The sequence below is a fragment of the Rhinatrema bivittatum genome, unplaced genomic scaffold (assembly GCF_901001135.1).
Source record: "Rhinatrema bivittatum unplaced genomic scaffold, aRhiBiv1.1, whole genome shotgun sequence".
Lineage (NCBI taxonomy): Eukaryota > Metazoa > Chordata > Amphibia > Gymnophiona > Rhinatrematidae > Rhinatrema > Rhinatrema bivittatum.
Window position 1 is genome coordinate 1 of NW_021821072.1, and position 110,733 is coordinate 110,733.

The following is a 110,733-nucleotide window of genomic DNA, read 5'->3' on the forward strand; positions in this document are numbered from 1 at the left end:
GTAGGAACCATGGCGTGGATGTGGACCCGTAGCATGAGTCGGGGTTGACGCTACTGAGAGGGAAAACCCCGCATGTCCCCAACATGAGGAGGCGAGGCCGGAGGAAGAGAGGGGCCAGCTGGAGCTTCGCCAATACCAGCCCACGTTCCCTACAGGTTGAGCCCTTGGGTACCGGGACCGCCTGGTCTTAGGTGAGCACTAAGGAGATGTATCGGCATAAGGTTCGAGGACAGATGGCAGGCTGGCAGGGCAAAGTCAGGCCAGAGTCCAGGTGCTAGCAAACAAGCAAGCAGAGAGGCGAGCGTCTGACCGAGGTCAGAGGCAGGTGGCCAGCTGGCCAGGAGTAGTACAGACTGAAGGCCACGGGCTAGGGGCTAGCAGGTGAGGTGAAGTCCGATCCAAGGTTCAAAGGCAGGAAGCAGGGGACAAGGACCAGGCACTGGAACAGGAGTCAGGTACTGGAACAGAAGGACTTCGCACGAGAAGGACTTCCACAGAGAAGCGCAGGATCCCGAGAGGAAGCAATGCAGTAGACTCGTTGCCAAGCTGTTGGGTATGGCCGAGGGAGCCTTTAAATAGGCCCAAGATGTCATTCTCCAGGGCGGGCGCAGGTTTCCCGCCGTAGGCCCTTTAAATAGTGGCTGGTGCTGCGTGCGCACGCCTAGGGGGAACCCCGGGCGGGGCCGGAAGCTGGCGGCGTCCCATGCGCCGGCGAGGCCAAGGAGGCCCTGGCGTCCGAGAGTGTGAGTGGCGTCGAACCGGGAAGGCAGGCCGCTGCAGCCAGAGACTTGGGCAGAACACGGAGGCTTTGCCGGCCAGATGGAACCGCATGGGAGTTCTGCTGACGGGTGAGTGCAAAGCACTAAAGAGGTAACTTTAAAAGAAGTTACATGTGTAAATGTAACATTACTATTATAGCAGTTTTGAAAAGCTATTTACGCGCGTAAAGTGCACTTACATATGAATATCCTATGGACAATTCAATGGCATATATTGTAGCAATTTTCAAAAGTACACTTACATGGGTAAAGTGCATTTACATGTGAAAACCCATTTAATGTTTAAATGTTTTTTAAAATCAGGCCCTTTGAGAGCCTAGTGCTGTAAATCCTCATCTGGGGGAGAAATAATCTTTTGCCAAGTCCCAGTGAACATGAACATAGGACATGGGCTACTACTTATTAGAAAGGGGACTTGATAAGGAACTTGAGCTTAATTATCAAAACTAATTACTGAGTCTATTACTGAACAAAATAATGGTTGTATTTTTTACTTATGTGACTACTTGGTTTGCATATATCTCTCTTTCTCACAGGACAAGCAGGATGGTTGTCCTCACAAATGGGTGACATCGAGGATGGAGCCCACCACGGAAAACTTCTGTCAAAGTTTAAACAGAACTTTGACTGGCCCCTACTGGGCATGCCAGCAAGGCACTGACCCTGCAGCCAGCAGGGGTCTCCCTTCAGTCTTCTTTTTTCCGCGCAGCAGTTGCCACGCGGTGAAAGGAGCTCTCTTACCACGTTCCTGACAGGAATTCGGTATTTTTCTATCCGAAGAAATTTGCCCCTCAGGGGTCTCCCTTCGACAAATTTTTGTCACTTTCGCGGAAAACGGTAAGTTTTTCCCTTTTTTAATCGGCGGCCGTCGATTTTGGCCCTTGAGGCCTGTGGGAACTTACTGAGCCGCGCTAAATTGGCCTTAAGCCATGGCGACGGGGTTCCGTCGATGTCCGGATTGTACCCGGACTATGTCCATCACTGACCCCCATAGGGTTTGTGTTTTATGTTTGGGTAGTGAGCATGATGTCCTGACTTGCACCAAATGTGCCTTAATGACACCTAAGGGTCGCAAGGCCAGGATGGAGAAGATGGGGCTCCTCTTCCATGCACCCACCCCAACGCCATCGATAGCATCGACGTCATCGGAACCGGCACCGTCGAAGTTGCACACCATCGCCAACCGCGGTGACCGTCCACCATCGATGGACTTCTCGGCCGTCGACTCCTGTCCCCCTCCCCGGATGACCGAGGAGATCGGAAGGATAAGCATCGCCATCGACGGCACAAGTCTCGGCCCTCGAGGATCACGCAACCATCGACCTCTGAACAGGCCGAGCCACCGAAGAAAAAAGCCTCTCGGTCGGACCCTGGCACCGTCCACGTCTCGTTCGCAGGCACCGAGGAAGAAACCCTCACCCTCCCGGGGTGCGGGGGGCCGTGATCCCACCGGTTACGGTGGTCCCTCCGGCCCTGCCTCAGCCTCCCTCTTCCCCGTCGAGCGGGTATGCTTACCCCTTGGTCTCCGGGCAGAACTGGACCGGCTGGTCCAGGAGGCCATCGAGAATGCGATGCGAAGATTCCAGCCTCCACCGGCACCCGCCTCCGGCACCGATTCCGGCACCGCCTCAGGCCCACGACCTCAGCACCGACTCTGCCACCGAGGATGGAACCGACCACCGAGCCTATAGTGGAAGCGTTGGCACCGATACTAAATCGTATGGAGGCATCTATGCGCGCCCTTCCATCGGTTGATTTCATTAGCACGACTACACCATCATCTCCGGAAGGACATTCATCGACAGGAGAAAACACCGTTCCGGATTCCTCAGTCCGGTGTCGTTCCATCGGTGCCTTCACATACCTTTCCACCGATTTATCCTTCGGCTCCATCGATTCCAAGATCGGCACCGATTCCATCGGTGGCCCCGAAGCCCTCGATGCCGTTCACTGTTCCGCTTGCAGCACCGGTTCCATCGATGCCTTTGGATCCTCTACCAGGTCCTTCAGGACAGCAAACCTTACATGATCCTTATGATACCTGGGGTGATGATTCATCTTCAGATACAGATTTACCATCCCCACCATCTCCTACAGAGAGTAGAAAACGATCTCCTCCTGAAGATCTCTCCTTTATAAATTTTGTAAAGGAGATGTCAGAAGTTGTGCCTTTTCAGCTGCAATCTGAGACCGATGACAGGCACCAAATGATGGAGCTGCTCCAATTTCTGGATGCCCCCAAGATCATCGCTTCCATCCCCATTCACCAAGTATTTCTGGATCTTTTAAAGAAAAACTGGGAATCACCTTCATCTGTGTCACCAGTCAATAAAAAAGCTGACTCAACCTACCTCGTTCAGTCAGCACCAGGATTTCAGAAGTCTCAACTGGATCATCGCTCTGTTGTAGTTGAGTCTGCGCAAAAGAAAGCCAAGCGTTTAAAGCCACACTCTTCCACTCCCCCTATCAAGGACAACCAATTTCTTGATAGTGTGGGAAGGAAAGTGTATCATGGGGCTATGTTGATATCTCGTATAGCTTCATACCAACTTTATATGACTCGGTACAACAGAGCTATCCTTAAACAAATGCAGGACTACGCTGACACCTTACCGGACCAATACCAGCCACAGCTTCAAGCCCTCCTTCACAAAGGATTTGAAGCTGGGAAGCACGAGATCCGAACGGCCTACGATATCTTCGATGCTTCCACGAAAGTCTCAGCTACTGCCATCTCAGCCAGACGTTGGGCTTGGTTAAAATCATCCAACCTTCGCCCAGAGGTTCAGGATCGTCTAGCCGATTTACCCTGCTTAGGGGATTAATCTGTTCGGAGAACAGATTCAACAAATTGTGGCGGAATTGAAGGATCACCACGAGACGTTGAAAACAACTTTCGTCTGTTCCATCTGAGGTATCCTCCAAACCACCACCTAAGAAGGACTCCAAAAAGTCATTCTTTCGGCCACGTCGTTATTACCCTCCGTCGACTAGGCCTCGTCCGGCTCGATCCTCCACCAGACCTCAGCCACGCCAACCTCGGAAACAAAGACCTGCTGTAGCCCCACCCCCCGGGCCTGCGGCAGGCCTTTGACTTCCCGACTCGGAGCACATGCCATATCCCACTCCCCCACATCCCTGTAGGGGGTCGTCTGTGCCACTTTCTACAGCATTGGATACGGATTACCTCAGACCAGTGGGTACTGGCGATTATCGCACAGGGTTACCACCTCAATTTCATAACTCTTCCGGCAGACTCCCCGCCGCTTCAAGCGTGGAGTCTATCCAGCCATTGGCTCAATTACAACAGGAAGTATCTCTTCTTCTGCAATCAAATGCTATAGAACTCGTTCCTCCCTCTCAACGAGGCAAGGGATTCTATTCCAGATACTTCCTAATTCCAAAGAAATCAGGAGGGCTACGTCCAATTTTTAGACCTTCGAGCCCTCAACAAGTACCTTCAAAAAGAAAAATTCAAGATGGTAACCCTGGGCACGTTACTCCCTCTGCTGCAGAAAGGGGATTGGCTATGCTCCCTCGACCTCAAGGAAGCTTATACCCATATTGCGATAACACAATCCCATCGCAAATATCTGCGGTTTTCTCGTAGGCCGCGACCATTATCAATACCGAGTACTGCCTTTCGGTCTGGCATCTGCTCCACGGGTCTTCACCAAATGCCTCGTAGTTGTAGCAGCATTCCTCAGGAAGGAAGGTGTCCACGTATACCCCTATCTGGACGACTGGCTGATCAGGGCCTCCACCCCTCAGATTGCCCGGTCCTCCCTACAATTGACAATCAACACACTCCTTTCCTTAGGGTTTCTTGTCAATTACGAGAAATCTTGCTTCGTCCCATCTCAAAACCTTATCTTTCATTGGGGCACACTTGGACACCTTACAGGCAAAGGCCTACCTTCCGCTACAACGGGTCCAAACTCTCATGTCCCTAGCTCACCAGCTCCAGTCTCAAGACACTGCCACAGCTCGCCAATTCCTAGTTCTCCTAGGACACATGGCATCCTCGGTTCAAGTCACTCCCATGACCAGACTAGCCATGAGGGTGACACAATGGACTCTACGACAACAATGGATTCAAGCTTTTCAGCCTCTGTCCTCCATAATCACAGTCACACAAGCGCTGCGCCTATCCTTAACTTGGTGGACGACTCAGGTCAACCTCCTTCAGGGCTTACCCTTTCTTCCACCGGATCCGCAAGTTATCCTAACCACCGACGCTTCCCACATCGGTTGGGGGGCCATGTGGACAATTTTCAAACCCAAGGGTTATGGTCCAACGAGGAAGCCGAACACCAGATCAATTTCCTGGAACTTCGAGCAATCCGCTATGCGCTCCGCACTTTCAAAGATCATCTCTTTCATCAGATAATCTTAATCCAGACGGACAACCAAGTGGCCATGTGGTACATAAACAAGCAGGGAGGCACAGGCTCCTTCCTTCTGTGTCAGGAAGCTGCGCAGATCTGGGCGGAAGCCCTCTCCCACTCTATGTACCTCAGGGCCACTTACCTGCCGGGAGTAGACAATGTATTGGCAGACCGGCTGAGCCGTGTCTTCCGACCGCACGAGTGGTCACTCGATCCTCTGATAGCGACCTCTCTGTTTCACAAGTGGGGTTCTCCCCGCATAGACCTCTTTGCGTCCCCTCAGAACCACAAAGTGGACGATTACTGCTCTCTCATTCGGAGCCAGAACTCTCGGCCGAGGGATGCATTCTCCCTCAAGTGGACAACCGGTCTGCTCTACGCATTCCCCCACTTCCTCTTGTGTCAAAGACTCTCGTGAAGCTACGCCAGGACGGAGGAACCATGATCCTGATAGCACCTTACTGGCCACGCCAAGTATGGTTTCCAATACTCCAGGATCTCTCCATCCGCAGGCACATTCCTCTGGGAAAGGACCCGCATCTGCTCACTCAAACGACGGATGCCTCCTCCATCCCAACCTCCAAGCCTTGTCCCTGACGGCATGGATGTTGAAAGGTTAGTCCTTCAGCCTTTCAACCTTTCAGATTCCGTTTCTCGGGTCCTGATAGCTTCACGAAAGCCTTCCACAAGAAAGTCTTACTCATACAAATGGAAAAGGTACACATCATGGTGCACTTCTCAGTCCCTTGATCCCCTTTCCTGTCCAATTTCCAATTCTTGGACTATTTATGGCATCTCTCTGAATCAGGTCTTAAAACCTCTTCCATTAGGATGCATGTCAGTGCGGTAGCCGCCTTCCATAAAGGTGTACAGGGTGTCCCTATTTCAGTACAACCCCTAGTAACACGTTTTCTTAAAGGCTTGCTCCATCTGAAGCCACCCTTACGGCCTCCGGCCCCATCCTGGGACCTTAATCTGGTTCTTGGTCGTCTAATGAAACCTCCTTTCGAACCTCTGCACTCCTGTGAGTTAAGTATCTCACATGGAAAGTGTTTATTCCTTTTGGCTATCACTTCAGCTCGCAGGGTTAGTGAATTACAGGCCCTAGTTACCTATCCGCCTTACACTAAACTCCTGCAGGACCGGGCGGTACTCCGCACTCACCCTAAATTTTTACCTAAGGTAGTTTCTGAGTTTCATATCAATCAATCCATCATACTACCTATCTTTTTTCCCAGGCCCCACTCCAACTCTGGAGAACAGACCCTGCATACCCTAGACTGTAAACGAGCTCTAGCCTTTTACCTAGACCGTACAGTTTCTCACAGGAAGAGCACTCAATTATTCGTCTCTTTCCATCCTAACAAGTTAGGACAACCTGTGGGTAAGCAGGCTCTTTCCTCCTGGTTGGCGGACTGCATTTCTTTCTGCTATGAGCAGGCTGGCATTCCTTTCCAAGACCGTGTCAAAGCACACTCTGTGAGGGCCATGGCTATGTCAGTGGCACACCTTCGATCGGTGCCGCTTCCTGACATCTGCAGGGCTGCAACCTGGAGTTCTCTCCATACCTTTGCAGCCCACTATTGTTTGGACAAAGCTGGAAGACAGGACTCCATCTTCGGCCAATCTGTCTTGCGTAACCTTTTTCCAACCTGATGTACCAACACCCTTCCACCCCACTTGTACTGCCTGTTGCACGTCGTTGGGTGCATTTGGTGCAAGTCAGGACATCCTCAGCTCGGTACTCACCCATTTGTGAGGACAACCATCCTGCTTGTCCTGTGAGAAAGCAAATGTTGCTTACCTGATGTAACAGGTGTTCTCACAGGACAGCAGGATGTTAGTCCTCACGAAACCCGCCCGCCACCCCGCGGTGTTGGGTTCGTTTTGTTTTTACTTTCTAGGCACTGCCTGTAGCTTTGAAAATCAGACTGAAGGGAGACCCCCTGCTGGCTGCAGGGTCAGTGCCTTGCTGGGCATGCCCAGTAGGGGCCAGTCAAAGTTCTGTTTAAACTTTGACAGAAGTTTTCCGTGGTGGGCTCCATCCTCGATGTCACCCATTTGTGAGGACTAACATCCTGCTGTCCTGTGAGAACACCTGTTACATCAGGTAAGCAACATTTGCTTTATCATGTATATCCATGTGCCTATACACTTCTGCTGTTATTATATATACAATATTCTCAGACAGATATACATATTGTACATAAAGCCTTTTCTTACGTCGCTCTTTGTGTTGTGACTTGATGATTTCCAGCACTGCAATCTGGTTTTTACAATTGCTCCCTGTTGGCTGAGATAGATTCAGTTAAATCTCCTTGGGGAAATATTCCTCAGGGATTCTGTCTAGTTGGGTAATTCTCCAAGGTTGAACTGTATGGATTAGGGGCTGTTACTGTAGCCTGACATTGGTTTTGGGCTTTCTTAGTCTGGATGCCAGAGGGATAGCCCTGCAGGATCTATCAAGTAATGTTTCTTCTATTCCTATGAGGAGGGGGTGTTACTAGCTGTGTGCCTCGGATATTTGTCCTTGGATTGGTTCTTTTCAGTATTTGTGAGCAGCATAGCAGAAGGATTGTCAGGAAAGGTTTGTCTTTTTGCTGATACCAAAATCTGCAACAGGGTGGACAGCCAGGAAGGGCGTGGAAAACATGAGCAGGGATCGTGGAATGGTCTAAGGTCTGGAAGCTAAGATTTAATGCTAAAAAATGCAGAGACCCAAAAAAAGAGGTACAGTATTGGGGGTAAAATTCTTCTATGCATGACAGAAGAGCGAGATCTGGGGGTGATTGTATCTCATGATTTTAAGGTGGCCAAACAGGTGGAATAAGAGACAGCAAAAGCCAGAAAGATGCTTGGCAAGGCTCTTTCAATGGAAATGAGGCTCTAGAATGAGGGGTCATGGGATGAGGGTGAAAGGGGGTAATCTTAGGAAATATTTTTTAACAGAGAGGGTAGTGGAGACAAAAATAGTTTCTGAATTTAAGAAAGCATGGGATAAATGGAAGTAGTGATGGAAATTTATAAAGCTTACTTAATTAGGCAGATGGGCAGCCTAGATGGGTCTTAGGTTCTTTCAGCCATCATGTTTCTATTTTTCTAGAATCCTTTCCCCTGTTTACACATTAAATCTATTTAATTGCCTTCTGCATTTCTCTGAGTCAGCTGGATAATCGATGCTGTTAAATTTTACCTTGGTGAAATTGGTACTTTCACCACCAGGTAGAAGATGAGTCCTCCTTCATGCGGCTTTAGTTGTACCCTTTATATGGGGCAGGCTCATCGCTGAGCTTTCCGCTGTTTTATGGGATCTTAGTATGATGTTCGTCCAGTTTTCAGAAATTCTTTTGAGTCTCTGAGCTCTGTGCAGCATAGTATTTGACTGAAAGGTCATCATTTTTTTAGTAATCAGTTTGGCAAGAGGGGTCTATCTGTCCCAGACCTTAGTGCTTTTCCTTAGCGCTCTAAGGTTGTTTCTTAGTAAGTTGTTTTTACACATGTTTCTCATTACTTAACGTCATGCGGAAGTCTGTAAAAGCGATCTTCCGTTAATATTCGGATACAAGTGATCCATAGTAGCCTTCTATCTGGAGTGGTCGGAAGCACCAGATAGTCACTCAGGTTTTCTCTTTGATATCAGTAAACCTGGAATGGCCATAGCCAAGAGCTCTATTTCTCTTGGTTTGTGAATTATGCCCAGAAGGACCAGGGCCTGGTGGACATGTCAAGGCTTACAGTGCTAGAGCTATGACTGTGTCAGAAGCAAAGCTGTGAAATGGGATTTTTCTCCACATATTCACATATCACTTTTTGCCAGGAGTTCCTGATGTGAAACTGAATTTTGAACTGTCTGGCCCATGGAGTATGTCTGAGGTGTAGAACCCAACCCCATTCCCGCCTTGGGCCTGTTTTGGTTCAGGCTGTTAAAAAAAAAAAACAAAGGAAAAAACATAATGGGCCGGATTTTAAAAGCCCTACGTGCGTTGGGCCTATTTTAAAAAGGTCTGGCGACATGTGTAAGTCCCGGGGCTTGCAAAAAGGGGTGGGGCGGGCCAGAGGCCTCCGACACAGCGGCCACATCTTTAGTATAATAATTAAATAGTAACATGGTGACAGTCGGCAGAAGAAGATCAAATGGCCCATTCAGTTTGCCCAGCAAGCTATATGTGATGGCACCCGCCACTCCATACTGACCAACCCCAAGCCTTCTGTCAAGGGTAGCAACTGCCGCTCTATGCAAGTCCCACCCATTCTGTTAGGGTAGCAACTGCCGCACAGTGCAGGTTATTCCCAAGCCTTATGTTAAGGATAGAAACTGCTGAGCCATTCAGGTTTCCTCAAGCCTTCTGATAAATGTAGTTACTGCTGCTTTGCAGGTTTCCCCAAATCTTATGTTTTTAAGGTTGGTAATATTTACAATCAAAAGCAAGCAATTGTCAAACCCATAACAAAATTACTGCCAGCAACATTTTTACAGGGTGGCAAACCTTACTAATTCAAACAATGCTGCTTGAACATGCTTTGCTTTTGGACTTGGCTATAAAAGCAGTCCTGTGCTACATAATGCTTTTTACCAAATGTTTGCATATAGGTACCCCCGGATCATAAAAGTTGAGGCCCACTGTTGACTATCATCTGAATCCAATTTCCCTGTCATCAAAGTGGAGAGCGATGTTGTACTTCCGTCAAAAGCATTAAGGCTAATGGGCTGCAAATGCGAAAGTGTCTCATAAATTGCTCTATGCCACAACCTAGCCACAAATTCATGGCCTCAATTGTGCGAGTTGGTCATCCCACCATTATGCTGGACACTCCAAGCCTTATGTTAAGGATAGTAACTGCTGCTCCTTGCAGTTTACCCCCAATCCAAAATGTTGCACCTAAAGTTAATATAGGTTACTCTTTCTTTTTTCCCAGCCTCTAGGGATCTGCAGTCCTTATTCCATGTCCTTTTAAATTCCATTATTGTTCTTGTCTTCACTGCCTCTTCTGGAAGGGCATTCCAGATATCCACCACTCTCTCTGTGAAGAAATATTTTCTGATGTTGGTTCTCAGTCATCCCCCTTGGAGTTTCATATTTAGACTTCTGGTTCTACAGTTTTCCATTTGAAAAGATTTGATGTTTGTGCATCATTAAAGCCTTTCAGGTATCTGAAGGTCTGTATCATTTGCCCTGCACCCTTTTCCTTATAGGTCTTTGAATACAAACCTTAAAGCATTTTGGTTGCCCTCTGTGGATTGCTTCCATCCTTTCTCTATCCTTTGGGAGGTATGGTCTTCAGAACTGAACACAGTACTCCAAATGACGCCTAACCAAAGCCTGTACAAGGGCAATATCACTTCTTTTTTTCCTGTTGGTTATTCTTCTCTCTATGCAGTCCAGCATCCCTCTGGCTTTAGCCATCACATTGTCACACTGCTTTGATGTCTTCAGATCTCCAGACAAGGTCCCTGTCACGGTCCGTGCACGTAAGTATTTTATCCCCCATTGCTTATGGCTCAACTGGATTACTGCACCTGATGTGCACAACTCTGTACTTCTTGACATGGAAACCTAGTTGCCAAACCTTCAACCACTCTTCAAGTTTTCTTAAATCATTTTTCATTCTCTCTGCTCCTTCAAGTGTGTCTACTCTGTTGCAGATCTTGGTATCATCTGCCAAAAGACAAACTTTTCCCTTTAACCTCTCTGCAGTATCACTAATGAAGGTATTAAACATAACCAGTTCCAAAACCGATCCTTGAAGGACTTCACTTAATGTTCTCTCTTCAGATTAGAGTCCATTTGCCATTACCTGCTGTCTCCTGTCAGTCAACCAGTTTGTAATCTATTCCACCATGTTGGGACCCACTCCCAGGCTTCTTATTTTATTTAAGAGCCTCTTAATGTGGGACTGTATCAAAAGGTTTGCTAAAATGCAAGTAAACCACATTCAGGCCGATGCAAAACCATGTGCTGGCTGCAGTGCACGGCTCAACACGTGATTGGACATGCACATTTTTATCCTCAAGATTTAATGCCTGCTCCGGGGCAGGTGTTAATTTCTGAGGAGCCTAAAAAGTTTACAGAAAAGCAGAAAATACTGCTTTTCTGTACTTCCTCTGACTTAATATCCTGGCGACAAGTCAGAGGAACCGAAAAAGGAGAATCCTAAAAAAAAAAAAAAAGTGTACTGGTAGTCAGGTTAGGAAAAGTGTTGCTCAATTAACAAGCGGGTACTCCGTCATGAGTGCCTATTTTCCGCGTACTGATATTGCATCAGCCTGATTGAGTGCTCTTTCTTAATCTAATTCTCTAGTCACCGAATCACAAAAATCAACTGGGTTCATTTGACAGGACCGTCCTCTGGTGAATATAGGTTTCTTTGGGTCAAGCAATCCACCAGATTGTAGATAGTTTACAATCCTTTCCTTCAGCAGATTCTTTATTCATTTTCAAACCACTGAGGTAATGCTAACTGGCCTGTAGTTACCAGCCTTCTCCCTGGTACCACGTTTGTGAATCAAGATCGCAATTGCTCTTCACCTATGTTGTAGCACTATTCTTAATATTTTGCTGTCTCTTTGCTATGAGCTGCATTATTTGGCACTAATTTATTTTGTAAACACGTGTGTTAACTGGGTAACCTGCATGGAGTGGCAGTTACTACCCTTAACAGAAGGCATGGGGGTAACCTGCAGAGAGCAGCAGTTACTACCCTAAAAAAGAAAATAAGTTTGTTGGTGAGATTGTATGGATCAAGTGGGTCTTTTTCTGCCATAATTAACTATTTTAGTATGTTACTATGAGGTTTTCTACATAATAAAATTAAACTTTATACAAAAATATGTATATCTTTGTTTTACAGCATAATTCTCCTTCAAGTGACAACAGTTCTGACTACAGTTTTGATTCTGATATTGAACACACTGAAAGATCACACAAAAAAGGATCTTCATCATACAGAGATTATGACACTCTGTTCTCTCAGGTATGACTTAAAAAATGTTATATTCTGCTGTCGCAAACCAGTTTGTACTAGATGGCTATAGTGCCATCTGCTGGGGTCAGACTAACAATACTTCAGGAGCTTTTAGCTCTCCCTGTCTCTCCCTATGTTCTTTTGAAGAAGGTGGGTTTTTTGTTAAACTAGCGAAATTTAATTTGATTTGATGAATCTCCTTTCTTTCCAGACAATCAAGGCATTATACAAAAAAATGAATCAAAATTACATGTAACACATAAAACCAAATATACAATAAAATGAAAAATATAAAACCAGTAAAGTGGTAAAGCAAGTAAAAAATATAAAACGGTGAGAATTTAGTAAATAATACTAAAAATAAAATTAAACAGAATTTGCAGAATAACTGAAATTCAGTTAAATTTTTAAAACTTAAGTATTGAGGAGAAGTAAACTATTGGGATATATTACCGTATTTAGTGTGTCTGTATGTTTTGTTTTAAATAGTCAAAAAAGGAAACAAACAGAAGTTTGTGTATTTGTATTTCCCCTTCTCCCACCCATCCCTAGAACATTTGTTAATTTATAGGCAGGTATCTCTTTCACACTTTAAAAAAAAAAAAAAAATCAGCCTTTTAACTTTAGAAATTTCCCACACCTTATCAAGAGTTGATCATTCTCTTGTAGGTCACTACCAGATATATACAGTCCGATACAGTACAATGCGCTCCGGTGGAGCGCACTGTTAGCCTAAGTTTGGACACGCATTTTCGATGCACTAGCTTTACTCCTTATTCAGTAAGGAGTAATAGCGCATCAAAAACGCGCGTCCAACCCTCCCGAAACTAATAGCGCCCGCAACATGCAAATGCATGTTGATGGCCCTATTAGTTATTCCCACGCGATACAGAAAGTAAAATCTGCAGCCAAACCATACATTTTACTTTCAGAAATTAACGCCTGCTCAAAGACTGGCGTTAATTTCGGCCGGAACTGCTTTTCTGTACAGCCTCAGACTTAATATCATAGCGATATTAAGTCTGAGGCCCCAAAATTTAAAAAAAAAAAAAAAAAATCGGCCTGCGGGTCGGAAGACGGACGCTCAATTATGCCGGCTTCCGTTTTCCGAACCCGTGGCTGTCAGCGGGTTTGAGAACCGACGCCGTAAAAATTGAGCGTCGGCTGTCAAATCCGCTGACAGCCACTGCTCCTGTCAAGAAGGAGGCGCTAGGGACGCGCTAGTGTCCCTAGCGCCTCCTTTTACCGTGGGCCCTAATTTGCATAGGCCACCCTCCTGAATCGCGCGCCCAGGAGAGTGGCCTGTGCATGCACCGGGAGAGCGGACGCTAGCTAGCTCTCCCGTGTGTTTTTCTGTATCGGCCTGTTAGTGAATACACTCATACATTTAAAAAACCCTAATTGTATGCAATCCTACACCCATAGCAAACTAAAACTTAACTAGGAACTGAACAAATTTAAGATGAAGGCAGCAGTCCAGCAGCAAGAGGGGGGGGCCCCCCAGTCTTTTGCATCGAGTGTCACATGTATGATTTTTTTACCTGCTGGTGAGTTGTTGTACGTGTGCATCCGATGCAAAGAGCTCCTGTCTCTCAGAGAGCAAGTCCTATTTCTGGAGGCTATAGTGGCAGACCTGGAGGAGCTGAGGCATACAGAGAGGTACATAGATGAGACCTTCAGTAGTCAAGTCCCAACTCCAGTCTGGCAGCCCTGGTGTTGCCTTGGAGGAGGAAGGTCTCATGATCGGAGAACATCAACCTGATGCAGCAGGAAATGATCCTGTAGCAAGGACCTGCTCTCCAGATGGTGAATTATCCTCTCACACCGAGGATGTCTCTCTCAGGGCTACTGCCAAGGAAGGAAGGGTTAGGTCATAGTTGGTGATTCAATTATTAGGAATGTAGACAGCTGGGTGGGTGGTGGTCATGAGGATCGCCTGGTAACATGCCTACCTGGTGCAAAGGTGGCAGACCTCACGTTTCACCTAGATAGGATTTTAGACGGTGCTGAGGAAGAGCTGGCTGTCATGGTACATGTGGGCACCAAAGACATAGGAAAATGTGGGAGAGAGGTTCCTGAAGCCAAATTTAGGCTCTTAGGTAGAAAGCTGAAATCCAGAACCTCCAGGGTAGCATTCTCTGAAATGCTCCCTGTTCCACACGCAGGTCTCCAGAGGTAGGCAGAGTTCCGGAGTCTCAATGCGTGGATGAGACAATGGTGCAAGGAAGAGGGATTAAGTTTTGTAAGGAACTGGGGAACCTTTTGGGGAAGGGGGGAGTCTTTTCCGAAGGGATGGGCTCCACTTTAACCAGGGTGGAACCAGGCTGCTGGCGCTAACCTTTGAAAAGGAGATAGAGCAACTTTTAAACTAGAACAAAGGGGAAAGCAGACAGTCTCTCACCAGTGCATGGTTCAGAGAGGTATCTTCATAGGATACTAATGAAGCATTAGAACTAGGCGTCCTAGTGGATAACACATTGAAATCTGTTCAGTGTGCTGCGGCAGTCAAAAAAGCAAACAGAATGTTTGGAATTATTAGAAAGGGAATGGTGAATAAAATGGAAAATGTCATAATGCCTGTGTATTGCTCCATGGTGAGACCGCACCTTGAATACTGTGTACATTTCTGGTCTCCACATCTCAAAAAAGATATAATTGCGATGGAGAAGGTTTAGAGAAGAGCTACCAAAATAAGGGGAATGGAACAGCTCCCCTATGAGGAAAGACTAAAGAGCTTAGGACTTTTCAGCTTGGAGAAGAGACGGCTGAGGGGGGGATATGATAGAGGTGTTTAAAATCATGAGAGGTCTAGAACGGGTAGATGTGAATCAGTTATTAGTCTTTCAGATAATAGACTAGGGGGCACTCCATGAAGTTAGCATGTGGCACATTTAAAACTAATCGGAGAAAGTTCTTTTTTACTCAACGCACAATTAAACTCTGGAATTTGTTGCCAGACGATGTGGTTAGTGCAGTTAGTATAGCTGTGTTTAAAAAAGGATTGGATAAGTTCTTAGAGGAGAAGTCCATTACCTGCTATTAATTAAGTTGACTTAGAAAATAGCCACTGCTATTAATAGCAACGGTAACATGGAATAGTCTTAGTTTTTGGGTACTTGCCAGGTTCTTGTGGCCTGGATTGGCCACTGTTGGAAACAGGGTGCTGGGCTTGATGGACCCTTGGTCTGACCCAGTATGGTATGTTCTTATGTTCTTAACAGAGGTTCCAATAATAAGAAAAGTAGTCTTAAGTGCCTATAATTAAAAACTCACCTGAGCTAAAAGATTCCAATTTGTCCCTGTCAGCTGAAAAGTAGAATGTAAATATAAACAAAAAACACACTTGGAAATATTTATATGCTAATGCCAGATGTCTAAGAAGTAAGATGAGAGAATTAGAGTGTATAGCAGTGAATAATAACATAGACTTAATTGGCATCTCAGAGACATGGTGGAAAGAAGATAACCAATGGGATAGTGCTATACCGGGGTGCAAATTATATCACAATGACAGAGAGGAGCATCTTGGTGGCGGATTGGCGCTTTATGTCCGGGATGGCATAGAGTCCAACAGGATAAAGATCCTGCATGAGACTAAATATACAATCGAATCTTTATGGGTAGAAATCCCTTGTGTATTGGGGAAGAGAATGGTGATAGGCGTATACTACCGTCTACCTGGTCAAAATGGTGAGACAGACAGTGAAATGCTAAGAGAGGTTAGGGAAGCTAACAAAACTGGTAATGCAGTAATAATGGGAGATTTCAATTACCCCAGTATTGACTGGGTAATTGAAATATCAGGGCATGCTAGAGAGATAAAGTTCCTGCATGGAATAAAAGACAGTTTTATGGAGCAATTGGTACAGGAACCAACAAGAGAGGGAGCAATTTTAGATCTAATTCTTAGTGGGATGCAGTATTTGATGAGAGGTAATGGTGGTGGGGCCACTTGGCAATAGTGATCATAATATGATCAAATTTGAATTAATGACTGGAAGGGGGACAGTAAGTAAATTCATGGCTCTAGCACTATACTTTCAAAAGGAAAACTTTAATAAAATGAGAAATATAGAAAAAAAAGGTGCAACTACAAAGGTAAAAAGTGTACACAGGCGTGGACTTTGTTAAAAAAAAAATAAATCCCAGAAGCATAGACCAGGTGTATTCCACGCATTATCCCAGGGCAAGCAGGGATGCTAGCCCTCACATGGGTGACGTCATTGACTGAGCCCTATCACAGAAAACTTTCTGTCAAAGTTTCTAGAAACTTTTGACTGGCACACTGAGACCACTGAGCATGCTCAGCATGCCATAATTCCTGCCCGAATTGTTCTCGCACTATGTCCATAACAGACCCGCACATTGAATGTGTGCTATGTCTAGGAGAGAGATGATGTGTTGACATGCCCGAAATGCGCTAAAATGATGCCAAAGGGCAGGCGAGCGCATATGGAAAAGATGGAGCATCTTTTTCATCTTCAACTGATGTCGTTGACTTCGACTTCAACACAGTCGTCTCCGGCTGGAGCGGTTAAAAATGTAGTTCTAAAAACTTGATGTCGTCCGGACGAAGCGGGTGACCGACCATCATCGACCCCTTCCCGGTCGTCTATAAAGTCTACTTCGACCATCGAAACAAAGGGCATCGAGCATCGACAAAAGCACCGGCATTGACATCGAAAACCTCTGGATCTGGATTCAGACACGATGCCCATCGAACCAACTCCTAAGAAACCTTGGAGAGGGAGTCATCAATGCCCTCGAGGCCTGTGACTCCTAGGCGATCTCCACCAATGTCTGTGCCGGGAATTTTGCCTCCACAGGGATCTGTGGAGTGGCCGGTTTCGCCTTCACTGCCTCCCCCTATAGCTGCTCTGACTTCATCAGCTATAAGGGCGGACCTGGACAGTTATATCCGCCAGGCAGTTCGAGATGCGCGCCGAGAGATGCTTTCGATGCCAGCGCCGGTGGCGATTCCACCTTCGATGCCAATTCCATCGCTGGCACCGATCCCTTCACCGGTGTCGATTCCATTACCGTCAGAGTCCATCGCCGGCTCCGACTCCATCAACGATACTGATGCCTACACAGACACCGATGCCAGATCTGTCGTTGGCGCGCCAATACTGGCTAAATTGGATACTCTTATCGGTGCCATTCCGGTGCAGCCATTAGATACTCCGATGCCACGACCTTCAGGGGAAGAGATAACAAAAGATCTACCGATGCCTGAACCTATACCAGGTCCATCAGGAATCTCTCATCCCAAACGTTCTTTCTCTCCATTATTTCCATCGAGACTACCGGTTTAAAAAAAAAAAATAAATATTGATGCCATCTTTCCATCCTCCATCGACCCCCTCCGCGTCCACCTTCCTCGGACACTTGGGATGATGGAGATACCGATACTTCATCGGAGGATGTCCTATCGGATCCCTCACCTCCAGAGGGAAGGAGGAAGTCCCCCCCCCCCCACCGGACCTGTCTTTTTCTACTTTCATTAAAGAGATGGGTGATACCATCCCTTTCCAATTAGTATCGGAAGAAGATACCAGACAGAAAACGGTGGAAGTCTTGTAATTCATGGATCCACCAAAAGAAGTCCTGGCCATGAAGTCCTTGTGGAATTATAGCACAGGTTATGGGAACACCCTTGTACCATACCACCTGTAAATAAACAGACTATTTGGTACAGCACATTCCAGGCTTTCAGAAGCCCCCAACTACCTCACCAATGGGTGGTGGTAGAGTCGGCCCAAAAGAAATCTAAGAGGATTAAACCATATTCATCTAATCTTCCTGGAAAAGAACACAGATTTTTGGATATCATTGGCAGAAAGATGTTCCAAGGCTCAATAATAGTTTCCAGAATTGCGTCCTACCAACTTTATATGACGCAGTACCAACGTAATCTGTGGAAACAACTCCAAGAATTATCTGAATCTCTTCCTCAACAGTTCCAGGATTCCTTCAATAACATCATTTATAAAGGCCTGGAAGCTGGAAAACATGAGTTGGAGCAGCCTATGATAGCTTTGAAACTTCATCCAGGATGGCTGCTACAGGCATTACTGCTCGCAGATGGGCCTGGCTGAAGGCCTCAGACCTAAGGTCAGAGATACAAGAAAAGCTCACGGATCTTCCTTGTACAGGAGATAATCTCTTTGGAGACAAGGTACGTGAGGCAGTCTCACAATTGAAAGAGCACTCGGAAATTCTCAGTCAGCTTTCCTCTGTTCCGCCAAAATCCCAGCCTTCTACGCATAGACCTCCCAGGAAAGATTCCAAAAGGCCATATTATAGACCACGGAGATACTATCCCCCAGCAGCCCGTGGTAGGTCATCAAGGCCAGCACAAAGAGCACAAGTTCGACAACCAAGAGCATCTAGAGCTCAGCCACTACCGCAAACAGGCCCGGCCTCGGGATTTTGAAATCTCACCAGAGAACAGAAGCCTGTCTGCCAGTCCGACTCCAAATCTACCTGTAGGTGGTCGAATCACTTTTTTCCATCAAAATTGGTCGCATATCACTACCGACTAATGGGTACTCTCAATCATATCTCACGATTACCATCTGGACTTTCTAACTGTACCAAACGATACTCCACCTACCTCATCTTGGACAGTGAAAAATCACTCCACACTTTTACATAAAGAATTATCCACCCTTCTGAGAGCCAGGGTCGTGGAACCAGTTCCCCCGACCTCAGCAGGGCAGAGGAGTCTACTCCCGATATTTCCTCATTCCAAAGAAAACAGGAGGCCTACGTCCCATATTAGACCTCCAGAAACTCAACAAATTTCTATGGAAAGAAAATTCAGAATGGTATCATTAGGCATCATGCTGCCTCTACTTCAAAAAGGAGATTGGCTCTGTTCTCTGGATCTTCAAGACGCTTACGCTCGCATTCCAATATTCCCTTCTCATCGCAAGTATCTGCGATTCCTGGTGGGGCATCAACATTTCCAGTACCGAGTTCTACCGTTTGGACTTGCATCAGCACCTCGAGTGTTCACAAAGTGCCTATCGGTGGCAGCGGCCCAGTTACACAAGGAAAGTGTACACGTTTTTCCCTACCTGGACGACTGGCTCATCAGAAGCCAGATAAGACAAGGAGCTCTAAACTCTCTCAAGCTCACAATAAATCTACTCCATTCATTGGGATTCCTAATCAACTACCAGAAATCCCATTTCATACCATCTCGCCTGTTGCAATTCATCGGAGCAGATTTAAACACCATAACATCAAAAGCTTTCCTTCCAAAAGACCGTGCACAGACACTCTTCTCATTAGCAGAATCTCTACACACACAGACAAATGCGACAGCCCATCAATTGCTAACTCTCCTGGGTCACATGGCCTCCACAGTTCATGTCACTCCTATGGCCAGGTTAGCCATGAGGATCACTCAATGGACATTGAGAGCACAGTGGATACAAGCCATTCAACCACTATCCTCTCCAATTCAAATAACTCAACAACTACGTTCCTCGCTCCTCTGGTGGACGAACATAGACAACTTGCTCACAGGCCTACCTTTCCAACAACCAATTCCGCAAGTAACTTTAACTACAGATGCATCCACCTTAGGGTGGGGAGCACACATAGGACATCTCCAAACTCAAGGTACTTGGACGAAACTCGAAGCAACATTTCAAATCAATTTCCTACAGCTTCAAGCTATACGTTATGCGCTGCATGCATTCAAGGACTGCCTTTCACACAAAACTGTCCTAATACAGACAGACAACACAGTAGCCATGTGGTGCCTGAACAAGCAAGGAGGTACATGCTCGTATCTCCTTTATCAAAAAGCAGCATAAATTTGGGACTGGGCCCTGACTCATTCCATGTTTCTCCAGGCCACTTATCTGGCAGGCATTCACAACGTACTTGCAGACCGCCTCAGTCGTCAGTTCCAACCTCACGAGTGGTCCCTGGATCCCTTAGTAGCGACCAGGATATTTCAACGTTGGGGTCAACCAACAGTGGACCTCTTTGCATCTGAACTGAATCACAAAATGAACAGATTCTGCTCACTGCGCAAGCAAAGAAACCAGTTAGCCAAGGACGCCTTTGCTCGCCCCTGGAATTCAGTCTTCTATATGCGTATCCCCCGATACCGCTACTAACCAAGACTCTAGTGAAGCTACAACAAGACAAGGGGTCCTTGGTACTCATAGCTCCGTATTGGCCTCGACAAGTATGGTTTCCCATACTCCTCGATCTCTCGATCAGAGAACCAATTCGCCTGGGCACAGCACCCACTCTCATAACTTATGATCAGGGCCGGTTGCACCACCCCAACCTTCAATCCCTATCTCTAACAGCCTGGATGTTGAAGGCTTGATCTTACAACTACTCAATCTTTCATCCAATGTCTCTCAAGTGCTTGTAGCTTCACGTAAGCCTTCCACACGAAAAAACTACAGTTCAAAGTGGAAAAGATTCACCATGTGGTGTGCACAGAAAATCATTGACCCTTTTTCCTGCCCCCATAACGTCTTTGTTAGACTATCTCTGGCACCTTTCAGACTCTGGTCTCCAGACCTCGTCAGTAAGAGTACATCTCAGTGCAATCTCAGCGTACCATGATGCAGTAGGGGATGCACCGATTTCAGTACAACCCCTTGTTAGTAGATTTATGAGAAGTTTAATTCATCTTAAATCCCCTATATGACCACCAGTCACTGAATGGGACCTTAATGTGATGCTTACGAGGCTCATGCATTCTCCTTTTGAACCCATATGATCTTACATTTTTAACATGGAAATCTCTATTCCTCATAGCTAGTACATCTGCTAGAAGGGTTAGTGAGTTACAAGCACTTGTCACATACTCACCCTATACAAAATTCTTACATGACTGAGTGGTACTCCTTACACACACTAAATTCCGTCCCAAGATAATTACGGAATTCCACTTGAATCAATCCATAGTCTTGCCCACATTCTTTCCAAAACCTCACTCTCACCAGGGTGAAAGTGCTTTATACACCTTGGACTGTAAGTGTGCGCTTGCATATTACCTAGATCGCACTACAGTCCACAGAAAATCCACCCAGCTCTTTGTTTCTTTTGATAAAAACAAACCGGGTAAAGCAGTGGGCAAACAAACTCTCTCAAACTGGTTTGCAGATTGTATAGAGTTCTGCTATGCAAAAGCAGGCCTTCCTCTCCAAGGGTGAGTAAAGGCGCACTTAGTGAGAGCGATGTCAGCTTCAGTAGCACACTATCGTTCTGTGTCATTAGCTGACATATGTAAAGCTGCAACATGGAGTTCTCTTAACACCTTTGCAGCTCACTACTGCCTGGATAAGGAAGGAAGACAGGATTCAGCCTACAGACAATCAGTCTTAAAGAACTTGTTTCCAGTATCCTCCTGTATCCAACCTGCTGTTATTTCAGGCTGCATCATTTTTCCCAACAGTACACCATTGTTGTGCCTGTTGCACTAGTTGTGCACTGTTGGTCCAATACCAGGATGACTCAGCCTGTAGCTTGCTAATCACCCATATGTGAAGACTAGCATCCTGCTTGTCCTGGGAAAAGCAAAATTGCTTACCTTATAATAGGTGTTATCCCAGGACAGCAGGATGTAGTCCTCACGAAACCCATCCGCCTCCCCTCGGAGTTGGGTCCAATACGTTTTATTATTTTATTTTTGGCTAAAGCTTTCCCGTTGATAGCAGGGCTGAATTAGCCATGCTGTCATGGGGATCTGTTAGTCAAGTCCGGGAGGCGGAGCTTGTCAAAGCAGAAATTAGATTTTTGCTCTCTGTGGCTGCACGTGTGTTCCCGCACAGGAAAGTAACGGAACCTCCTCAGTCTGTTCTTTCCGCGCGCGGGATCGCACATGGAACTGTTTTTCTCCTCAGTGTTATTTTTTATTTTTTCTACAATGTCTACGAAATTGGGGTTTAAACCCTGTACTTGTGGTAAGGTAATGTCGGTCACGGATGGCCATGACTGATGTTACCGATGCCTGGGGCCAGATCACAATCGTCAAGATTGTGAGTTTTGTTCAAGAATGTCTCCGAGAGCCCTGAAACAGCGGGCCTATAGGCTACGGGAACTTTTTGCTTCATCGGAGGCTCACTCGTCACCTGGCCCCGCGATATCAATGGCTCTGTCACAAAAATGGGCATCATCGTGGGATCCTCAATCCTCCAGGCTTGGAGGTAAGTACTTAACGCGCCGACATAGGCCATCGGATTTGATAGAGCCAGAATCATCGGCGCGAGAAACAATGGTTCCAAAAATCTTGGCGCCTAAAACTTCTGCGCATAAGACACTGATGGCACATACGACTTCGGCACCTAAAAAACTATTGGCGCACAAAATTTATGTGCACACAGAGCCAAAGAGACTTGCGCGTACGTCGTCGAAGACATCTGCGTGCACGGCGCCGGATGTATCTGTGTACACGGCGCCGGAGACATCGGTGCCAATGACACTTGCGTGCATGGAGCCGAAAACATACGTGCACAAGTCAAGATCGGCACACATGGTGCAGGAACACTCAATGCCCATCTCATTCAATACAACATGGGTTAAAACGACGACGTGAATCCTCAGGAATATCTTATTCCACCTCTCCATCTACACCTCGCTCGGGTACTTCTCACTCCTTGAGATTTGCTTCGACAGGTTTGACAACAAAACGTAGAAAACAATTGTTGTCACGTAGAAGTCACACACAATCGTAGTCACACCATTATCATAAACATTCACTTCACGCGCACCACAAAACGTCGTCAAAGACGAGTGCAACATGGGATGTAAGCCCTTCTACGTCTGTCGTCTCATACACAAGGTGCGAGCACCCTATCCCACGGAGAGGTAATACAAGTCACTTCCTCTAATGTTTCTACATCCTCAGATGATTCGATGAGCATAGTACATGAACAGAAGGGGAAAGAATATAAAGTTTCAAGTACTTTACCTCAAAACCTCCAATGCAACCAAAAGCATGTGAGTAACCAAAACCAGTTGGTCGTTCAACAATGCCCCCTCATACAAAAAAGAGGCATTTTTTCAATTATCCCAATCCTTAGCAGGGTTTTATGAAACTCTTGAGTCATCCTTCAAGATGTCTGATACCTCTGTCAGTTCCCCGGAACATAAGATACAAACTACTACAGAACCATTGGTGGAGCCTCCAACATCCCCAATAATAAAACGACCAAATTCACCAATTCATAAACATGATAACACCTCTTGATTCCCCTTCTCCACAAACATCCCCATCATCATCTACGGGATTTCCATCAGACCCGCAGGAGCAACCTCAGGAACCATATTCCCCCTCCGGAAGACCTTATATACCCAAATGTTTTAGAAAAATTGGGTACAATATTACATCTAGAGGTCCAAAAAAGAGACAGACCCTAGATCAGAAACCTTTGGTCTCCTAAAGATTTTCGATGCTCCAGGAGAACCAACATCTCTTCCACCACAAGAACTCCTGCATACAGTCTTATAGAAATCCTGGGAAACACCTTACGCACTCTCAGTGGTTTCCAGAAAGACGGATATAAAATTTCATATGCTGAAAACATCACCTTACTCAATACCACAATTACCACATGTTTCAATTGTGGTAGAGTCGGCGATGCAAAGATTCAAGAAAACAGTCGCATTCCTCATATCCACTGGGCAAAGATAACAGATACTTAGATGAGTTTGGCAGGAAGATATACCATAACTCGATGCTGAATGCCCGCTTTATGCACCATCAATTCTACATGGTACGATACCTATATAAGTGCATGCAAGCTACAAAAGGTATGCTTTCCTCGACGGCAGATCAGATACCTCCGCCTCTTCATTACATGGAAGAGTGTTCTCGACACCTTTTGAGGTCAATATATGAGGCCTACGAAACATCTTCCAGGGTGTCTGCAACAGCCATTGCAGCCCGAAGACTGGCATGGATACGCTCCAGTATGATACGGGAAGATTTACACAAGAAACTAACGAACCTCCTGTGTACAGGAGACAACCTGTTCAGAGAACGATTTCAGGACACAGTGGGCAGACTGAAAGAGGAAGCTCTAGCAGTATAATCATTAACATCACAACCTCACTATTCGACCACACGTTGTTATGTTGGATCTACTCGTCTGCAATCATATGCCTGGAGACCTTACTGGTCTTACCAGTCCTTTCGTACACAATCATACCTTTCTTACGAGCGTCCTGCTCCTCAACAGAATACCTCTAACTAACGTAGGGGTAAAGCACGTAACCAGAGACAGCAGACTCAACAGTCGGCTGCTGCAGTGAAATCAACGCCATCTTTTTAGTTACCCAGCCACCACCACATCATCAAGCGCCACCTGGCAGAATCCATTCTTGCCTGGCAGCCTGGGAGAGGATAACATCCGATCAATGGGTTTTAGAGTTAGTACGACACGGCTACCAACTCCAGTTTACCACAAAACCCATGCTACCTCACCTTTCTTCTCTAAAGATTCAAAGCTTCCAACCACAACTTGGGGAAGAAATTGCTTTGCTTCGCAAACAACAAGCCATTCAACAATTTTCCCCGAGAACCCAATCAGTAGGATTTTATTCCCCCATACTTCCTCAAACCCAAGAAATCGGGTGGCCTTTGTCCCATCCTAGACTTGAGGGAATTGAACAAATTCCTCACCAAGGAGAAGTTCAAAATGGTATCATTGAAATCAGTCCTTCCTCTGATTCAACCCAACGACTGGATGTACTCCATCGATCTAAAGGACGCTTACACGCATATTCCGATCCATCCCTCCTCTTGGCGATACCTGTGCTTCCGCTACAAGCATCACCACTTCCAATACAAAGTTCTTCCCTTTGGACTATTGGCTGCACCCAGGGTTTTCACCAAATGTATGGTCGAGGTGGTGGCTCATCTCAGACAACAGGGTATAACCATATTCCCATATCTGGACGATTGGTTCATAATCGTCTCAGCTCCAAATATCTTGCTCGATCACCTCCGTCAGGTGATACAATGCTTACAGCAATTAGGACTAGTGATCAATTTTCAGAAATCACACCTACAACCAACACAACAACTACAATTCATAGGAGCACGCCTGGACACAACTTGCAGCCGGGTGTACCTACCAAAAGACAGAATATCACAATTCCGTCACCTTAAGAACATAAGAAAATGCCATACTGGGTCAGACCAAGGGTCCATCAAGCCCAGCATCCTGTTTCCAACAGTGGCCAATCCAGGCCATAAGAACCTGGCAAGTACCCAAAAACCAAGTCCATTCCATGTAACCATTGCTAATGGCAGTGGCTATTCTCTAAGTGAACTTAATAGCAGGTAATGGACTTCTCCTCCAAGAACTTATCCAATCCTTTTTTAAACACTATACTAACTGCACTAACCACATTCTCTGGCAACAAATTCCAGAGTTTAATTGTGCATTGAGTAAAAAAGAACTTTCTCCGATTAGTTTTAAATGTGCCCCATGCTAACTTCATGGAGTGCCCCCTAGTCTTTCTACTATCCGAAAGAGTAAATAACCGATTCACATCTACCCGTTCTAGACCTCTCATGATTTTAAACACCTCTATCGTCTCTTCTCCAAGCTGAAAAGTCCTAACCTCTTTAGTCTTTCCTCATAGGGGAGTTGTTCCATTCCCCTTATCATTTTGGTGGCCCTTCTCTGTACCTTCTGCATCGCAATTTTCTCACAGGACAAGCAGGATGGTTGTCCTCACAAATGGGTGACATCGAGGATGGAGCCCACCACGGAAAACTTCTGTCAAAGTTTAATAGAACTTTGACTGGCCCCTACTGGGCATGCCCAGCAAGGCACTGACCCTGCAGCCAGCAGGGGTCTCCCTTCAGTCTTCTTTTTTCCGCGCAGCAGTTGCCACGCGGTGAAAGGAGCTCTCTAACCACGTTCCTGACAGGAATTTGGAAATTAATTTCCTAAGAAAATTTGCCCCTCAGGGGTCTCCCTTCGACAAATTTTTTAGTCATCTTACGGAACCCGGTAAGTTTTTTGCCTTCTTCCATCGACTACCGTCTAATTTGGCCCTCGAGGCCTGTTGGCACTTACCGATCCCCAGCCTAAATTTTGGCTTCCAGCCATGGCAACGGGGTTCCGTCGTTGTCCGGATTGTACCCGGACTATGTCCATCACAGACCCTCACAGGGTTTGTGTAATGTGTTTGGGTAGTGAGCATGATGTCCTGACTTGCACCAAATGTGCCTTAATGACACCCAAGGGTGGCAAAGCCAGGATGGAGAAGATGGGGCTCCTCTTCCATGCACCCACCCCAACGCCATCGATAGCATCGACGTCATCGGAACCGGCACCGTCGAAGTTGTACCATCATCGTCAACCCTCCGGTGACCGTCCGCCATCGATCGCTTCTCGGCCGTCGACTCCTGTCCCTTCCCCGGATGGGCGAGGGGATCGGAAGGAAAAGCACCGCCATCAACGGCATAAGTCTCGGCCTGTCGAGGATCCACAGCCCATGGACCTCTGCTCAAGCCGAGCCACCGACGAAGAAGCCGCGAACAGACCGGACGCCCTCCACGTCTCGTTCGCCGGCATCGAGGAAACCCTCACCCTCTCGGGGTGTGGGGGCCGTGATCCCACCGGTTACGGTGGTCCCTCCGGCCCTGCCTCAGCCTCCCTCTCCCGTCGAGCCGGGTATGGTTACCCCTGGTCTCCGGGCAGAACTGGACCGGCTGGTCCAGGAGGCCATCGAGAAAGCGATGAAGAAATTACAACCTCCATCGGTACCGTCTCCGGCACCGGTTCCAGTGCCGCCCCCGGCACCGACGCCGGCACCGGCTTCGCCACCGAGGAGAGAACCGACCACCGAGCCGTTGATACAAGCGCTAGCACCGCTACTGAGCCGCATGGAGGCACTCATGACTGCCCTTCCATCGGTGATTCCAGTGCCATCGACAACACCACCGTCTCCGACTGGTTTCTCATCGGCAGGAGAAACACCGTTTCGAATTCCCCCTTCCGGGGTAGTTCCATCGGTACCTTCTGGTATATCTCCACCGATTTATCCTTCGGCTCCATCGATTCCGCGCCAGGCACCGATTCCATCGGCAGCACCGAAGCCATCGATGCCATTTCTGGTTCCACCTACCGCACCGATTCCACCTCGGTTTCCATCGATGCCTTCAGAGCCTCAGCCAGGTCCATCAGGGCTACAAACCCCACATGATCCCTACGATACCTGGGGTGATGATGATGATACCTCTTCTGACACAGATTTGCCTTCGCCACCATCTCCTACAGAGAGTAGAAAAAGATCTCCTCCTGAGGATCTCTCTTTCATTAATTTTGTGAAAGAGATGTCAGAAGTTGTACCTTTTCAACTACAATCTAAAGCTGATGACAGACACCAGATGATGGAACTACTTCAATTTCTGGATGCTCCAAAAATCATCGCTTCCATCCCTATACACCAGGTGTTTTTGGATCTGCTCAAGAAAAACTGGGAATCTCCTTCATCGGTGTCACCAGTTAACAAGAAAGCTGACTCCACATACCTTGTCCAGTCAGCACCAGGTTTCCAAAAACCTCAACTGGATCATCGCTCTGTTGTGGTTGAGTCCGCGCAGAAGAAGGCCAAGCGTCTTAAGCCGCACTCTTCTACCCCACCTACCAGGGACAACAAGTTCCTGGATAGTGTGGGACGGAAAGTGTATCATGGAGCTATGTTGATTTCACGCATAGCTTCATATCAACTTTACATGACTCAATACAACAGAGCCATCCTTAAGCAGATGCAAGACTATGCTGACACGTTGCCGGACCAATACCAACCGCAGCTTCAAGCCCTTCTTCACAAGGGATTTGAGGCAGGGAAGCACGAGATTAGGACTGCCTACGACATTTTCGATGCTTCCACAAAGGTTTCAGCCACAGCCATCTCAGCCAGATGTTGGGCTTGGTTAAAGTCATCCAACCTTCGCCCAGAGGTCCAAGATCGTCTTGCTGATTTGCCCTGCTTAGGCGACAATTTGTTTGGAGAGCAAATTCAACAGATTGTGGCGGAGTTGAAAAGACCACCATGAGACGTTGAAACAACTCTCATCTGTCCCACCTGAGGTGACCTCCAAGCAACCGCAAAAGAAGGACTCTAAGAAGTCGTTCTTTCGACCACGCCGCTACTACCCTCCGTCAACTAGGGCTCGTCCTGCACGGTCCTCTAACAGGCCTCAGCCTCGTCAGCCGAGAAAGCAAAGACCTACTGTAGCCCCACCTCCTGGGCCTGCGGCGGGCCTTTGACTTCCCTGTATTGAGCACATGCCAACCCCCTCTTCCACACATCCCTGTGGGAGGTCGGCTGTACCACTTCTTACCCCGTTGGAAACAGATCACCTCAGATCAGTGGGTGCTAGCAATTATCGCACAGGGTTACCACCTCAACTTCATAACACTTCCGCCAGTCTCCCCGCCCCTTCAGGCATGGAGTCTAACCAGCCATTTGACTCAATTACATCAAGAAGTATCCCTTCTTCTACAATCAAATGCTATAGAACCCGTCCCTCCTTGTCAACAAGGGAAAGGATTCTATTCCAGATACTTCCTAATACCAAAGAAATCAGGGGGGTTACGTCCAATTCTGGACCTTCGGGCCCTCAACAAGTATCTGCAAAAAGAGAAGTTCAAGATGGTAACCCTGGGCGCCTTGCTCCCTCTGTTGCAAAAGGGGGATTGGCTGTGCTCTCTCGACCTCAAGGACGCTTATACCCACATTGCGATAACACAATCTCATCGCAAGTATCTGCGTTTTCTGATAGGCCACGACCATTATCAATACCGGGTACTACCTTTCGGGCTGGCATCTGCTCCACGAGTCTTTACCAAATGTCTCGTAGTAGTAGCAGCATTTCTCAGGAAGGAAGGTGTCCACGTCTACCCCTATCTGGACGATTGGCTAATCAGGGCCTCCACCCCTCAAATTGCGCAATCCTCCCTAAAGTTGACAATTCACACACTCCTCTCCTTAGGGTTTCTTGTCAATTACGAGAAATCTTGCTTGGTCCCATCTCAGACCTTATCCTTCATTGGAGCAGACTTGGACACCTTACAGGCAAAAGCCTACCTTCCACTTCAACGAGTCCAAACTCTCATGTCCCTAGCTCGCCAGCTCCAGTCTCAACACACTGCCACAGCTCGCCAATTCCTCATCCTCCTAGGACACATGGCATCCTCGGTTCAAGTTACTCCCTTGACCCGACTAGCCATGAGAGTAACGCAATGGACTCTGCGACACCAATGGATTCAAGCTTTTCAGCCTCTGTCCTACATCGTCACAGTTACACAAGCGCTACGCCTGTCTTTAACCTGGTGGGCGACTCAAGTCAATCTCCTTCAGGGCTTACCCTTTCTCCTACCAGATCCACAGGTAGTCCTAACCACCGATGCTTCCCACGTCGGTTGGGGGGCCCATGTGGACGAATTACAAACCCAAGGGTTGTGGTCGCCAGAGGAAGCCGAACACCAGATAAATTTCTTGGAACTTCGAGCAATTCGCTACGCGCTCAGAACTTTCAAAGATCATCTATTGAATCAGATAATCTTAATCCAAACAGACAACCAAGTGGCCATGTGGTACATAAACAAGCAGGGAGGCTCAGGCTCCTTCCTTCTGTGTCAGGAAGCTGCGCAGATTTGGGCAGAAGCCCTCTCCCATTCCATGTACCTCAAGGCCACTTACTTGCCGGGAGTAGACAATGTATTGGCAGACCAGCTGAGCCGTGTCTTCAAGCCACACGAGTGGTCACTCGATCCTCTGGTAGTGACCTCTCTGTTTCACAAGTGGGGTTTTCCCCGCATAGACCTCTTTGCGTCCCCTCAGAACCACAAAGTGGACGATTACTGCTCTCTCATTCGGAGCCAACACTCTCAGCCGAGGGATGCCTTCTCCCTCAAGTGGACGACAGGTCTGCTTTATGCATTCCCTCCACTTCCTCTTCTGTCAAGGACTCTCGTGAAGCTACGCCAGGACAGGGGAACCATGATCCTGATAGCACCCCACTGGCCACGCCAAGTGTGGTTTCCCATACTCCAGGATCTCTCCATCCGCAGGCACATCCCTCTGGGAACGGATCCGCATCCGCTCACTCAAAACGACGGATGCCTCCTCCATCCCAACCTCCAAGCCTTGTCCCTGACGGCATGGATGTTGAAAGGTTAGTCCTTCAGCCTTTTAACTTTTCGGATTCGGTTTCTCGTGTCCTGATAGCTTCACGAAAGCCCTCCACCAGAAGATCCTATTCATATAAATGGAAAAGGTACACATCATGGTGCACTTCTCAGTCCCTTGATCCCCTTTCCTGTCCAATCTCTAAGTTCTTGGACTATTTATGGCACCTATCAGAATCCGGTCTAAAGACCTCTTCCATTAGGATGCATGTCAGTGCGGTAGCCGCCTTCCATAAAGGTATAGCAGGTGTCCCTATTTCAGTACAACCCCTGGTGACACGCTTTCTTAAAGGCTTGCTCAATCTGAAGCCACCCTTACGTCCTCCGGCCCCATCTTGGGACCTTAATCTGGTTCTTGGTCGTCTAATGAAACCACCTTTCGAACCTCTGCACTCCTGTGAATTGAAGTATCTCACATGGAAAGTATTATTCCTTTTGGCTATCACTTCAGCTCGCAGGGTTAGTGAGTTACAGGCCTTAGTCACCTATCCGCCTTACACTAAACTCCTGCAAGACAGGGCGGTGCTCCGCACTCACCCTAAATTTTTACCTAAGGTAGTTTCGGAGTTTCATATCAATCAATCCATCATACTACCTATCTTTTTCCCCAGGCCCCACTCCAACTCCGGGGAACAGACTCTGCATACCCTAGACTGTAAACGAGCTCTAGCGTTTTATCTAGACCGTACAGTTGCTCACAGGAAGAGCACTCAATTGTTTGTCTCCTTCCATTCTAACAAGGTGGGACAACCTGTGGGTAAGCAGGCTCTTTCCTCCTGGTTGGCGGACTGCATTTCTTTTTGCTATCAACAAGCTGGCATTCCTTTTCAAGACCGTGTAAAAGCACACTCTGTGAGGGCCATGGCGACTTCAGTAGCACACCTTCGATCGGTGCCGCTTCCTGACATCTGCAGGGCTGCAACCTGGAGTTCTCTCCATACCTTTGCAGCCCACTATTGTTTGGACAAAGCTGGAAGACAGGACTCCATCTTCGGCCAATCTGTCTTGCGTAACCTTTTTCCAACATAATGTACCAACACCCTTCCACCTTCCCAGTAGGGTGCGGATGCCCTTTCCCAAATTTCCACCCCAGTTGTTGTGCCTGTTGCACGTCGTTGGGTGCATTTGGTGCAAGCCAGGACATCCTCAGCTCGGTACTCACCCATTTGTGAGGACAAACCATCCTGCTTGTCCTGTGAGAAAGCAAATGTTGCTTACCTGATGTAACAGGTGTTCTCACAGGACAGCAGGATGTTAGTCCTCACGAAACCCGCCCGCCACCCCGCGGTGTTGGGTTCGTTTTAGTTTTTACTTTTTTAGGCACTGCCTGTAGCTTTGAAAATCAGACTGAAGGGAGACCCCTGCTGGCTGCAGGGTCAGTGCCTTGCTGGGCATGCCCAGTAGGGGCCAGTCAAAGTTCTATTAAACTTTGACAGAAGTTTTCCGTGGTGGGCTCCATCCTCGATGTCACCCATTTGTGAGGACTAACATCCTGCTGTCCTGTGAGAACACCTGTTACATCAGGTAAGCAACATTTGCTATATCTTTTTTGAGATGCGGTGACCAGAATTGTACACAGTATTCAAGGTGCGGTCTCACCATGGAGCGATACAGAGGCATTATGACATTTTCCGTTTTATTCACCATTCCTTTTCTAATAATTCCCAACATTCTGTTTGCTTTTTTGACTGCCGCAGCACACTGTACCGACGATTTCAATGTGTTATCCACTATGACACCTAGATCTTTCTTGGGTTGTAGCACCTAATATGGAACCCAACATTGTGTAATTATAGCATGGGTTATTTTTCCCTATATGCATCACCTTGCACTTATCCACATTAAATTTCATCTGCCATTTGGATGCCCAATTTTCCAGTCTCACAAGGTCTTCCTGCAATTTATCACAATCTGCTTGTGATTTAACTACTCTGAACAATTTTGTGTCATCTGCAAATTTGATTATCTCACTCGTAGTATTTCTTTCCAGATCATTTATAAATATATTGAACAGTAAGGGTCCCAATACAGATCCCTGAGGCACTCCACTGTCCACTCCCTTCCACTGAGAAAATTGTCCATTTAATCCTACTCTCTGTTTCCTGTCTTTTAGCCAGTTTGCAATCCACGAAAGGACATCGCCACCTATCCCATGACTTTTTACTTTTCCTAGAAGCCTCTCATGAGGAACTTTGTCAAACGCCTTCTGAAAATCCAAGTATACTATATCTACCAGTTCACCTTTATCCACATGTTGATTAACTCCTTCAAAACCTTTTTCTTAATTATCATCCAGGCAATAAGCAAAAAAAACTCCTTTAATTGTAGATTTAATAAATGAAAAAAATCCGGATTTTTTTGGTATTACAGAAACGTGGCTGAAGACCACAGACAGTGTTACTTTGAATCAATTAGTTTCTACTAACTATGATCTTTTTTCCATTCCAAGATGTATTCGTAGAGGTGGAGGCATAATGTTAATAATTAAGAAGCAGTTTCAGATGAAAATTGTTCCTACCTCAATAGTCTCTCCCTATGAAGTAACAGTGTTTGACTCAGATCAATTACAACTGTGTATATTGTATTGCCCGCCTAAGCTTTTAGATCATAATGTATCTCCTCTCATTGAATGTCTAACGTTAGTAATGAATACCGATAAACCATCTTTAATTTTAGGAGATTTTAATGTACATGCCGATGATATCGTCTCTGATTCAACTGCCTCTATTCTTTGTGGTTCCTTAGAAGCACTCGGGTACAATCTTGTATCACGGGCCCCAATGCATAAGGCCGGCCATGCATTAGATTTAATATTTGTTAACTCTAAACTATGTTCCAGCATTAGTTCAAACATTTCGCAAGTCCCCTGGTCTGACCATTTTTTAATATACTCCGAAGCTAGTTTTGACTATCCTACTCGTATAATACAGAATAATCCTATCCATATTACGTACCAATCTAAACCTAGCTGCGATGATTTGAATCTTGAATTTGAAAAGCTCAAAGATAATCCTTCTGCCAACAATGTCACTAATCTAACCTCAGATTGGTTTGTTAATTGCTCCAAAATTGCAAAGAAATTATGCCCCTTAATAATTAGAGAAATCAAACCCAAACAATCTTCAAACCCTTGGTTTAACAAAGATTTAAAAATAAAAAACATATCTTAAAAAAACTTGAATTGACATGGAGAAGAGATAAAACAACCAAAACTTTAGCCACATACAGGATGGCCTTACATCAATATAAAAAAAGTATAGAGAGTGCAAAAAAGGAGTTTTTCAGAACAAAACTAGAAAAATCATTGCATAATCCCCGAGAACTTTTTAGGATTGTGAACAATTTAACTAAATTTCCATCAAATGTGGTAGGACTGTGTAAGGAACCAGGTAGGCGAGAATAAGGTAAAAGTAAAATAATATGTTTATTGATATACAATCTTAATAATTCTAAGTATTAAAGGTACAATCTTAATAATTCTAAGTATTAAAGGTATACAGTTCTAAGTACTAAATATACAATTCTAAACATATACAGTTCTAAGCACTAAAGTATACAATTCTAAACATATACAGTTCTAAGTACTAAAGTATACAGTTCTAAGCATGTACAGTTCTTAAGCATTATTGCTAAGCATATTCATCTGTATCCGTGCACAATATTCTGGTCAATACTCACAACACCCTTTTCATCATCAGCCTGGCAAGCAGAGAGCGCATCACAGGCGAAAAAGGGGTCCCTGTTCTCTTTGTATGTCTACAAAAAACAAAGCATCACTTTGCTTGTCAGCAAAGGAACTCTCTCAGTTTGTCAGCCATAGCTGTTCGTCCTTTATAGCCCAATGTAAACAAGTGTGCGTGCAGGATAGGATTACTCACTATCCCTGCCAGCAGTTCCAGTCTAACAATACTCAAGGATAGATAGTCAGGTCATCTTCACTCCAGGCCGAATGTCAGTGCTGCAGCTGATTCTGCAATTTCCCTAACACTCCACCCCTGAGTAATCATGTCCTGCAATCCACAGCAGTGGAAGAGGCTATAGTAAGAGGGTGTGGCCAACTTAATTGGTGAACACAATGGGTCAACACAGGATACAAATACACATGACAAGTATGATAGGGTGTAGGAGCCAATTTAACATAGCGGAGCGACCGGGTCGTCAATGATTTTGTGACTCAAAGAATGAAGATGTTCAGCTACAAATAGAGTTTTAAGTGACACAATATCTATAGACTTATTCAAACAGGCTAATATGTGCTGTAATTAATGAGATGCAGTGTGCTAATCTATATTTACATAGGTCAAAACAATATGTAATTGAACATGCATGAAACGCTGGTCCTCTCAGGACTAGCAAATATAGAAAAACAAGGGCTACTATCAGATTTGCAAGAAAAAGCTCCTTCTGAGCAATGGGTCAGAATATCCTTATCAATACCTAAGCCCCATCTAAACTGCATGGCCCTGGAGTTTAACTGACACAGAGATCTGCCCAATTTAAAACAGTAGCAAGGCGTGCCTGTGGCCTTCCAGGAGTATCCACAGTGATTGGTCTCAGTATCTTGAATCTTCTGTCATCCATTGCGATCTCCATTCTTCTTGTTGTATGTGGTTGGCCTCTCTGACTTCTGGGGGACACCCAGCTCATCAGGATATATATATAGGCCACCTTTCATTGATTATCCAGCATCAGGCCTACTGCGCTCAGTATAGCCTGCGTCCATATGTGCAGTTATTTGGGTGCCTCTCCACCCCTCGATGAAGTGTATGGTCTTAGGTCCTTGCTCAACAGCATCTCCCACTGGCAGCATGCAGCCTGCTAATCTCCTTCTCTTTTAGGTATCTGGAACAGTTAAACTCAGGTGTAGTACATACTCCCCCACCCCCTGGTGGTGCCAAAAAAAAAACAACAAAAAGTACTGTTTCAAAAATCTAGTCTAGGTCTTTCTAAAAAAAAAAAAATTGTCTGAACCATTAACACAGAGAAGAGCAATTACAGAGCAATAAAACTGCATCAATTCAAACGGTATCATTAACATGAGAATCAAAATAATAACAATTGCAAGTAACAGTGTGACTAGGTACTACTGAGTGTCTAAGTAAGGCCACCCCCATGGAACAAGGAAATTCTGAGCACTTCAGTCCATAAAATGAAAGATTCAAGGTATCTTCTGTGGTAAAGGTGGGATGACTTCAAGTTATGAGGTCAATGACAAATGAAGTGAATATGTCTTGCAGCACAGCACTCTGGAAGCTGTCCTTGAAGTACAGCCGCTGCACTCCCAGCACTAATTCAGATGTTTGTGTGTATGGATTAATACCTGATATAAGATGAATAAAAACCAAAATTAAGTAAATAAGAAACTCTACAATAAAATCAATAACTTCTCGTATGCAATAATCCCTATATACACTATTCATATGGATATCCAATATAATTTTATCATAAGTCAAAGAAACAGCTACATAATATCTAATCCCTTCTTTGTTTCTCCACTTTTCTATAAAGTAACACAATATTCAGACAAAAGCAACCCAGATGCTTAGACATCCTTTCACTCAAACTGTCACACATCTATGCATTGCACAAAAGACAAAACAACAATTAACACATATTGTGAGCTCAAAAATTAAATCAAAAAGTAAAGTTAGACCAGAAAAAAACTGGAAAATGTTTGAATTGGCCAGGGTAAAACAAAAATCAGAATTCTGTTTAAAAGTGGAAAGAAAATAACCTGGAAAAATCTGGAAAAAAGAAAAATATTAGTCTCACTTCTTTCATGGCAGGAAGGCTGTCGACCTGGAAAATAAAATCTGGCATACAACAAAATTATTATAAGAATGATTACAGTCAAATTATTTCGTATTTCTGTTAAGCCTCAAGGAGGCGCTACTACAAGGCACTCTAACTTGGCCTCGGTCTTAGCAGGGACAGCTTTCTTCTTTGCCTTCGGAGCCACTGTGGAATAATATAAATTCAGTCAGCAGAAACTCAGATCTCTGCCCTCATTGCTGAAGAAAACAAAACAAAACATGTACTTCTGTGAAACATAATAAAAGCAATTGGAATTTGCAAGGAAAAGCTTGTGGGGTTGCTTTACTAGCTAGACCCCCCTTCAAGCCTGCTTAGCTTCTTAAAGATTTTGCTGACAGTATCTACGGGATGGCCCCCCTTCTTGGAGTGGAGAATTACGGACAGCAGCACTTGAACCTTTACCTAAAGTAATGATGGGCAAGTACTGTTATCTAGTATACTAGGCCTTGACTGGAGACAGCTCTGCAAAACAAAGTGCAGCTGTGGAGACTCAGAATTGTGTTTTCGTAGTAGGGAAGACAAATACATTCCGTTCTCTTGGGTAAAACTATACTTGCAAGTAATCAAGTGTCACCCCTTAGCATAATATACTCTAAAACATTATTAAAACATTTTGTCCATAAAACTTTAGCAGTGACTGCTTCACTTAAATGACGTCAGAAGCTATTGTTATTCAGTGCACTTTTCAAAAAGTAGGCCTTTTAAAAGTAAAAACAAAAAATCTTTGGATCCAAAATTAAGCAAAAATCAGAATTTTTAAAACAGATCTGTTCAGAAAAAAAACAAAATCTAGGAGAAAGAAAAACCCTCAGTTTCCTGTACGGCAGCTTTTATTCTTGTAAGTCTGTAAAGAAAAATCTCACATACAAAGAGAGGTTAATTCTAATCTTTTAAATCACATTACAAAGTATTAAACGGCTAGCTATAAGTAACTGAGCAGCACCGTTAAGGTTAAAATCACTACTTTGATTATCTTCTAACTAAAAGATTCTAATTGCTTAATCACGGAAACCAGAATTGTTTACATTCCTTCAAGTTTAGTCATGTGGGATAGATGGGAGAAAGAAAAAAAAAGTTTAGTCTCTCCCTGCTTCTGTAAAATCTTTTAGCTAAATCTATAGCTGCACAATTAAAATATTACAAGCTTTTCATTAGGTTATCAGCTGAGGCCACATAGGGGCCTGCCGGGAAGGGAAGGTAAATACTGAAAGTAAAATCCAGGGGTTTGTGACAATTTTTTTCTGTATGTCCTTTTCTCAATAACAAATGCCACAAAACTTCTAGGCTTCCCTTTAACATCCTGTCACAGATGTATGCAATGGCGGATTTTCACTCCCCCCTCTTTTGGATCATTTGCTCCTCTGTTCGCAGTGGTGTTTATATTACCTTATGTTTCATTCTTATAATCAGAGGAGGATTTGGTTTTATGGTGTTCCCAAAGAATTTCTAAGTCTCACTTAAATCAGTCTTACACTGCTCATAGCGTTGTATATCTTTTGCCAAATGGGCAGGGAAAAGGAAAAAAAAAATATTTTTTTTTCTCCAGTTTTTAGCCTATCTTAAAGCGTTGTGACCAAGTATTTGTAATTAACAAAAGTCATATGAAGGCTGTGCTCATTTTTGAGCATTGTGGCATGGATATACTTAGAAATCTTATTTTCTACATCATCAAAAGAATTTGTCTGCTAAGGCATTAGAATGCCATGGATTCTTCCCACATACTGCTGCTCTAAAAGTGCTTTTTCTTAGTTGCTGCTTTTAATTCTAGATTAGTGTCCTTGTGATTCCTAACAAACGACACCTTCTAACAAGCGACACCTTATGTTGTCACATAATGCTAAAGTTAAATACACACAGAATGGGATACATAATCATGACACATTTGTGTAAGAGCGACAGAACAAAAAAGTGTTCTACTACTGCAAAGAAAGGAATGAAGGGGAAATAAAATGTAACTCAGTGTTGCCAGGCACTCCCCTTTTCCTAAACCTGGTATTGTGTGTTACTGGGGTATTGTGTGCAACTGGGGCATCTACCCTATCTGCTGTTGTCTCACGACACTTTTCATTCTGTCCCTCAATTGTTCTTAAACACTTGTCTAAAGGTTTTAAAGAGGCTGGGTCATTATGCTGATAGCCACAGGCTCCAAATGTTTCATTAATCTGTTCACGGGCTGGGGAATCTAATTCTATAACTGGAGTACAATGAACTCTGCTCGTGATTTCAACCCTAGCGTAGTTCCCTGTAGGCTGATTCAGTAGGGGGATAGTGGGGGTTGGGAGTTGGTGCTCTGAAGTTAAATTAGGAGTATATCCAGCTGCCTTTAAAGGCTGGTCACTAACTTTCTGTATCTGTATAGCGGGAAATTCATGCCCCATTCTATCTTGCTGTGTGAAATCTTCTAACACTTGGGTAGCCTCCTGTTCTACTGCTTGCCGAACAATAGGGCATGCTTGTTCGACAGTATTTATTTTCGACGGGGATTCTACTTCTGCCTCCTGCACTGTCTGTATCTGTGGAATCCCAAATATTCCCGTCCCATGTTTCGGGATTCCATTCATTTTTCATTTTATTCACTTGTCCCCTACGCTTTCGATATTTATGCTGTGCCAGCCGCACAGCCGCCCGTTCTGCCACTGATTGATAATGGTCTGCTTTCTGGGAAACTGTTTCTAAGTGGCATCGCAACATAATGTTGTCTTTTAGCAGACCATCCATTGCTTTTTTAGTTCAACTAATTTCAATTGCAAGCTGTGCTTTTCTTCGTGACACTTTCTGTATCCTGTCAATAAAAGCCAGCCACGTCTTCCTACTGCCTCTAGTTCCTTCCCTTTTTTTACTGGTACTTCTTGTAATTTTTCTACAATATTTACAGGCTCGCTACCTACATCCCATGCTTCTGCCAATCCCATATTCATTGCCCATTCCTGTGCCAGCACAGAGTAGGGAATTTTTTCCCATCCTGGGATTTTAACATCCACAGGAGTAACAGGTTCGGATGGCTGCTTTGCTTTCTTTTTAAATAAAGCCTTTTTAAATAAAGCCATCCCACCCTCGTCGCCAAATGTAAGGAATCAGGTAGGCAAGAATAAGGTAAAAGTAAAATAATATGTTTATTGATATACAATCTTAATAATTCTAAGTATTAAAGGTACAATCTTAATAATTCTAAGTATTAAAGGTATACAGTTCTAAGTACTAAAATATACAATTCTATATATACAGTTCTAAGCACTAAAGTATACAATTCTAAACATATACAGTTCTAAGTACTAAAGTATACAGTTCTAAGCATGTACAGTTCTTAAGCATTATTGCTAAGCATATTCATCTGTATCCGTGCACAATATTTTGGTCAATACTCACAACACCCTTTTCATCATCAGCCTGGCAAGGAGAGAGCGCATCACAGGCGAAAAAGGGGTCCCTGTTCTCTTTGTATGTCTACAAAGAACAAAGCATCACTTTGCTTGTCAGCAAAGGAACTCTCTCAGTTTGTCAGCCATAGCTGTTCGTCCTTTATAGCCCAATGTAAACAAGTGTGCGTGCAGGATAGGATTATTCACTATCCCTGCCAGCAGTTCCAGTCTAACTCACTATCCCTGCCAGCAGTTCCAGTCTAAACAATACTGAAGGATAGATAGTCAGGTCATCTTCACTCCAGGCCGAATGTCAGTGCTGCAGCTGATTCTGCAATTTCCCTAACAGACTGTCTGAATGAAGTCGCTATCTTTTTTAAAGAAAAAATAGACTTACTTATTTCTAGTCAGAACAGTTGCCCAGACCAAGAAGTTAGGTTACCTTTAAAACCTGATATAAAGTGGGACTCATTTGATACTGCCTCATCACTAGAGATCGAATCCCTGATAAAAAAAAAACTTAATCCGGCTAAACATCTGATTGATCCGATTCAAGTTTGCAATCTCAAGACAATTGCTAATACTATAGCACCATTTATTGCTGATATTGTCAATGCATCACTATCAGAGGGAATCGTCCCTGAAATTTTAAAGAACGCAATAATTATAGAAACATAGAAATGACGGCAGAAGAAGACCAAATGGCCCATCCAGTCTGCCCAGCAAGCTTCACACACTTTTTTCTCTCATACTTATCTGTTTCTCTTAGCTCTTGGTTCTATTTCCCTTCCACCCCCACCATTAATGTAGAAAGCAGTGATGGAGCTGCATCCAAGTGAATATCTAGCTGATAAGTTAGGGGTAGTAGGGGTAGTAACCGCTGCAATAAGCAAGCTACACCCATGCTTATTTGTTTTACTCAGACTATGTTATACAGCCCTTATTGGTTGTTTTTCTTCTCCCCTGCCGTTGAAGCAGGGAGCTATGCTGGATATGCATAGAAATTGAAGTATCAGGCTTATTTGGTTTGGGGTAGTAACCGCCGTAACAAGCCAGCTACTCCCCCGCTTTGTGAGTGTGAACCCTTTTTTCTTCTCCCCTGCCGTTGAAGCAGAGAGCTCTGCTGTATTTGCATAGAAATTGAAGTAACAGGCTTATTTGGTTTGGGGTAGTAACCGCCGTAACAAGCCAGCTACTCCCCCCTTTGTGAGTGCAGATCCTTTATTCCACATTTCCTCTTGCTGTTGAAGCTAGAACGATGTTGGAGTCACAGTAAGCATGTGTACGTTTATTGAATAAGGGTATTGTCTCCAGGCAGTAGCCATCATTCTGGCGAGTCACCCACTCTTCATTGGCGGCCTCTTGACCTTATGGATCCACAGTGTTTATCCCACGCCCCTTTGAAGTCCTTCACAGTTCTGGTCTTCACCACATCCTCCGGAAGGGCATTCCAGGCATCCACCACCCTCTCCGTGAAGAAATACTTCCTAACATTGGTTCTGAATCTTTCTCCCTGGAGCTTCAAATCGTGACCCCTGGTTCTGCTGATTTTTTTCCTACGGAAAAGGTTTGTCGTTGTCTTTGGATCATTAAAACCTTTCAAGTATCTGAAGGTCTGTATCATATCACCTCTGCTCCTCCTTTCCTCCAGGGTGTACATATTTAGATTCTTCAATCTCTCCTCGTACGTCATCCGATGAAGATCCTCCACCTTCCTGGTCGCCCTTCTCTGTACCGCTTCCATCTTGTCTTTGTCTTTTTGTAGATACGGTCTCCAGAACTGAACACAGTATTCCAGGTGAGGCCTCACCAAGGACCTGTACAAGGGAATAATCACTTCCCTTTTCTTACTCGATATTCCTCTCTCTATGCAGCCCAGCATTCTTCTGGCTTTTGCTATCGCCTTGTCGCATTGTTTCGCAGACTTCATATCATTAGACACTATCACCCCAAGGTCCCTCTCCTGCTCCGTGCACATCAGCCTTTCCCCCCCCATCGAATACAGTTCATTCGGGTTTCCACTCCCCATATGCATGACTTTGCACTTCTTGGCATTGAATCTCAGCTGCCATATCTTCGACCACTCTTCCAGTTTCCTTAGATCCCGTCTCATTCTCTCCACTCCTTCCGGCGTGTCCACTCTGTTGCAGATCTTAGTGTCATCCGCGAAAAGACAAACCTTGCCTTCTATCCCGTCCGCAATGTCGCTCACAAAGGTATTGAACAGGACCGGTCCCAACACCGATCCTTGCGGTACACCACTTAAAACCGCTCTCTCTTCAGAGAAGGATCCATTTACCATCACACATTGTCTTCTGTCCGTCAACCAATTTGCAATCCAGGTCACCACCTCGGCACTCACTCCCAAGCTTCTCGTTTTATTCACCAGTCTCCTGTGCGGAACCGTGTCAAAAGCTTTGCTGAAATCCAAGTATATGATATCGAGCGCGCTTCCTCGATCCAATTCCTTGGTTACCCAGTCAAAAAAGTCAATCAGATTTGTCTGACAGGATCTTCCCTGGTGAATCCATGTTGCCTCTGGTCCATCGATTCTCCGGACTGTAGATAGTTCACTATTCTCTCTTTCAGCAGTGACTCCATTACTTTTCCCACCACCGAAGTGAGGCTGACCGGTCTGTAGTTGCCAGCCTCCTCCCTGTTCCCACTCTTGTGAAGCGGGACCACCACCGCTCTTCTCCAATCACTCGGCACCACTCCTGTTTCTAGGGATCTATTGAACAGGTCACACAGCGGAGCCGCCAGAACATCTCTGAGCTCCCTCAATATCCTTGGATGAATCCCATCAGGCCCATGGCTTTGTCCACTTTCAGGTTCTTTAGCTCTTCCCACACATTTTCTACTGTAAAGGATTTTCATCTATTCCACTTCCCACCAGTTTTTTGTTGTGTAGAGATGGTCCTTCTCCAGGGTCTTCTTTAGTGAACACAGAGCTGAAGTATTCGTTTAATATTTCTGCCATTTCTTCGTCTCCCTCCACACATTGATCATTAGCACCTTTCAATTTCACTATACCACTTTGGATCTTTCTCTTTCACTGATGTATCTGAAAAATGTTTTGTCACCATTTTTTATCTCCTTGGCAATCCTCTCTTCTGCTTGACTTTTGCCAACTTGATTAATTTCTTCGTCTCCCTCAGTTGATACAAATATTCTTCTTTGTGTTCCTCCCTTTGGGATCTTTTATATGTCTTGAATCTGTTCTTTTAGCTTAATTTTGTCAGCCACCTCCTTTGAGAACCCAGATAGGTTTCAATTTTCTTTTGCTTTTCTTACATTTCTAACGTATAGAGGCAGTTGCCTTGGTGATTGTTCCTTTTAGATTGGTCCACTGCTGATCCACATCTCTCTCGTTCTCCCATCCTTTAAGTTCTTCCTCCAGGTACTTCCCCATTTCCTCAAAGTCTGTGTTTTTGAACTGTAAAACTCGGGTCTTTGTGGTTCTTTTCCCTATTCTTTTAGTGATATTAAACCATACCGTTTGATGATCACTAAAAGAATAGGGAAAAGAACCACAAAGACCCGAGTTTTACAGTTCAAAAACACAGACTTTGAGGAAATGGGGAAGTACCTGGAGGAAGAACTTAAAGGATGGAGAACGAGAGAGATGTGGTTAAACCTATCTTGAAAAAACCCACTTTGGACAACACTCAATTGAAAAAACTACAGACCTATCTCTAATCTGTCATTTTTAGCGAAAATAATGGAAAAAGTAAGCCAAAAACACTTGATGATTATTTGGAAGTCAACAACATTTTATTTCCCGACCAGTACGGTTTTAGAAAGAATTTTAATACAGAAACTCTTTTAAATGCTCTCATGGACACAGTGTTACGGGGTTTTGATAATGGTAAAAGTTATTTTTTGGTCCTTTTAGATTGTCTTTCTGCCTTTGACACTGTGGACCATGGGGTTTTATTGAAACGTCTTACTGAAATTGGCATAGGAGGCACGGTACTTCAATGGTTTACATCTTTTCTTATAATAGGTCTTTTTGTGTAAAAATCAATAATGCTACCTTTGAAAAATCGTCTTTCAGACTGGTGTTCCGCAGGGTTCTACATTATCAGCCACTCTTTTTAATATTTATGTTTACACTATATGTCACTTTTTAAATGGGCTTGGTTTAACATTTTATTTGTATGCTGACGATATTCAGTTTTTAGTGCCTATTGAAAATTCAGTAGAGGCCACGTTAGAAATCGTTAAAATGTATATTTTATCTTTAAAACAGCTACTTCAACACTTGCGTTTAGTTCTGAATATGGACAAAACTGAAATCGTGCTTCTTGAAACGCAAATGTCATGTCAAAAATATTCCAGATTTGATGTTAAATGCTAATACTAAAATAAGTCCTGTTTTTACACCCGTGACTTAGGGAATTATTATAGACACTGAATTCTCCTTTAAAAAGCATATTGCCGCCAAATTGAAAGATGGTTATTTCAAACTATTAACTTTAAGAAAGTTAAAGCCATTTTTAGATTTTAAAGATTTTAGATCTGTTTTACAGAGCCTTATTTTTGCGAACCTTGACTATTGTAATTCTCTATTACTTGGCTTACCTGTCTCAAATATTAGACCACTACAGGTCTTGCCAGAACGCAGCAGCACGCGTTCTGTCTGGTAAACGGAAATGTGACCATATTACTCCCACTTTGATCAAGTTTCATTGGCTTCCAATCCAATATCGCGTACAATATAAAGTGGCCTGTTTAATTCAAAATGTTGTACACGGGGAGCGAACGGAATGGCTGAATACATCTCTATGCCTGCACATACCTCAGAGAGACCTGAGATCGGCTAATAAGGGCTTGTTATCAATTCCCAATATTAAATCGGCAAGACTTACCCAAGTGAGGGAACGTGTATTGTCTGTCGCTGGAGCAAAATTGTGGAACTCCTTACCATTGTCATTGAGGCTATGTACCGAAAAAAAACAATTTAAAACTGACCTCAAGACTTGGCTATTTAAATGTGCTTTTACACCGAATATGAGCTTTTAACATCAAACACCAAATAAGGAAGACCTAGTAAGATACAAATAAGAAACACCAGTTATACCACCTTATTGAATTAATTGGGCTGAGTTTTATGGTTTGTCTGCTGTTATTGTGTTTTTGAGTATTTGTTTTAATCTTATATTTATTTGACCTATTTTACTCTTATTGCTTTTAATAACTAACTTATTTCATACTTTTAACAGAGTTAGTTATTACTATTTATAAATGTACTGTATTTATTATATGTTTTATACTCTGTAAACCGGTGTGAAGGCACGTCTGATGTGACTGTATAGAAATACAATAAACTAAACTAAAAAAGTGAAGCAGATTTGTGAGGCAAGACTTGCCTTGGGTAAAGCCATGCTGAGTTTGTTCCATTAAACATGTCTTTCTATATGTTCTGTGATTTTGATGTTTAGAACACTTTCCACTATTTCTACATGGATTGAAGCATACTCAGACACCTTCGGCGAGACAAATTTTAGTAGTCCTAGGCCACGTGGCAGTGGCCATTTTCACGATCCCCAACACCAGGCTACACATGAGACGCCTGCAAAGGGGACTAAAACGCCAATGGAAGCAACACTCACAACCGTTGACACAGAAGTTATTATTGACCTCCGAGATGAGAGAGGATATAACATGGTGGCTGCTAGGTTCCACCATGTCCAAGGGAGCATTGTTCAGTTCCCCGCCTCACAACGCAGTATTAACCACAGATGTGTCTCGCAAGGGATGGGGAGCACATCTCGAGATCTACGAAACGCAAGGTTTATGGACAATCTCAGAGCAGAACCTGCAAATAAATTTAATAGAACTCAGAGCGATTCGTAATGCACTACAAGTGTTTCAAGACCACCTGAAAGGCCGCAGGGTCATGATCTACACGGACAATCAAGTGGCGATGTTTTACATCAACAACAAGGAGGGTCCGGTTCATGGTCCCTGTCCAAGGAGACCCTGACAATCTTCGAACACGCTCATCGAACTGCATACATCTGCAGGCAATGTACCTACCAGGCGTGGCAAAACACAAGAGCGGACAGGCTAAGCCGCATCTTTCATCCTCACGAATGGGCACTCAATTCAGAAGTAGCCCAAGACATATTTATGCAGTGGGGCCACCTTCGATAGATCTCTTTGCAATGGAGATCAATGCTCAAGTTCCCAAATTCTGCTCGATAAGACCAAGCCAATTCAGGATCGCTCAAGATGCCTTTCTCATCCCTTGGACGACAGGCTTCCTGTACGCCTATCCTCCTATACCACTCATAACAAGGACAATTCAAAAGTGCATAGCAGACAAAGCTCAACTGATACTCATCGCCCCGGCCTGGCCGAGGAAACCATGGTACAGTTTCCTTCTCAGACTATCCATCATGGATCCAGTTCGATTACCGAACCGCCAAGATCTTCTCTGCCAAGATCAAGGGACACTTCTACACCCACTACACTCATCTCTCCACTTGACAGCGTGGAGGTTGAGAAGCTCCTTTTAACAGAACAGAGAGTTTCCACTTTGGCACAAGTCATCTTGTTAGAATCCAAGAAACTCTCAACGAGGAAAAATTATAACTATAAATGGAAATGCTACTCTACCTGGTGCACCTCCAACGGTGTACCACCATTGGACTGCTCACCTGAGCTACTCATAGATTGCGGAAAGATTAAACAATTTCTTCTTGCTTCAGTGTTACTGAAGAGGATGTTGGAGAGAGACCCATTCCGGGGAAGGTTTTCAGGGTGATGATTCAGATCAACTGAATCAAATATGGTAAACCTGGAAGATGTGGTAGGCCTGATTGACAAACTGAAGAGTAGTAAGTCACCTGACCAGATGATATACACCCCAGGGGTCTGAAAGAATTAAAAAATGAAATTTCAGACCTATTTCAATTAATTTGTAACCTATCATTAAAAGCATCCTATGTACCTGAAGATTGGAAGATAGCCAATGTAACCCCTATATTTAAAAAGGATCCAGGGGTGATTGGGGAAACTGTAGGCCGCTGAGCCTGACTTCAGTGCCGGGAAAAATTGTGGAAACTGTTATAAAGAATAAAATCATAAAACATTTAGATAACATGGTTTGATGGGACACAGCCAACATGGATTTACCCAGATGAAGTCTTGCCTCACAAATCTCCTACATTTTTTTTTTTGAAAGGGTGAATAAACATGTGGACAAAGATGAACCAGTAGATGTGGTGTATTGGATTTCAGAAGGCGTTCAACAAGTCCCGCATGAGAGGCTTCTAAGAAAACTAAAATGTCATGGGATAGGAGGCGATGTCCTTTTGTTGATTGCAAGTTGATTAAAAGACAGGAGACGGTAGGATTAAATGGTCAATTTCACACTGGAAAAGCTAAACAGTGGAGTGCCTCAGGAATCTGTACTTGGAACAGTGCCTTTTATTATATTTAAATGATCTGGAAAGGGGTACGAAGAATGAGGTGATCAAATTTGCGGATGACACTAAATTATGCAGAGTAGTTAAATCTCAAGCTGATTTTGATGAATTGCAGGAGGACTTTGCGAGGCTGGAAGATTGGGCTTCCAAATGGGAGATGAAATTTAATGTTGAGAAGTGCAATGTGATGCATATAGGAAAAAATAACCCTTGCTGTAGTTACACAATGTTAGGTTCCATCTTATGAGTTACCACCCAGGAAAGAGCTAGGTGTCATAGTGGATAATACATTAAAATAGTCTGCTCAGTGTACTCTGGTGATTAAAAAAGTAAACAATGTTAGGAATTATTAGGAAGGGAATGGCAAATAAACGGAGGATGTCATAATGGTCCATGGTGAGACCATACTTGAATACTGTGTGCAGTTCTGGTCAGCGCATCTCAAAAAGGATATAGCTGCACTGGAGAAAGTGCAGAGAAGGGTTACCAAAAATGACAAGGACCATGAATGGCTGCCCTATGAGAATAGGCTAAAGAAGTTAGGGCTGTTCAGTTTGGAGAAGAGGCGACTGAGGGGGGGATGTGACAGAAGTCTACAAAATCATGAAAGGACTTGAATAAGTTAATTTTAAATCTGTTATTTACTCTTTCAGCTAATAGAAGGACCAGGGAGCACTTCATGAAGTTAGCAAGTAGCTCATTTAAAACAAATTGAGGAAAATTCTTTTTCACTCAGCGCATAGTTAAACTCTGGAATTCATTGCCAGAGGATGTGGTTTACAGCAGTTAGTGTAACTGGGTTTAAAAAAGGTTTGAATAATTTCCTAGAGTAAAAATCCATAAACTGCTATTACGGTAATTAATAAGCAATGGTAGCTTGTGATTTATCTAATGTTAAGGTACTTGTGACTTGGATTGACCACTGTTGGAAACAGGATACTGGGCTGGATGGACCCTTGATTTGACCCAGTATGGCATATCTTATGTTCATAAACTCTAGCTGGCGGCACTCTTCTTGCTTAATGGAAGAATCAGTTGTTTGGCTAGATTGGACTGCAGTGCAACTGTACTCTTATAGATGGGCATCTCATCTTCCCAGTATGGTCACAGTCTGTGCAGAACCTTGAGTCCTGAGCATTATAAAGGCGGTATTGATGCCCAGGCTATTCAGGTTGTGTATCTTTGTTTTTTTTTAAACTCTTGTTCTGGATTCCTCATTTCACTATAATTATAGCGAAATGATCACCTGCAAAAAAAAAAAAGCAGCCGGGGGGGGGGGGGGGGTGATAGCGAGCAGGGTGACCACATTGCGGCACTGCGTTTTTGCCTGCTGAGGTTACAGCCGCGCTGCACACTGTTGCCCCTGTAGCGCCAATGAAATAGTTGTAGGCACTAATGCGGACGATAATGTGCGATACATTATGAACGCAATGCTGCATGCCCCTAAATTTCCTTAACCCTACCTTAACCCCACCCAACTCCTCCCCTTTCCCTAATTTGAATTTCCAATCGCAACGTGATAACGGCCCATCACAATTTGATGAATGTCCCTGCTTATTTGTAAAATTTCCTTGGTATACGATGTTAAGTATAACAGTGTTTCTTTAGGCATTACATATCAGTTCAGCCAATATACCGGTAACCAAGACAGACATTCAAAAAAGGCATAGCTTAACAGCAGGTTACCTTACTCTGCCACAAAAATGAATAGTAAGGGCAGAAATACAAAGACATTACCTTCTGTATTTCTGCAGGATATTTTTGAAAAGGTCCCCAAATAGCATTGTACTTAAATTGCTCATGTCTCATAGCATATCTTAGGCACTCAGTATCCGCAGTATTTTGTAGTTTAGTCTAATGCGCATATATGGGTTTCTTTTCCAAAAGGTTGTGATGGTAAAACGTGCCGCTAAACAGTAATTAGCTAACCAAGCTTCTGTACTTTCTGGGATTAAGCGATCCATCTCAATAGACCCATAATAGGCACTATGTAAATGGAAAGATTAACTATATGAGCAGTTTCTTCTGTCACTTTATTCCGGAACTGCCTAACTCCCACACAGTGCCACCACATATGAGCCTTTCACTACATCCCCTCCAGCACCGCAGTCCACCATATAGCACTGTAGGTTATATGTTGGGAAATAAGAATAATATAATGGTGTTGATAGGTTCTTTGCAGCAATCAAACCATAAGCTCAACCCAATGTTGAACACAGAACTGTGATGCGCATTTAACCAAATTGCCTCGCCACACTTGGGCATTAAGTGAGACTCCCAGATCCATATTACGCTAGTTCATTAAAACCTGTGATGTATATGGATCTGAGAGGTATTTTTCCATCCCGTTAAGTTCAGGGAGAGGAGTAGTCAGATCTTTAAAAGCGGAGATCGCGTGTCGTAATTGCAGATAATTTGCATGTGTGCGCTTGGGAAGATCAAATTCCAATCTCAAGAACTGAAAAGGTTTGAAACTGCCTATCCTCCCGTAGTTGTGCTAAGCTATACAGACCGCATTGTTTCCATTCTCTAAAGACCAGAGAAAAAGTAAGTCTTATCACAATGGACTTACCATGTATGGGAGCCATGAATAATAAGTTTGACTCCAACAGTGGAGTGCCCAGGGATCTGTACTTGGACTGGTGCTTTTCAATATATATATAAATGATCTGGAGAGGAATACAATGAGTGAGGTTATCAAATTTGCGGATGATACAAAATTATTCAGAGTAGTTAAATCACAAGCAGACTGTATACATTACAGGAGGACCTTGCAAGACTGGAAGATTGGGCATCCAAATGGCAGATGAAATTAATATGGACAAGTGCAAAGTGTTGCATATAGAGAAAAATAACCCTTGCTGTAGTTACAACGATGTTAGGTTCTATATTAGGAGCTACCACCCAGGAAAAAGATCTAGGCATCATAGTGGATAATACTTTAAAATAGTCGGCTCAGTGTGCTGCAGCAGTCAAAAAAGCTAACAGAATGTTAGGAATTATTAGGAAGGGAATGGTTAATAAAACGGAAAATGTCATAATGCCTCTATATCGCTCCATGGTGAGACCGCACCTTGAATACTGTGTACAATTCTGGTCGCCACATTTAAAAAAAGATATAGTTGCGATGGAGAAGGCACAGAGAAGGGCAACCAAAATGATAAAGGGGATGGAACAGTTCCCCTATGAGGAAAGGCTGAAGAGTTTAGGGCCTGTTCAGCTTGGAGAAGAGATGGCTGAGGGGGGATATGATAGAGGTCTTTAAGATCATGAGAGGTCTTGAACGAGTAGATGTGACTCGGTTATTTACATGTTCAAATAATAGAAGACTATGGGGCATTCCATGAAGTTAGCAAGTAGCACATTTAAGACTAATCAGAGAAAAATTCTTTTTCACTCAACGCACAATAAAGATCTGGAATTTGTTGCAGAGGATGTGGTTAGTGCAGTTAGTGTAGCTGGGTTCAAAAAAGGTTTGGATAAGTTCTTGGAGGATAAGTCCATTAATGGCTATTAATCAAGTTTACTTAGGGAATAGCACTGCTATTAATTGCATCAGTAGCATGGGATCTTCTTAGTGTTTGGATAATTGCCAGGTTTTTGTGGCCTGGTTTGGCCTCTGTTGAAACAGGATGCTGGGCTTGATGGACCCTTGGTCTGACCCAGCATGGCAATTTCTTATGTTCTTATCCCCAGATATCTCTGTGCCTGTCTCTAAACCTTAAGGGTAAGAGCCAATAGAGGGCATTTCTGGTCACTCATCTTCACAGTTGGCATATATGTGAAATAAACAGCAACATGGGTTAATCAACTACATCTGATTGTAACCTTTCTAGAGGTCGCCATGTCACTTCTGCATGCTCAAACTAAATTTTAAGGGGTATCAGTCGAGCCACCCAGTAATATACTCTAAAGTTGGAGAACGCCATCACACCCTGTCTTTTGGGAAGCCACAATTGACTCAACTTGGTACACGTTTGGCGATAATGCCACACAGATTTAGAAATCATACCATGAAGATTATCAAAACCCTAACCGGTATGTCTGAAACAGAATATAAACATTTTGGAAGACGTTCATTTTAATGAGATTTTATACGCCCGGCCCAGGAGATCAGTAAATCCACCCACTTTATTAAGTCACTTTTAACTTTAGCTAATTAATTATCATAATTCTTATAAAAAAGACACCCAAAGTCCCTGGGTACATAAATCCCCATATACAAGAAACCATCTTTCAGTGCTTTAAATCCTGCCATGCAGGATTTAAAGCTTTAGGTCTTATTGGGAATATTTCCAATTTTCATAACCTTATAACCTGATATGGCACCAGAGTTCTCAAACATGTCAACCAAGGCCAGGCCTGAAACCTGTTGGTTTTGACTAGAAAATCAGAACGCCAAAATTGGAATCCTATTATGTCTGGCTGCTGCCTGATCAGTGCTGCCAGCAGCTCTATGGCAAGATCAAAAATAGCGGAGACAAGGGGCATCCCTGCCTTATACCTCAGGTAATAGGGAAGAAAGGGGATAGCAGCCCGTTATGTAAGAGAACAGTACTGGGAGTGGCATACATGGTTCTCAACCCACTGCAAAAATCATCTGGCAGTCTCGCATTTCTCAACACTGAGAACAGAAAAGGCCAGGAAATACAATCAAATGCCTTCTTTGCATCTAGTGAGACAATTAGACCTGTTTTCCCTAACCTTTAGGATATAGGCATGATGTTAAATGTCTGGTATTAACAGTAGAAACACGTCCTTTAACAAATCCTGTCTAGTCATGGTGCGCTATGGAGGAGAGCATGCATTCCAATTAAGGCTGCAGGATTTTAGCTAGTATTTTAAAATCAGATTTCAGTAAAGAAATGGGAATATAAGAGCCACAGACTGCAAAATCTTTCCCAGCCTTATAAATAAGTGAGATAGTTACATCTCTCAACATGCCTAAGGATGAATTCATCATCCCTTCATTAAGTCGATGTGTAGCCATCAGGTCCTGGGCATTTTCCGCCTGGGAATGCCCAGATAGCTGTCTGCATTTCTAAAAGAGTGATTGGTGCAGCTAACATCTCTCATTGGACACCTGTGATAATAGGGAGATCTATAGTGTCCAAAAACTCCTGGATGCCTCAGCATCCTTTGGAGCTGGATCAGAGTATAAATTAAAAAAGTACTGCACTAGCAGCTTTTCCATTTCATGCGGGTCTGTAGTATGCGAGCCCTTTTGGTTTCTTAGCAAAGGCAATATGGTATTTGCAGCCTTCTTTTTCACCGCCCTCACAGCAAAGCCACGGCCCTGTCCTCATCTTTATAGTAAGCTAAATGCATATATTTAGCTTACTTACAGACCATATTATTATGGGACTAGACAAGGGCCACTCCTTTTTACTAGTCCTGCTTGACATCTCGGCGGCATTTGACACCGTCAACCATTCATCCTCCTGGAGGCGTCTAACAGACATTGGTATCTTCGGTTTCAGCCCACAGTTGGTTCAAGTCCTTCCTCTGCAATAGAACCTTCAAAGTCAAAATCAATAATAAAGAATCACCCCTGACAAAATCCCCACTTGGTGTACCACAAGGATCTTCCTTATCTCCTACGCTGTTCAATATCTACCCCTCCTCCCCCTCTGCCACCTGCTAACCGATCTCAATCTAATTCACTACCTCTACGCAGACGACGTGCAGATTCTGTCCCTATAACAGAATCCATCTCAAAAGCTCTCACTCACTGGAACAACTGCCTTCTATCCATTACCAACCTTCTCAACAGCTTAAACCTGGTCCTCAATGCCTCGAAGACAGAGCTCCTCCTCATTTCTTCAAACCAAGATAACAGCCTCCCACCATCCCCCCACAATTACACATTTCATCACCCTTCAACATGTAAGAGACCATCGGGTAATTCTTGACAATCCGCCTAAACCTGAAGAAAATGGCCAATACCACAACCAAAGACTGCTTCTACAGACTCCAGGTTCTAAAACGAATCAAACCTCTCCTATTTTTCCAGGACTTCAGGACCGTTCTCCAATCTTTGTTGTTCGCCAAATTGATTACTGCAGCGCCCTCCTCCTAGGCCTCCCTAAATCTACCACCAAGCCACTACAGATGATACAGAATGCCGCAGCGAGATTACTGACCAACACCAATCGTGGAGACCACATCTCATCCATCCTCAGAAACCTACACTGGTTTACCAGTTAATTTCAGAATCCTGCACAAAATCAATCACTTTAATACACAAATCCATCCACCACCAACTTCAACTCGATCTCGAAATCCCCTTCAAACTACATTCCTCAACAGACCAACGAGAGAAATTCACAAAGGAACCCTGCAATTTCCCCCAACTAAAGGCCACACGCCTCACCTCGACTAAAGATCGAGCCTCCTCGATAGCAGGCCAGATATCTGGAATAACATCCCTGCAGACCTCAGATTGGAACCCTGCCTCTTAACATTTAGAAAAAAACTCAAGACATGGCTCTTCAGCCAGCCTTCTCTGAACCCCCTGACATTCACTAGTTTGCCCTTACTCTATGCCTGAATGATGGCCTTATTCTCTGCCTGTACGATAGACCATGATACTCCTAAGCACATTATGCCTTAGCTATCTTATCAATGGTATTATATTTATAATTGCTGCCTGCTCTAACCTATCTTTCCAGCTGATTAAGCCTCCAAGTTCTTACTCCCTGTTGAATGTAACTTTGCCTCTTCCACACCTTTTGTTGATTTACGTTAGTTGTCACTACAGTTTTTTTACCCTGTTTCGATGTAAAACCGATCCCGATATGGTTTTTATCTATGAAAGTTGGTATAGAAAAAGTGTTAAATATTTAAGAACCCACTCAATTTCTCAATTTTATGTTCAAAACAAGTGGGAATTCATGTCAAGTATCCTCAAGCTTTTTATGTTTCGCTCATACAGTCCCTTTTATGCTGAGTCTACAATTGTTTAAATTATGTCTGTAAATAACGCCACTCTCTTCTTACACTGCTTTTGAATGAAATTCACATAGCTAATTATTTTCCCTTTTAATAAATCGGCCTTAAGTTTCCCATCTAAGATCTGCAATTGTTCAATTTTCAGGATTATGATTATTAAACTCCCAGACTGTTTTTTTTTTTTAACCAATTCACAAAATTTCAATTTCCCAAGTAGGGAGGTATTTAATCTCCACATAGGCGTACTAGGCTGGGAATCAACGTGCTTAAAATTAATTCCACGGAGTTATGGTCCAAGATACTACAGAGTAGGATAGCGCATTCCCTGGTCTTAGCTAGCAGATTAGGTTTGCATAGAAAATAGTCAATTCTGCTGTACGACTTGTGCCGTGGAGAGAAATAAATGTAGTCTCTATCTACTGTGCTGAGACACTTGTGCAGGTGTTTAGTAACACTACAATACTTCCAAGAGGTCAGCAGCCCTATCAGGGCTCCCTGCTGCATCTATTAAGGCATCTTCCAGACTCCTCCTCTAGAAGGGGAGATGCGATTGTACTCTCCCTCTCCCTCTCTGGTGACCTTATCTTAGTAGCCTTTCGGAGTTTCCGATCATCTCTCTGCCCAAAGCATTGGTATAGAACTCTAACTCATCTCTTGGAAAGTGCCATAGCTGCCTTTTCAGCACAGTTTTAAACAATAAGATAAAGATGTAAGGGTAAGGCCTTAATTACTGTACCCTACCCACGGCTGCCGCCAGCGCTGACCTTGAGGCTCCTCCGACTCCAGACCTGGGCCTCTTCCTCCGCCTCGCCGTCGCACCAGAACCTATCAAAAGAAGAAGCCGCTGAACAGCCAGTCGGGGGACAGCCCCAACTGGCCTTTAAATTCAGCGGGGCTGCTAGGCGTCGCGCGCCGAAGGAGCACGACAAAGGGGCAGGCCCCTTTGTGCGCCCCTTTGTGCAGCCCCGGAGTGGTATTCCCAACACTTCCTAGCTGCTTTCACTACTGCCTTCTCTAGCATTCACTTCAGTTCTCAGACAAAACCAACTTCTCTCAGTCACGCCCAGCAACCGCAATTTTCCATGGCGTTTATTCTCCCAGCCTTCAGTTTTCTCTCCCACGGACGGCACAACCGCCAGACACCGAGCGCACCACTGGACAACACCGGAGTGCTGCTGGAACTTCTCACGACGACCGATCATATTTTCCATACTCTCCCCGGCTCGCTTCTCCCACATTCATCCCACAGCCAATAGCCCCCCTCAAGGATACCATTGCAGCCAAGCATCTCTCAGCAAAGTAACCCACGACCTCCCAACTACTGTCTAACTTTCTTCTGAACCATCCAGACAGTCCACTTCTTTTAGGCTCAACAAGCCAGAATGTATACAGCTTCCCAATCCCTATTCTCTAAACACTATTCATCTTCTACAGGAAATTCCACCCGCAAGCCCAACACTGATCATTATAACCCTTACCCCCCCCCATCCTGCTTGCACCAACTTCTAGGCATTACTCTCTTCTCCTTAACTCTTTCAATGCGTAATCCATCACCAAGAAAATCTCTGATCCTCAATGATTACCTTCTAGACGCCAAGCCAGACATATGTGCAATAACCGAAACATGGCTAAAACCCACAGATACTGCTATAATAAATCAACTACCAACACTGACCTACGACATCTTCTCTCTCCCTCGACAGAAAAAAAAAAGGGTGGGGGGCATCTTATTAGCAACAAAAAAAAGGCCTTAGATTCACTCAACACCCTGTCATATCATATCCCAAACTGGAAATCGGCCTTTTCTCATCAGACCATCTTCAAATCCTACTTGTCTACGCCCCCCTGGACCTCCTGGAAACTGACGCCTCTCCCATTATTGAAATAATCAAAACTCGTATTAATTTGGACGCTCCTGCAATAATCCAGGGAGATTTCAATCTGCACGTAGACGAGCCCACACTCTCATCCAGCTGCGAAGCCTTCCTCACCACCCTCTCAGCCTTGGGATTCAATCAGATTGTCAACAAAACCCACACACAAAGCAGGAAAACAATCTTGGATTTAATCTTTGTAACTCTGGCATCAAGCAGTCATCTCACCTTCATTGCAAGAAGGTCCCTTGGTCAGATCACACACTAATCTCAACTAGGTTCACGCTGAAAGAAACCATCACCGTCAGCGCACCCCAACCCTCCTTCCATTATAGAAGATCCTGCTCTTCTGAAGACCTCAGCAACCACTGACCTTACACCTTCCTCTTATAGACCTCACCAACCCAAACACCGGCTCTCCTCTCCTGGAACAATAGTACAGAATCCATAGCTAATAAACTATGCCCCCTTACAACTAAAAAACCCAAAACCAACGCGTCAAAAAGACAACCATGGTTCACCATTGAACTCCGAAAACTGAAACAAAGCTTAAGACAGAAAGAGAGCAAATGGCGTAAAGCCCCTTGTACAAGCACACTCTCTGCCTATAAACTGGCCCTATATCATTACAAGACCTCCACTGCTAGATCTAAAGGGACTTCTATGCGCATAAGATCCATGACCTTGTCTTCGACGCCAAAGCACTCTTTGCCTTTGTCTCAATCTAACCCAAATCAATGCACCGGATAACCCTACAATCAAGCACAATCAAGCCGAAGAACTGGCCCTGTTCTTCCGAACAAAAATAATTATCTCCTAATACAGCTGCCCACTTTCACCCTACCTTACTTGAGCACACATCAACTAATCAACACAATCCATATATCTTGAAACATTCGAACCCATCACCGCAACAGAGATCCAGTCAATCTTAAAGAAAATGAAACCCTCCTCTCATCCTTCAGACCATATCCCCAGCAAACTTCTCCTGACATCCCTGACTCCATCTCCAAAACACTGGCAGACATCATAAACTGCTCTTTATCTTAAGAAATATACCCAGACGAACTCAAACTGGCATCCCTCAAACCACTACTAAAGAAGCCAAACTTGGATCCCTACGACCCTAACAACTTCCGCCCGATCGCCAACCTACCATTCATAGCCAAGATCATGGAAAAACTTAACACTCAAATATCAGACTACTCCGAAGACAACAAACTACTATTCCCTTCTCAATATGGGTTCCGCAAAGCTTCCAGCACAGAATCTCTCCTTGTATCGTTGACAGATTACCTCATTTTGGGTCTCGACAAAGGACAATCATTCCTACTGATTCTTTTAGACCTCTCGGCAGCTTTCGACACCATTAACCACTCCATCCTCATAAACCAACTTTCGACCATTGGTATAACAGGTACGGCACTAACCTGGTTCAAAACTTTCCTCAGCAACAGAGGCTACAAAGTTAAAATCAACAACAAAGAATCCCCCCGCCATGACTCACCTGTAGGAGTCCCACAGGGTTCCTCCTCTACCACCCATGCTGTTCAACATTTACCTCCTTCCGCTGTGCCAACTCCTAACAAATCTAAAACTTAAAACACTTTTTCTATGCAGATGATTCCAGATAGTGATCCCCCTTAAAGAATCCCTCTCTAAAACTCTCGAACATTGGGAAACATGCCTCCAAAAAATCAAGTGCCTTCTAGCCAGCCTAAACCTCGTTTTAAATGCAGCTAAAACAGCAACACACACCACCACTCCTCCAACTAACCCACTCTCCACACAAGTGAGAGACTTAGGAGTTATAATTGATAACAGGATGAATTTGAAAGCATTAGTCAACCGTACAACCAAGGACTGTTTCTACAAACTCCAAGTGCTGAAAAGGATAAAACCTCTATTCCACTCTCAGATTTCAGAACAATACTACAAGCAATAATCTTCTCAAAGATAGATTACTGCAACGCTATCCTACTAGGTCTCCCATCTTCGTACACCAAACCGCTACAGCTGGTCCAAAATGCGGCAGCAAGAATTCTCACCAACACCAGGAGAAGAGACCATTTATCCCCTATCCTAAAAAACCTACATTGGCTCCCTATACACTTCAGAATCATCTTCAAATCCATCACCATTATTTAAAAACCATCCACCACCTTACAACACTTGACCTACAATTCCCGCTCAGCCAACACCACTCCTCAAGACCCACCAGAGAAGCATACAGAGGATCCCTCCAGGTACCTCATACCAAATCCACCCGACATATAACTTTAAGAGAACAGGCCTTCTCGACAGCTGGACCATCACTCTGGAACTCCATCCCACCGAATCTCCGATAGGAGCCTTGCCTCCCAACGTTCCAAAAAGACTTAAGACTTGGCTATTTAAACAAGCTTTTCCGGACCCCTCCTAATTTTCACCTCATCAACATCTATAACTCAGCCACAGCAGCCCTTTGTAAATAACTCTACATGATGTTTACTACTGTATTTCTCTCTTCTCCCAGTTCGATCATCCTTGTTATTTGTAACTGTAATTTCCTTTGCACAGGTTCCAGTTTTAATGTATTTTGCACCCCTTGTTCATCTGTAAACCAGCATGATGTGATTGTATCATGAATGCCGGTATATAAAAACCTTAAATAAAGAATGAATAGGCCCAACAGGAGTTCAGCAAGACACGTCCACTTACTTCAGAACATAACTGGAAGTCCAGGTTGTGTATCTTGAAGGACCCAATAAAAAGAGCTGCAGTGTTGGAGATTATCACTTGATGCACATAAGCATAAACCAGGGACATCCCATAGACAGAGCAAGGGCATATAATCCAACTGTGGACTATAAGAGTTTTAAATAAATAAACTGCATATAGTTACTAGTAAATCAAAGGCTTTTGCCTTGTCTTAGACTTCAAGAGATTTAATAGGTTCAAAGTCTTTCCGAATGGAGTTTCTAGCATCTTTAATTCATGCTATGAAGCTGGGAGACTTTGTGCTTGCTGGCTATCCACAACGCATATCTCCATTTTCCAATAGCCAAAGCTGATTAAATATATTTTAGTTTTATATTTAATATATCATAGTTCCATATTACAAATCAAAGCACTTTACATAAAGTAGACCCAGTATGGCATGTTCTTATAAAATTTTGCATAATTATATATTTATAACATAAAAAATACTATCCTAACGGCACAAAGCAATATATCAAAATAATAAATATTAAACATAAACCCATAAAATCACAAGAAGACCCTAATGCCAATAAAACTTCATCAGCCCACCCAGAAAATACATCATGCTACATTCTTCATTCATCGTAACATGACTAAGAGTAAAACACCTGCCTAAACATCCAGGTCTTATTACCCTTTCTAAAATTCCTAAAAACATAAGAATTGCCATGCTGGGTCAGACCACTGTCTATCGAGCACAGCATCCTATTGCCCACAATGGCCAATCCAGGTTGCAAGTACCTAGCAGATCCCATAAAGTAGATCTAATTCCTATTACTCACTCCCAGGGATAGCATTAGCCTTTCTAGTCTATTTAAGCTAATAAGTGTTCTTGGACATTTCTCCTGCAGAACTTAGCCAATCTCGTTTAACTGCGCCTTTGGCTAGTTTGCCTTGATTATAGTTCTCTGCCAACAGTATCACCACTTAATAGTTGCACTGAGTGAAAATTACTTTTTACAAAGTGGTTTTTCATCAGCCTCTTTTTTTTTCTTGGAGTATCCCCTTGGTTTTAGTAGTAATTGTAAAGGGTAAATAACTGTCCTTTTTACGAGGGCAAGCAGACATGGCAGTCCGCACATATGGGTGAAGGCCATCTGAATGAAGCCTAGCACAAAATTTGGTTTCAAAGATTAGTAGAAGTTTTGAACATGTTCTGGTGAATATGTGCAGCTGTATCCACTTCCCTGCCTCCCAGTTAGGATTCCTCAGCCTCATTTTATCCATCAAGCTTGCAAGTCACAATTCTTTGCTCTCTCTCTTTCTCAATTACTGTAATGAAAGCTTTGGAGCTGCAGAAGCTGTTTTTTTTTCTTACAGGGCCCTGTGGGCTTTGTTTTCTCCTTCCTGTAACCTTTAGGTAGTTTTTGTTTATTTCAGTTTTCTGCTTTTTAAAGACTTTCTCTCTGTCACCACATGGTTTGCTAATTTATTACCCAGCATAAGCCTAGTTGGAGGTAGGTTTATATTATAGCCATTAGAACAGGGTCGGGAACCTTTTTGGCTGAGAGAGGCCATGAATGCCACATATTTTAAATTGTAATTCCGTGGAGAGCCATACAAGACCTCCAAATTAAGTTACTACAACCCCCACCCTCCTGACCCCCCCCCCCAAGACCTGCCAAAAGTCCCTGGTGGTCCAGCGAGGGTCCAGGGCTCGCAGACAATCTTTAATAAAAAAAAGTAAAAATCTAACAAAAACCCCCCACCCTCCTGATGCCCCCAAGACCTCCAAAATTATTTACTACATCCCCCACCCTCCTGACCCCCCCAAGACCTGCCAAAGTCCCTGGTTGTCCAGCGGGGGTCCAGTGGCGTCGCGCAGACAAATCTTTAATAAAAAAAAGTAAAAATCTAACAAAAACCCCCCACCCTCCTGATGCCCCCAAGACCTCCAAAATTAATTTACTACAATCCCCCCAACCCTCCTGACCCCCCAAGACCTGCCAAAAGTCCTTGTGGTCCAGCGGGGGTCCAGGGCTCGCAGACAAATCTTTAATAAAAAAAAGTAAAAATCTAACAAAACCCCCCACCCTCCCTGATGCCCCAAGACCTCCAAAATTAATTTACTACAACCCCTCCACCCTCCTGACCCCACCCCCCCCCCAAGACCTGCCAAAAGTCACTGGAGGTCCAGCGGGGGTCCAGGAGCGGTCTGGGAGCGATCTTCTGGACTTGGGCAAAGGGCCGTCAACGCCATTTTGATTACTGGCAGCCGACGGCCCTTTGCCCTTACTATGTCACAGGGACTACCGCCGCCATTGGTCGACCCCAGTGACATAGTGAGGGCAAAGAGCCGTCGGCGCCATTTTGACTACTGACAGCCCAAGTCCAGGAGATCGCTCCCGGACAGCTCCTGGATCCCCGCTGGACCTCCAGGGACTTTAGGCAGGTCTTGGGGGGGTCAGGAGGGTGGGGGGGTTTTGTTAGATTTTTACTTTTTTATTAAAGATTTGTCTGCGAGCCAGATGTAGCCATCAAAAGAGCCACATCTGGCTCGCGAGCCATAGGATCCCGACACCTGCAATTAGAACATCACCCATCCATGGCTCATCCTCACTCTCATACCTAGAGCAGGACAATGCCACTGTGTCACTCCAGTTATACATGACCCAGTATAACAGAGACCTTTTTAAAAGGATCCAGGACATCTCTGATTCGTTACCAGAGCAACTCCAGGCTCAACTTCATACTCTGGCTCAGAAAGGTCTGGATGCTGGAAAGCATGAAGTCCGCGCTGCATATGATATCTTTGACACTGAACTCTAGAGTGTGCAGCGGGGATTATTATTAATTCATTAATTATTTATTTATTTATTTATTTAGTGTTTTTCTATACCGGCATTCGCAATAGGTATCACATCATGCTGGTTTACATTTAACAGGGGGGGGGGGTGTGTGTAAAATGAAGATACAATAAAACTTTAAGATACAATAAAACTTTAACAGGTGCGAAGAAAAACGTTGCAGTTACAATAAAAACAGGGATGTACACAACTGGGAGCAGAAATAAAAAGGCGATAGGAATTTAGCAGAAAGAGCAATTATTTACAATGTTATGGTATTTACAATGTTATGGTAATGTCTGAGAGTAAATTGAGGGTGCGTTAAGGTTCAGTTGAGGTCCGGAAAGGCTTTTTTAAATAACCACGTTTTGAGCCTTTTCCTGAATGTGAGAAGGCAGGGTTCCTGTCGCAGATCTGGAGGGATGGAGTTCCATAGAGGTGGTCCTGCTGTGGAGAAGGCCCGGTTTCTAAAGGTTTTATGTTGAGAGGTTTTGGAGTGTGGTACGTGTTTTGGATTAGTGCAAGAAGATGGGCCTGACTCAAAATCCTCGGACTTAAGACCAGAAGTCCAAGACAGGTTAGCAAATCTGCCCTGTGTGGGCGATAATCTCTTCGGGGAAAAGATCCGAGAGACTGTGGCGCAGTTGAAGGACCACCATGAAACACTGTGCCAGCTTTCTTCTGTGCCGTCTTGAGTTCCCTTCCGCCCCTAAGAGAACTTTCAGGCAGGACTCTAAGCGCCGGCCTATAAGCCAAGGAAATTTTATCCTCCAGCTTCTAGAGGACGCCCTTCCAGAACCTTACCAAAAAAGTCAATCCATGCAGACTCGGCCTCAAAGTCTCAGCCAGCTTCTCAGCCTGGACCAGCGTCAGGATTTTGACTCCTTCCTGGAGAGTGTAAGCCAACCTCCTCTTCCATCCATACAAGTCGGCGGTCAGCTCTGCCACTTCAACAGTGCTTGGCACACAGTCACCACAGACCATTGGTACTTGCAGTAGTCACCCAAGGTTTCCACTCAAATTTCCTGACTAGTTCCATTAGCGGACTCTTCACCTCGGCTGATGTCGGGGAAGTCCGACCACTCTCCCTTGCTCGAACAGAGGTCTCATCCCTCCTCCTAATCCTGAGCAATAGAACCGCTACAACCCTCTCCCACCAGGGGCAGGGATTTTAATTCCCGGTATTTTCTAATACAAAAAGATCAAAGGGGGGGTGCCGTATGCCCGATACTGGACCTCCGTGCACTAAACAATTTCTGCACAGAGAAAAATTCAAGATGGTAACCTTGGGCTCTCTACTTTCCTCTTCTGCAAAGAGGAGATTGGCTATGCTCTCTAGATCTCCAGGGCACATACACACACATCTCAATCACACCATCTCATCGCAAATTCCTGCAATTCCTGGTCGGCCCTGTGGATAGCCAGCAAGCACAAAGTCTCCCAGCTTCATAGCATGAATGCACTGACCCTGCAATCCAGCAGGGGTCCCCCTTCAGTCTTCTTTTTTCTCTGCGCAGCAGTAGCCACAATGGGTTAAGGAGCTCTATGATATTCCTGACAGGAATCTTCCTCACGGAACTTCTTTCAAAATTTTCAAAAAAAAATTCGACCCCCATAGGTGTCCCCCTATCGATATTCATACTCCGCGGTCGAAAGGTAAGGTTTTACCCTTGTTGTGGTCGATTCTCGTCGGGTTATCACTTCGGGGGCCTACCGGCCATCGACCGCAACCGTGGCTAAATTTTTTGTCGAGCCATGGCGTTGGGTTTTCGTCAGTGCCCTGACTGTAACTCTTACAGTGTCCATCACTGACCCGCATGGGGTCTGAGTTATGTGGTTTGGGGTCTGTCCACGATGTCCTAACTTGCACCAAATATGCCCAAATGATACCGAAGGGCCGTAAGGCTCGTTTAGAGAAAATGGACTTTCTCTTTCAGTTAAAAACCCCGACTCCATCAATAGCTTCAACGTCGTCCAAGCCGGTGCCATCAACGTCTCGCCAGCACCGGGACAACCGCTGCTGTTTCGACCAACGTCGACGATTCCAAAAAAGCCTCCTTGCCGCCTCAAGAAAAAGGCCGAGGAGACCATTGTGAAAAGTCAACAACACCGGTATCTCGCATTGCGTCTTGCCAGTTATACATGACCCAGTATAACAGAGACCTTTTTAAAAGGATCCAGGACTTCTCTGATAAGTTACCAGAGCAACTCCAGGCTCAACTTCATACTCTGGCTCAGAAAGGTTTGGATGCTGGTGGTGGTCACGCCTTCCTAGGAATCAGGGTGTGCATGTCTACCCTTATCTCGACGATTGGTTGAATAAGGGCTCCGACTCAGCAGGGGGTGCACTAACCTCCCTGCATCTCACTATCAACACCCTGATCTCCTTAGGGTTTTCTAATTAACTATCCCAAATCCAAGATAGTTCCATCCCATACCCTATCCTTTATAGGGGCCGACTAAAAAACTATACGGGCAAAAGCCTTCCTCCCCCAGGAATTGTGCTTTCACCATTACATCTCTGGCGCATCAGCTACAGTCTTGAATATCTTCAACTGCTCTTCACTTCCCATACTGTTGGGTCACATGGCGTCCTGTGGTGCTGTCACTACTCCGATGGCTCGCCTAGCCATGAGAGTAATGCAGTGGACCTTAAAATGCCAGTGGATTCAAGCTTGTCAGCCAATGTCCAGCATTATCCGATTACCAAACAGCTCCATCTATCACTATCCTGGTGGATGCACCACTCCAATCTCATTCAAGGCCTTCCTTTTCAGGCTCCAGATCCTCAATCACCTACAGATGCATCCACCTTGGGTGGGGTGCACATGTAGGCGACCTGCAGACTCAGGGAACTTGGTTTCCAGAGGAAGCCAAACACCAGATAAATTTCCTGGAGCTTCGGGCGATCAGATATGCCCTCAAGGCCTTTCAGGATTGCCTATCAAACAAAGCTATCCTAATTCAAACCAACAATCAGGTTGCAATGTTGTTACGACTGTCGCTGCCCGACGTCTCCACTCCGCCCTCCTTACCTCTCTGGCGACGACTCCTGCGGTTGACGGATGCCTGCCGCGGCGTCTGCCTGCCGTCCTCTCCGGCGTCCCCGGACCGGCTTGGGCGCTGCCTCCCCCATGCTGTTCAGCTGCCTTGGGGTGTGGGTGCGGCCCTGCTTCAAGTACTTTAAGTGGCGTGAACCTCAGGGGCGTCCCCCTGTGATGACGTCATGCATCCAGGATATAAAAGGCCTACGCGATTGCTAGCTAATCGAGTTAGCAAAGGTTAGGATTCCAATGGATGGGGTTTGCTCTCCGTACCTTGCAACTCTGCCTCCTTCGGACCTACTCTATTTGGGGTACCTGCTCCTTGGGGGCCTCTTTATCTTTCAGGTTGCAGGCTGGACCCGGTACTTGCTCCTCGAGGGCCTATGCTCCTGGACTCGCTGCTTGGACTCCACTTCTGCCAGGAAGACACCGCTGCCTATAACATCTGTGAGTTACCATCTCTGCCTCTCAGAGCAATTCCCTGGAACCAGGTACTCTCTCCTCGAGGGCCTGCCTTTATTCCAGCTCCTGTGCTCCATACTGAGAGACCGCTGTGTGAGTACATTATCAACGAGGCTCTATTCCTGAACCCTGCATATCCTGCTACTACTCACAATCTCAGTTCTCTCTATTACAGCACAGCCATTGGGATCGCTGTTCCAGAGCCTGAGGGACTACAAGCCCAACCGGGCAACTTCCAGCTCACTACTGCCACCTCTGGTGGTTCACCAATCCTGTTTAATAAAAGAACTAGTGTGTGTGTGTGTCTACTACGCTGAGCCTGATCTGTGGCCCCTCACAGGACTTCCCCCCCGTGGGCGTGGTCATCTGCCACTGGTCCAGGGATCCACCCAAAACCCTTACAAATAATAACAGATGTGGTTCATTAACAAACAAGGGGGAACGGGCTCCTACCCTACTGTGTCAGGAAGCTGCACAGATATGGGCAAGGGCCCTTTCCCGCTTGATGTACATCAAAGCAACCTACTTGCCTGAAGCGGACAATGTGTTGGTGGACAAGCTGAGTCGCACTTTCCATCCGCACGAGTGGTCTCTCAACCCCACAGTAGCAGATGCGATATTCCAACGTTGGGGTTACCCTCGCATAGATACACAACCACAAAGCAGACAACTTCTGCTGTCTCATTCACAGTCACCACTCGCAGCCAAGAGATGCCTTCGCCCTCTCCTGGGCCAGCGGTCTCCTCTATGCGTACCTCTCATTTCAAAGACTCTTGTGAAGCTCCGGCAAGACAAAGGATTAATGATTCTGATAGCTCCCCATTGGCCACACCAGGTATGGTTTCCAATCCTCCAAGACCTATCAATACGCTGACACATTCCTCTGGGGAAGGATCCCCTTCTAATCACTCAGAATGAAGGGTATCTCTGTCACCCCAACCTCCAAGCTCTGTCTCTGACGGCCTGGATGTTGAAAGGTTAATACTCCAACTTCTTAACCTTTCAGAGTCGGTATCCCGAGTCCTGGTGGCGTCACGAAAGCCTTCAACTAGAAGGTCTTATCGCTCTAAATGGGAGAGGTTTACGGTCTGGTGTACTTCCATGTCCATAGACCCCCTTCACTTGTTCCACTGCAAGGTTCCTGGACTACCTCTGGCACTTGTCAGAGTTAGGCCTAAAAACTTCCTCTATCAGGATGCATGTTAGTGCAGTGTCTGCGTACCATAAGGGTGAAGGTAATGTCTCCATTTCAACGCAACCCTTAGTATAACGTTTCATGAGAGGCTTGCTCCATTTAAAACCTCCACTGCGCCCTCCTGCCCCTGCTTGGGACCTTAATGTGGTTTTGGGACGGCTCATGAAACCTCCGTTTGAGCCTCTCCACTCCTGTGATCTCCGCTATCTCACCTGAAAGGTAATTTTTCTTCTGGCGATCACATCCGCTCGCAGTTAGTGACTTGCAGGCATTAGTTACCTATCCGCCTTACACTAAAATTCTGCATGACAGGGTAGTGCTCTGCCCTCACCCTAAATTTTTGCCAAAGGTAGTGTCGGAATTTCATATTAACCAATCTATTATCCTACCTACCTTTTTTCCCAGGCCCCATTCGAACCCAGGAGAACAGGCTCTGCATTCTTTGGACTGCAAACGTGCTCTAGCTTTCTATCTGGACCGCATGTCGGCTCACAGGAAATCCACTCAATTATTTGTTTCTTTTGACACCATCAAATTGGGAAATCCTGTGGGGAAAGCAGACCCTCTCCTCCTGGTTAGCTGAATGCATTTCTTTTTGCTACCAGCAATCAGGCATTCCGCTACAAGACCGTGTAAAAGCACACTCTGTCAGGGCCATGGCGACATCAGTAGCACACCTCCGTTTAGTGCCGCTTGCTGATATCTGTAAGGCTGCTACCTGGAGTTCTCCCCATACCTTCGCAGCCCATTATTGCTTAGATAAGGCTAGCACACAGGATTCTATCTTTGGCCAGTCTGTTCTATGCAATTTGTTTTCTGTTTAACTTCCCAACATCCTTCCACCAACCCATTTCAGGGTTTCAGGATGCCCTCCTAACCAAAATCCACCCCTGTTGTTGTGCCTGTTGGTGTTGCAATACACCAAATGCCTGGTGCATTTGGTGTATTGCTCGGGCATCCTCAGCTTGGTACTCACCCATATTTGAGGACTACTATCCTGCTGTCCTGTGAGAAAGCAGAGTTGCTTACCTGTAACAGGTGTTCTCACAGGACAGCAGGATGTTAGTCCTCACGAAACCCACCCGCCACCCCGCGGAGTTGGGTTCGTTTACGTTTTCTTATTTTATTTTTGCATGTACCTTTTGCTATACAACGAGACTGAAGGGGGACCCCTGCTGGATGCAGGATCAGTGCATTGCTGGGCATGCCCAGTAGGTGCCAGTCAAAGTTCTAGAAACTTTGACAAAAGTATTCCATGATTGGGCTCCATTCTGATGATGTCATCCATATGTGAGGACTAACATCCTGCTGTCCTGTGAGAACACCTGTTACAGGTAAGCAACTCTGCTTTGTAAAGATTTTCTTGTGCTTGGTGATTTTAACATTCGTGTCAATGCTGATCATTTGACTCCTAGCTGTGAATATTTTCTAACCATGATACATACTTTTTCGGATTGGGTTCAGCTTATTCATACACCAACCCATAAGTTAGGTCACACTTTGGATTTACTTTTTCTTTACCAGGTGTGGTCCTTGAATGCGTTACCACCTTTTTGTAAGCCACCTCCTTGCTCAGATAACTATCTGATTCATGGTGCTTTTACTGTCCCAGTGCGAGCCCTTTAGTCTCTTACAGCACCTCAATATATTACTCGGTTTCCACATGTGGATGCCGATCAGTTACATTGTCATTGGTTGCCTCATCTTATGTGCCCTGATAACTTCTCAGCTGAGATTTTGGTTGATCTTTGGCAGTCTTCTTTCCATTTGGCATTAGACGAGTTAGCCTCTATGAAGTCTTGCTTGCAGCTGTCAAAAATATCTTTGGTTTTCTCCCGAATTACATACTTTAATGAGGGAGGTTCGTGGAGCTGAGTGTTCCTGGCAGAAGCACTATACTTTTTATTTAGAAATGTATTGTCTCAAGCTTGCTGCATATAAGAAGGTTTTGGATTGTGCTAAGCAAGATTTTTCTGAACATATTCCTGCAGCTGCTTCCCATCCCCAAGAATTATTTCGAGTTGTTCAATCCCTTCTCAGTCTTCCTTCCCGAGGACTATTAAACTTTCCAGCCTTCGACTATGAGTACTTAGCATCCTTCTTTCAGAATAAGATAGCATCTCTTGTTGAGAGTGTCAATTCAACTAATTCTTCTAAGGGTACATTCCTTATGATATGGATCAGGGGTGAGTGTTCTCTTTCCACTGTATTGGAAATTTGCTCTTTGGTTAGACAACTGAAAGGTAGCTTTTGTTATCTTAATCTCTGTTCAGCTTCAATAAAAATGCTATGCTCTGATTAAGGTTACCAACCTCCCATTTTGAAATTCCGAACATTGGATGCACTAAGTAAAATGTTCACCAGAGGTGTCGAGCCACTTCCACACATGACCATTACTGTGTAGGGTGCCACTGGGATCCCTAATAAGGAGTGTGGCCTAGTATCAAGGTCATGCAATATAGCAGAGGTGGCCAACTTTTCACACATTAAGAGCCACAAAACCAGAATTTACAGAGATAGGGAATCACCATTACTTTTACTGGGAGGGTGGTGGGGGGACTGTCCCCACACCTGATAGAAAAGGCTGAGCTTCTCTCTTCCCCCCATCAGATCCAAAGACTCACAGATACACACACTTACCTGCTCAGCCAGACACAGACACATACACATACACACAGCCTCTCAGCTCTCACACACTTGCACCCCACCCACCCTCTTAGGACAAAAAGTCTTTCACACACAGAATACCCTCCCAGACACAAAGACTCACAAAATGCCCTCTCAGACACACAGACTCTCATACACATGCATACATCTTGGGCACAAAGATACACACATACGCCCTGTCAAATACAAAGATTCACATATACACAACCTCTCAGAATACTCACATACACACTCGCATTCTGCTGTTATGATGCTGCTCATGTGCTCACTCAGTGAGTGCCCCTCTGCCCTAGCACTGCTGTATTATTTGGTAAAGTTCTTGCTTGCTGCCAGCCCTTCCACAACCTGCAGCAGCCCCCTTCCTTTCTCATTCCTACCCCTTCTCAGCTTCCCTACTCTCCAGAAGACTCACTGGTTTCATAGCCAGTATATGCAACCTGCAAGATGCTGGTTGGCCACAACTCACACATGCAGAACACAGACAGACACTCGTCAAATTTATTTATTTATTTATTTATTAGCTTTTCTAGACCGATATTCGAGGTTACATCATATTGGTTTACATAAAACTGAAGGAAATACAATGTAACAAGGGAGGGGGAAGGGGAGCAGGGAGAAACAAAGATGCTCTGAGGAAGGGTGAAAAAAAGGACAGGCAGTAACTAACAACCAGACAGAACATACAGAGCAGAGGAAGTGAGATAGTAATGCGCATAATATACAGATTTACAATAAAGGTGATAAACACTACTATATATAAGGTAGCACTAATTACAAACTCGCAGAGGATGCAATAATAACAAGGAGGGGTGACAGGGAGGGAGAGGGAAATTAAGAATAAAAAGACTATAACTATAAATAGAAATATGCAAACATAAACTGAACTAGAAACTGCAACAAGCCAAACTTGTTGCAAAGTGCACCAATGGAAAAACAGAAATCTGTCTATTCTTCATAAAGCATCAAACAATAAAATCAAGAAATACAAAACATAATAGTAAAACCATACTACCAAAGATTTTTTAAAATAGCTTAATCTACTGTTAGCTTGTATTTTAATGTTCAAGCAGCCTTCAGGAAATGGTTTTATAACTGATTACACAAAACACAATGGGGCGGATTTTAAAAGCCCTGCTCGCGTAAATCCGCCCGGATTTACGCGAGCAGGGCCTTGCGCGCCTATTTTCCATAGGCGCGCGCAGAGCCCCGGGACTCGCGTAAGTCCCGGGGTTTTTCGAGGGGGGTGTGTCGGGGCGAGTCGGGGGCGGGGCCGATCGGCGCGGCGTTTCGGGGGCGTGGTTTCGGGCCAGGGCGGTCCGTGGGCGTGGCCGCGCCCTCCGGAACCGCCCCCGGATCGCGTCTCCGCGCGCCTCTGGGAGGCGTAAATCCAGGGATAGATAGGGCCGGGGAGGTGGGTTAGGTAGAGGAAGGGAGGGGAAGGTGAGGGGAGGGCGAAAGGGAGTTCCGAGGCCGCTCCGAAATCGGAGCGGCCTCGGAGGGAACGGAGACAGGCTGCGCGGCTCGGCGCGTGCCGGCTGCCCAAAATCGGTAGCCTTGTGCGCGCGCGCCGATCCAGGATTTTAGCAGATACGCGCGGCTACGTAGTTAAATCACAAGCAGATTGTGATAAATTGCAGGAAGACCTTGTGAGACTGGAAAATTGGGCATCCAAATGGCAGATGAAATTTAATGTGGACAAGTGTAAGGTGATGCATATGGGGAAAAATACCCATGCTATAATTACACAATGTTGGGTTCCATATTAGGTGCTACAACCCAAGAAAGAGATCTAGGCGTCATAGTGGATAACACATTGAAATCGTTGGTTCAGTGTGCTGCGGCAGTCAAAAAAACAAACAGAATGTTGGGAATTATTAGAAAGGGAATGGTGAATAAAACGAAAAATGTCATAATGCCTCCGTATCGCTCCATGGTGAGACCGCACCTTGAATACTGTGTACGATTCTGGTCGCCGCATCTCAAAAAATGATATAATTGCAATGGAGAAGGTACAGAGAAAGGGCTACCAAAATAAGGGGAATGGAACAGCTCCCCTATGAGGAAAGACTAAAGAGGTTAGGACTTTTCAGCTTGGAGAAGAGACGGCTGAGGTGGGATATGATAGAGATGTTTAAAATCATGAGAGGTCTAGAACGGGTAGATGTGAATCGGTTATTTACTCTTTCGGATAGTAGAAAGACTAGGGGGCACTCCATGAAGTTAGCATATGGCACATTAAAAACTAATCTGAGAAAGTTCTTTTTTACTCAACGCACAATTAAACTCTGGAATTTGTTGCCAGAGGATGTGGTTAGTGCAGTTAGTATAGCTGTGTTTAAAAAAGGATTGGATAAGTTCTTGGAGGAGAAGTCCATTACCTGCTATTAAGTTCACTTAGAGAATAGCCACTGCCATTAGCAATGGTAACATGGAATAGACTTAGTTTTTGGGTACTTGCCAGGTTCTTATGGCCTGGATTGGCCACTGTTGGAAACAGGATGCTGGGTTTGACTGACCCTTGGTCTGACCCAGTATGGCATTTTCTTATGTTCTTATGTTCTTAATAGCAGCTAGGCGTCAACTTTGGTTGCAAAATTGGTCAGCTGACACAGCTTCCAAAGCCAATCTTACCAAGATGCCCTTTAAAGGCTCGCTTGTCTTTGGGAGTGAGTTGGAGAAACTGGCCAGTAAGTGGGACAAATCTTTGGTGCCGCGGTTACACCGCCACTATGATATGAGGGCTCGTTTCTGGGATTCCAGGCATTTTGTCCCTACAGAGGGATGACCTTTCAGTGGACTCAGCCTTTTGGTATGTCTCACTCCTTAAGTCCCTTGCAGCCCAAGAAAGGAGCGGGCTCAGGTGGTGGACTTTCCCGAGCTTCCAAAGAAGGTTTGCTGACCCACTTTCTGGAACAGGAAATAGAGGGATGTCTCTCTCTCTATTGGAGGTGGGTCAAGATCACGTCTGATCAGTGCATCCTGGAGGTGATACGTGAAGAGTTTGCACTGGAATTTCACAGTATTCCTCGGGATGTGTTCATGGTGTCCCCTTGCCACTGCCCGCAGAAGAAGCAGGCAGTGGAGTTCATGCTTCAAAGGCTCTTCAGGCTGTGGTTCCGGTGCCCACGTCTCAAGAAAGTAAGGGACGATATTCCATTTTTATGGTTGTGCCCAAGAAGGGCTCCTGTCGTCCCATCTTGGATCTCAAGAGGGTCAACCGTTACTTGAAGGTTACTCATTTTCAAATAGAAACCTTGCACTCTGTAATAATGTCGATGAAGTCGGGGGAATGTTTGACCTCCTTGGATATGTAAGACGCTTACCTTTATATTCCCATCCGATTGGAACAGCAACGCTTCTACGCTTTGTGGTGTTGGGAGCCATTATCATTTTCGGGTGCTGCCTTTGATCTCACCACCACTCCCAGAACATTTTCCAAGATTATGGTTGTGGTAGTGGCGGCCTTGTGAAAAGAAGGAATCCTGGTGCACCTGTATTTGGACGACTAGCTGATTTGAGCCAAGTCTCAGGAAGAGAATCGCCTGGTGACACGCAAGGTGATCTCTCCTTATTGCAGGAGCTCAGTTGGGTGGTGAACCTGACCAAGAACAATCTTTAACCATACCAGTCATTGGAGTTTGAGGGTCCGGTTCAACATGGGGCAGCACAGAGTTTTCCTACCGGAAGTTCAGATCCAGAGATTGAAGTCTCAGGTGCGTCAGTTGATGATACCATATGTCCAGGTACTTGGTTTGAAGGCAGCTACACTGGAAGTGGTGCTATGGGCAAGGGTTCATATGCGTCCTCTTCAGCGTTCTCTGCTATCTCGTTGGAAACCGCAGTCTCAGGATTATGCGGTTCGGCTCCACTTGCTGATGGAAATCTGCTCCTGCCTCCGATAGGGAGTTCCCTTGTCCTCTCCGGCCTGGTTGGTACTCATAACAGATGCAAGTCTCCATGATTGGGGGGGGGCTGAAGAGTCCTGCTGGAATATCAATCGCCTGAAGGCCCAGGCAGTACGGCTGGCATGCTTGCAGTTCAGCCACAGGCTGTGAAATCAGCGGTTTGCGTGATGTCTGACAACGAGATGACTGGAAGTTTCGCAGGGAATAGACCAACTGATGGAATGGGCGGAAGTTCATCTGCAGATGATCTTGGACTCTCATATTGCAGGAAAAGACAACTTAAGAGCGGACTCTCTCAATAGGGAGAGTCTGGACCCAGGAGAGTGTGTTTTCAGCCGAAGCATTTCAGCTGATTGTCGATCGCTGGGGCCTTCTGTTTCTAGACCTGCTGGCAACTTCTCGAAATGCGAAGGATCCTTGCTTCTATAGTCGCAGGACAGATCCGTGGTCCCTGGGAATAGACTCTCTCGTACAGGTCTGGCCAGAAGACAGATTGCTTTATGCCTTTCCTCCATGGCCCTTGCTGGGCAGGATAATTCACAAAATCGAAGGCCACAGGGGGCTAGTACTCCTGGTGGTGCCAGACTGGCCCAGGTATTCATGGTATGCGGATTTGCGATGACTCTTGGTGGTAGCCCCCCTTTGTCTTCCACCGTACAGGGATCTGCTTCAGCAGGGGCCGGTTCTTCACGAGGATCCGACTCAGTTTTGTCTTAGGGTTTGGCCCTTGAAAGGGATCACCTGTTATAATGTGGTTATTCCTCTGCGGTGATTGCCACTTTACTCTGTGCTCACAGGTTCTCCACTTCCTTGGCTTATTTGCAGGTTTGGGAGAGTTTTTGAGGCCTGGTGTGAGGAGCAGGGTGTTCTTCATTCAGTTAAGATCCCTCTCATTCTGGATTTTTGCAGGATAGATTGAATAAAAGCTTGGCCCTATAATCCTTGAAGGTACAGGTTGCGACCCTCGCCTGTTTCAGAGGCCTAGTGAAGGGTATTTCCTTGTCATCTAATCCTGATGTGGCCCGTTTTTTGAAGTGAGTGAAGCACCTTAGGCCTCCTTGAGGTTACCGGTTCCATTGTGGAGTCATAATTTTGTGCTGACTTTTTGTTGGGCCCTATGTTCCGACCACTGCATAGCCTTTATTTACAGTTGTTGGCTTTGAAGACTCTGTTCCTGATGGCTATATTTATTTTATTTATTTATTTATTTTCCTGGTTTTATATACCGTCATTAAGAAAAAATCCATCATGATGGTTTTACACAATGTTCAAAATTCAATAAAAGCATTTATGAAAGAGAAAGATACAATAAATATTATAATAACAATATTACTTCAGAAAAAGAATTTTGGAAATAAAACTTATAATAGAAAAGAGGAATACGTGTAAAAATATACACATGCTTAATTAAAAAACTAAAATAATAAATAAGAGCTCAATTAAAATAAATTAATATCAACTCTGCTATTCATTTGTTGCTGGGTTTGTTCTTGCTCACTGTTGTGCATTATATTACTGAGTTTGCTCATATTCAGTGTATGCTTTGTGAAAGAACCATGTTTTAAGCTCTTTTTTATGTTCTGTGTGTTGGATTTATGAGCTGCAGGTATTGTCTTGCTGGGAGCCGTGCCTTCGGGTGACTCTGGGGGCATTACAACTGCATACTGTTCGATCCTTCTTGCCCAGGGTAGTCTCAGACTTTCATTTGAATCAGTCAGTCTCCTTGCCATCCCTGGATAAGGTCAGGGATTCGGAGGAGTTTTGCCTTTTGCGCTCCTTGGATGTTAAGTTTCTGCTTACTCTATGGGGAGTAAGCAGGGCGCTCCGGCTTTGCGGGTTACCATAGCTTGTTGGATTAAGGAGGTGGTCATGGCTGCATATGTGGATACTGGAAAGCTGTTGCCTACTCAGGTTAGGGCTCATTCCATTAGAGCTCAGGCAGTGTCATGGGCAGAGGTTAGTCTGTTGTCTCCCGTCGACATCTGCAAAGCTGCGACATGGTCCTCCTTACATGCTTTTTCCAGGTTTTAACTTCTGGATGTGCATGCCCAGGAGGATGCAGCCTTTGCATGTGCGGTGTTGACTGGACTGTGGGCAGCCTCCACCGTGTTGGGGAGTAACTTTGGTATATCCCACTGGTCCTGAGTCCTTCTGTCTACACACTAGGAAATGGAGAAATTACTTACCTGATAATTTTGTTTTCCTTAGTGTAGACAGATGGACTCAGCTTCCCACCCTCGGCTGCTGCATGAGTGTCAATAGTCTTGTGGGGCTCTGGGTCCCAAGGGATTACTGGTAAATGTTCATCCAGTCCCTAGCTTGGGGTGCCTAGAATCTTATGTGAGTTCAATGTTTATGGTTGGTTGAGTACAGTTCTGGTTACCTATTTTTAATCATGTTTTTAATCAAGTTTTTCACTAGCCTGACCACAGTTGTTTTTGAAGAGAATACTGGCAAGCTCGGGTCACTGCAGTATGTATACTGTGACGTGAGCTTGCTCCGTCCCCATCTGCTGGCAGGTTAGTATAAACCCACTGGTCCTGAGTCCATCTGTCCACACTAAGGAAAACAAAATTATCAGGTAAGTGATTTCTCTATTACTTCACTAAAGAAGAAAATTGCCACATTCTGGGCCTTATAATGGAAAATTCCAGTATGTTCTTTAGAGAATCTCCACAAGAAAGTCCCTGGAAACAAAAGAGCACATTATAGGGAAAATATAGCATTAGAAATGATTAGCCTAGGATTTGTTTCAGGACAGTAAAATACTAAAAATCACTATCTGGACTTTGAAAAGGATTCCAAGATGAGTATGCGCTCTTCTTTCTTTCCTCTGCCCCAGGGTCCCTACTGAACTCAGGTAAGTTTAAAAAAAATAAAAGCACAGAGTAGAAGGATTGTTGTAGGCTTTCCTCTGGTCTCCAAGCTTGTTGTGCTGTTCCGACTTTCGTTCCCACTCCCATGGGAGGTTAAGGGACTTGGGCAGCCTGGCAGGTTGAGCAGCCTGAGTGGACTAGGCCCCACTGTTAGGTTTTCTTTTCTATGTACCATGTGGTAGGCCGCGGCAGCATTTTCGCAAGCTTTTTTCTGCATGTTAGGCTGCCCTCTGCAAGACAGTCAGTGTGTGCAAGTGCATCTGGCTGTGCGTCCAAGAAGTGCGCCAATTTCTTCTGGGTGTGCTACCTGTGCACACAATCTGGGAGACAATGTAAGAGCAGACTTTCTCAGTAGGGAGAGTCTAGACCCAGGACAATGGGTATTGTCAGATGAGGCATTTCAGCTGATAGTGGATCACTGGGGCCTTCAGTTTCTAGACCTGCTGATGACTTCTCACAATGCGAAGGTTCCTTGATTCTTCAGTCGCAGGAGAGATTCGTAGTCCTTAGGTATCGATGCTCTTGTGCAGGTCTGGCCAGAGGACAAGGTGCTGTATTGCTTTCCCCTGTGGCCCATGTTGGGCAAAATAGTTCAGAGGGTCAGGGTTCACAGAAGGATGGTTCTTTTTGGTACACTAGATTGGCCCAGGAGACCATGGTATGCAGATCTGTGAAGGCTCCTGGTAGACTTCCCCCTCCAGTGTCCGGCACAAAGGAATCCGTTGCGGCAAGGACCTGTTGTTCACAAATATCCAACTTGGTTTTGTCTTATGGTATGGCCCTTAAGAGGACTTACTTGCTGAAGTGAGGATATTCTACTGTGTTGATTTCCACCTTATTATGAGCAAGAAAGTTCTCAACTTTCTTAGATTACGTGTGGGTTTGGTGAGTATTTGAGGTTTGTGTGAAGATCGAGGAGTGCGTCCTCATTCAGTTGATATTCCGCTCATTTTGGAATTTTTGCAGGATGGTTTGAATAAAGAGTTGGCACTTAATTCCTTGAAGGTACAGGTAGCAGCTCTTTCCGGGTCATAAGACCATGCCATACTGGGCCAGACCAAGGGTCCATCAAGTCCAGCATCCTGTTTCCAACAGTGGCCGATCCAGGCCATAAGAACCTGGCAAGTACCCAAAAACTAAGTCTGTTCCATGTTACCGTTGCTAGTAATAGCGGTGGTTATCTAAGTCAACTTAATAGCAGGTAATGGACTTCTCCTCCAAGAACTTATCCAATCCTTTTTTAAACACAGCTATAATAACTGCACTAACCACATCCTCTGGCAACAAATTCCAGAGTTTAATTGGGCGTTGAGTGAAAAAGAACTTTCTCCAATTAGTTTTAAATGTGCCACATGCTAACTTCATGGAGTGCCCCCTAGTCTTTCTACTATTTGAAAGAGTAAAAAAACGATTCACATCTTACTCGTTCTAGACATCTCATGATTTTAAACACCTCTATCATATTCCCCCTCAGCTGTCTCTTCTCCAAGCTGAAAAGTCCTAACCTCTTTAGTCTTTCCTCATAGGGGAGCTGTTCCATTCCCTTTATCATTTTGGTAGCCCTTCTCTGTACCTTCTCCATTGCAATTATATTTTTTGAGATGCGGCGACCAGAATTGTACACAGTATTCAAGGTGCGGTCTCATCATGGAGCGATAGAGAAATTATGACATTTTCCGTTTTATTCACCATTCCCTTTCTAATAATTCCCAACATTCTGTTTGCTTTTTTGACTGCCGCAGCACACTGAACCGACTATTTCAATGTGTTATCCACTATGACGCCTAGATCTCTTTCTTGGGTAGTAGCACCTAATATGGAACCTAACATTGTGTAACTATAGCATGGGTTATTTTTCCCTATATGCATCACCTTGCACTTGTCCACATTAAATTTCATCTGCCATTTAGATGCCCAATTTTCCAGCCTCACAAGGTCTTCCTGCAATTTATCATAATCTGCTTGTGATTTAACTACTCTGAACAATTTTGTATCATCTGCAAATTTGATTACCTCACTCGTCGTATTTCATTTCAGATCATTTAAAATATATTGAAAAGTAAGGATCTCAATACATATCCCTGAGGCACTCCACTGCCAACTCCCTTCTACTGAGAAAATTGTCCATTTAATCCTACTCTCTGTTTCCTGTCTTTTAGCCAGTTTGTAATCCACGAAAGGACATCGCCACCTATCCCATGACTTTTTACTTTTCCTAGAAGCCTCTCATAAGGAACTTTGTCAAATGCCTTCTGAAAATCCAAATCCACATGTTTTTTAACTCCTTCAAAAAAGTGAAGCAGATTTGTGAGGCAAGACTTGCCTTGGGTAAAGCGTGCTGACTTTGTTCCATTAAACCATGTCGTTCTATATGTTCTGTGATTTTGATGTTTAGAACACTTTCCACTATTTTTCCTGGCACTGAAGTCAGGCTAACCGGTCTGTAATTTCCTGGATCTCCCCTGGAGCCCTTTTTAAATATGGGGGTTACATTAGCTATCCTCCAGTCTTCAGGTACAATGGATGATTTTAATGATAGGTTGCAAACTTTTACTAATAGGTCTGAAATTTCATTTTTTAGTTCCTTCAGAACTCTGGGGTGTATACCATCCGGTCCAGGTGATTTACTACTCTTCAGTTTATCAATCAGGTCTATCCCATCTTCTAGGTTCACCATGATTTGGTTCAGTCCACCTGAATCATTACCCGTGAAAACCTTCTCCAGTACGGGTACCTCTCCCCAACAATCCTCTTCAGTAAACACCGAAGAAAAATCATTTAATCTTTCCGCGATGGCCTTATCTTCTCTAAGTGCCCCTTTAACCCCTCGATCATCTAACGGTCCAACTGACTCCCTTACAGGCTTTCTGCTTCGGATATATTTAAAAAAGTTTTTACTGTAAGTTTTTGCCTCTATGGCCAACTTCTTTTCAAATTCTCTCTTAGCTTGCCTTATCAATGTCTTACATTTAATTTGTCAACGTTTATGCTTTATCCTATTTTCTTCTGTTGGATCCTTCTTCCAATTTTTGAATGAAGATCTTTTGGCTAAAATAGCTTCTTTCACCTCTGCTTTTAACCATGCTGGTAATCGTTTTGCCTTCTTTCCACCTTTCTTAATGTGTGGAATACATCTGGTCTGTGCTTCTAGAATGGTATTTTTTTTAACAATGACCATGCCTCTTGGACATTTTTTACTTTTATAGCTGCTCCTTTCAGTTTTTTTCTAACAATTTTTCTCATTTTATCAAAGTTTCCCTTTTGAAAGTTTAGCACGAGAGCTGTGGATTTGCACACTGTTCCTCTTCCAGTCATTAAATCAAATTTGATCATATTATGATCACTATTGCCAAGCGGCCCCACCATCGTTACCTCTCTCAAAGTCCTGTGCTCCACTGAGTATTAGATCTAAAATTGCTCCCTCTCTCGTCTGTTATTGAACCAATTGCTCCATAAAACTATCATTTATTCCATCCAGGAACTTTATCTCTGTAGCGTGTCCTGATGATACATTTACCCAGTCAATATTGGGGTAATTGAAGTCTCCCATTATTACCGCACTACCAATTTGGTTAGCTTCCCTAATTTCTCTTAGCATTTCACAGTCAGTCTCACCATCTTGACCAGGTGGACGGTAGTATACCCCTATCACTATAGTCTTCCCAGACACACAAGGGATTTCTACCCACAAAGATTCCGTTGTGCATTTAGTCTCATGCAGGATGTTTATCCTGTTGGACTCTATGCCATCCTGGACATAAAGCACCACACCGTCTCCCGGGTGCTCATTTCTGTCATTGTGATATAATTTGTACCCCGTTATAGTATTATCCCATTGGTTGTCCTCCTTCCACCATGTCTCTGAGATGCCAATTAAGTCTGTCATCATTCACTGCTATACATTCTAATTCTCCCATCTTACTTCTTAAGACTTCTGGCATTAGCATACAAACATTTCAAAGTTTGTTTTTTGTTTGTATTTTCATTCTGCTTTTTAATTGATAGGGATAAGTTAGAATTTTTTAGCTCAGGTGAGTTTTTAGTTACAGGCACTTGGACTACTTTTCTTTTTATTGGAACCTCACTGTCGGGATGCCCTAATTCTAATGCATCATTAGTATCCTTTGAAGATACCTCTCTCTGAACCATGCGCTGCTGAGCAACTGTCTGCTTTCTCCTTTTTTCTAGTTTAAAAGCTGCTCCATCTCCTTTTTAAAGGTTAGCGCCAGCAGCCTGGTTCCACTCTGGTTAAGGTGGAACCCATCCCTTCGGAAGAGACTCTTTCTTCCCCAAAAGGTTCCCCAGTTCCTAACAAAACTGAATCCCTCTTCCTTGCACCATCGTCTCATCCACGCATTGAGACTCCGGAGCTCTGCTTGCCTCTGGTGACCTGCACGTGGAACAGGGAGCATTTCAGAGAATGCTACCCTGGAGGTTCTGGATTTAAGTTTTCTAAATTTGGCTTCCAGAACCTCCCTCCCACATTTTCTATGTCGTTGGTGCCCACATGTACCACGACAGCCGGCTCCTCCCCAGCACTGTCTAAAATCCTATCTAGGTGACGCGTGAGGTCTGCCACCTTCGCACCAGGTAGGCATGTTACCAGGCGATCCTCACGCCCACCAGCTATCCAGCTGTCTACATTCCTAATAATCGAATCACCTACTATGACGCCGACCTAACCCTTCCCTTCCTGGGCAGTAGGCCTTGGGAGATATCCTCGGTACGAAAGGATAGTGCATCACCTGGAGAGCAGGTCCCTGCTACAGGATCCTTTCCTGCTACAACAGGTTGATGCTCTCCAGTCATGAGACCTTTTTCCTCCAAGGCAGCATCAGGGCTGCCAGCCTGAAGTTGGGACTTGGCTACTATGTCCCTGAAGGTCTCATCTATATACCTCTCTGTCTGCCTCAGCTCCTCCAAGTCTCCCACTCTAGCCTTCAGAGATCGGATTCGTTCTCTGAGAGCCAGGAGCTCTTTGCATCGCATGCACATGTACAACTTCTCACCGGTGGGTAAAAATTCATACATGTGACACTCTATGCAAAAGACTGGGAAGCCCTCCTCTTGCTGCTGGACTGCTGCCTTCATCTCAGTTTTAATCAGTACCTAGTTAAATTTTAGGTTGCTATGGGAGTAGGAATGTATCTAATTAACGTCCTTTAAATGTATTGGTGAATTCACTATATGTCTGGTAGTGGCCTACAGGGGTCTGATCAAATTCTCAATAAAGTTGTTGTTTGCTTTTTTTTTTTTTTTTTTATGAAAGTGGCACATGCCTATAAATTAAAGGGTCAGGTGAATGTGAATCCTTATACACTCATACAGATATGGCCCATTTCTTGAGAGGAGTGGAACATCTTCGTCCTCCCTTGCGGTTACTGACACCCTTGTGGAGTCTTAATCTGGTTTTGAATTTCTTGGCGGGACCTACTTTTCGGCTGATGCATAGCTTTTCATTGCGGTTATTAACCTTGAAAACGGGGTTTCTGGTGGTGATTTGTTCTGCATGTCGAATTTCTGAGCTGCAGGCCTTGTCTTGCTGGAGCCGTTCCTTTGGGTGACTCCAGGGGCAATAGAGTTGCATACTGTTCCTTCTTTATTACCAAATGTGGTCTCACTTGAATCAGTCCATTTCCCTGCCATCTCTGGATAGGGAGAGAGATGTAGAGGAATATCGCCTATTGTGTCCCTTGAATATCAAGAGACATGATGTGAGGTATCTGGAGGTTTCTAAACCTTTCCGAAAAAGGATTGCCTGTTTGTCCTTCATGGTGGTGGTAAACAGGGCGAGCCAGTTTAATGGGCTACTATAGCTTGCTGGATTACGGAGGTAGTCACGGCTTCATATGTGGCTGCTGAAAAGTTGTTGCCTACTCAGGTTAAGGCTCATTCCATTAGGGCTCAGGCAGTGTCATGGGCGGAGGTTAGTTTGTTGTCTCCCGTCGACATTTACCGAGCTGCGACGTAGTCTTCCTTACACACCTTTTCCAGGTTTTATCGTCTTGATGTGCAGGCCTGGGTGGATGCAGCTTTGGCAAGTGTGGTTTTGACTCGACTGTGGGCAGCCTCCCACCCTGTTCGGGAGTAGCTTGGGTACATCCCACTGTCCTGAATCCATCTGTCTGGGAGCTAGGAATTGAGAAATGACTACTGTCACGATCACGCCCATCCGCTCAGCATGCTGTGGGGCTTTGCTGGGCTTCAGGCCTCCGGCTTCGCTCCTATGCCACGTCCCGTCCACTTGCACAGCTCATGCACAGCGCTGCTATGAACTCCTCACAGCCTCTAGTCCAGAGCTTTCCAAAGTGTGTGTCGCGACACTTTACTGTGTTGCCTGCAGTGTGCCGGTGTGTCGCGCAAGCCGGTGCACATGACACACCGGCAAGTGGGAGCCAATGCGGTCGCCGGTGGACCTCATCCCACTGGCGGCTTAGTACTGAAGAATCGTTGTGCTCCGTGCCGGCAGGAAGATCGGCAAGGCCGTGGTGGAGCTCACTTCACCACGGCCAGAAGAAAAAGGTGACGTCTAAACGTGCAGGTGCTCCTTCTCCTTCCTGCCCATGCGGCCCCGGAAGAAAAATATTGAAGGAGCCGCACGGGCAGGAAGGGGGAGGAGCATCGGCCACGTGCAGAAGAGGAGCAGCGTTGTTGCTGCCAGCTAAGAAGAGGAGGAGGAGGCCCGGTAGCAGGGTCCCCACTGCGGATCGGCCGGAGAAGAGCAGGGCCCCGCTGCCGCGGATCGGCCCGAGAAGAGCAGGGGCGCCGCTGCCGCGGATCGGCCCGAGAAGAGCAGGGCGGCCGCTGCAGAGCCCATCCTGCAGCGACCCGTGAAGAGGAGGCCCAGAGGTAAGAGAGAAGCTGAGGGCCCGTAGAGTGCGTGTGAATGCATGGGTGCCTGCCTGAGGGTGTGTCTGTGTATGAGAATGTATGGGTGTCTTCCTGGGGTTTGTATGTGTGGAAGAGGTGCCTGCCTGTGTGTGTATGGGTGTGTGTGTGAGAATGAATTGGTGCCTGCCTGGGGGTCTGTGTGAGAATGAATGTGTGCCTGCCTGGGGGATGGTGAGGGAGTGGTATGAAAATGAATGGGAGCCTGCCTGGGGGTCAGTTTCAGTGTGTGAGAATGACTGGGAGCTTGCCTGGGTGTGTGTGTTTGTATGAGAATGATTGGGAACTTGCCTGGGTATGTGTGTGTGTATGTGAGGGAGCCAGAGAAAGTGAGAGCATGAGTGTGTATGAGAAAATCCAGGGGAGTAAGAGTTTGTGTGGGGGTGTGTGTGGAGGGGAAGAGAGTGTCTTAGAGCCTGAGAGTGTGTCAGTGTTTGTGAGAGCGAGAGGGTATGGTGGATATAAGAGCATGAATGTGTATGTATGTGACAGTGTATGTGAGAGAGAATGGACATGTGAGTATGTGTGTGAGAGAGAGAGGATAACCTCCTAATCCTTGACAATATCAGGGTGACTGGAAATCAAGAGCTCCAAAGTATGGACAGCAGGGGCTTTTTAAAATCCTTAATAGTTTTAATTATTGGGTGTTATTTGATAAATGTGCTGTTTTGAAATATTTTATTGGTGTTTGGGAAATTGTAAAAAATGTATATGATTTTAATTAATAGAAATTCTATTTATCAATAGTTTTAAAATATTCTTTTATTAGTATGGTTTTACTATTATAACTGATGCTTTATGTTTCTTGATTTTATGTTTTATGAGGAATGGTGGTTCTGTTTTTCCATTGTTAATACAGAGAGTCTGGCTTCTTGGGATTTCCATTTCAGTTTTTGTCTAATTTGTGCTCCTTTATTTTGTAGTCTGTATTTGGTGAGGGTCTGTCTCTGCTCTGTGTGTGTGACCATGATGAGAGATTCTGCTAGCATAGGGATCTATAGCAATCTGGTTTGTTTTGTTTCCTCAGTAGGTGGTATATTGGTATTCTAGGACCCAGTTAATATTTACCCTTGCTTTTTCACAGGTAGGGTTATTGTTGTTTGAGTCCTTGGTGTTATTACTGTTACGTTATGATGGGATTGCAGTATAGATTTTGAGTATCTTTTTTGCGGGGTTTTGTGTTAGTTCACAATGTGCCTGGCAGTGGAAGGTGTTTGTGCTGCTGTTACTGTGAGGTGACACCAGAATTTGAAAATATCTTTTAGTATGATGAGCTGTAAGGGAAACATCCAAGCTCCATTGTTTGGGGGAATTTCAGTGGATGCAGAGAGTTACAGAACTGGAGGTGCAGGATTTATATTGACATTCTGTCCCTTCCTATAAATTCCAGACTTCACTCTCATAGCCATATAGAATTAGTTGAATGAGGCTATCAATAATTTTATAGTGTGAAACTGGTCAGCTTTTTAAAATTACGCAGAAGACCTTTTGGACTTTTTTATTAACATCAAATATTCAAAAGCTGTGTCCATCAAGCTCATATATCTCATTAAAGAGGTAAATTGAATAACACAAAACTTTGTTTTATTATTGTTACTCATAAATTATAACAATAACATTAATCTTGGAATATTATATATTTTTAATATAAATGAAAGGTTTTCACAAGATAGGTTGTGTCGTGAAACATTTTATTATGTATATATTTAAGGAAACATACATAAATTGTCAAAATACATTTTGTTCATTTAACCTTTAACCTCTGGTTTGCTAGTAGATGAATTACTGTGTCCCGAAATTATGTTTGTCTAAAAAGTGTGTCACCAACATGAAAAGTTTGGAAAGCTCTGCTCTAGTCAGAGTGCCAGGCCTAGTCCTGGCACTCCCAAACAGTACACAGAGAAAAAGGCTTTTATCACAAAAAGGGTTTAATTGGAGTCCTGTAGCCTCACCGGCTGCAGCCCTGCAACAATGCCTGCTTGACTGTACAAACCCCCAAGCCTAACTGCTTAGGTCCTCCTTAGCTAGCTTAGAGTTAAACAGCATTGGAACCATAATATCCTTTCAACAATTCTTAAACCTCCTTGTCTAAACCTAGGACTTACCATCCCCCAACCTCCTGGTTATTCCAGCTCCATAGAGGAACAGCTGGAGCTTTCCTCTCCCCAGCTTACCTCCATTTCCTCCTCCAGAGACTCTGAGGAGCCGGGCTTTTGTGGCCAGCTCCACCACGGTGGCACGCCCTCTTCCTCAGCTCCATAGACTGCTGAGTCATAGGGATCAGTCCCAATTTCCTCCACCTGTTCCTGCTCATCTCCAGCCAGGGGTCAGGTGTGTTCAGGGAACCTGGGAAGTGTAGTCTTTGCTACCTTCCTCAGCACCCTCTGGTGGCTAGTTTGGTACCCCAGCTTCTGCTTCTGTGTCCCGGCTGTTTCTGCCCCGGGCCAGGTCGTACTGCATCACACCCCCCCCCCCCTTTTAAAAACCCTGGATCCTCACCCGAGTTCCAGTCTTCTCCCCCAACCGGGAAAGGAAATCAGCATTAACATGATCCCTACCGGCCTGTGCTAACCTCAAAGCGATAGGTTTGGAGGGTAAGATACCACCTGGTTAATCGGGCATTGGACTCTTTCATACGTGCAACCATTTTAAGGGTGCATGGTCTCACCAACACAAAGGGGCGGCCCCGCCAGGTAATATTTTAGTGTTTCTTAGCCCACTTAACGGCTAGACATTCTTTTCAATAGTGCATATTTTTCTTCATGGGGGTGAAGTCTCCTGCTAAGGTACAAGACCGGGTGTTCCTCCCCTTTGTCCACTTGGGAGAGAACTGCCCCCAACCCACACCCTGAGGCATCTCTGTAACAGAAATGGTAGCGTGAAGTCAACCGCCTTCAACACGGGATCTCGGCACAAGGCCCGTTTAAGTCCCTCCACCCTCTCTACCTCCAGTGGGCCCCACCGCAACTTGTTTGGGGTCCCTTCCTTAACATATCATTTAAAGGGGTGGCGATCTGCAAAGTGTGGTATGAACCGTCGTAATATCCAATTAGCCCTAAAAAGGCTCGGAGCTGCTTCTGGGTCTCGGGCAGCGGGTAATCCCTAATGCACTCACCTTATCCAGCAAGGTTTCACCACCCCCTCGCCCCACCAGATGTCCTAGGTATTTAACCTCCGTTGGGCAATCCTACATTTAGCCGGGTTGGCCGTCAACCCCGCATCCCTAGCGATGCAGTACCGCTCTAACCCTTTTTAGATGCGATTCCCATCAGTGGAGTATATAATGACGTCGTCCATATAGGCCGCTGTATACGCTATATGGGGCGTAACACCAGGTTTAGGAGGCGCTGACAAGAAGCCGCAGCTCCTTGTAGCCAAACGGCATACGCACGAACTGAAACAGCCCTGCTGGGGTGCAAACGCTGTTTTCTCTCGATGACTTGGCCAAGGGAATCTGCCAATATCCCTTGGTCAGGTCCAGGGTGGTTAAATACTGAGCCCGTCCCAGCCTCTCTACTAGTTCGTCAACCGTGGCATGGGGTAGGCATCAAAAGTGGAGATCGCGTTAACCAACCGGAAATCTATACAGAAACGTAAAGTTCCATCTGGCTTAGGCACCAGGACAATGGGGCTACACCAGGCGTACTGGACTCTTCGATGACCCCCAGTTGCAACATCTCCTCAACCTGCCTTCTAACCTCATCCTGCATGGCTTCAGGGAGGCGATAGGGCCTCCTCCTAACCACCTGTCCTGGCGGTGTTGTTATCTCATGCGTATTAGCGTGGTTCGCCTGGCAACGGGGAGAACACGTCTTTGGCCTGTTTAACTATCTCCTGTATTTGGGCTCTTTGCCTGGGAGTTAGCTCCTCTCCTATCTGGACCTCGTCTTTTTGACTAAGTTCCCTACTTGTGGACCTAAATCCACCTCTTCCTCGGATATCGTATCCGCGGCATACTTTGCCTCTCTACCCAAGGTTTCAGCAAATTGACGTGGTACACCTGGGGTCGCTTAAGTCCTACCTTGACTTGATAATTTAGGGGCCCCAGGCGCCTTAAAATTGTCCCTGGGCCCTTCCACTTGGCCAAAAGTTTGTTAGGGGACGTAGGCACCAATATTAAGACCTGATCTCCCTCTTGAAATTCCCGGTCCCTAGCCCCTCGGTCGTAATAGGTCTTCTGCCTTTCTTGAGCCTGCTCGAGATTTTCCTGGCCAAACCCAGGGCAGTCTCAGCATGCTGCCTAATGCCCCCAATGTAACTTATGATGTCCTGAGGTTCCGCCTCTGCCCCGTCCACTGCTCATGTATGACATCCAGACCCCGGGGTTGTCTCCCAAAAATAAGTTCAAAAGGTGAAAACCCTGTGGAAGCTTGGGGCACCTCCCGGAGGCAAACAACAAGAATGGGATGAGGCGATCCCAATTACTAGCATCTCTTTTCTAGACAACTGCGCATCATGGACTTCAGGGTTTGATTATAGCGCTCCACTAACCCGTCAGTCTGGGGGTGGTACGCTGAGGTTCGTACATGTTTAATGCCGAACTGGGCCCATAGGCCTGCCAATTCCCGGGACATAAAATTGGTACCCCTGTCTGTCAGTAGTTCACGTGGAAAGCCAAACTGGCAAAATATCCTTATCAACTCCGGGGCTACCACCCTTGCCCCGTAGACCTCAAAGGGATGGCCCACGGAAATCTGGTCGCGTAGTCTAATACCACGAGAATATACTGATGACCGCGTTTACTTTTTTCTATCGGTCCAATGATGTCTACCGCTACCCGATCCATTGGTCATGTACTACCGGCACGGGTACCAGGGGTGCCTTAGGGGGGGCCCTTGGGGCGACCAACTGACAGTTGGGGCACGAGCTGCAAAACTTCTTAACTGTGCTGTAAATACCTGGCCAGAAGAATCGCCGCTTGACACGGGCTAAGGTGCTATGCAGGCCTAAGTGCCCGGCCAGGGGATGGTCATGCGCCAGTGACATGACTTCGGGTTGAAACCGTAGGGGCACTAACAGTTGTTTATGCGGTCCCTGTCTGCAGTCCTTCCTCCACCCTGTAAAGTAATCCCTTCTGGACCATAAAGTAGGGGTATATCATAGCCTCTTTATTAGCGAGCTGTTGTATAGATACTTTAGCCTTTTCCCAGGCCACCTTCAAGGCTGGGTCCTTAACCTGCTCCTCTCTAAATCTGGGAACTGGGCTAGCAGGGTGCCTATCATTTCTTTAGTGGACCCCTCGTCCCACCTTCCTCTGGGCCAGTCTGTCCCTCTTCTCCCTCTTTCTCTCCGCTCGGGGCTTCGACTACCCCGGAGTTTCCACCACTCCCCCTCCTCAAAGGAAAAATCTCTCCTAGGGGGTTCATGCTCACGTACCTCTGTGTCTGGGCTTGGTCTCGTGGTTATAAAGTTTGCCTGCCCGCCAACACCTCCGTGAGGTGCTCCACTCTCTCCCCAAAATGAGGGGCACCGGCAATCCTTCTACTATGGCTACCTCTACGATGTCCTCATGGGTTCTCCAACGCACCAGTACCTCATATACCGGGTACCTAACAGCCGTACCATGTACACACCGTATCACTACCTCCCCTTTTTGGGCTTGGGGCATCTTGACCCCCAAAGCTACAGCCATTTTCTTGGAGAGCAGCGCCTGATTAGTGCCCGTGTCTATTAAGGCCTGCACTGGCTGTCAGTTGACCTGAACCTGTTGAAAGTATGGATTCGGGTCCCTGGATACCGCTTCCTCCCTTTGCTCCGGTGGATGGGCATAGGCGGCCGCTAAGCGTGGACACTCCCTTTTGAAGTGCCCCGCTTCACCACAATGGAAACATCGCCCTGGGGTCGGCTTTACACCCGCCTCCCGTCCTGGGCCTCTCTCTTCCTGCGGTCCACCCCTTCTACCGGGCACCTGTAGGGGACCTCTCTGATTCCTTGCAACCCCTTGACCACCTTCCTTACTCAGACCTGGTCCTTTAGACCCTTTCTCTTTTATTTTATTTATTTATTTATTTAAAGTCTTATATACCGCAACAATGGGTAGGTAAACTATCCGTCTAGGCGGTTCACATATTTGAACATACATAATTTAGTCACATTTTAAAACATACTTACATAATTACAATACTTGGTACATAACAAGTTTTAACAGATTGAAGCTATAAGTTGTGTAAAGATTTTAATATAAATTATATGCACTGGAGAAAAGATGAGTTTTTAATAACTTCTTAAATTCTGAGCGATTGGCTGTCAGTCGGATCTGTTCTGGAAGTGAATTCCACATTTTTGGACCTGCTACGGAAAAAGCTCGATTGCGGGTTAATGATAAGGCAGCAGATTTTATTGTTGGTATTTCTAAGATACATTTATCTAAGGAACGAAGTTGCCTAGTCGGTCTATAAATTCTTAAAAGTGAGCATAGCCAGATAGCATTAGGATTATAGAGCAGATTATGTATTGTGGATAAAACTTTGTAAGTTATTCGATATGAAATAGGAAGCCAATGTAAATATTGCAAAACAGGTGAAATATGGTGTCGTCGAGAAACATTACACAACATTCGGGCTGCGGTATTCTGTATTAGCTGCAAAGGTTGTATAGTTGATTGTGGTAAGCCGAGATATAATGAATTGCAATAATCTAGTGAAGATAGAATTAGAGCTTGAGTAACCGAGCGGAAATCATTTGGAAGAAGAAGTGGTTTCAGTTTTTTTAACATAAATATTTTGTAGAATGATTTTTTTACAACGTCCGATATGTGATTTGTCATAGCGAGTCTGGAATCGATGAGTATGCCCAAGTTTTTTGCATATGGTTTTATAGTAGTAGTTTGATTCTGAAAAATAAAATTTGAAGGTGGTTGAAGGATTGAATCTGGTACGGTTGATAAGTAAATTAATTCCGTCTTGCTTGTGTTTAATTTGAGTCTATTGTGTGAGAGCCATGTTTTTATAGTAGATAAATATAAATCTAGTAGTGAAAAGGTTTTGGACCAGGATTCCGTAAATGGTATAGTAAACTGTATATCGTCTGCGTAGATTTTAAAATTGAGATTCAGTCCTGCAAGGAGATGACAAAGAGGTAATAAATAGAGGTTAAACAGTAAGGGTGACAGCGTTGAGCCTTGTGGAACGCCTGTATCAGTGGCGTACCAGTCCGAGTTGTATTGACCAACTATGATTTTCTGTTTACGTTGGAGGATGCTCCGCCTCCCATAGCGGCTTCCGCCTCCAAGTATCTCTCTGTATTTACTACCGCCCTCTCGAGCCCACTTGCTCCTTGGCGAATCACCCAGCTCCTCATTGGAGGTGGTAGTGCTCTTATATACTGTTCTAGCACTATCAGCTCCATGAGCTTAGTCACAGTTTTCCCTTCGGGTTCTAGCCATCTATATGCGAGGTCCTTCAAATGCTGGGCCAGGGCCCGAGGTCTGTCTTTCGGCTGTAACCAGGTTTCCCTGAATTGGCGCCGATACCAATCCTGGGTTATACCCAGTCGGTCCAAGATGGCTGTCTTCAGCAAGGCATAGTTCATGGCCTGCTCCGGGGCCAAAGCCCTATAGGCGGCTTGGGCCTCGCCCGTTAAACAAGGGGCCAACTGGGCAGACCATTGTTCTCTGGGCCAACCCACCACACTAGCCACCCGTTCGAATGTGACCAGGGTCATCCCCTGGTCCAATCTTCTCCAGGTGGATACCGTGCATGAGGTCCATCCGGCCCACTCCGCCAGTCCCAGTCATCGGGTGTGGGGTACCTGCTGTTCCAGTAGCCTGCTGGGCTGCCCAGAGCTGTGTGACCTTGCGCTGCTCCTCCAACCTCTGGATCAACGGGAGCTGTTGTTGCTGCTGGTGATCCATCATGCGCTGAATCATGTGCTGCATGGCCTCTTGCTGCTGCTGCATCTGTGTTGCCATCCATTTTAGCACCTCCTCGGACGCCATGCCTGGAAACAACACGAAAAAAACACCAAGTGTGGCCGTACAACACCAGCCCCCTTCGGCTCCTGCAGAGTCGTACTTCTCCTCGCTTCCCACCCCTTAGCTCTGGATGCTTACCAGAAACTAAAGTGGCAAGACTTTTTTTTTTTGTTTTCTCCCCGGCTTCAGTGAGCAATCCTGCCCCGACGCCCTCCTTCACCTTTACCTTTACCTTCACTAGGTCAGTAGAAGCACAGGTAGTTGACCGCTGGGTCCACCCTCCAGTCAGCGAGTTTCAAGGATCCCACTGCTGCCACCATTTGTCACGATCACGCCCATCCACTCAGCATGCTGTGGGGCTTTGCTGGGCTTCAGGCCTCCGGCTTCGCTCCTATGCCACGTCCCGTCCACTTGCACAGCTCATGCACAGCGCTGCTATGAACTCCTCACAGCCTCTAGTCAGAGTGCCAGGCCTAGTCCTGGCACTCCCAAACAGTACACAGAGAAAAAGGCTTTTATCACAAAAAGGGTTTAATGGAGTCCTGTAGCCTCACCGGCTGCAGCCCTGCAACAATGCCTGCTTGACTGTACAAACCCCCAAGCCTAACTGCTTAGGTCCTCCTTAGCTAGCTTAGAGATAAACAGCATTGGAACCATAATATCCTTTCAACAATTCTTAAACCTCCTTGTCTAAACCTAGGACTTACCATCCCCCAACCTCCTGGTTATTCCAGCTCCATAGAGGAACAGCTGGAGCTTTCCTCTCACCAGCTTACCTCCATCTCCTCCTCCAGAGACTCTGAGGAGCCGGGCTTTTGTGGCCAGCTCCACCACGGTGGCACGCCCTCTTCCTCAGCTTCCATAGACTCTGCTGAGTCATAGGGATCAGTCCCAATTTCCTCCACCTGTTCCTGCTCATCCTCCAGCCAGGGGTCAGGTGTCGGTTCAGGAAACCTGGGAAGTGTAGTCTTTGCTACCTTCCTCAGCGCCCTCCGGTGGCTAGGTTTGGTACCCTCCAGCTTCTGCTTTTCTGTGTCCCGGCTGTTTCTGCTGCCCCGGGCCAGGTCGTACTGCATCACACTACTTACCTGATCATTTCCATTTCCTTTTCCTTAAACCAGAGAGATGGGTTCAGTTTCTCGCCCATGGCTGCCAAATAGAAACATAGAAACATGGAAATGACGGCAGAAGAAGACCAAACGGCCCATCCAGTCTGCCCAGCAAGCTTCACACATTTTTTTCTCATACTTATCTGTTTCTCTTAGCTCTTTGGTTCTAGTTCCCTTCCACCCCCACCATTAATGTAGAGAGCAGTGATGGAGCTGCATACAAGTGAAATATCAAGCTTGATTAGTTAGGGGTAGTAGGGTAGTAACCGCCGCAATAAGCAAGCTACACCCATGCTTATTTGTTTTACCCAGACTATTTATTCAGCCCTTATTGGTTGTTTTTCTTCTCCCCTGCCGTTGAAGCAGGGAGCTATGCTGGATATGCGTGAAGTATCCGTTTTCTTCTCCCCTGCCGTTGAAGCAGAGAGCTATGCTGGATATGCGTGAAGTATCCGTTTTTCTTCTCCCCTGCCGTTGAAGCAGAGAGCTATGCTGGATATGCGTGAAGTATCCGTTTTTCATCTCCCCTGCTGTTGAAGCAGAGAGCTATGCTGGATATGCATTTAAAGTGAAGTATTAGGCTTATTTGGTTTGGGGTAGTAACCGCCGTAACAAGCCAGCTACTCCCCGCTTTGTGAGTGCAAATCCTTTTTTCCACATTTCCTCTTGCTGTTGAAGCTTAGAGCGATGTTGGAGTCACATTAACCATGTGTATGTTTATTGAATAAGGGTATTATCTCCAGGCAGTAGCTGTCATTCTGGCGAGCCACCCACTCTTCATTGACGGCCTCTTGACTTTATGGATCCACAGTGTTTATCCCACGCTCCTTTGAAGTCCTTCACAGTTCTGGTCTTCACCACTTCTTCCGGAAGGGCATTCCCGGCATCCCCACCCTCTCCGTGAAGAAATACTTCCTGACATTGGTTCTGAATCTTCCTCCCTGGAGCTTCAAATCGTGACCCCTGGTTCTGTTGATTTTTTTCCTATGGAAAAGGTTTGTCGTTGTCTTTGGATCATTAAAACCTTTCAAGTATCTGAAAGTCTGTATCATATCACCTCTGCTCCTCCTTTCCTCCAGGGTGTACATATTTAGATTCTTCAATCTCTCCTCATAAGTCATTTGATGAAGACCTTCCACCTTTTTGGTCGCCCTTCTCTGGACCGCCTCCATCTTGTCTCTGTCTCTTCGGAGATACGGTGTCCAGAACTGAACACAATACTCCAGGTGAGGTCTCACCAAGGACCTGTACAAGGGGATAATCACTTCCCTTTTCTTACTCGATATTCCTCTCTCTATGCAGCCCAGCATTCTTCTGGCTTTAGCTATCGCCTTGTCACATTGTTTCGCCGACTTCTGATCATTAGACACCATCACCCCAAGGTCTCTCTCCTGCTCCGTGCACATCAGCCTTTCTCCCCCCATCGAATACAGTTCATTCGGATTTCCACTCCCTATATGCATGACTCTGCACTTCTTGGCATTGAATCTCAGCTGCCATATCTTCGACCACTCTTCCATCTTCCTTAAATCCCGTCTCATTCTCTCCACTCCTTCCGGCGTGTCCACTCTGTTGCAGATCTTAGTGTCATCCGCAAAAAGACATATACCTTACCTTCTATCCCTTCCGCAATGTCGCTCACAAAGATATTGAAAAGGACCGGTCCCAACACCGATCCCTGCGGTACACCGCTTAAAACCGCTCTCTCTTTCAGAGAGAGTTCCATTTACCATCACACATTGTCTTCTGTCCGACAACCAGTTTGCAATCCAGGCCACCACCTTGGCACTCACTCCTAAGCTTCTCATTTTATTCACAGTCTCCTGTGCGGGACAGTGTGAAAAGCTTTGCTGAAATCCAAGTAGATGACATCGAGTGCTCTTCCTCGATCCAATTCCTTGGTTACCCAGTCAAAAAAGTCAATCAGATTTGTCTGACAGGATCTTCCAATGGTGAATCCATGCTGCCTCTGGTCCAGCAATTCTCCTGACTGTAGATAGTTCACTATTCTCTCTTTCAACAGTGACTCCATTACTTTTCCCTACCACTGAAGTGAGGCTAACCGGTCTGTAGTTGCCAGCCTCTTCTCTGTTCCCACTCTTGTGAAGCAGGACCACCACCGCTCTCCTCCAATCACTCGGCACCACTCCCGTTTCTAGGGATCTATTGAACAGGTCACACAGCGGACTCGCCAGCACATCTCTGAGCTCCCTCAGTATCCTGGGATGAACTTCATCAGGCCCCATGGCTTTGTCCACTTTCAGTTTCACCAGCTCTTCCCATACATTTTCTACTGTAAATGGAGTTACATCTACTCCATTCCCCTCCAGTTTCTTGTTAACTAGGGACGGTCCTTCTCCAGGGTCCTCTTTAGTGAACACAGAACTGAAGTATTCATTTAATATTTCTGCCATTTCTTCGTCTCTCTCCGTGTTCCAGAGGTTACTGGTGTTAATACAGTCCCTAGATTAGTGTTTATACATTCTTGCCTGAGTTTTGTTTTTCCAGTTGGTTGAATACCGAAATACTTATCTGTTATTAATCAAGTTTTTGCTAGTCTGTCCACAGTTGGCTTTTGAAGACAATACTGGCAGGCTGATGTGACTGCAGTAGTATATATATGCTGTGCCGTCAGCTTGCTCTGTCTCCATCTGCTGATAGAGTTGCATAACCCACTGGTTCTGAATTCATCTGTCTGGTTTAAGGAAAATGAAATTATCAGGTAAGTAATAATTTCTCATTGCTGTTCTCTGCATGCATCACTTCGCACTTGTCCACATTAAATGCCATCTGCCATTTGGATGCCCAATCTTCCAAGGTCCTCTTGCAATTTTTCACAATCCTCTTGTGATTTAACAACTTTGAATAATTTTGTATTTTTAGCAAATTTGATCACCTCACTCATTCCCATATCTAGGTCATTTATGAATATGTTAAAAAGCAGTAGTCCTAGTACATACAGATACCTGGAGCATTTCACTATTCACCTTTCTCATTGAGAAAATTAACCATTTAGCCCTACTCTCTGTTCTATTTTTTAACTAGTTCTCAATCCACAATAGAACATTGCCTCCTATCCCATGAGTTTTTCATTTCCATAAATTTCTCATGAGGTAGTTTGTCAAATGCCTTCTGAAGATCCATATACGCTGTATCAACTGGCTTACCTTTAGCCACATGTTCATTTATGCCTTAAAAAAAAAAAATAGCAAATTGGTGAGGAAAGGTTTGCCTTGGTTAAATCCATGTTGACTTTGTCCCATTAAACTAAGTCTATCTATATGTTCAGTATTTTGTTCTTTAAAACATTTTTCCTAGGTCCGACATCAGGCTCACTGCTCTGTAGTTTCCAGGATCACCTCTGAAACCCTTTTTAAAACAAGCATTGCATTGGCCACCCTTCAATCTTTAGGTACCATATCTGATTTTAATGATAGTTTACAGATTACCAAGAGTAGATCTGCAATTTCATTTTTCAATTCATTCAGCATTCTGGGATGTATGCCATTTGATCCAGGTGATTTGCTACTCTTTAGTTTGACAGTTTGCCCAAGTTTATCTTTCAGGTTAACTGAGATTTATTTTATTTTCTCTGAATCACTTTTAATATCATTTCTGGCATGGGTTTCTGCCTTACATCTTCCTCAGAAAAGACCAAAGCAAATAATTCATTGTTTCTCACTATAGCTTTGTCTTCCTTTAGCACTCCTTTTTCCCCTTGATCTTCTAATGGTCCAAGTGACTCCCTCAAAGGCTTTTTGCTTCAAATAAACCTGAAAAAGTTTTTATCATGAGTTTTTGCTTCCATAGCAAGCTTTCAAATTCTCTTTGCCTTCCTTATCAATCCTTTGTGTCTAACTTGCCAGACACAAACTTAGTCTGCCTCTGGGACCTGCATGTGGAACGGTAAGCATTTCTGAGAATGCAACCCTGGAGGTTTTGGATTTCAGTTTTCTACCTAAAAATTTTAATTTAGCCTCTGGAACCACCACCTGCCCTTTCCTATGTCATCGGTATCCACATGCACCACGGCAGTCTGCTCCTTCCCAGCATGCTCTAAAATTTTATATGTGATATTTGAAGTCTGCTACCTTCGCTCCAGGCAGGCAAGTTACTCCTCCTCTTCCTCCTCCTCCTCCTCCTCCTCCTTCTCCTACTACTACTACTACTACACATTTCTGTATTGCTACACGAGATATGCAGCACTGTACAAACACAAAAAAGACAGTCCCTGCTCAGTAGAGCTTACAATCTAATAAGGCAAACATACAGGACAAGCGACTTGGTGTATTTCATAAAGCACGACAATGTTAAAAAGAAGTTTAATGAGGCAGGAAGACTATTCCAAGCACACTGTGTGGCCAGGTGGAAAGGACGGAGTTGGAATTTGGCAATAGAGGAGAAGGGCATAGATAGGAGTGCTTAAGGAAGGGTGTAGAGAGAGATAAGAGAGGAGAGGTGATGAGGTGCTATAGAGTGAAGGCATTTGTAGATGAGAAGGCTGAGTTTGACCTATATGCAGGAGCTGATAGGTAGCCAATGTATTGAATTCAGAAGAGGTGTGATGTGAGTGTAGCGAGTTTAGCAAAAGATGTCATGCAGCTGAATTTAGGACAGATCGCAGAGGAGAGAGATGGCTTGCCAGGAGACTTGTGAGGAGCAGGTTGCAATAGTCTAAGCTAGAGGAGATGAGAGAGTGGATATGGGTTTTGGTAGTGGGTTCAGAAAGGAAGGGACAGATTTTAGCAATGTTAAAGAGAAAGAAACGGCACATTTTAGTAGAGTTTTGGATATGTGATCCTCACACCCACCAACCCCCGGTTATCTACATTTCTAATAATTCACCCACTATAACGCCTTTCCTAACCCTTTTCTCCTGGGCATACAGCCCTGGAGGCAATCCTCAGTGAGAGAGGATAAGGCATCACCTGAAGGGCAGGTCATAGCTACATGATCACTTCATGCCATAGCAAGGTGATGGTCTCCTGTCAGATGACCTTGCTCCTCAAAAGCAGCACAAGGGCTGCTTGACTGGAGTTAGGACCGCTCAACTATGTCTCTGGTTCTCCTCTATATACCTCTTTTGCCTCCGCTCTTCCAGGTCTGCCACTCTGGCCCTCAGAAATCGGACTTTTCTCTGAGAGCCTGGAGCTCTTTGCATCGGATGTGTGCACACAGCATTTTACCAACAGGCAGATAATCATAATTGTGGCACTTGGTGCAAAAGACTGGATAGCTCCCAATTTGCTGCTGGATTACCATCTACATCTTCATTTTATTAAGTTGTTAAAGTTCTAAAGCCAATTGAGGAGTAGATATGTCTGTCAATTTAAGGGGTTTTAAATTATTGGTGTCTTTTAAAATCTTAAGGTTTTTAAATTGATAACTAGATACTTAGTTTGTGAATGACCAGCAACAACACTAAAATTAGTCAATCTCAAAAATTAGGGTTAATTGCATGTTTTCTAAAATCACTAATTGACTTGCATTTTCAAGGTTTTCCTCCATTTGGAGAAGGAAGTACTATTTAACAGAAAAAGAGACTGAGGTGGGTAGGAATCAAACTAGTGATTAGTTGCCCAGGAACCGAACTCTCACCTTTTCAGATTACAAATTCAAATTTATTATACTTATAGGCAAAACTTCTTCAAGCTCACAAAATAACCCAAAATCCTATTTCTAAACACATGCAGTTCCTAACAGTGGCAAACTACTAACCTTAAAAACTAATACACAATAAATACAGCCAGTAATAGTTTAACCTTTTAAGTTTTTTTTTATTTTTTTTATGATCTTAGGCATTGTTTCCCAGCAAGTTGAACTTACCACCAGCAGATAAAAGCTCTGCAGTCAGCACTCCCTCTCATTTTGAACATATCTTTTTAAATATGTCTCAGAAAACTGAGTGGAATTTTTTCAGCAAACAAATGTGATGGAATAAATCACAAGTAGAAGATATAGTCCCAGCCATGAGTTGCTGAGTTCCTTGAGATCACCTTTATAATCCAGGTTATAGCAAAGAAACTCTTGATTTCCACTTCATGTTTTCTCCATGCAAAATTAATGTTTGTTCCAACTACCTCTACTGTTCTTATTGCAAGTTTTGATGTCTTTCTGTTTCCAAAACTATTTTATTTACTATTTTATTGATTTTAATTTCCTAAAAGCTTGCTTGACATGGAGTAAATGAAGATTGGCTTTTAATGAAAACTAGAATTATTTTTGCTGTGTTCTGAAGTCTAAAGGTGTCCTAGGAGCCTGTGTGTTAAAGCATATGATAAGGTGATTTTAAAAAGTGCTAAACAGTGTTTAGCACAGGGCAAAGCCAGAATATATTAACACATATGTGGGCACATTAAATTTTAGTGAGTCTGCTAAGCAGGTAAATATTATGGTAAGTACTTTATTGGTGATTTTAATGCTATTTTTCAAACTAATGATGGCTAGAGTAAAATTGACCATGTTTTTAAGAGAGGGAAATTATTGCTGTAGTACTATAGTTAACTGTCTGGACACCAACCTTGGTCAGGACAGTAGGAATAACCAATGAGAGAAGGAAATGTTTAGGGCCTTCCTACCCTTTCCCCTCTGTGGCATTTTCACTTTTCCTGCAAGGGCTGGGTCCTTCCGCCACACCCATGTGCCCAAAACAAATTGCTTGCCACCAATATTTCAAAGTGTGAGGTGCCAAGATCACCATATTGAAGTGGAGTGCAATGTTGCAGAATGCAGGTGTCCTTCTCTCCTCTTGTCTGGTCACTAGCTCATTGGTGAGGGGGAGGGGTCCATTTCTGGTAGAGGGAGGGTATTTGCCCATCATTGACTGATCCTTTTGGGCAAATTTGCACAGGGGTCCATGTACTAAGGATTATGTAGGGAACATGTGTGTTCTGAAGGCTGCACTTACATTAATAGTCCTATGAATATGATAAAAAGCATGTTAAAATTAGAACAGCCAAATTAGCATGTGTTTTAGTAAATTGTCCATATAGTAAGTTGCAAATCTCGTAGATATGAGTGTAACTTGGTTGCATTCTGTACGTGTCAAGTAGTTAAACAAAAATGGTGTGAGGTAGAGAGGATTCAAAACAGGATAAATAAGTATCAAAGTCCTCTTACAAACAATTAAACACCATCAGTGTGGCCATATTAGGTACTTCCGGCATATTCATTGGCCAAATTTTTTTTTTTTATTTTCATTGATTGCAACATAAAAGTACTTAATGATTCTTGTATGGTGAAAGATATACCCTGACACGGAGCCGTGTTTTGGAAACCTGTCTCAGGGACTGGTAAACTCTGTTACCATTACAGTGCACCAGTGGATGTCAAATCATTTGTACTAAAATGCAAAACTCAGAATAAGTTCATTAAATAAGTGCCATAATAAACAATTTAACAAATATTGTCAATAATATTAAAAGAAACAAGCACAGGAAGATTACTGAAATATCACAGTAAAATACAAAAAAAACCTTTTTGGCCGATGATTAAGCATAAGGCAAATAGAAGGTTTAATATATGCCAGAAGTGCCTATTATGACTGGCCACACAGATGGTAATTAATTGTTTATAAGAGGACTTTGTTACTTTTTGTTTACCATGTTTAGTAGTTAAACATAATTTTCCTGGCGTGTAGCCAGATGGACTCAGAACGAATGGGTATAGTATGCTCGTGCTAGCAGTTGGAGACGGATCTGACGTCAGCACGGGTGTATATATACCCCCACAGGAAGCGTAGCAACTTAGTAATTTCCGTCTCCAAAGCAGTTTGGAGAGCCTGCACGCTCGCTGAGCGTGTTTTTCAAATCTACTTTCTACTTTCTTTTTACTAAAACTTCTACAGTACCATCGAGCCCCGCACTCCTGCGGTGATACCCTAAGGTCCCTCCCCCAGTTGAGTTTCCCGGGGTGATTTCCGTGATCCCCCGGAGGTTTAAGTCCTCGGTCCAGTGGCCGACTCGGGCAGGGACGTAGTCCCCGGGCGAGGTTCGGGTGAGGCATATGAGGCGCCTCGGTCCCGGCGTGGACGAGGCAGCAGGTGCATATCCTCAAACGCGGCGGTGAAGGTACTTGCCCTCTCCCCCCGCAGCCGGAGACCGCCCGGGTTCCAGCCGGGAAGCGCCGAGGATCAGGTAAGGCGTACATCTCTTACTTTTGGTCTCCGAGGAACCGAGGATCGGCGGCGTGGCACGCCGTGGAGGGCGCCATTTTGTGGGCCTTGTTCAGGTATTGAGCGCCCGTGTTAGGCGCATGTCTATGACTAAGCGCATATTATATACATCATTGTGCGTATATTGCTGACCGCTTATTGCTGAGAGCATATTGCATACCATTGAGCGTGTATTGCTAACCGCTTATTGCTGAGTGCATATTGAATACCATTGAGCGTGTATTGCTAACCGCTTATTGCTGAGAGCATATTGAATACCATTGGGCGTGTATTGCTGACCGCATATTGCTGAGAGCATATTGAATATCATTGAGCGTGTATTGCTGACCGCATATTGCTGAGAGCATATTGAATACTATTGAGCGTGTATTGCTGACCGCTTATTGCTGAGAGCATATTGAATACTATTGAGCGTATATTGCTGCCGCATATTATTGTGCGCCTGTTATACTTTGTATATTGCTGCCCGCATATCATTGTGCGCCCATTGTATTCAGCGTATATTGCTGCCACATATTATTGTGCGCCCATTGTATTAAGTGTATATTGCTGCCGCATATTATTGTGCGCCCATTGGATTAAGCGTATATTGCTGCCGCGTATTATGAAGCGCATACTTTTCAATGGAACAGAACGCCTCAGCGTCTTCAGCGGGGGTGCCTCCTGCCTCCGGCATTAAAGCCCTCGGCCTCTGCTCCGCATGCCAGCTTCGAGCCACGCACAGTGAAGAGCCTGACTCCCTATGTGCCCAATGTGAGGAGGCCGTGGGACCCTCGGGCCAGGACCAATCTCAGCCACAATTTGTTGACAGTTCCCAGGGGCTACCCCGGATTTAGCGGGCAGTCTCGACCAATCTGGAATCCCGGGGGATCTTGTACTCCGGCGATTAGAGTCCGCTTCCATTTCTTGGGTGGATCTCTTTAAGGGGATTCATGCCTTTGTGCAGATGCAAACGGCTTCCTCCGTCCAGGCCCTGTGGTTCCTGCTGTTCCTGCTGTGGCTGCGACTGCGGCGGCTGCTGCGGCTGCTGCTGCGGTTGTGGCTCCAGCGGAACCTGTTCCTGGACCCTCACGCCCTTATCGTGAGCGGGACCTCCCGCCGCTAGACAGTCCGGATCAGTCGGACCAGAAGGTTTCACCGGATGAGTCCGAACTCCCGGACGAAGGGGAACTTCCCTCAGGGATTGAGCCATATAGAACCATGAGGAGGTTCTTCCCTAAGGAGGATCTCTCGGACCTGGTGTCTCAGTGCCTGGCGGAGTTGGATATTACAGGTCCCAGCGCTACGATACCCTCCGCGCAGAACCCCCTGCTGGAAGGTCTTTGTCCTACAGCCCGCCATTTTCCATTCTTGCAAGCAGCAACTGATAGATTTAGAATGGGCTGCACCAGCGGCTGCATTCAAAGGGGGTCGGGCCCTAACGGGCATGTACCCACTGGCTCCGGCTATCCAGGAGCTGCTGGCGTGCCCTCAGGTGGACGCCTTGATTAGCGCTGTGGTCAAGCGCACTACCATTCCAGTTGAAGGGGGGGCGGCCCTCAAGGAGCCTCATGACCGGCGACTGGACGCCATTCGGAAACAGACTTTTGAGGTGGCAGCTCTCTCTTTGCGGATCGCAACCTGCTGCACAGTGATGACGCGTTCCTGTTTGTCACAGGTTAGGAACAACGCTCCTGCAGCAGACATGGAGTCAGCTCTCTCGTTCCTCACGGATGCTGCATCAGACCTAGTCCGGACAACAGCCAAGGGGATCTCATCCTCCGTAGCTGCCAGGAGGCAGCTCTGGATCCGGAAATGGTCAGCCAATGCGCCTTCAAAGACACGCCTCACCAGATTGCCCTTTAAAGGCTCTTTCCTGTTCGGCAGCGACCTGGATAAACTGGCCAGCACATGGGGTGCCTCTCCCATACCTCGACTTCCAGAAGATCGGTTCAGAAGGAACCAGCGCGCCTTTCCAAGGCCCTCCAGGGGTAGAAGCTCCCAGCGCTTCCTTCCCTACAGGAGTCGTTACCAGGCACCTCGTCCTCCGGCCAGGAACCAGTCCTTTCGGACCAAGCAGCGCAAGAGGGGAGCAGGCCCGGGCTCAGGCCCCGGCCGCGCCTCACAATGAGAATCTGCCGATTCATCTGGGGGACGGAGCCATAGGGGGCAGGTTAACCCTCTTCTACCCCAGATGGGTCGAGATTACGTCGGACCAGTGGGTCCTCGCCATCATCCGAGAGGGGTATTATCTGGACTTTCATCACCTCCCTCCGGACAAGTTTGTGGAATTTTCCTGTCCCACACACAAGAAGGCAGCATTGGAAGCTACCCTGGCGAGGCTCCTGTCCTTGAAAGCCATTATCCCAGTACCTGCCTGGGAAGTGAATTCTGGGCACTATTCCATTTATTTCATGGTACCCAAGAAAGGGGGCACCTTTCGGCCCGTACTGGACCTCAAGTCGGTCAATCGATACTTAAGGGTCCCGAGGTTTCGCATGGAAACTCTGCGTTCCGTCAAGACCGCAGTACAGACAGGAGAATTCCTCACGGCATTAGACCTGTCAAAAGCCTACCTGCATATCCCGATCCATCCGGATCATCAGCGCTGCCTACGCTTCAAGGTTCTAGGACGCCACTTCCAATTCCGGGCTCTGCCCTTCGGGTTGGCCACGTCACCGCGGACCTTCACCAAGGTGGTTGTAGTGGTGGCAGCGGCACTCAGACGGGAAGGAATTCTGGTCCATCCCTACCTAGACGATTGGCTGATCAGGGCGAAATCACTAGAGGAGAGCCATCGGACAACCGACAGAGTGATCGCCCTTCTGGAAAGCTTGGGCTGGGTAATCAATCTCAGCAAGAGTTGCCTACAGCCTTCCCAGTCGCTGGAATACCTGGGAGTACAGTTCGACACCCAGGCAGACACAGTCAGTCTCACTACCAAGAGAAGGTTAAAACTCCAGACGCGTATCCAGTACTTGATGGGAGCCAGTCGGCCCATAGCTTGGGATTATCTGCAGGTTTGCGGTCTCATGGCATCCACCCTGGAAGTGGTACCTTGGGCAAGGGCCCATATGAGACCTCTACAACACTCCCTGCTCTCTCGCTGGAGCCCCCGTCTACGGAACTATTCCACGCACCTACCTCTGCCTGCCAGAGTACGGACCCAGTTACAGTGGTGGTTGCAGTCCAACCACATGAGCAGGGGGTCGAAGATGTCCTCCCCCACGTGGACTCTGCTCACCACAGATGCCAGCATGAGCGGCTGGGGTGCACACTGCGAAGGACTTACCGCACAAGGGCGGTGGAACAGAGAAGAGTCAGCGTGGAACATCAACCGTCTAGAGGCTCGGGCAGTCCGATTGGCATGCCTTCGATTTGCTCACAGACTGAAGAACAGAGCAGTCAGAGTGATGTCCGACAACGCCACCACGGTGGCATACATCAACCGTCAGGGTGGAACCAGAAGCCGAAAAGTATTTCTGGAGATCGCCCCACTGATGGCTTGGGCAGAGGCGAATCTTCAGGACATCTCCGCCGTCCACATTGCCGGGAAGGACAACACCACGGCAGACTTCCTCAGCAGGGAAAGCCTAAACCCGGGAGAGTGGCAGCTGTCACCCACAGCCTTCCAGATGATTGTGGATCACTGGGGGATTCCGGACATGGATTTACTGGCGGACAAGTCCAATGCTCAAGTACCCAGATACTTCAGCCACAAGCGCAACCCGGTCTCACACGGAATCGATGCCCTGGTTCAGCCATGGCCTCCAGGGAATCTGCTATACGCCTTTCCTCGTGGCCTCTGCTGGGCGCCATCATCCACAAGATTCAAAAACACCGGGGCCTAGTTCTTCTAGTAGCACCAGACTGGCCAAGAAGACCCTGGTACGCGGACATGAGAAGACTACTGGCGGGGGAGCCTCTTCTCCTGCCTCCTCTCCGGGACCTTCTACGTCAAGGTCCCATCCTCCACGAGGATCCAGCTCAATTCTCTCTTACGGTCTGGCCATTGAGAGGGCTAGACTGAAGAAAAGAGGTTACTCTGAGCCCGTGATAGATACACTCCTCCGAGCTCGCAAGTTTTCCACATCCCTCACCTACATAAGGATCTGGAGAGTATTTGAAGCCTGGTGCGACACTCATGGCACCAATCCACATGCGACTACAATCCCTATTGTGTTGGATTTCCTGCAAGATGGACTTCAGAAGGGTCTCTCCCTCAGCTCCATCAAGGTTCAGGTGGCTGCGCTGTCTTGCTACGGTCCCAGGAGGGATGGCAAGACCATTGCCAAGCACCCAGATGTTTCTCGCTTCCTGAAGGGAGTCAAGCATATTCGTCCGCCACTGAAGTGGCCTGTGCCCTTATGGAACCTCAACCTTGTTTTGGATTTCCTCGTGGGATCCACCTTCAGACCCCTTCGGGGCCTGTCTCTCCGTTCTCTCACTTTGAAGATGGTGTTTTTGCTGGCTGTATGTTCAGCCCGCCGCATCTCAGAGCTACAAGCACTGTCCTGCCGTGATCCCTTTCTCAGAATCACTCCTGAGGCTATCCATCTTCAGACGGTTCCCTCCTTTCTACCTAAAGTGGTTTCACAGTTTCATCTTAACCAAACCATATCCTTGCCTACCACGGCGGGTTTGAAGAAATCTGAAGAAGGGCGTTTATTACGCCATCTCGACATTGGCAGATTGCTGCCCAGATATCTGGAAGTGACACAAGAAGTACGAAAGACGGACCATCTGTTCGTCCTGCACAGCGGAAAGAAACAAGGTGAAGCGGCCTCTTGGCCCACCATCGCCTGCTGGATTAAAGAAGTTATCAGAGCAGCTTACGTAGAGGCTGGGAAATCTCCGCCTCTACAGGTCAAGGCTCATTCTACCAGAGCACAAGCGGCATCCTGGGCAGAATCCAGGATGCTGTCGCCTGCAGAAATATGTAAAGCGGCGACGAGGTCCTCCCTCCATACCTTCTCCAGGTTCTACCGTCTGGATGTCCAGGCTAGGGAGGACACAGCATTTGCGAGGGCGGTACTACATGGTCCTCAGGCAGCCTCCCGCCCAGGCTGGGGAGTAAAGCTTTTGTACATCCCATTCGTTCTGAGTCCATCTGGCTACACGCCAGGAAATGTTGAGATTACTTACCTGATAATCTCCTTTTCCTTAGTGTAGACAGATGGACTCAGCATCCTGCCCAGCTGCCTGCGTACATGGGTTTCACCGATTCAAGGTAAGCCATGTCATCTGTTTCCATAAGAGCGTACACTCTACCAGGTGTCAACTCCTTCCGGTTGGGAATGCTGGCAGTCTCCAGCTACTATCAATCGGTCAGGGGAATCCTGTTTCACTTTTCACTGAGCGTCAGTACACACATCCATAACAGCTTTTGCAAGGAAGATTACTAAGTTGCTACGCTTCCTGTGGGGCTATATATACCCCCGTGCTGACGTCAGATCCGTCTCCAACTGCTAGCACGAGCATTCTATACCCATCCGTTCTGAGTCCATCTGTCTACACTAAGGAAAAGGAGATTATCAGGTAAGTAATCTCAACATTTTCAACTACAAGTCCCTAGTTAACTTTGCTGCATCAAGTTTGTAGTTAACTTGACTTAGTTGTGAATTTTAAAACTGGCCAGTGAGTTATCCTGATAGCACTGACTAAACAATGTTTAATGGTGATTCTTTCTGCTGCTTTCCAGCATGGGCACTCATCAGGAAATTATGGGACTCCCCAGAAAGTTCAACATTCTAAACAAACGAAAAATAAGGAATATGAGGAATACAGTAACTATAGTGATGACAATTTTGGTAATTACAACGAGGAAGAGGAGGAAGAAGATTTTGCTGATCAGCTAAAACAATACAGACAAGCTAAAGAAACCTCATCTGCTCTGTCAGGGGCTCCATTTAGTAAACAACCAGTGCAAAATCAGGGCATGAAAGGGATTCAGCAAGGTACATCTGTTTGAATATTGAAATGTAAAGTAAAAATGTATTGGTTTTTTTAATCAAATGCTGTTACAATTATTTTTTCCTTCACCTTTATTCACATTCCTTTAGAGGGTAATTTAAAAAGCCATTTCCATCAGTAAAACATTACTTTACCTATGGAACTGGCCTTTTAGAAAATTACCTGCCCTATATGTAGGTAAACTCACGTGCATAGGGCCTGAATTTGTGTAAGTTTGCCCATACTGAGTAAAGGTATTCTTGGGGTGGAATTGGGGAATGGGTTACAATTACATGCATGCTGTTAGAATTTTTTAAATTATCCACATATTTTTCCCTGAAAAAATTACCCACACAAATTAGCAGCTATAAATGTGTGTGGGTTCTTGGGTGATTTTCTAAGTGAACTTAATGCAGACAAGTTCACTTTGAAAACTGGTATAATTCCATGAGTAATTTTTGCAATAATACAGGCAGTTAGAAAAAAATTACTCTCAATATTTTTCATTTCCCACACGATAAATCTTCCACTATGGCACTTTGTATTTTCTGTATAAAGTCCTTCTGGTTATCCTAAATATTGTAGTCCCAACCTAAGGCAAGTTTTTTTTTCTCTTCATACATCAATAAACACAGATAAAAATTATCTTCTTTTTGAAGTATGAAAAAGAAAATACTAGATAACTGGCATCAGCTAGGACAGTGGTTCTCAACCTTTTTTTTTTTTTTGAACACACCTCTCAGTTGTTCACATGCATGACACACTGAACACATGATAGTCATGAGGCTAAATGTAAACATATACTCTGCATCCACAGGAACCCCCACTCACCCCCAACAATGGGTGCAGAAGAGAACTAGGATATTTCCCTATAAAACTGACCATACAGAAAAGATATTCTAATTCTGGTGTCACCTCAATAACAACATAAACTCCCTCTACTACCAGACACACTGTACAATAATACAAATCCTGAAAAAAATACTAATCGTATGTGTAGCAAACTTGCCATACCATAACAGTACTAACTTTGAGGACTCAAACAGCAATAGCCCTACCTATGAAAAGGTAGCAGTGCACCATAAATGCATGTCCTATCAAGAACACACAACAGGTGTGACTGATAAAAATGCCTACATGTTAGTGAAATACCTCACCTCGGTCACACACACAGAGCCAACCTTCACCAAATACAAAATAAAAGATCACAAATTAAAAATGTGGAGAATAAAACTGAAATGGAAATTCCAAAAAGCCCTCTTTATGTAGTGCAAAACTGAAGAACTAGAAACAGAAATGCATTACCTTCTACACTAAGCAAAGTACAAAAATAGAAGAAAAACACATTCCCAAAACTGACATATTATGGCTTTTGCACCCCGTCACTCCTCCTCCGTGCGTCCATCATCCCTTCTCCCAATTGCTCCCTTTCAATCATACCCTCACATTCACATCCTCTTCCCTCTGCTCCCTCTCTCCTTGCCCCCTTCCTGCTCAGCAACCCCCACATTCCCTCTGTTCCACGTCTTCCCGCCCAACATCCCCAACTTCCTTTCCCCCCACCGCCCCACAGGGTGAAGACAGCATCAACAGCATCACTTCCAGATCCAGCAGGGGAAGATAATGTTGGTGTCCCGTTGGGCCCAGAAGAGCAGGAATTGGTGGTCTTGTTCTGATCTGGGTGGAGGAGAAAACCCCACTGGGCCAGAAAGAAAAGATGAAAGCCAGAGTAGCTTCCTGTCAGCCCCAATAAAGAAGTCATCTGACTCCCACTCGGGCTGAGGAGAGAAAGCAGCCTCCTGCTGGCTCTGGGATATACTTTTCAGGACCATGCAACATATGTTGAGGACCACTGTGCTAAGATATATTTTAAGAATGCAAGAGTAGCAGAAGCAGTCTTCATCTGACAAACTAAGGAATTATCTGGCTAAATGGTGGCTGAATATCTGGCCACATTTAGTGGCTGCCACTTAGCCAGCTAAGAACTTATCTGGTTAATGGTGGGTGGGAAATGGACATTTTGGGGAGGAGTTATTTGTCTGGTTAATTTAGCCGACATGTCCCAATATTCAGATTTATCTAGTTAAGTTAATCAGATAAGTTAGATCTGCTAACTAATAAATTTGTGTGCTGCTAAATGTCATCTGAGTTACCCGGATAAGTCTTATCTGGCTAACTCATTTAGCTGTATATTTCTGAATATTGACCTCTAAGAAATTAGTATTTGGAAGTCCTATAGTTAATATTTTGTAAACTGGACCTTAATCAGAAAAGAAATGGAAGAACATGGGAAATGATTGAGTGAGTTTGACTGCCAATATATTTTTAAGATATTAAATTTGTTAAAAAAGTATATGGGAACAGATATTGGTAGCACTTTGCAACTGAGCAAATTAACTTCTTTTTCAAGTTATCCTTTAAATTATCTTAAGGAATTTCATTATTAGACTTCCCTCCTCCACCACACCAATAAGTGGATAGGATGTCAGAATTTACATCACATGTTGATTCCTATGGTTCATGTTATGTATTTGGAGGGCAGTTTTGAAAATCATTTAAATGGGTAAATATCAACTTTCTCTTCTTCCAGATAGAGCAGTCTTTACGAATGGGTTATGTTCCTCAACCAGTAGACTGAAACAGAGATGGGCAAGATTACTGATGTCATAGAAACATATAGAAACATAGAAATGACGGCAGAAGAAGACCAAACGGCCCATCCAGTCTGCCCAGCAAGCTACGCACTTTATCCATTTTTTTCCTTTTTGCTCTCCCACCTGTTACTATTGGCTTCCAGTACCCTCCCTCTAATTCCCCTCCACCCCACCACCAATTTAGAGAGCAGCGCCGTATCTGCATCCAAGTGAACGTCCAGCTCAATTAGGGGTAGCAACTGCTGTAATAAGCAGGCCACACCCTTACCCCATACTCTTACCCACCCCTGTTTTTATTTTTTTGTTTTTTTTTTTTTTGTTTTTTGGGTTTTTTTTGGAGATAGCAGCCCTCCATCCTTCCGCTCCATGAAGGTGGAACACCAACTACTGGCCACTGGCATCCCGCTCCGTGAATACCTCTGTGGCTACTGCCGCTCCGTGCAGTGTTTGAATGCCTCTGTGGCTACTGTCGCTCCGTGCAGTGTTTGAATGCCTCCTCTTTATTCACGCCCTCTAGACTTGATGGATCCACAGTGTTTATCCCGCCCCTTTGAAGTCGTTCACAGTTTTAGACTTCACCACTTCCTCCGGAAGGGCATTCCAAGCATCCACCACCCTTTCCGTGAAGAAATACTTCCTGACATTGGTTCTTAGTCTTCCTCCCTGGAGCCTCAACTCGTGACCTCTGGTTCTGATTTTTTTCTGACGGAAAAGGTTTGTCGTTGTCTTTGGATCATTAAAGTTTTTCAAGTATCTGAAAGTCTGAATCATATCACCCCTGCTCCTCCTTCCTCCAGGGAGTACATATTTAGATTGTTCAATCTCTCCTCATATGTCATCCGATGAAGACCTCCACCTTCCTGGTCACCCTTCTCTGTACCGCTTCCATCTTGTCCTTGTCTCTTTGTAGATACGGTCTCCAGAACTGAACACAGTACTCCAGGTGAGGCCTCACCAAGGACCTGTACAAGGGGATAATCACTTCCCTTTTCTACTCGATATTCCTCTCTCTATGCAGCCCAGCATTCTTCTGGTTTTTGCTATCGCCTGTCGCATTGTTTCGCAGACTTCATATCATTAGACACTATCACCCCAAGGTCTCTCTCCTGCTCTGTGCACATCAGCCCTTCTCCCCCAATCGAATACAGTTCATTCGGATGTCTACTCCCCATATGCATGACTCTGCACTTCTTGGCATTGAATCTCAGCTGCCATATCTTCGACCACTCTTCCAGCTTCCTTAAATCCCGTCTCATTCCTCCACTCCTTCCGGCGTGTCAATTCTGTTGCAGATCTTGTGTCATCCGCAAAAGACAAACCTTACCTTCTATCTCCGTCCCGCAATGTCGCTCACAAATATTGAACAGGACCGGTCCCAACATCGATCCTTGTGGTACACCACTTAAAACCTCCCTCTCTTCAGAGAGAGCTCCATTTACCATCACACATTCTTCTGTCCGTCAACCAGTTTGCAATCCAGGTCACCACCTCGGCACTCACTCCTAAGCTTCTCATTTTATTCACCAGTCTCCTGTGCGGGACCGTATCAAAAGCTTTGCTGAAATCCAAGTAGATGACAGAGTGCTCTTCCTTGATCCAATTCCTTGGTTACCCAGTCAAAAAAGTCAATCAGATTTGTTTGACAGGATCTTCCCCTGGTGAATCCATGCTGCCTCTGGTCCAGCAATTCTCCCGACTGTAGATAGTTCACTATTCTCTCTTTCAACAGTGACTCCATTACTTTCCCACCACCGAAGTGAGGCTAACCGGTCTGCAGTTACCAGCCTCCTCTCTGTTCCCACTCTTGTGAAGCGGAACCACCACAGCTCTCTCCAATCACTCGGCACCACTCCCGTTTCTAGGGATCTATTGAAAGGTCACCACAGCGGACCCGCCACACATCTCGAGCTCCCTCAGTAACCTGGATGAACCTCATCAGGTCCCATGGCTTTGTCTACTTTCAGTTTCCCCAGCTCATCCCATACATTTTCTACTGTAAATGGAGTTACATCTACTCCACTCCCCTCCAGTATCTTGTTAACTAGGGACGGTCCTTCTCCAGGGTCCTCCTTAGTGAACACAGAAGTATTCGTTTAATATTTCTGCCATTTCTTTGTCTCTCTCCACACATTGATCCTTTCCACCTTCAATTTCACTATACTACTTTGAACTTTTCTCTTTCAATGATGTATCTGAAAAATGTTTGTCACCTCTCTTTACTTCCTTGGCAATCCTTCTTCTGCTTGACTTTTTGCTCTCTTGATTAATTTCTTCGTCCCCTCAGTTCTACCAGATATTCTTCTTTGTGCTCCTCTCTTTGGGATCTTTTGTATTTCTTGAACGCTGTTCTTTTAGCCTTTATTTTCTCAGCCACCTCCTTTGAGAACCAGATAGGTTTCATTTTTCTTTTGCTTTTCTTTACTTTACTAACATATAGATTAGTTGACTTGGCAATTGCTCCTTTTAGATTGGTCCACTGTTTGATCCACATCTCTCATATTCTCCCAGCCTTTTAGTTCTTCCTCCGGTACTTCCCCATTTCATCAAAGTTTGTGTTTTTGAACTGCAGAACTCGGGTTTTTTTTGCTTCTTTTCCGTATCTTTTTTGTGATATTAAACCATACCATT

General features: G+C 45.1%; 1 protein-coding gene across 1 annotated transcript; it reads left to right on the forward strand.

The window, feature by feature from the left end:
• Window positions 1-11,932: 11,932 nt before the first annotated feature.
• On the forward strand, window positions 11,933-105,456 carry LOC115082432 (zinc finger CCCH domain-containing protein 6-like; the record flags this gene model as incomplete). The annotated part of the gene is made up of 2 exons (XM_029586663.1): window positions 11,933-12,139; window positions 105,201-105,456. Coding segments are annotated over exons 1-2 (400 nt in total), but the record flags the coding sequence as incomplete, so codon positions are not given.
• Window positions 105,457-110,733: the final 5,277 nt, after the last annotated feature.